At 52.7% G+C, this 141,224-nt stretch overlaps 3 protein-coding genes and 1 long non-coding RNA gene across 4 annotated transcripts in view; all 4 read left to right on the top strand.

Annotated features, from left to right (window-relative positions):
• The first annotated feature begins 31,715 nt into the window (after positions 1 to 31,715).
• Positions 31,716 to 42,121, top strand: mcl1b (MCL1 apoptosis regulator, BCL2 family member b). Its single transcript, XM_052045916.1, has 3 exons — positions 31,716 to 32,154; positions 38,282 to 38,529; positions 41,430 to 42,121. Exons 1-3 carry the CDS (start codon positions 31,776 to 31,778, stop codon positions 41,544 to 41,546), a joined length of 744 nt encoding a protein of 247 aa, XP_051901876.1. The 5' UTR covers positions 31,716 to 31,775; the 3' UTR covers positions 41,547 to 42,121.
• A 19,080-nt stretch (positions 42,122 to 61,201) lies between these two features.
• Positions 61,202 to 90,124, top strand: LOC127587538 (uncharacterized). Its single transcript, XR_007958787.1, has 3 exons — positions 61,202 to 62,005; positions 79,379 to 79,682; positions 89,703 to 90,124. It is a non-coding gene; the product is annotated as an uncharacterized LOC127587538 (long non-coding RNA).
• Positions 90,125 to 96,853: 6,729 nt separating this feature from the next.
• vps72b (vacuolar protein sorting 72 homolog b) lies at positions 96,854 to 110,967 on the top strand. The gene is made up of 6 exons (XM_052045905.1): positions 96,854 to 97,053; positions 101,788 to 101,940; positions 103,845 to 103,968; positions 105,336 to 105,521; positions 107,791 to 107,935; positions 110,038 to 110,967. The coding sequence occupies exons 1-6, from the start codon at positions 96,937 to 96,939 to the stop codon at positions 110,405 to 110,407; spliced, it is 1,095 nt and encodes a 364-aa protein (XP_051901865.1). The 5' UTR covers positions 96,854 to 96,936; the 3' UTR covers positions 110,408 to 110,967.
• Positions 110,968 to 117,466: 6,499 nt separating this feature from the next.
• Positions 117,467 to 141,224, top strand: part of tmod4 (tropomodulin 4 (muscle)) — a 24,253-nt gene continuing 495 nt past the window's right edge. The window contains exons 1-9 of the mRNA XM_052045907.1: positions 117,467 to 117,567; positions 125,108 to 125,234; positions 125,995 to 126,151; positions 127,875 to 128,000; positions 133,801 to 133,890; positions 136,718 to 136,854; positions 137,741 to 137,848; positions 138,571 to 138,714; positions 138,919 to 139,063. Coding sequence (XP_051901867.1) covers positions 125,118 to 125,234; positions 125,995 to 126,151; positions 127,875 to 128,000; positions 133,801 to 133,890; positions 136,718 to 136,854; positions 137,741 to 137,848; positions 138,571 to 138,714; positions 138,919 to 139,063 — 1,024 coding nt within the window. The 5' untranslated portion in view covers positions 117,467 to 117,567; positions 125,108 to 125,117. The remainder of the gene's footprint in view (positions 117,568 to 125,107; positions 125,235 to 125,994; positions 126,152 to 127,874; positions 128,001 to 133,800; positions 133,891 to 136,717; positions 136,855 to 137,740; positions 137,849 to 138,570; positions 138,715 to 138,918; positions 139,064 to 141,224) is intronic.

The following is a 141,224-nucleotide window of genomic DNA, read 5'->3' as shown; positions in this document are numbered from 1 at the left end:
TAAATTCCGCTTCCCATTGCCGGGCCCACGTGCGCGTCCACCGCCCGGTCTTGGGGCCGGACGCGGATCGGAGGAGCAGCGCCTCACATTGCGCCTGGGCGGTCTCCGACCTGACGGCACGGACGTCGACTTCTCGAACTTCCGGTAACCCCCTCTGTCCCCCCTTTTTTGCCCCCTTATCTCACCGGCCCGCATCCCCCTGTGTCTTTCCCCTCTCCCCCCCCCCCATCTGCCCCTCACCCCTCTCCTCGTCTTCCCTTTATCCCGTGCTCCACTGTCCTCTCCTATCGGATTTTATCTTCTGCATTTCCACCCCTCACCTCCCAGCTTCTGACATAATTCCTTCCTCACTTGACTGTAACCCCCCCCCCCATCTCAACTGGATCAACCTATCACCTGCCAGCTCTTGCTCCTCGCCACCTTTTTATACCAGCCATCTCCCCCTCTTTCCAGTCCTGAAGAAGGGTCTCGACCCGAAACGTCGACTGTCCATCTCCCTCCACGGATGCTGCCCGACCCGCTGAGTCCCTCCAGCAGTTGGCGTGTTGCTCCACCGAATCCAAGTATCCCTGCACTGAACGTTCTCCGGAGGTCCTTAAATGAGACAGAAGCTGTACACAGTGCTCCAGATAGAGTCGCTCACGTTTAACTGAAGCAAAATCAACTGACTTCTGTATTCAATTCCCTTCAGTAACGGCAACACTCTGTTGGTTTTCAAGCCAGTGAAGAGAGAGAGAGAATGAAAAGCAAGTGGGGTTTCGACCCGAAACGTCGACAGTTCCTTTCCTCCCACAGACGCTGCTCGATCCGCTGAGTCCCTCCAGCAAGATGGTTTATTGTGTGTAGAGGTTAGCACGACGCTATTACAGCGCCAGTGATCGGGGGGTTCGATTCCCGTCGCTGTCTGTAAGGAGTTTGTACGTTCTCCCCGTGTCTGCGTGGGTTTCCTCCGGGTGCTCCGGTTTCCTCCCACATTCTAAAAAGACGTACGGGTAGGTCAATTTGGGTTTAAAATGGGCAGCGCGGACTCATTGGGCCGGAAGGGCCTGTTACCACGCTGTAAATAAAATTTAATTTAAAAGAAAAGCAAGACTGTGTAAAAAGAAGACCTTGGTGGAAAGAGAAACACAGACACAGTCAGAGACAAGTCCATGGCGGTGCGAGGGGTGGTCCGTAGTGTCCCGGTGCTGAGGTGGGGTTAAGGGTGCGCCGGTCGGTTCAAGAACTGAATGGTTGAAGGGAAGTCACTGTTCCTGAACCTGGTGGTGTGGGGACTTCAGGCTTCTGTACCTCCTGCCCGACGGGAGCTGCGAGAAGATGGCACGGCCCGGATGGTGGGGATCTTTGACGATGGACGTTGCCTTCTCGAGGCAGCGCCTCCTGTAGATACTGTCAGTGGTGGGGAGAGCTGTGCCCGTGGCAGACAGGGCTGTGTCCACTGCTCTGCGTTGGGATTGCCGTGATGTAACCAGTCAGGATACTTTCGCCAGTGCATCACTTAAGTTACCCGCACCTTAGCCTTTTGTGAATTGTGCACCAGGTTAGTCAGGTCCTGCTACACTCCAGAGCTGGCATCGTTTAGATAATGTGACTTGGGTTATGAGAACAGTGGCCCAGCGGGTAGAGCTGCTGTCTCACAGCTCCAGAGACCCGGGTTCGATCCTGACCTCCGGCGCTGTGTGTGTGTGCGTGTGCATGTGTGTGCATGCAATGCGCGCACCTCTATATGTGTGTGTATGCCTGTATGCGTGTGTGTCTATCTGTGTGTGTGTGTCTGTCTGTTTGTGTGTCTATCTGTGTGTCTGTCTGTCTGTCTGTGTGCGTGTGTCTGTCTGTGTGTCTATGCGTGTGTGTCTGTCTGTGTGCGTGTGTGTCTGTATGTATGTGCCTGTGTGTGTGTGTGTGTGTGTGTGTGTGTGTGTGTGTGTGGAGTTTGCACGCTCTCCCTGTGACCACGTGGGTTTCCCCCGGGGGCTCCAGTTCCCTCCCACATCCCAGCGACACACACCCTGTGTGGGTGAGGGGTAGAATCTGGGGGGGCGGGGGGTGGTGGGGGGAGTTGACGGGAATGCGGGGAGATTAAAGGACACACAAGAAGCTGGAATCTGGAGCAACACACAATCTGCCGGAGGGCAGCGTCCGTGGGAGCAGAGGGCTGGTCGGCGATTCAGGTCGGGACCCCTGTGTCCGCAGGGGCTCGATGGGCCGAAGGGCCTGTTTCCATGCCGTACCGCTCCCTGACCCCACAGGTGACATTTACCCGGGATGATCTCCTGATCCCCATCGTCCTCCCAGAGGAACGTTGCGCGCCGAACCACGGTATCCCACGGGCCCTCGCAGGGTGCACACCACGGGATTTCCCCTTCACCCCCCCGCCCGGTCGAATTACTGGCCAAGGACCTGGTCCAGAAATAATTCCTGGAAGATGTGCAACTTTAAGTTGTGTAACACCGGATGAGCTTATGTGAGTGGACGTTTGCGAGATCAGGCCGCGTTGCGTAAAGAGGCCGTTGCAGGTGCCAGAGACGTGTGTCAGTGTAACTGGTACATGATCAGTGTACAGCTGGTCACACACACTCTCCCTCTCTCTACTCCTTGCTCTCTCCCTCCCTCTACCTCTTTCTGTCTCTCCCTCTCTACCCCCACCCTCTCTCTCTCTGCCTCTCTACCCCACTCCGTCTCTTTCTCCCTCTCTCTCTCCCTCTTTCTCTCTCCCTCTCTAGCCCCCGCGCTCTCTCCCCTCCCTCTCTCCCCTTCTCTCCCTCCCTCCCCTTCTCTCCCTCTCTCTCCCCCCTCCCTCTCTCTCCCCCCCCCCCCCCGCTCTTGCTCCTTACTTTTCAGCGACCCCTGGTTCTAGCGTCTCCCACAGGAGGAACTGCCCTCTCCACACCCACCCCTTGGGGTCTTCCATGTTTCGATCCCGTCCCCGTCCCCCTCGCCCCTCCAAACCCCTAGTGGATACAAGCCCGGCCTCCCCGACCTTTCCCAGTGGGACGGCCCGCCCATTCCGGGGATTGGCCCGGTGAACCTCCTCTGAACGGCTCCCGACGTGACATCCTTCCACAAAACAAGGAGACCGAGACAGTACACAATACTGAGGGCAGCCCAGTGGCGCAGTGGGCAGAGCCGCTGCCTCACAGCCCCAGAGATCCGGGTTCGATCCCGACCTCTGGTGCGCGCGCGCACGTGTGTGTGTGTGTGTGTGTGTGGCGTCTGCACCTTCCCTATGACTCTACACTGAGACATTTCACCCTCCACGCACCACATGTTGTTCCTCCTGTGTCTCATTCCCAAGGTGTCTGTGAACCCAACCCTCGGTACCATCCCTTGGAACAAAGTGCTAGAGGAACTTTGCAAGTCGACCTGAAACGTCGACTGTCCTTCCTCCCACAGATGCTGCTCGACCCACTGAGTCCCTCCAGATCCCCATGTCCGCCAACTCCCGGAGAGCTGGCCGGCATGGTTCTGAACATTGAGGTGGGGGGTGGTGTGGCAGGGAAAGGGTTAACACTCCAGCGAGCAGGAACAGAAATATCAAGGGATGAGGTCATTCTTGGCTCCCGAGGACAGAGATCATCTGACAGACGCTTCTTGTAAAACAGATGATTTGTGCGGTTTGGGATTTTGTCAGCTGTGAGACTGGGGTCACATTCTTTTAATTTGCAAATGGTTGCTCCCGAGTCCAGGGAGACGGAGGGCGAAAAGTTTCCTGGTTCTAATTCGGGAATGTGAAGCGAGTGTTTGTTTTATTTCAGGAGGTCAATGCAAAGCAGAACATTGTGTCCTCCCCCGATTGGTCATGGAGAGAGAGAGAGCTGGCATTATACCGTAGAACAGAGAACAGTACAGCACAGGAACAGGCCCTTCAGCCCACAATGTTGTGCAAAACTAATTAAACTAGTAATTAAAGGCCTAGTTAAACTAATCCCTTCTGCCTACATGTGGTTCGTCTCCCTCCATTCTCTGCACATCCATGTCTCTATCTAAGAGCCTCTTAAACCCCTCTGTCATATCTGCCTCCATCCCCACCCCTGGCAACACATTCCAGACACCCACCGCTCTCTGTGTAAAAAAAAACCTGCCCCGCACATCTCCTTTCAACTTACCCCCCTCACCTTAAAAGCACGCCCTCTAGTATTAGAGATTTCAACCCTGGGGAAAAAGATACTCCGTCTCTAGAGGAGCAAAGGACTGCAGATGCTGGAATCTAGATGAAAAACACGACGATGCTGGAGGAACTCAGCAGGCCAGGCAGCATCTGTGGAGAAGAGCAGGCGGTCAACATTTAGGGTCAGGACCCTTCTTCAGGATTCATGATACTGACTGTCTATCTATGCCTCTCATAATCTTATAAACCTCTATCAGGTCTCCCCTCAGCCTCCGCCGCTCCGGAGAAAACAACCCAAGTTTGTCCGACCTCTCCTTATAGCTCATGCTCTCTAATCCAGGCAGCGTCCTGGTGAACCTCTTCTGCACCCTCTCCGAAGCCTCCACATCCTTCCTGTAAGGGGGGGTGACCAGAATTGAATGCAACACTCCAGATGTGGCCCGACCAGAGCTTTATACAGCTGCAACGTGACTTCCCGACTCTTGGACACTCATGAAAGTGCAAGGGCGGGAGAGGAGGGGCGAGAGGGAAGGAGAACGAAGGAATGACAGAGCACAAAGGAGAGGGAGGGAGCCAGCTAACAGGTCAAAAAAGAGGAGGAAGTTTGAGAGGGTGATACAGAAGTAATTTAGGAAGGTTAATGATTCACTGGCTTTAATGCAAAAGGGGTTAGGTATAAGTACGAAGTTATTAATGAATGAGACCACATTTGGAACATTACAGATACGGGCTCCCTACTTACTTGAAAGAAGTAATGCAGTAAAGGTTCAATTCCTGGTATGGGAGATGTGTCCAATAAAGAGGGCTAAAGCCAGGAAACCGAGGGTGACCTTATAGAGGTGCATAACATCATGAGGGGCGTCGACAGGGTGAATGCGCACAGTCTTTTCCCCAGGGTTGGGGAAGCAAAAACTAGAGGGCACAGGTTTAAGGTGAGAGGGGAGAGATTTAAATTGCTAAATTGATTTATTATTGTCACATGTACTGAGGTACAGTGAAAAACGTTGTTCTGCATGCCATCCATACAGATCATTTCATCACAACAGTGCATTGAGGCAGTACAAGGGAAAACAATAACAGAATGCAGAATAAAGTGTCACAGTTACAGAGAAAGTGCAGTGCAGGCAGATAATAAAGTGCAAGGGCCACGATGAGGTAGATTGTGAGGTCAAGAGTCCATCTTATTGTACTAGGGGACCGTTCAATATCTTTATTAGTCACATGTACATCGAAACACACAGTGAGATGCATCTTTTGCGTAGAGTGCTCTGGGGGCAGCCTGCAAGTGTCGCCACGCTTCCGGCGCCAACGTAGCACGCCCACAACTTCCTAACCCGTATGTCTTTTGGAATGTGGGAGGAAACTGCAGCATCCAGAGGAAACCCACGCAGACACAGGGAGAACGTACAAACTCCTCACAGACAGCAGCGGGAATTGACCCCGGGTCACCGGTGCTGTAATAGCGTTACGCTAACCGCTACACTACCGTACCTGCCCACGATTCTTATCCACGTACCTGTCCAAATTCATTCGAAACGTACCCGCCTCTACTGCTTCCTCAGCAGAGGGCACAGCCTCAGAATAAAAGGACGCCCCTTCAGAACGGAGGTAAGGAGGAATTTCTTCAGCCAGGAACACAAAGGGCTACCTGCACTGGATTCTGATTTAAAAATTCTATGATGCTGGAGGAACTCAGCAGGCCCGGCAGCATCCGTGGAGAAAAGCAGGCGGCCAACGTTTCGGGTCAGGACCCTTCTTCGGGGCTGAAGGCAGGAAAAGGGGAAGCCCAATATATAGGAGGGAAAGGCAGAGCAGTGATAGGTGGACAAAAGAGGCGAGGCGGGGTGGGCACAGGGAGGTGATAGGTAGGTGCAGGGGAGAGATAGTGATAGGCAGGTGTGGGGGAGGAGGGGAGAGCAGGTCCACTGGGGGATGGGTCAAGGGTAAGGAGGGCGGGGGGGGGCAGTACATCAAAGATAGGCTAGGAAAGGGGGAAGATGTTTGGGGGTTACTTAAAGTGGGAGAATTCAATGTTCATGCCTACATGAATGAAAAAACCAGAATGTTCGTGAATTCACAATGCACATGTAACACGAGAGCTACAAAACAGGGAACAGTAGGAAATGCTCAGCAGATCAGGCTGGGCCAACGGGAAGAGAAAAACTGAACAAATATTACACATGGACGATCTCCAACAGAACCGGTAAGTCCTGAAGCAAGTGGAGGAAGTGATTCACTGAATTCGATAGTCCAGGAGGAGAGTCAGACAAGACGGAAACAGGCCCTTCGGCCCAACCGGTCCATGCCGACCAAGATTCCCAGGGTTGCGGAATCAAACAACTGAAGGGCACAGGTTTAAAGTGAGAGGGGGGAGATTTAAAGGGGCAACTTCTTCACCCAGAGGGTGGTCCGTATGTGGAACGAGCTGCCAGAGGGAGTGGGTGAGGCAGGTACATTAACAACATTTAAAAGACACTCGGACAGGTACAAGGATGGGAAAGGTCTGGAGGGATACGGGCCAAACGCAGGCAAATGGGACTGGCTTGGATGGGAATCTCGGTCAGCACGGACCAGTTGGGCCGAAGGGCCTGTGTCTGCCCTGCGACTCTATTAAGAAGGGTGATCGAGGAGTTCGGCAGGCGGTCCTGTTGAAAGAGACAGCATTTTTACCAGATTGGATGGGGGAGGTGTGGGGGTAATGTCCCCCCATCTCCCCCTCCCTCCAAAGGTTTGGGTGTCTAGAACCAAGGGTCACAGTCTCAAAATAAGGGGTTGGCCACTCAAAACGTCTTCACCCAGAGGCTGAATCATCGGAATTCTCTCCCCCCCCCCCCCCCCCCCCCCCCCCCCCCCCCCCCCCCCCCCCCCGAAGAGTCTCAGTCAGTGAGGATGTGTGAGAGGGGATTAAACCACAGGGCTGTGTCAAGGAAGTCCTGGTTCCGAAGAGACGTCCTGTCTGACACAGGAGATTCCTGTGGCCATGGGTGGAGAGGAAGCTCGGCCAAGCCACCGTTGTCATTCTTTATATATTCCAAAATAAACTTTATTCATCATAAAAGACAAACTATATATGATAATAACACAGTGCAAACCTTTACATTTGTGTACGGATCAATCATTAGTGTTTCCTTTTCTTTAAAAAAACAGCTCCGATGCCACCCATGTGGCTCCCTGGGGTGATACCCCAATCCTATATTGTTAGTGTAATGCTTTACAGCGCCAGCGACCCAGGTTCAAATCCGGCCACTGCCTGTAAGGGGTTTGTACGTTCTCCCCGTGTCTGTGTGGGTTTCCTCCGGGTGCTCCGGTTTCCTCCCACATTCCAAAGACGTATGGGTTAGGAAGTTGCGGGCGTGCTATGTTGGCGCTGGAAGCGTGGCGACACTTGCGGGCTGCCCCCAGAACACTACGCAAAAAGATGTATTTCACTGTGTGTTTAGATGTACGTGTGACTAATAAAAGATCTTATCTCGGGGGCTTCCTCGCCTGATCCCGCCCCTCCCTCTCCAGTGGCAGAAGAACCCTAACCTGTCGTCCTTCGCTGAGCCCTTGCGTTGGCTGCGCCCAGCTTCAGTGCGTCCATCAGCACGTACTCCTGCAGCCTGGAATGTGTCAGTCGGCAGCGTTCCCTCACGGACATCTTGCTGTGCTGGGAGACCAACAAATTTCGGGCAGACCAAAGGGTGTCTTCCAGCAGCAGTTGATGTCTGTCTGCGTGTGTGTCCCCAGGAACAGCCCGTAGATCAGAGAATCCTCTGTCTCGCAGCTGCTGGGGACGAACCGTGACAAGGACCCTCGCATCTTTCGCCGCACCCTCCTCGCAAACCCACAGCCCACAAAGAGGTGGGCGACCGTCTCGTCCCCAGCGCAGTCCTCCCGGGGGCAGCGCGTGCTGGAACTGAAGTTTCGACCACGCAGGAAGGATCTGCCTGGGAGGTCCCCCTCTCACCGCCAGCCAAGCGAGGTCTTGGTGCTTGCTGGTGAGTTCTGGCGATGAGGCATTCCGCCAGATGGTCTGGACGGTCTGCTCAGTGAACCACCCCACAGTATCCATCGAGTCCTTCTCCTGCAGGATGTTCCGTGCTGACCACTGCCTGATGGACTTGTGGTCCAAGGGATTGGTCTGGAAGAACTTTTCCATGAAGGATAGGCAGTGCAACAATGTCCAGCTGACGGGGGCATTGCGCGGCAACAGGGCCAGGCCCATCCTTCGCAACACCGGTGGAACCTCGGCACGTAGTGACACGGTGCCCACGTACGTGGGTTCCAAGCACTGCCTGATGCAGCCACAGACGAAGGTGGTCATCAGCATGAGGGCGACATTGGGGACACCTTTACCCCCATTGTCCAGGGACTTGTGCATGGCGACCCGTCGGACCCGCTCCATCTTGGATCCCCAGATGAACCGGAAGACGGCGCGGGTGATTCCCAAGCCAGAGGAGCGAGGAACAGGCCGCACCTGCGCCAAGTACAGCAGCCCTGAGAGTGCCTCACACCTGATGGCCAGGTTCTTCCCAGTTATCGATAGGGAGCGCCGTTCCCACAGTCCCAGTCTCTGCTTCACCTTCCCAATCCGCTCCCGCCAATTTTTGTTGCCCGCCCCGGCCCCTCCGAACCGGGTCCCCAGCACCTTCAGATAGTCAGGCCTGACAGTGAAGGGGATGACGGCTCGGTCGGGCCAGTTGCCGAAGAGCATGGCGTCGCTCTTCGCGCGGTTGACTCTGACCCCTGATGCCGACTCAAACTGGTCGCAGATGCTGATCAATCCGCGGACTGACCTCGGGTCCGAGCAGACGACGGCGACGTCGTCCATGTACAGGGAGGTTTTCACCTGGGTGCCCCCACTGCCTGGCAACGTCACCCCTCTGATGCTCTCGCCCTTCCTGATGGATTCGGCAAAGGGTTCTATACAGCACACGAACACGACAGGGGAGAGAGGGCGGCCCTGCCTGACTCCAGACTTGATGGGGAAGCTGTCTGTTTCCCACCCATTGATTTGGACTGCGCTACGGATGTCTGTGTAGAGCAGTTGGATCCAATTCCTGATTCCCTCCCCAAAGCCCATTTTGGAGAGCATGTCCAACATGTTCGTGTGTGACATCCTGTCGAAGGCCTTCTCCTGGTCCAAGCTGACCAGGCAGGTGTCCACCCCTCTGTCCTGCATGTAGGCGATGGTATCCCTGAGCAGCACGAGGCTGTCAAAGATCTTCCTGCCAGGTACAGCACAGGTTTGGTCCGAGTGGATCACCTGTCCCAGAGCAGACTTGACCCTGTTGGTGATGGCCTTGGACAGGATCTTATAATCCACATTCAACAGTGAGATGGGTCTCCAATTTCTGATGTCCACCCTCTCCCCCTTCTGCTTGTAGATGAGGGTGATGGTGCCCTTCCTCATGGATTCTGACATGCTGCCAGCCAGAAGCACAGCATTGTACACTTCCAGCAGGTCCGGGCCGATCCAGTCCCACAGAGCCGAGTACAACTCCACCGGTAAGCTGTTGCTTCCGGGAGTTTTATTCAAATCAAAGGAACGGACAGAGCCAGTCAGCTCCTCCAGGGTTAGTGGTTGGTCCAGACTCTCCCACTTTCTGTCATCTAAGACCTCCGTGATAGAGGACGAAGTTCTGGGAGGCTGTGCTGTCTGTGGCCTTTTTCTCATACAGACTGGCATGGAAGGATCTGCAGATCCTTAATATGTCCGTCTGCGAGGACGTTACTGACCCATCCTCTTCCTTAAGGCTGTGGATCACAGAGCTCCCCGCTGTGCACCTTTTGGAAGGAAACGTGAGCACGTCTCATCCTGCTCCACGGAGCGGACCCTGGATCGGAAGATAATCTTGCAGCCCCCACAAAGTGAAAACAGCTGGGCGCTCTTAAAGGAGCCTCAGCGACTTGCAGTCCCCACAATCCCTGCCCTCCTTATGCTCCCTACGGCCAACCTCCCCTCAAAACTCCGTCCCTGCGCAGAGGCTGATCATGGCAGAAACATTCCGTCAGGGAGGTGGGGCCCACTTCAACCTGCTCCCCCTGCGCCTTAAGGTCTCGCTCGATCTCAGCTCCGCCTTCCCTGGGAGCTTTCACCTCCTCCCTTCGCCTGTCGACGAGTGGTCTCCCTCTGCCTTACGGACCGCCCAGAAAACATAGCAGAGTCAGGCCATTCGTCCCATCGGGTCTGTTCCGCCATTCAATCCTGGCTGAATTTTTCAACCCCATTCTCCCCTTAACCCCCTCCCCTGCCCCCACGAATCAAGAACACGGAACATTACAGCACAGGAACAGGCCCTTCAGCCCACGATGTTGTGCAAAACTAATTAAACTAGTAATTAAACACCTAACGAAACTAATCCCTTCTGCCTGCACGATGTCCGTCTCCCTCCATTCTCTGCACAGTCATGTGTCTATCTAAGAGCCTCTTAAACCCCTCTATCATATCTGCCTCCACCCCCACCCCTGGCAGCACGTTCCAGGCACCCACATACGACACATTCGCGCTTCATCAGATAGCAACCATGAGTCTTGCAGCTCAGATCTCTCGTTTATAAGAACTTACTTCCCACAGTGCACAGCACTCCCTCCTCACTGCCCCTCCCGCAGCGCGGCGCTCCCTCCTCACTGCCCCTCCCGCAGCGTGGTGCTCCCTCCTCACTGCCATCAAGATATCTTTATTAGTCACATGTACATGGAAACACACAGTGAAATGCATCTTTTGCGTCGAGTGTTCTGGGGGCAGCCCGCAAATGTCGCCACGCTTCCAGCGCCAACATAGCACACCCGCAACTTCCTAACCCGTACGTCGTTTGGAATGTGGGAGGAAACCGGAGCACCCGGAGGAAACCTATGCGGACATGTGGGGAGAACGTACAAACTCCTCACAGACAGTGGCTGGAATTGAACCCGGGTCGCTGGCACTGTAATAGCGTTACGCTAACCATACACCCCCCAGATTCTATCCCTCACTCACACACACACACACACACACACACACAGACCGGGAGGGGTGATTTACAGCAGCCGATTAACCCACTGACCCCGCACGTCATTGGGACATGGGAGGGAACCGGAGTCTAATTTCCTCATGGATAAAGCCAACGGTGTCAGCAAGGTCTCTGATGCATTGTTCAATGGAGCAATCTCGTGAGGTCCCAGTGTAACCTCAGCATTCCAGCTTTTGGAACAGGCTGACACCTGCATTCTTGTGGCCACTGAAGTGGAAGGAGAGCCTGTGGTAAAGCAATCAGGCAGCAACAGATATAATACAGCAAGGCTTTGGCTGCTGTCAGAAAGTTGTTGATTTGAACTCCACTGTGTCTCTGAGGTAGTGCTTTGCTGAGTGAGATGCATCAAGGCCTGGTGTGGGAGCTCCACAGGAATGCAAGAGGCTGCAGAGAGCAGTGGGACTCACGGGCACAGCTCTCCCCACTGTCGAGGACGTCTACAAGAGCTGATGGCTCATCATCAGCGACCCCCAGTAATTGTCATCTGCACAAGTCCATGTGTGCACAGGTGCAGTGAAAAACTTACTTGCAGCAGCATCACAGGCACAGAGCATCAGATAAGCAGCATTCACAAGAAGAACATGAATTAAACATAAGTTATCCACAATTTTTACAGGAACACAGTTAGAACAAAAAAAATGTCCATTGTTGTGCGAAGTGGTCAAAGTTATCATAGATTATGAATATCACTATTCCTTCATTGTTGCTGGGTTAAAGATCCCGGATCATCCCCCCCCCCCCCCCCCCCCCCCCGCCGGACATCGTAGTGGGTGTACGCAGACCTCAAGGACTGCAGCGGTTTGAGAAGGCAGCTCACCGCCGCCTTCTCAAGGGCAACTAGTAGTGTAGTAGTGGACCCAGCCCAACACATCACGGGCACATCTCTCCCCACCATCGGGAGTATCTACAGGAGGATGCTGACTCAAGGTCATCAAAGATCCCCCACCATCCGGGCTGTGCCGTCTTCTCGCAGCTCCCGTCGGGCAGGAGGTACAGAAGCCTGAAGTCCCCACACCACCAGGTTCAGGAACAGCGACTTCCCTTCAACCATTCGGTTCTTGAACCGACCGGCACAACCCGAATCACTGCCTCAGTACAGCAACACTGGGACTGCTTTGCACTACAGTGGACTTTTTTTAGTTTTGTGTTCTTTCTTGTAAAAATTGTGCATAATTTATGTTTAATTGATATTTTTCTTGTGAATGTTGTGTCTCTGTTTCTGTGTGCTTGTGATGCCGCTGCAAGATTTTCATTGTATCTGTGCACATGACAGTAAACTCAACCTGACTTAAAACTAGGAACGGGTATTAAATGCTGGTTCAGCCTGAACAGCCCACACCTCTTGAATGAATGAAAGATAACACACACACATTTATCTCCCAGGAGGGGCAAACCTTTGGACCGGATGGATAAAGTCCATGTCCAGTCAGAAGGGACGGGTGTCACTAGTTTGTGGGCACAGCTCAGCGCATCTCAGAAACCAGCCTCCCCTCCGCGGACTCTGTCTACACTTCCCGCTGCCTCGGGAAAGCAGCCGACATAACCAGGCGCCCCCCCACCCACCCCGGACGTTCTCTCTTCTCCCATTGGACAGAAGATACATAAGCCTGAAAGCACGTGCCACCAGGCTCAAGGACGGCTTCTATCCCATTGTTATAAGACTATTGAATGATAAGATGGACTCTTGAGCTCACAATCTACCTCGTCGTGGCCCTTGCACCTTATTGTCTGCCTGCACTGCACTTTCTCTGTAACTGTGACACTTTATTCTGCATTCTGTTATTGTTTTCCCTTGTACTGCCTTGATGCACTGATGTGATGAAATGATCTGTGTGGATGGCATGCAAAACAAAGTTTTTCACTGTACCTTGGTACATGTGACTATAATAAACCAATTTACCAATTTAATTAGTTCAGCACAACATTGTGGGGCCTGTTCCTGTTCTATGTTCAACTTTTATGACTCTTAGTCACTCTGAATCAGATAATTATTAAACAGGCTCTCCAGAATGTTCACAGGGAATGCCAACATGACTGAACTCATGATTGAAATAACAATGAGTCAACCCTTTGGCATTGTTTGCTGAGGGAACGTGGTTAACGACAAAACATTTCTTGTTGCCAGAGTGAATCGTGGGGATAGCTGAGGAGTGTGGGCAGGATGTAAAGTCATTAAGCTGCTCTGGCGGCAGAGACAGTGGATAAAAGAGAGTGACTTGGACATTCTTACAATCCTGGGCGGCAGTCTGGCCCAGTGGTTAGAGCTGCCGCCTTGTCACTCTGGGGACCTGGGTTCGATCACGCCCTCCGCCGCTGTCTGTGTGTGGAGTTTTACTTGGCTGCTGTAACTTGGCCCTGGTGTAGGGGCAGGGCGGGGCGGGCAGTCACAGCAGGGAAGCAGGCCCTTCGGCCCATCGAGTCCTTGCCGGCCATCCACCATCCATTTACACCGATCCCATTTTATCCTCCTCAGATTTTCCCATCAACTACCCCCCCCCCAGATTCTACCCCTCACCCACACACTGAGGGGGGCAATTAGCCCACCAACACCACGCCCCCGCACGTCGTTGGGACGTGGGAGGGAAACGGAGCACCCGGGGGGGGGGGGGGGGGACTCACGCGGTCACAGGGAGGGCGTGCAATCTACACACGCGCGCACGCACACACGCACAACACGCCGGAGGTGGGGATCGAACCCGGGTCTCCAGAGCCACAAGGCAGCGGCTCTACCTGCTGGGCCACTCTGTTACCCTAAGATCTGGTGGCAAAAGACTTCAAGTAGACTCACAATTAGGAATCTACACTTAGACTCAGGGTCCCGATGCAGGGGTTTGACCCAAAACGTTGACTATTCCTTTCAGCTCACAGACGCTGCTCGACCCGCGGAGTTCCCCGAGCAGATTGTTCGTTGATCTACACTTATCCATACTGATCTGCTTGCGGTCAGACCCTGCTATTGATTGATAAATGGTTTTATATTCCCGCCATGGTGGGAATTTTAAAATATCTAGTGTTTCCACAGCTGATTTTCTCCAGGTTCGGGACCATTCACCACCAGGCTCAGGGGCAGCTTCTATCCCGCTGTTACAAATTGGTAAATTGGTTTACTATTGTCACATGTACTGAGGTACAGTGAAAAACGTTGTTCTCCATGCCATCCATACAGTTCATTTCATCACATCAGTACATCGAGGTAGTACAAGGGAAAACAATAACAGAATGCAGAATAAAGTGTCACAGTTACAGAGAAAGTGCAGTGCAGGCAGACGATAAGGTGCAAGGGCCACGACGAGGTAGATTGTGAGGTCAAGAGTCCATCTTATCGTACTAGGGGACCATTCAATAGTCTTATATCAGCAGGATAGAAGCTGTCCTTGAGCCTGGGGGTACATGCTTTCAGGCTTTTGTATCTTCTGCCCAATGGGAGGGGGGAGAAGAGAGAATGTCTGGGTTGGGTGGGGTCTTAGGTTATATCGGCTGCTTTCCCGAGGCAGCGGGAAGTGTAGACAGAGTCCGTGGAGGGGAGGCTGGTTTCCATAATGTGCTGAGCTGTGTCCGCAACACTCTGCAATATGGGCAGAGCAGTTGCCGTACCAAGCTGTGATACATCCAGACAGGATGCTTTCTATGGTGCATCGATAAAAATTGGTGAGGGTCAACAGGGACGTGCCGAATTTCTTTAACCTCCTGAGGAACTAGAGGCGCTGGTGAGCTTTCTTGGCCGTGGTGTCTACGTGGTTGGACCAAGACAGGCTGTTGGTGATGTTCACTCCCAGGAACTTGAAGCTCTCAACCCTCTCGACCTCAGCACCGTTGATGTACACAGGTGCATGTACACTGCCCCCTTTCCTGAAGTCAATGACCAGCTCTTTTGTTTTGCTGACATTGAGGGAACGGTTGTTGTCATGGCCCCATGTCACTGGGCTGTCTATCTCCTTCCTGTACCCCGACTTATCGTTATTTGAAATCTGGCCCACTATGGTGGTATCATCTGCAAACCTGTAGAACAGTACCTCTAAGACTATTGAACGGACCTCTTGTATGATAAGATGGACTCTTGATCTCATAATCCACCTCGTCATGGCCCTTGCACCTTATTGTCTGCCTGCACTGCACTTTCTCTGTAACTGTAACACTTTATTCTGCATTTTGTTAATGCTTTTCCCTTGTACTACCTTGACGCACTGATGTAATAAAATGGTCTGTATGGATGGCATGCAAAACAAAGTTTTTCACTGTACCTTGGTACATGGGACAATAATAAACCAATTTATCAATTACAAGTGCCTTGTTAGTTGCTCAATTCATACCTTGCCTTCTGTGGTTGAAGTTACAATGAATAAGTAGCTTCCGATTATTCCCAGGAAGGAGCTGGATGGTTTTACTGTGACAAACATCCGGAGCTGGGGATGTTGGGGACCAATTTAAGGAATGAGTCATTTTATGGCAGAGTGTTAGAGGGCGGTTTGGCATCTCAGTCATTATCTCACTGGAGGATCGTGGTGTTTGAAGGTCAAGGCTTCAGACTTGGGCTCCCAGACAGCAGTGTTAACATCACTGTTGTTGGTAGAACCTCAGATGGCGACGGGGAGGCGTAGAGGAGTGAGATCGATCGGCCGGTTGAGTGGGGTCTCAACAACAACCTCGCACTCAATGTCAGCGAGACCGAGGAATTGATTGTGGACTTCAGGAAGGGGAAGTCGGGAGAACGCACACCAGTCCTCACTGAGGGGTCAGCGGTGGAAAGGGGGAGCAGCTTCAAGTTCAAGATCATCTCCTAGGATCTATCCCGGGCCCAACACATCAATGCAATCACGAAGAAGGCAGGCCAGCGGCTCTACTTCATTAGGAGTTTGAGGAGATTTGGTCTGTCACCAAAGACTCTTAGATGTACGGCAGAGAGCATTCTGACCGGTTGCTTCACCGCCTGGTACGGAGGCTCCAACGCGCAGGATCGCAAGGGGCTGCAGAGGGTTGTAGACTCAGCCCAGTTCCATCACAGGCACAACCCTCCCCGCCATCGAGGGCATCTTCAAGAGGTGGCGCCTCAAGAAGGCGGCATCCGTCACTGAGGTCCCTCACCACCTGGGACATGCCCTCTTCTCGTTACTACCATCGGGGAGTAGGTACAGGAGCCTGAAGACCCACACTCAACGATTCAGGAACAGCTTCTTCCCCTCCGCCATCAGATTTCTGAACGGTCCATGAACCAATGAACACCTCGTTATTCCTTTTCTTTCAGATTATTTATTTATTTTGTAATTTCTGGTAATTTTATGGCTTTGCATTGTACTGTACAACAAATTTCACGTCACATGTCAGCGACAATAAACTGATTCTGATCCCTGCCCTCTCGATACACTCCAGAGATATCTCCAGTCATTGGAGACACAGTCAATGCAAAATGCCCTAAATCACAAGAACAAGCAAATCAAAGTCAATGTCCTTCCCCTCGCTCTGTGTTGTTTTACAGGGGGGGGGGGGGGGGGGGGTGGATTATACTCAGGAGATTACCCAGGCAGATAGCAGAAGGAAGCTAGAAGCAATCTGCTGGAGGAAATCAGCGAGTCAAGCTTGCTCGACGTCAGAAAGACGAAAGAACACATCGCTGACTTCGGGACGGGGAAGGAGGGCCAACCGGCGCCAGTCTACATTGGGGGGGAATCGGCGGTGGAGGGGGTCAGCAGCTTTCAATCCCTGGGCGTTAACATCTCGGACGACCTGTCCTGGGCCCAGCGCACAGATGCAATCACAAGGAAGGCGGCCTGGCGTCTTTACTTCCTTATGAGGTTTGGCTTGTCACCGAACACTCAAACTTTTACAGATGTACTGTTGAAAGTGTCCTGACTGGTCGCATCACGGTCTGGTACGGGCAATTTGAACGCACAGGAACATAAGAAGCTGCAGAGAGTTGTGGACTCTGCCCAACACATCACGGGCACATCCCTCCGCACTATCGGGAGTATCTACAAGAGGCGCTGCCTCAAGAAGGCAACGTCCATCATCAAAGATCCCCCACCATCCAGGCCGTGCCGTCTTCTCGCAGCTCCCGTCAGGCAGGAGGTACAGAAGCCTGAAGTTCCCACACCACCAGGGTCAGGAACAGCAACTTCCCTTCAACCATTCGGTTCTTGATCCGACCGGCACAACCCTAATCACTGCCTCAGTACAGCAACACTGGGAGCACTTTGCACTACAATGGACTTTTTTTTGTTCTAATTGTGTCCTTTCTTGTAAAAAATTGTGTATAATTAATGTTTAATTGTTGTTTTTCTTGTGAATGCTGCTTATCTGATGCTCTGTGCCTGTGATGCTGCTGCAAGTAAGTTTTTCACTGCACCCGTGCACACATGGATTGTGCATCTGACAATAAACTCGACTTTGACTTTGAAAGGAACTGTCGACATTTCCGGTCGAACCCCTGCGTCAGGACTGTGAGTGGAGAGGGGAGACGGCTGGTATAGTGGGGGAGGGGTGAGACAGGGGCCCGAGGTGATTGGTGGACTGAGGAGGGGTGTATGGCGAGGCAGGTGGAGGGAGGGGAGGGTGAAGGTTGGAGATGGCTGCTGGAGGGAGATAGGCAGGAACACAAAGGGCTGCCTGGTGCCGGACCCTGACCGGTAACGGGGGTGAGAGCGGGGACCATTAGGGGAGAGGTGTATGGCGGATAGAACCAGAATCAACTGGGTGGATGGAACCAGGACGGGGAGGGGGGGCAGATGGGTGATGAGGGGGGAGCTGGAGAGGGGTGGGAAAGGGGACAAAATGAGAGTGCCAGAGGATCGGAAGGGGGGGAACCCATTGGATGGGAGGGCTACCTATAATTGGAGGACTCAATGCCCATGCCATTCGGTTGTAGACTATCCAGAGCGAATGTGAGGTGTTTTCCTGTAGTTTGTTGACCAGAAAGAGGAAAAAGATTCAAGACTTTGCCCGAGGCCTCCCTGGAGTGATGCAACCTCCTCCCCCACTGACTCCCCGTGAGCGCTGAGACAAGGAGCGTCAGGGATGGGATTGAGAACCAGGAGGGCGTGTTCAAGGAGTGCAGAGCAACCCAGCATAAGTAAACTGCAGCCCGCCCCTCCTGCCCCGTTCGAGACGGGATTGGGGACTTTGCGGGACGTGGATCGGGAGCTCACGGACTCCTGATAGCGGGAGCTGAACGCAACACGGCTCACGGCTCAGCGCGTCACGGAAACCAGCCTCTCCTCCGTCTACACTGCCTCGGGAAAGCAGCCGACATAATCAAAGACCCCACCCACCCCAGACATTCTCTCTTCTCCCCTCTCCCATCGGGCAGAAGATACAAAAACCTGAAAGCGCGTACCACCAGGCACAAGGACGGCTTCTATCCCGCTATTAACCAGTTCTCTAGTACGATAACATGGACTCTTGATCTCACAATCTACCTCATTATGGCCCTTGCACCTTATTGTCTGCCTGCACTGCACTTTCTCTGTAACTGTGACACTTTATTCTGCATTCTGTTATTGCATTTCCCTTGTACTACCTCGATGCACGGTTGTAACAAAATGATCTGTATGGACAGCGTGCAAAACTGCACCACGGTACATTTGACAATAATAAACCAATTTACCAATCTATCATAAAACAACCGCTTTGCTTTGTCTGGCCTAGTCTTAAGATCTTAGCTGTCAAAAAGTCGTCGAGTTTATTGGAACATAAGAGACACTGCAGATACTGGAATCTGGAGCAACACACGAAATGCTGGGGGAACTCAGCGGGTCGAGCGGGAGGGGAAAGGAACTGTCGACGTTTCGGGTTGAAACCCTGCATAAGGACCCGAAACGTCGACAGTTCCTTCCCCCTCCCGCAGATGCTGCTCGACTCGCTGAGTCCCTCCGGCAGGTTGTTTGTGGTAAGTCGAGTTTACTGCCGTGTGCACCAGTACGGGGAGGTACAGGTACAATGAGAAACTTGCTTGCAGCAGCATCACATGCATGTAGGTACAGACCACACACAGAACATACATTACACATGAATTATACAAGACAGGGAAGAGAGAGACAGAGAGAGAAAAGCTCTGCAGAAATAAAGACCCCACCATTGAGGACGTCTTCAAGAGGGCGGCACCTCAAGAAGGCAGCATCCATCACTGAGGACCCTCACCACCCGGGACACGCCCTCTTCGCGTTACTACCATCAGGGAGGAGGTACAGGAGCCTGAAGACCCACACCCAGCGATTCAGGAACGGCTTCTTCCCCTCCGCCATCAGATCTCTGAACGGTCCGTGATCACTACCTCGTTATTCCTCTTTTGCACTAGTTATTTATTCTGTAACTTCTGGTAAATTTTATGCCTTTGTGATGTACTGCAGCTGTAAAGCTACAAATTTCGCGTCATATATCAGTGATAATAAATCTGATTTTGAAAAGCACAGGACACAGAGACACAAATGTTAAGGGGAAGTTATTGTGTCTGCACCAGACCAGCTCTCGCGTTCCACTTCTATCCCTTCTCCTCTACGGACCTTCCTCTAAAGACTTACAAGTTTTACATCAATGTATATTTATCCAGTTCCCTCATAGCAACCACAGAGAACCGGCTTCAAGTGAGTTCCTAATTCCATGTCACGCTGTCAACCTCAAGATCTTTCACTGAGCAGAACTACAGATGATTCTTCAATTCACCCCCGCGCAGAAGAGATTCACGAGGAAGTTGCCAGGGCTGGAAGGGCTTGATTTAAAAGGAGAGGCCAGACAGGCCGGGACTGTTTTCCCTGGAGCGACGGAGGCTGAGGGTTGTTTATAAAATCACGAGGGGCGTAGACGGTCACAGTCTTCTAACTCCAGGGTCGGGGAGTCTAAAACTAGAGGGCGTGGGTTTAAGGTGAGAGGGGAAAGATTTAAAGGGGTTGTGAGGGGCAAGTTTTTTCACCCAGAGGGTGGTCCGTATATGGAACGAGCTGCCAGAGGGAGTGGGTGAGGCAGGTACATTAACAACATTTAAAAGACACTTGGACAGGTCCACGGATGGGAAGGGTTCAGAGGGATACGGGCCAAATGCAGGTAAATGGGACTGGCTTAGATGGGAATCTTGGTCAGCATAGACCGGTTGGGCTGAATGGCCTGTTTCTGTTCTGTGTGACTCCATGGCAGGGAGGGAGTGTCCTGACACACTGCCCCTCCAACTCTCCACACAACTCTGAATAGAACATAGAACATAGAAAATTACAGCAGAGTACAGGCCCTTTGGCCTACAATGTTGTGCTGACAGCCTAGTGTAATCTAAGGGAAAAGCTGCCAATTCCCTAGTCTCTGCTCCTTCCCATGTTAGGTCACAGAACCATAGAACACAGAACAGTATAGCACAGGAACAGGCCCTTTGGCCCACAATGTTGTGCTGGACTAATTAATATAGTAATTAAACACCTAACTAAACTAATCCCTTCTGCCTGCACACTGTTCATCTCCCTCCATTCCCTGCACATTCATCTAAGACCCACTTAAACGCCTCTATCATATCTGCCTCCACCCCCACCCCTGGCAGCACGTTCCAGGCACCCACTGCTCGGTGTAAAAAACTTGCCCTGCACATCTCCTTTGAACTTACCCCCCCTCACCTTAAATGCGTGCCCTCTGGTATTAGACATTTCAACCCTGGGGAAAAAGATACCGGCTGTCTACTCTATCTGTGCCTCTCATAATCTTACAAACTTCTATCAGGTCTCCCCTCAGCCTCTGCCACTCCAGAGAAAACAACCCAAGTTTGTCCAACCTCTCCTTATAGCTCATACTCTCTAATCCAGGCAGCATCCTGGTGAACCTCTTCTGCACTCTCTCCAAAGCCTCCACATCCTTCCTGTAACGGGAGGGGGTGGGGGCGACCAGAATTGAATGATGCTGCCTAACCAGAGTTTTATAAAGCTGCAACATCAGTGCCTCGACTGATAAAGGCAAGCACGCCGTACGCCTTCTTTACCGCGCTTCCTGTAGAGTCCGAGACTCTTTACTGACGCACACTGACCTTGGGAAGGCTGTGGTGTGGATGAGATGCTCGGTGCAGCCAATGCAAAGGTTCTGTGGGGTAGGACCACAGTCTAAGGTCCTACTGTCACTGGACACTGATGGGCTGGGTCCAGTGAAACAGTCCAGCAAAAACTTCATGGGTGCATTGTTCAAAATTTCAAACCTTGTCTTAAACTGCACGGAAGTAAATGAGATTACGTACTCCACGACTCTTCAGAAAGGGGGACAGAGCACACGCCCCTGAATGCATCAATGGTGCTGAGGTCTAGAGGGTTGTGAGCTTCAAGTTCCCAGGTGTAAACATCACCAACAACTTGTCCTGGTCCAACCACGTAGAGGACACGGCCAAGAAAGCTCACCAGCGCCTCTACTAAGGAAATTCGGCATGTCCCCTTTGACTCTCACCAACTTTTACCGATGCACCATAGAAAGCATCCTATCCGGATGTATCACGGCTTGGTATGGCAACTGCTCTGCCCGGGACCACAAGAAACTGCAGAGAGTTGTGGACACAGCCCAGCGTGTCACGGACACCAGCCTCTCCTCCACGGACTCTGTCTTTACCTCTCGCTGTCTTGGTGAAGCAGCCAGCATAATCAAAGACCCCTCCCACCCGGGTCATTCTCTCTTCTCTCCTCTTCCATCGGGCAGAAGATACAGGAGCCTGAGGGCACGTACCAGCAGGCTCAAGGACAGCTTCTACCCCACGGCAATAAGACCATTGAACGGCTCCCTTATACGATGAGATGGACTCTGAGCTCACGATCTACCTTGTTGTGACCTTGCACCTTATCGCACTGCACTTTCTCTGTAGCTGTGACACTTTACTCTGTACTGTTATTGTTTTTACCTGTACTACCTCAATGTACTTTGTACTAACACAGTGTAACTGCACGTGTAATGAATTGACCTGTACAATCGGTATGTAAGACAAGTTTTTCACTGTACCTCGGTACAAGTGACAATAATAAACCAATACCAATACCAACACTGCTCCGTAGCACCCTGGACTGCGGTCGCCCCTTACGGAGCCTTGCATTGGCTGCTCTAGGCCGTCCCAATCCAAGGTTTCGACGCCGACAATCCCTTCCCTCTCTCTCTCTCACTGCTCGACCCGCTGAGTTCCTCCAGCAGGTTGTTTGCCGCTCTGGATCAGGAGTCCCTTGTGTGAGACAGCTAGGGATTTGCTCTGCACTCTTCCGACGGCGAGTGGGACCGGACACGACGCTTCAAGTCCAGCCGGACTGGTGCTCTCTGCAACTTCAGCTGCTTCTGTGGTCTATCCCACCCCCCCACCCCCCTCCGTCTGCAGAAGCCCAGATCGCACACGTGTTACTAATCACTCCCCTAAACGTGATCCAGTGAGTGAACAGCCCGGGGAAATGCCATGGTTTGTGCAGGGTTCGAGGACTGTTCTGGAGATTGCTTCTGTCTTTTCCATATCCTAGTAAGGATACATTCGGAAAACCGGGAATGTGCCCTCCACGGACCTATTCCCGTTACTCAGAGAGTCAGGCAGCACGGAAACAGGCGTGCCAGACCAAGATTCCCGTCCAAGCCAGTCCCATTTGCCCGCGTTTGGCCCGTATCCCTCTGAACCTTTCCCATCCGTGGACCTGTCTGAGTATTGTTAATGTACCTGCCTCACCCACGTCCTCTGGTAGCTCGTTCCGTATACTGACCACTCTCTGGGTGAAGAAATCAGGTCCCTTTTCCCTGTCACCTTAAACCTGTGCCCTCTAGTTTTTCATTCCCTTTCCCTGGGGAAAGAGACCGTGCACATTCACCCTATCGATGCCCCTCATGATGTTATACACCTCTATAAGGTCACTCCTACGCTCCAAGGAATGAAGTCCCAGCCTGCCCGACCTCTCCTTACAACTCAGGCCCTCGAGTCCCGGCAACATCCTCGTAAATCTCCTCTGCGCCCTTTCCAGTGTCTTTCCTATAATAGGGCGACCAGAACTGTGCACGGTACTCCGGGTGTGTCCTCACCGACGCCTTGTCCAACTGCAACATAACCTCCTGAGCACGTCCCTGCAACCTCAGGGCTCGTGTGTCCCCCCCCCCCCCCCAGATTTCGGGCCCTCAGCTCTTCCTCTGCAGGTTCCCGCCGTTCCATCATTAGCTGCCGTACCCCCTGCTGGGAATTCGGGATTCTCTCTCTCGTTCTGGACCCCTCCTCAGGTGTGGGTTTGAACCCTAGACTGCCGACGAAGGGGTCGGTTGATCTGATGTGGGTGTGAGGGGGAAGAGAAAGACAGCCCTCACCCCTCGTCCGGCGGCTGGAGGCCCCGGGTGATCTGACCCGCTATCTCCACCTCGCCTTTGTGGGATCTTGCTGTGCGCACGCCGACGTAGGCGGCCGCCGGACATCCTGAAGGCGGGAGGTGAGGCTCCTGGGGGATCGTCGTCGCCGGGGTGGATGCGGAGATACTGGGCCCCTTCCTTGCCACCCCTCCCCCTGCATGCCCTCTTCGAGTCGCGTGGGAGGGGCGGTGAGGAGGGAGTGCCACGCCGTGGGAGGGGCGGCAAGAAGGGAGCACCGCGCCGCAGGAGGGGTGGCGAGGAGGGAGACCCGCACTATCTTTCTCCACAAAACGTTAAATCCATGCCCCAGCTGCCTTTCGGATGAATGCCCTGGACGAACAGGAGTGGATATTCCTGGGACTGTGGTCCAGGATTAACCCAAGACTATAAGGTAGAGGGAGGATGTGGAAGCCATAGAGAGGGTGCAGAGGAGATTTACAAGGATGCTGCCTGGATTGGGGAGCATGCCTTATGAAAACAGGTTGAGTGAACTCGGCCTTTTCTCCTTGGAGTGACGGAGGATAAGGGGGGACCTGATAGAGGTATATAAGATGATGAGAGGCATTGATCGTGTGGGTAGTCAGAGGCTTTTCCCCAGGGCTGAAATGGTTGCCACAAGAGGACACAGGTTTAAGGTGCTGGGGAGTAGGTACAGAGGAGACGTCAGGGGTAAGTTTTTTACTCAGAGAGTGGTGAGTGTGTGGACTGGGCTGCCGGCAACGGTGGTGGAGGCAGATACGATAGGGTCTTTTAAGAGACTGTTGGATAGGTACATGGAGCTTAGAAAAATAGAGGGCTATGGGTAAGCCTAGTAATTTCTAAGGTGGGGACATGTTTGGCACAGCTTTGTGGGCCGAAGGGCCTGTATTGTGCTGTAGGTTTTCTATGTTCTATGTAACGGATCATCGCAATGTTGTTTGTGGGATTTTGCTGTATGCACTCTGTCTGCCCGGCTTCCTACATTACAACAGTGTGCCTGCACTTTGGAAGTCCTTGAATCAGCGTGGGAGATCTGGAATGCAAACCCCTGCACTTTTAAACCGCATTTCCTCTGTAATGGATGTGGGCCATTGAGAGAATATATAATCATCTCCACAGCCAGACGAACAAGAGGAATCGAGAATGGATTGACCTCCATGTCGTAATGTTCTGCAAACATCTGGCATGATGAAGTGTCTGATCATGAGACGGTCTGACTTAAAACATAGAACAGTACAGCACAGGAACAGGACCTTTGCCACACAATGTTGTGCTGAACTAATTAAGGTAATGACGCCTAATTAAACGAAACCCTTCTGCCTGCACATGGTCCATATCCCTCCATTCTCTGCACATTCATGTGTCTACCTAAGTCTCTTAAACACCTCAATCGTATCTGCCTCCACCCCCACCTCTGACAGCGCATTCTAGGCACCCACCGCTCTCTGTGTAAAAAAACTTGCCCCGCACAGCTCCTTTGAACTTACCCCCTCTCTCACCCTAAGGGCAGGCACGGTAGTGTAGCGGTTAGCGTGACGTAATTACAGCGCCAGCGACCCGGGTTCAATTCCGGCCACTGTCTGGAAGGAGTTTGTACGTTCTCCCCGTGTGTCTGCGTGGGTTTCCTCCGGGTGCTCCGGTTCCCTCCCACATCCCAAAGACGTACGGGTTAGGGAATTGTGGGCGTGCTATGTTGGCGCCGGAAGCGTGGCGACACTTGCGGGCTGCCCCCAGAACACTCTACGCAAAAGATGCATCTCACTGTGTGTTTCAATGTACATAAGACTAATAAAGAGATCTTACCTTAAATGTATGCCCTCTAGTATTAGACATTTCGACCCCGGGGGAGATAGATACCAGCTGTCGACTCTATCTATGCCTCTCATAACTTTATTAACTAATACTAACTACTTATAGGTAGAGAGAGTCTGACTGACAATCTCGTTCCTGAAACCAATGCCCCCCCTTGGGAGAATGACACAATGTGTGTTTGTAAAGTGCCCTTATTAAGGCAATAAATTGCCCCGAGATTTTTCACAGGAGTCCCCGTCATGGAAAGTTTGATGCAAAGGCACATGGGGATGGAGCTCAGTCAGAAAGGGGTGGTTTACTTACGGAAAAGGACCATTCAGGCCATTTGGTCAATGCAAGCTCCCACCAGCGCAATCCCATCATTCTATCGTCTCCCCTGGCAGCTTTGTGATTCAGTCCCTCTTATGGAGTCACCCAGCACGGAAACAAGCCCTTCAGCCCAACTGGTCTGTGCTGGCCCATCCAAGCTAGTCCCATTTGACCCGCGTTGGGCCCATATCCCTCTAAACCTTTCCCATCCATGAACCTGTCCAAGTGTCTTTTAAATGTTGTTAATGTACCTGCCTCAACCACTTCCTCTGGCAGCTCGTTCCATATACTGGCCACAGTGTAAAGAAGTTCCCCCACAAGTTCCTATTAGATCTTTCCCCTCTCACCTTAAACCTGTGTCCTCTAGTTCTTGATTTCCCGACCCTGGGGAAAAGACTGTGTGCATTCACCCTATCGATGCCCCTCATGATTTTATACACCTCTATAAGGTCACCCCTCAGTCTCCTACGCTCCAAGGAAAAAAGTCCCAGCCTCTCCAACCTCTCCCTACAACTCAGTCATTGAGTCCTGGCAACATCCTCGTAAATCTTTCCTGCTTAGCAACAGCTTTCCTACAGCAGGGTGACCAAAACTGAATGCGTCTTGTACAACCACACTGTGACCTCCCAACTTCTACACTCAATGTCCTGACTGATAAAAGGCCAGTGCCAAACACCTTCTTCACCACGTACCCGACAACTCTCTGCTGGTTCAACTGCCACCCACCCACACACTAGGGGGAGAGCTTACAGTGGCCTATTTTCCGACTCTGCACGTCGTTGGGATGTGGGAGGGAATCGGAGCATCTGGGAGAAACCTACACGCGGTCACAGGGAGAACGCTCAAACTCCACACACACACACACACACACACACACACACACACACACACACACACACACACACACACACACACACACACACACACACACACACACACACACACACACACACACACACAGAGCCAATATCCCTCTAAACCTTTCCTCTCCGTGAACCTGTACAAATGCCTTTTAAACATAATTGCTTCCTCAGGCAGCTCATTCCATGTACCCATCACCCTCTGCGTGAAAGACCTGCCCCTCAGGTCCCCTTTAAATCCCTCCCTCTCACCTTCAACCTGCGCCCTGTCGTTTTAGACTCCCCGACCCTGGGGGAAAAGACTGTGATCTGTCCACTTTATCTACGCCCCTCATGATTTGATAAGGTCACCCCTCAGCCTCCTTCGTTCCAGGGAAAACAGCCCCAGCCTGTCCAGTCTCTCCTTATAGCTCGAGCCCTCCAGTCCCAGTAATGTCCCCGTGAATCGTTTCTGCCCCCTCTCCAGCTTAATGACGTCCTTCCTATAGCTGGGCGACCAGAACTGCGCACAGCGCGGTCTCACCGAGGACTTGTACAGCTGTAACGTGACGTCCCGACTCCTGTACTCAGTGCCCCGACCGATGAAGGCCAGCGTGCCGGACGCCTTCTTCACCTTGTGTTACCTGTGGTGCTCTAGCTTCCTCCGACATCCCAAACAACGTGCGGATCGGTGGGTACATTGGCCGCTGTAAACCGTACATTGTCCCCAGGTGTGGAGGTGAACGTATCTTCAGGGTCGATCCAACCTTGGGCTGCATACAGACAAATTGTCTGGGCCTGTGATTCTACCAGTTGTTTCAGATGGGTTGAAAGTCAACACAAGGTATCACAATATTTTGCTTGGGGACTTGATGACGGTCCTGGCTCAGTAGTTTGCTCCCTTATGTTGTAAGACAGATTTGTAAGGTCTCAGAGAGCAAGGACTCTGGACAGTCTTTGGAGTTAAAATGATTTATTCACAAAGACAAACGCAGGACAGGATGAACGGGAACAGACGCACACTTACATGCACACGGGTGATCGCGAACATGGGGGATATCGCAACAAGGGTGAGATGCCCGCGCGCGCGTGCGCGCGCACGCACGCACGCACGCACACACACACACAAAACAAACTGGTTACAAATGATCAAGAAAGAAACAATATAATGTCTGACCCCTCGACTCCAGTGCAAGCATCGGCTCTCCGCTACCAGGAATCTACTTAGGATGCTCCTAACCCTTGTGGAAGTGCACACTCTTACCACTGGTCTCTCCAGCATTGTTTCACGATTCCTGGAGCAGTCAAAAGAGAGCGAGCCACGCACATGTGGCACTCTTTATAGTGCGGGAGGGCTGGCTTGAATTAACCTGGGTCCAGCCCAGGTTAATTCAAGCAAGCCAATGGCTCAGGGCCAGGTACGAAGGTGTTTACAGAGGCCAGTGGTCAAGTGTGTGCGCTAATGGGCGGGTGGAGCCAGACCTTGATTGACAGAGGTGCGACTTTCGACCAGGTGGTCAATGGCATCACGTGACAGCCACAGCACATCTTATTTCAGTGCAACGGAAGGTTGTGGGTTCAAATCCCACGCCGGCAATTTGAGAGAAGTTTGGGTGTGGCGCTGACTTTTCGAGGAGATATTGGTAGGTGGCTTCAGTTGTAGACGGTGGCGCAGCGGGTAGAACTGCTGCCTCACGACACCAGAGACCTGGGTTCGATCCCGACCTCCGGCGTTGTGTGTGTGTGTGTGTGTGTGTGTGTGTGTGTGTGTGTGTGTGTGTGTGTGTGTGTGTGTGTGTGTGTGTGTGTGGAGCTTGTACATTCTCCCTATGGGTTTCCCCTGGGTGCTCTGGTTCCCTCCCACATCGCAACGGCCTGCGGGTTTGATGGGTTAATCAGCCGCTGTAAATTGCCCAACGCACGGGAACGCAAGAGGCTGCAGACAGTATTGGACACAGCCTGGTCCCGGTCCACACGTAGATGCACTCACAAGGAAAGCGTGCCAGCGCCTTTACTTCCTTTGGAGGTTTGGCTTGTCACCGAACACTGTAACAAACTTCTATAGATGTGCTGTTGAAAGCGTCCTGACTGGCTGCATCACGGTCTGGTACGGGCAATTCGAATGCGCAGGAATGTAAGAAGCTGCAGAGAGTCGTGGACTCTGCCCAACACATCACGGGCACATCCCTCCCCACCATCATGAGTATCTACAGGAGGCGCTGCCTCAAGAAGGCAACGTCCATCATCAAAGATCCCCACCATCTGGGCCGTGCCGTCTTCTCGCAGCTCCCATCGGGCAGGAGGTACAGAAGCCTGAAGTCCCACCACCAGGTTCAGGAACAGCTACTTCCCTTCAACCATGCGGTTCTTGAACCGATCTGCACACCCCTAACCCCACCTCAGCAACGGGACACTAGAGACCACCTCTCGCACTACTGTGGACTTGTCTCTGACTGTCTTTTTTTTGCACTGATGCCTTGTTTGTCAAAGTCTTTTTTTCACTGTATGGTATAATTTACACGCTGTGTGTTGCCTGTACCTACGTGCCAGTGAGGGGTAGAATCTGGGGCGAGTCGATGGGAATGTGGGGAGGGTAAGATGAAATGGATGTCAATGGGTGGTCGCTCTATCCCTCTCTGAGGTGAATGGGATAGCCCCTGAAGCCGGGCTTAGACCCGATGGGCTGAACGGCCTCTTTCTGGGAGAAATTAGTCATCCTCGACCCCAGGGAGCGCTGGAAGACAGAAGTGATTGCGGTTTGAAAGTTCTCCATTGTAAGGGACATCCTGGGAGCATGGTATGAAACTGCAAGTGTTCTGGAAAGTTTGAGAAGATTCTGGAGCTTTCTGGCTGAAGGGGGAGCTCCAGAGCAAACACAAGTGACTCAAACCGGACAAAATATTTACATGTGGTTCTTGTTCTGTTTCTTGTTAAAAATTAACTAGTAAGCATTTGCCTGCAACATGGCTGGTACCGGCATATGTGGGACTCAGGTTACATGAGCAGGACAATCACAGACCTGGGACTCAACACCTCCCTCTGTAACTGGACCCTTGACTTTCTGACCAACAGACCGCAATCAGTGAGGAAAGGCAGCAATACCTCTGCCACGATTACTCTCAACACTGGTGCCCCACAAGGCTGCGTCCTCAGCCCCCTGCTTTACTCCCTATACACTCCTGACTGTGTGGCCAGATTCTGCTCTAACTCCATCTACAAGTTTGCAGATGGTACCACCGCAGTGGGCCGTATCTCAAACAGCGATGAGTTGGGGTACAGGAAGGAGATAGAGAGCTTAGTGACACGGTGTCATGACAACAACCTTTCCCTTAATGTCAGCAAAACAAAAGAGCTGGTCATTGACTTCAGGAAAGGGGGCGGTGTACATGCACCTGTCTACATCAACGGTGCTGAAGTTGAGAGGGTTGAGAGCTTCAAAGTTCCTAGGTGTGAACATCACCAACAGCCTGTCCTGGTCCAATCACGTAGACGCCATGGTAAGAAAGCTCATCAGTGCCTCTAGTTCCTCAGGAGGTTAAAAAAATTCGGTATGTCCCCTTTGACACTCGCCAACTTTTATCGATGCACCACAGAAAGCATCCTATCCGGATGCATCACGGCTTCGTACAGCAACTGCTCTGCCCGGGACCACAAGAAACTGCAGAGAGTTGTGGACACAGCCCAGCACATCACGGACACCAGCCTCTCCTCCTTGGACTCTGTCTTTACCTCTCGCTGCCTTGGTGAAGCAGCCAGCGTAATCAAAGACCCCCACCCACCCGGGTCATTCTCTCTTCTCCCCTCTCCCATCAGGCAGAAGATACAGGAGCCTGAGGGCACGTACCACCAGGCGCAAGGACAGCTTCTACCCCACGGTGATAAGACTATTGAACAGTTCCCTTATACGATGAGATGGACTCTTGACCTCACGATCTACCTCGTTGTGACCTTGCACCTTATTGCACTGCACTTTCTCTGTAGCTGTGACACTTTACTCTGTACTGTTACTGTTTTTACCTGTACTACCTCAATGCACTCTGTACTAACTCAATGTATCTGCACTGTGTAATGAATTGATCTGTATGAACGGGATGCAAGACAAGTTTTTCACTGTACGTCGGTACAAGTGACAATAATAAACCAATACCAATACTAATACCAAAACAAGCTGGTACAGGCTGAGAAATCAAGTTACCTGAAGTTGGAGAATTCAGTATTGAGTCCAGAAGGCTGCAATGTGGCCAGAAGGAAGATAAGGTGCTGAACGTCAAGCCTGTGTGGTGTAGGAGTCCACAGACTGATAGGTCACAGTCGGAGAGGGATGAGGAATTAAAGTGGCAGGCAATGGGAAGCTCAGGATCATTCCCCCCCCCCCCCCCCAGATTGATCCAGAGTCCGCAAAGTGATCGCCCAATCTGTGTTTGATTTCTCCAATGTAGAGACAATGTTGTGATTTTCTTCCTTTCAACTTACCTGGTGCATTAGAAAATTTGTTATTATACTGAGTGACACCTAAAAAAAAGGAACTAAAGGAGTATTGGGGTATTCATAGAAATAACACCCAATAGTACGGAAAATCTGCCACCATCAAAGTCCCAAGGATGCCAGATTATTGGAGTACTATGGTAAGATAAGATATCTTTATTAGTCACATGTACATTGAAACACACTGTGAAATGCACCTTTTGCGTAGAGTGTTCTGGGGGCAGCCCGCAAGTGTTGCCACACTTCTGGCGCCAACACAGCACGCCCACGGCAGTGGAAAAGTTTCATGGAAACTCCCAAAACTTCCCTGAGTTGGAGCAGGATCTGGCCACACAGTCATGGGTGTAATAGGGAGGAATGTAGGGCGCTGAGGACACAGCCTCGTGTGGCAGATAACTGCGGCGGAAGGGTTGCTGCGTATCCTTACCGACTGCGGTCCATTGGTCAGGGAGTCAAGGATCCGGCTGCAAAGGGAGGTGTTGCGTCCCAGGTCTAGGAGTTTGGAGATGAGTGTCTTTAGAATTGTGGTATGGAAGGTGGAGCTGCAGTCAACAAATACTCGGCAGGAAAGGCAGCATCTGTGAAGGGAAAAGTAGAATCGAGCTCAACAGCGTCTTAGGCACTGGGCTAGCAGGAGGTGGACGGGATGAATGGCGCGGCGTGCCCACCCTTTCTTGGAATTGCCTGACGTGCGTGGTGACGTCACCCAGAACCTCCCGCCACGTCCTTCCCGTGATTGGTGGAAGTGTGTGGGCGGGCCCATTCTCCCCGTCGTGATTGACATTCCCCCATGACGTAACGCGCGGGGCGGGCCCGGGGACCCCGGGTCCCTCGCCGCCGATTGGCGGACGGGGTTGTCAGTCTGCCGTCAGGGCGGGGAGCGGGAGAAGAAGAAGAGGGAGGCTTTTTTTCCGGAGCCGCCATTTTGAGGCAGTCGACGGCGACGCGATGTCGATGGAGCAGACGATCATGGCGCTGAACCGCGGCTCGGCCAGCACCATGCTGCAGCTGCAGAACCAGCTGTACTGCTTGGGGCCATCACGGAGCCCGGCCAGCACCTCCGCCTCCTGGACTTCGAGGGACGGCTCGCTGCCTCAGAGCCCCGACGAGTCGGAGGCGCCCTGCTTCGACGGCCTGTACCTCATCACCTCCTCGTTGGTCGGCGCCTTCCTGCGGGAGTACACGGGCACCGCGGTGCCGGCGGAGCGCGGCGGCGGAGGATGGCTGAGCTGGGGCCCGCAGCAGAGCGGAGTCGAGCGGCAAGCGGCCGAGACGCTGCGGAGGGTCGGCGGGCACCTGATCGAGAAGCACCGCACGGCGTTCACCGGTGGGTGCCCGCGGGTCCTAGCGCCCGGCCGCGGTGGGAGGGCGGCACCGGCTCCCCCCCCCCCCACCCCCTCCCCGGGCTTCTAGTGTCTGCCCCCCTCCTGGGGCTACTGTCTTCCCCTTCCTGGCTAGTGTTTTCCCCCCTGGGATCTTTGACTACTGGCTCCCCCCCCTCCCCAATCTAGTGTTTCCCTCCTTAGACTAGTGTCTCTTTCTCCTCTTCCCCCCCCCCCCCCCCCCGGACTAGTGTGTGACCACTCCTCTTCCCCCCCCCCCCCCCCCCGGACTAGTGTGTGACCACTCCTCTCCCCCCCCCCCCCCCGGACTAGTGTGTGACCACTCCTCTCCCCCCCCCCCCCCGGACTAGTGTGTGAGACCCCCTTCTCTAACCCCCCCCACCTTTCTTCTCTCCCTACTCCTCCCGGACTAGTGTGTGTGTGTGTCTCCCTCCCTTCCCCCCCCCCCGGGTTCCTTAACCATTGCCTACCCCTCCTGGGCTAATGTTTTCCCTCTTGCTGGGGTCTTTGGCTACTTCCCTATCCCTCCTGGGCTAGTGTTTTCCCTCTGTGGTTAATGTCTTGCCTTTGGCTACTGTCTTCCCCTTCCTGGCTAGTGTTACCCCTCTGGTGTCTTTGACTACTGGCTTCCCCTTTCTCTCCAACCCCCCCTTGGTCTAGTGGTTTCCCTCTGGCTGGTGGGTTAGGCCACTATTTTCCCCTGTTGGACCAGTGGTTTCCTTTTTTGGTTCTTTGACTACTGTCTTCTCCTTCTGGGCTAATGTTTTCCCTCTTGCTGGGGTCTTTGGGTACTTCCCTACCCCTCCTGGGCTAGTGTTTTCTCTCTGGCTGGGGTCTTTGACTATTGCCTTCCCCTCCTAGGCTAGTGTTTTCTGAGGCTGGGAATTCTTCCTTTTGGCTACTGCCTCCCCTTCTGGGTTAGTGTTTTCCCTCTGTTGCAGGGGTCTTTCATTTGGCTGCTAGCTTCCCCTTTTAGGCTAGCGTTTTCCAGGTGTAACTGAGATCTTCCCCCTCCTTAGCTAGTATTTTCCCCATGAGTGTCTTGTTCTTTGACTAGTTACCCCAATCTTGGCTGTTTATAACTCAGTGGCTGGAGTCTTTCTTTCATTGGCTAGTGTTTTCCTACTATGATTGAGCTTCCCTCTTTGGCAACTCTCCTTCCCTCTTTGGCTAGCGTGTGGGGTCTTTGCTCTCTTGACTACCTCCTTTCATTCCTTGGCCAGTGGTTGTAGACCTTTCTGTCCTTGGGCTACTGGCTTTCTTTCCTTGTTAGTGTTTTTCTTTCCCAGCAGCTGGAGTCTTAGCTCGTACTTCACTCTGTATAGGTCTTCATTTCTGTGATGAATATTTACCTCCATGGCTGCTAGTTTCATTTTAACTAGCACTCACCGCTGGTTTGGGTGTTAATTTCACTTCCTTGGTTGGCCTCTCTCTCCCTCGTTACCAGCCTTTCCCTTGACCAATGGGCCTTTGTACTCCTGCTTCCCATCTCTCCCCCCCCCCCCCAACAACCTAAAACAACCCTCCTCTTTCTCTCCCCCCCCCCCCACCCCCAACCCTTCACCTTTTTAATTTTGGGAAGTGTATTCCTTAGAGTATTTTGCTTAAGTCTAACTGCTTAATGTTTATTTGCACTTGTGGCTAGTTGGTTCTCTCACTTCTAGTAGGTGGCTTGTGAGTTTGGTTGATTGGAGTTTCCTCAGTGTTTCGTTTTACTGTACAGTGTCTTGCTTGGGCTTACCAGCTCTTGTTCCCTTTTTTCCCTGCTAAGGAGTTTTATCCATGGCAACAGGATATGTTTTGTTAGTCTTTGATGTGAAGCATAATAAATAGTGTTGGCTGAGTGGTTTGGTGAGTCCTTGACATTTTTAGTGACAAGTTCAAACTGAGCTTCAAAGGGGAGGGGCAAGGTCAGTCAGTATTTGAGTTCCAGTCATTGACTTCTGCAAAATACGTTCAGATTTCCCACATATGGCTCCTGTTGTAATAGTTTCATCTCTAAATAAAATGCAGCCTTTTGCGTTGTTATTTGTGGTGGTTTCACTTTGGTTTGGGTGTGGGAGTTGGCTGCTGTTTGCACTGGGACTTCCATTAAAATCCAGAGGGAGTGTTGCAGCCAAGGGGTTGGGTCGGTGGGTGTCATTTGGCAATGTTCAAGTACTAATGCAACAATCTTTTTCAAGCCACTTGCATTTTGCAAAGATGCTTTCTCTCAAAGTCATACTGAGTGTAAAGACGTCACTTATCACAAAATATTGACTGTAGATTCTGGGGGAAAAAGTTGCTTTCATTTCTGTTTGACTAATATAACAGGCAAGTAATGTCTCTTGTGGGAACTTCCCCTCTCTCTCTCTCTCGGGATTGCGAATTCCTGTTGTGTTTTGGAAACTGAAAATGCTCTCAGCAGCTGTTAGCTAAAGAGCTAGTGTTGCAGTTGTTAAGCCTATCCGAGATACTGATTTTTTTTTCCCCCTCCTTGTTTTCTGTTTGGTCTTTGCAATTCCTTCCCCCATCCCCTCTTCCAGGTTATCCACAGCTTCAGCTCACAAGGAGATTAGATTTTAAAAAAACTGAAGTAACTGGACCTAAAGCAGGGTTCTCAATGTGCAGTAGCTCAGCCAGTGTGGTATTTGAGGACAAAAATGTCCCGTAGTGGGGTCTTCATGGTCACCCAAGGGAGGCTGCTTTGGTTTGACAGGCAAACAGCTCCTCTGACAGTCCAGGAGCATCAAGTTGGCGTTTAAGTCATTGGATTGGGTCTACACCCTGCACCAACATTAAATTGTCCCCAGTAAGTGCTGGGGGTGGGGAGGCAGATCTGAGCTTGCAAACTGTTTGAATAATTGTTGACCTCATTGCTGTGAAGAATGCACACATCGAGAATGTGGTGCACTGTGTGCGTTCATGGTCTGCTGCCATGGTTACCATGGCCAAGATCTGGGTGCCAGAACACGAGCCGAGTCTCGGGCTGCGCTGTGAGAACTTGGGCCGAGAAATTACTTGGTCGGAATTGGCATTGGTCGTGATTGGAGGGGCGAAGCTATGCAAAGAAGGGTTTGGTGGTGTAAAGGTTGTGAGCTGGACGATCGTTCTTCCCATTATAACAGCACTGGGCCTGCCCGCAGAAGAGCCCAGTGGCCCCCTCACCCACGTTTCCCCTCCTCCAAAAATAAATTGAAGCAGCTGTTTGGTTTAGGTAGAGTCCCCTGTGACTCTTGGGCTCCTCAGCTGAGCGTTTATTCCATCTCGGGGTTGCTGAAACTGTTTACTCTCAGAATTTGCATCTGTTTTTAATTTCTGCCCTCACCAGGAGCTGACTAACTTCCTGCCTGCACGCCCCTGGCCCTGTTTCCTGGAGTCTGAGGTCTCCTGCTTTGGGTGGCTCTCTGTCATCTTTTTGCAACCCTCAGGGACACTTGAGCTGTGAACTTGGTTTGCTGGCATTTGGTTTTTGGGGGGGGGGGGGAGGTGGGGGTAGCTGTTGAGAGAGAGTGGTGTAACAGAAATCAGCAGAGTTAATGATTGCGGGTGGGGCGAGTCATAAACTTGCAATGTAAACGCCCTTATCTTGCATTTGTATTAGTGTAGGGGGTGTGGAACTTCAGCCTGCCTCTCCGTTTTAAACCTGCCCTGCGCTTGTCAAAGCTGTCTGCTTTGGAAGACCTGGTTGTGGGAGGGGAGAGAGACCGAGGTACATTTGGTAAGGTGCAGGAGGGAGAGGCAGAGGTACCTTTGATAAGGTGCAGGATATTCAGTCTGATTTTGAAAGTGACTGTGGGTGAGATGCCAAGCTGTAGATGCAATAGATTTGTGCTACTCCCACTGGGGGGTGTTCCAGTGGGGAAAAACCCATTAGCTGTTGTTTCTGCCTTGCAAAAGACTTCCTTAATTGTGCTGACACTTGCAAGAGCAGGTCCAAGGTAGCTCAGTCCTGACTGTATGAGCATCCTCCCCAAGCTAAAATGTTTCTTCCCCACTGAGCCAACTGCCACCAGGTGCGTCAGCATAAGCTGGTTACCTCTTGACTACCAAAGGTGACTTGTTATTACAAGGAAACAGATGGCATAAGCCTGCCCCTGCGCTCTCTCCCCTCCCTGCCGCCTCTGAATTCTGTGCATCCTTTTGCAACCAGAGAACAGGAAGGAAATGAATAATTAAATACCTGCTCTTTGCCTTTTCATTTGTTTTGCTTGGGCAAGATTAATTCCGGGCTCGATGAGAGCATGGCTTAAATAAACTGTTTGTGGTTGAATATAAATAGTCTCTGACAAGGCAGGAATACTATTTAGTTCAGACAGTCCAGACCTGTTTGGCAGGCTTTGAATCTTTTTTTTCCCCCTCTCCTGTACATTGGATGGCTTTGTAGCATGGGTGCAGTGCCTTTCCATACCCCCTGCACAAAGTTGCTGGAATGTTTATATTTTTAGATGTTGCTAGGACGCTTGGCAAAAGGCTTTTGAGATTCCCTGGTCTTTTTCTGCCCTTTCTGCATCACTTGATCGTAAAACTCTTTAGGCTGATCTCCCAGTCTCGTAGCCTTGTACATCACAGCTCCCTTGGGTAGTTTTCACATGATGGCCTCTGTCTCTCACCACCTTCTGAGGCAGAGAGTCCCTGACCTCTGCCAAAGTGCTCAATTTCCCTCTAATCCTTTCTCTAATTAAATCTGCCCCACCTCCCCAGCTATGTGGAAGATATTTCCTGTTCACCTTGATTAAATCTCCCCTGGGTGTTCTTTGTTCCACCAGATTTCAAAAGCACCTTGAGGTGCTTTTCTCCAACCCACTTGTCGGTTTGTGACCTTCACTTTCCCAGCTCTTGCTCCCTCTGCTCCTGGCTTTGGGAGGATTTGTGCAGCTGCCCCCATGCCTTCCTCCTCTATCCTTGTACCTAATAACCAAGTTGCTCAAGATTTTTTTTGAGTGGGGAGATTATCCCTGCAGTGGCTTCCAAGTGCCGCTTGCAAAGATGGTGGCTGGAAACCTGGGAATAATGCTGGGACCAAGGTTACAAAGGAACGCTGCGATATCAGATCACAGCCTCACCCAGTGGTTCACTGGCTGCTGGGAATAATTCGGAACCCACAGTTAGTCACAGCTTGTATTGGACAGAAAGCTTTCTGTGCTGTAAATACCTCCTAAATAGGTTTGTTTACAGCTATTATCTAATCTTCAATCTGCACACCTAGTGCATTCAGCAAGGCAGCTGTACTCTCTGCCAACAGGTCTATCTGAACATCTGCAGGCAGTTGGCAAGGGACTTTAAGGCCTGCCCTTTGATCTCCCATGGGGAGGAGAGTGAGACCGAGACACTGGTGTTTTAAAGTCCATACTCTGTGTTTCCATTATAGCTGTCATTTGTGCAGGGTTAGAAGGGAAACCATCGATACAAGCATCGCATTTCAGTTCCCACTTCCTGCCTATCATCTCCCCTTTGGAGTTGTTTATTGAATACAGAATGCACATTGTCTCTGCATCACCTCTTGAAAGGAATTCCTCCTGTTCTTTGCAGACTTCATTTTCAACTATCTCCAGACTCTCTGCTAAAAGTCCCTCTTGAACCATCCCTCATTCCAGATCATAACTTGCTGTGTGGGGGGTGGGGGGAGAAAACATTCTCTGTTGTTTTGCCAGCTACCTGAAGTGTTGTCTTCTGGTTACTAAGCCCAGTGGCAACAGTTCCTCTTTAGTTATACTATAAAATTCCTCATTTTTGAACACAATCTCTGCTGTAAGGGGAACAGCCCCAGGTTCTCTGGTGGTCTTAGCTTCTCAAAGCCTGATCCGTGGATTCATTCCAACATATCTCCTCCACACTCTGGAAATGCCTAAAATTGATATTATAGTCCAGCTGGTGTCTTATAAACGTTTACCATGACCTTTAGCTGAAGCACTCTGTGTTTGTGCAGTCTTGAATATAGCCATATCTTGCCACTTTTTGGCTCTTAATGTATGTTTAATCAGAAAACTACTTGACCCATTGTGAATGTGATCTGGTGGTGATGTCAAGGTAGGCAGAATCTACAAGGATTGTCCAGTTGGCATGTAACAGAAGGGCCTGTGTTTGGGCTGCATTAATCACTGTGCCTCTTGCTCTCTTTCCCCTTCCCAGGAATGATAAATCGTCTCAACAACTCCAACAGCTGTAACCCCGGAGCCATCTCTGAGGTGGCCGCAGAAATGTTCAGCGACGGCGAGGTCAACTGGGGCCGGGTGGTGACTCTCATTGCCTTTGGGGCAGTCCTGGGCGACCACCTGAAGAAGAATCATCCGGAAAATTGCGTCGATCAGGTGGCCACACAGATCACACAGTACCTAACCAAGGAGACGAGGGAGTGGCTGGAGACTCACAATGGCTGGGTAAGGATGTCCCCATTTCCGCCACCGTGGTCCCTTCGGAAGTCAGCCACGTATACTGTGACCTCTGGGGTCACTCGCTCCCGCTCCCAAACCCTATCTTGAGTAATGGCTCCTGTTCAAAGGCTGAACTATTCCCCGGGCGTGTCACCGAGTGGACCTTGGGTCTGTTTTCACATCTGTGAATGATTAGTCTTTCGATGGGTAGGGTGGAGACTGGTTTTAGTTTCCTGTATTGATCCCAGGAAGCCATTGATTTAGTTTATTGCCATATACTTTGTATTAGTATTGATTTATTGCTGTCACTTGGTACAGTGAAAAACTTGTCTTGCATACCGATCATACAGGTCAATTCATTACACAGTGCAGTTACATTGAGCTAGTACAGAGTGCATTGATGTAGTACAGGTAAAAACAATAACAGTACAGCGTAAAGTGTCACAGCTACAGAGGAAGTGCAGTGCAATAAGGTGCAAGGTCATAACAAGGTAGATCGTGAGGTCAGAGTCCATCTCATTGTATAAGGGAACCGTTCAATAGTCACAGTGGGGTAGAAGCTGTCCTTAAGTCTGGTGGTACGTGCCCTCAGGCTCCTGTATCTTCTACCCAATGGAAGAGGAGAGAAGAGAGAATGACCTGGGTGGGTGGGGTCTTCGATTATGCTGGCTGCTTCACCAAGGCAGCGAGAGGTAAAAACAGTCCAAGGAGGGGAGGCTAGTGTCTGTGATGCGCTGGGCTGTGTCCACAACTCTCTGCAGTTGTACCTGAGACTGAAGTGAAACAAAAACTGGTGCAAAACACAGAACCAGAGACAAATCCATGATAGTGCAAGAGGTGGTGCGTAGTGTCCTGTTACTGAGGTAGGGTTAGGGTTCTAGCACCAGGGTACAATGTAATTCCTTGCGTGTTGCTCACAGAGTAAACAGTATATGTGGTAATGCATGCAGCAGTGAGTGCAAACACAGTGGAATGGTGCAAAGTGGATGTGGAAGTCATAGAAAGGGCGCAGAGGAGATTTACAAGGATGTTGCCTGGGTTGGGGAGCATGCCAGGTTGAGTGAACTCGGCCTTTTCTCCTTGGAGCGATGGAGGATGAGGGGGACCTGATAGAGGTGTATAAGATGATGAGAGGCATTGATCGTGTGGATAGTCAGACGCTTTTCCCCAGGGCTGAAATGGTTGCCACAAGAGGACACAGGTTTAAGGTGCTGGGGAGTAGGTACAGAGGAGATGTCGGGTAAGTTTTTTTTACTCAGTGGTGAGTGTGTGGAATGGGCTGCTGGCAATGGTGGTGGAGGCGGATACGATAGGGTCGTTTGAGACTTTTGGATAGGTACATGGAGCTTAGAAATTACTGGGCTTACCCATAGACCTGTATTTTTCTAAGGTAGGGACATGTTTGGCATAACTTTGTGGGCTGAAGGGCCTATATGGTGCTGTAGGTCTTCTGTTTCTAAGTGTGGTGGAACAACCCAAGGTAGTACCAAAAGTGACAATAACAGAAGAGTTAGAACCAAGGGTTCAGAAACGTGTCTGCACCACCAAAGAGGGGGTGTGTGAGGCCAGCCTGTTGATTGTCATACAGCTTGTGCACTGGTGCTTGAAGGGGTGGGTGGGGAAGCATTACAGTGAGAGCTACATTTCTGCTTGGGCAGTGCCTGTGAATGAACTAGTGCCACGTCACCGGTACAGTATGTACCCTGAGTGTGGGATCTGGATTATGCAAGCTGAGTCATGCCCTGGGGCTGAGTTGCATAACTGCACACAGCGATCAGAGGACAAAGTGTCGTTGGGTGCCCTTGTCACAGAGCCCGGGCATTGTTTACCCCTTCTAGTTTCTCCCCCCATTCCTCCTTGCCAGTGATCTGTCTGCTTGCCAGCAATACGGTGGCAGAGAAATCTGCCCGGGGGGTTCTGAGCTCGCAGCTGTGGAGGTGGGGGCCAGCTGGCAGCTCTTGGTGAAGGGTGCTGTTCCCTCTCTGCTACTGGGGGGGAAAGCAGGACCCGCCCCTAGTTTGTGCCCTGCCACGGATGTGCAGACTGTAGCATTCCCTGCATCCTCTCCACTCCCCACCCTACCCCCAGTGCTGGCTATCGAATCGGTAACTGCCTCGCCCTTCCACTGCTGCCTACATGTGACAGGCTGCACAGACAGATCACTGTAAAAACTGCAGCTTGTTTACTATCTGGGTCTTTTTGGGGGGAAGAGGTGGGGCACCATGTACCTGTGTGCTTGCCTGATTAAAATTAGGCTTGGCAGAAAATCCTGTTTATCTTTTGTATTCACAATGGCACATTACTGAACCTCAAGCAGTCAAATTGCAAAAACGGCCACTACTTTAATGGAAGAGGTGCCTGCCCCTTTAATTAAAGCGATACTTCCTTGTTAGAAAATGCTTGGAACGTTATGTACTTACCCGAGAAGTCCGGGGCATTCTTGAAATAATTGACATGGGAATTGTCCCCAGTGACTTTGCAGTTTTAATCAAAGGGATTACTATCTTGATCTTGGCATGAAACCTTGCCAAAGCAGAGGGTAACAGTGTCAGGGCTATTCACTTAATCCCACTCCTTGTGCTTGTGGAATAAACTGGGTTGCAATACTTAGATTTGGCAGGAAAGGCTAAGCGTATTTTAAGCCCAATCAATGTGTTTTCCTCGAATTCATTTACCCAAGTGTGGGGAGCAACTTCCGCGGTGAGTTTTAAGCAGGTTGCATTTAGTTAGTCCTGCCTGGATCTCTGCTTGGGAATATGGGGCCGCCATTTTAAGTCTGTGCCACCATTCTGTCAGGGTGGTCCATACCCTCGCGATGGAGGTGCTTGCATTTATATAGTGTCCCATGCGGGTCAGAAGTGTGACTCCCGTGCCTCTGTCTGAACGCTGAGTTCTTTACCCTGCAGGACGGCTTCACGAAATTCTTCCACGAGAACAACAGCGAAGAGACGGCAAAGAAAGTGTTGATGTGGTTTGCGGGAGTCGGCATCGCTGGAGCGAGCATCATGCATCTCCTAAGGTGAATTCTGATCCTAGTCCTCTGCTCTCGCATCTGACCCGAAGCACACGGCGTCGCTCCTCGCTTGGCTGTGCTTCCCTGCGCCACCACACCCCCCTGTTTCCCACCCAGGTGTACACGGCTCAGGATGCAGGTTACCGTACCCAGAGGATGTGCGTAAACGGGGGTGTGGTGTCTGGCGGAACAGGCCCTGTACTGAGTTTGGGGGTGGGTGGGGTGGTTGATCTACCCTTGCCCCCCCCAACTACGTGTGTGTGTGTGTGGAACCGGAGGGTCGAGAGCTGTTGTCAGTTTGCCGACTTTTGCTGACACTGAACTTGTGGGACAGTGAGATAGAAGAACTTTGCTTCGTCCACTTGCTGCACACTGTGGGACTTCCTAGGCTTTTACTGTTGTTTTAAAACCTCAAGACTTTTATCCAGACAGTGTTGGGATGCTGAAGCCCTCATGAACTGTTACTGCATTAACTGGGCTCTCACGAACATCTGCACTAGTCTATCATCAGACAGGAAAGATGTCCACTCCAGCATTGTGTGAACTTTGTCTGTCTGTCTCTCTCTCCCTCCCTCCCTCCCTCCCTCTCTCTCTCTCTCTCTCTCTCTCCCCCCCTTTTCTGTTTCCTTCCTCCCACCCCTTTTGCCCAGAGAGGAAGGAGGCGGGTGGGGAAGGTGGAGTGGCGAGAGATCGGGATTGCTGTGATCAGAAGGGGTTTTCGTTGGGGGGTGGGGGGGGTGGGGTGCGGTGGGTGGATGCATTCAAAATGCACATTGTCACAGTACATTGCCACTGTCTGGTATATTGACAGTACTTTGATCCACAACAATTTTTGACTCTAATGAATTTAATAAATTTGTGTATGTATTTTGGTTGATCAGGCAATGTAATAAATCTTAAGGGGGGGGGGGTGTCTTGTGGTGAATAGGGACAGGAAGTTTCTTTAGAGATTAAGCGGTTTGCACCTGAGGTCTTGGTTTTTGTCTCATGCCTTGAATGGTGAGCGTGTGCAGGGTTAAGGCACAAGCTGCCAGATCTACAGCGTCTTGAGCTTGGGGAGTTCCCTTGGTGCGCAGAAGGACCTGCTGTCTGTGGACCTGTGGATCTCCACTTGAAGCCCTTGCACTGTAGTGGCTGAGTAGCACTGTGTACTCACTTTGTAATCGTTAATATAAAACCTTTAATCTATAACATTGCAATCCTTTCTTGATTTTTTTTTATTTAAGGCTACATTCCCGATTTTTGTTTTTAAAAATTGTTCCTGAGTTTGGAAGGATTTGGAATCTGATACTGGACTTTCCCCAGCCCTCTCCTTCCATGTAAGATTGGCTGCTCCTTGGTAACCCATTAGCTCAGAGGCTTCCTCTTCACCACCGCCGCACCGGGATGCTCTCCTCCATGGAGTCCTGCCTCGATGGGGCTTGAGGGGGCCTCTGCTCGCTTGGCATTGATGGGTAAGCAAAGCTGTTGACTTTGATGTCTCCTGATGGGAAGACGCACCCCTGTCCCTCTTCCCTTCCCTTCATGTTTATCCAGCTGGGCTTACCCAGTTGGCAGAGTGGATTTAGTCCCATGTCAAGATCTTGCATGACCCAGTGTGGGATGATTTCCAGTTGTGGTGCTTGGTGGCTCCCTACACTCGATCGAACCCTTGTTTTAACATGCACTTTGCCACTGCTTTCGAAAACTGTAACTCAGACACGAGGTCCAAACAGAAGGATGGCCACTTTGCTTAGGTGCACAAAGGAGGAAATATCTTTTTGTTTCTCAAACATCACCACTAGGTAGGTGTGCTTTGGTTCTTTCTGACTTGCTGTCAGTTGCACCCCTTCACAAAAGCCCCTGAAGTTTACATGTTGGAAATGAAGGCATGGTTCAGCTCTCTACCACGGTGTAGCCTTGAAGTCAAAGGCCACTGCCATTTAACAATTGTTATTGACGGCAGCTTACTGTAAATTAAATGTATTTTTTGAAAGAACTGTTTCTTGCTGTTTTATTTCTGCATACGGATGTTCGTGACCCATATGTTCCATCTCCAAGGAGAAAGCTGTGGTAAATTGGTTTATTATTGTCACTGTACCACTGAGGTACAGGGAAAAACTATTTTGCGTGCCATCCATACAGATCATTTCATCATATCAGTACATCAAGGTAGTAGAAGGGAAAAGCAATAACAGAATGCAGAATAAAGTGTTACAGTTACAGAGGAAGTGTAGTGCAGGCAGACAATAAGGTGCAAGGTCATAAGGAGGTAGATTGTGAGGTCAAGAGTCCATTTCATCGTACTAGGGAACCATTCAATAGTTTTATAACAGCGGGATAGAAGCTGTCCTTGAGCCTGGTGGTACGTGCTTTCAGGCTTTTGTATCTTCTGCTTGATGGGAGGGGGGAGAAGAATGTCCAGGGTGGGAGGGGTCTTTGATTACATTGGCTGCTTTACTGAGGCAGTGAGAAGTGTAGACAGTCTGTGGAGGGGAGGCTGGGCTGTGTCCACAACTCTCTGCAGTTTCTTGCAGTCCCGGGCAGAGCAGTTGCTGTACCAAGCTGTGATACATTTGGATAGGATGCTTTCTGTGGTGCATCAGTAAAAATTGGTGAGGGTCAAAGGGGACACGCAGAATTTCTTTAGCCTCCTGAGGAAGTAGAGGTGCTGGTGAGCTTCCTTGGCCGTGGCCTCAGTGTGATTGGACTAGGACAGGCTGTTGGTGATATTCACTCCCAGGAACTTGGAAGCTCTCGACCCTCTCAACCTCCACTGTTGATGTAAACAGGAGCGTGTGCACTGAACTGGCAGGCTTCTGCTGAACTCCCTCTTCATCTTTTCTCCCTCACACTTACCTGGCTTTCCTTAAATCCTGATGCAGGGTCTTGACCCAAAATGTCGACAATTCCTGTCCTCCCACAGATGCTGCTTGACCTGCTGAGTTCCTCCAGCAGTTTGCCTGTTACTCCAGGTTCCAGCATATGCAGTCTTTGGTCTCCTTAAATCCCCCCCACTGCTCCCTCAATCTCACAAACTGTTTCCTCTGAATTCCTGCTTGAATTTATTTACGACAGGTGTTTAGCCTCTACTTCATACAGAGGACATTACAGAAAGGGATAGGAGTCAGTGTAAATTGAACACTGGACAGTTCTGTTAACTGGGTTAGTCAGTGGTTGGTTCAGCAAAAGGTTGGGACTGGAAGATCCAATGGGACAACGTTTGACACAAGAGGCCTCATTGAACTAGGTTGGAGGGAATGCTTCCAATATTGGATGCTACTCATGGGTCTCGCTCTCATGTCTGGGTTGAGTCTCACTCTTGGCGACTTGAACACAGGTTGACGCCTCACTCCTGCACTACCATCAGTGCCATAAATGTAAAAGACCCCACAGAATAAAACCTCTCACTTATCCCAGTGAGAACAAAGATCTGAATTAGCCAATTTCATATTACTCTGGCAGGTTGGCATCGATTCTGTTCCCTTGTAGAGCAATCCCAGTCTCCTGCTTATTTTCCCACAGCTCCCTCACATTCCGATCAACTCCTGCTTGGGCTACCCCCAGCTCGGCAGTTTACAGCGGCTGATTAACCCACTGACTCCCGCACGTTGTTGGGATGTGGGATGGAACTGGAGCACCTGGGGGAAACCTATGCGGTCACGGAGAGTGTGTGAACTCCACACACAGACACAGAGAGGGACACACTCTGAGAGGGGGACACGTACTCAGGGAGGGACATAACGCGGATGGGGAGAGAGGGACACACTTGGGGGTGGGAGACACAGAGAGGGACACGCAGGGGGAGAGGGAGACATGCACAGAGAGAGTGACAGAACAGGATCGAACCGGGGTCTCTGGAGCTGAGAGGCAGTAGTGCCCCACTGCCCTCCATTTTATTGAACCCCTCTGTGCACAATGACGCGGCTGCATTTCCCAAACCATGGCTGCACCTCGAGGGTGCCACAGCGGTGGTGAAGTGGTCTGGTACTTGACCGTGGCAAGTACCCTCGACATCTGCAAACGAGCTGGTCGTGACGGGGAATGGCGATTATGTGCTCTGCACTGCTCTGTGGTGGTGATGGGGGCTCAGAACCCATTTGAAAAGGGGAGCTGATGTCCTGTGTTCAAGGTCTCGCCCACACAACTGCACACTTGGTTCTTGTACACTAGGTGTACGAAATAGAGGGACACAGATTGGGTTAAAAAAATTTCTCTCCCTCAAGCAGACATGTCTAGTACTGGAGCGCACTAGGGTGGGGGAATCTGAGAAATGTAAAACAGCCACGGAGAGGGAGAGATGGGGACACACACTCGGAGGGGGGCACATACTTGGAGAGAGGGACACACTCAGAGAGAGGGACATGGAGGGGGAGGGGGGCACACGCTCAGAGAGCGATCGTCCCACGGAGGATGGAATCTGGAATGCACTGCCTGAGGTAGCGATGGAGCGAAAGACTTGATAATTTAACTGGCAGGCCGTTCCCTAGGTTACAAACAGGACCTGCTTTTACAGACGTCAACCAGTCGATTTTATCCACACACAAAAATCACTCTGTGGTAACCGTAACTCTACAGTGTGACTGGCATCCGAAACACACAAGATGGATTTGAAAGAGAGATCACTAAAAGTAGAGGAGGGGGTGGGGAAGAACTAACTTTGCTATTCATAGGATCGAATACATGTGCATACACTGAACCTTTGAATTTAATAATGGATGAACCAGTGTCCGTATGTTGGATGTTCTTAATCTGGAGGCAGCCTGTATCTAGATCACTTGAAACGCCAAGGCAGAGAAGGCTTTGCACCAAGTGAGTTTTTCATTGTACCTGTGCATTCATGTCCTTGCGTAGATGACAATAAACTTGACTTTTTGAGTGCAGGCAAATGGGTTCAGTATAGCTGGAGGCTTGATGGTGACCATGGACGTGGTAGGCTGTAGGGCCTGACTCTAATTGAATGCGTCTCTTCATTTAATATTCCCTCTTTTCAAGATTCAAGTTACTTTACTGTCATTCACCCAGATGCTCTAAAAACACGTGGAGGAACGAAATGTCGTTTCCCCCAGACTCTCACAACAGAGGACGTACATGAAACAGAAGACATACAATAAACGCAGACAAAAATATTGTGCGGGTACAAACAGTGCAAAAAAACGATGTATACAGAATTCAAATTTAGTGCAAAGTTAGTTCAAAACTGAATTAGATGAAGAACGTACAGAACTCTGTGTGTTACACTAATTGTATAAACATGTTCAGCAGCAGCCAAAGTTCCTATTCGCCGTTGTGCAAACCAGGGCTTTTGGTATTGGTATTCATTTATTATTGTTACTTGTACCGAGGTACAGTGAAAAACTTGTCTTGCATACCGATCGTACAGGTCAATTCATTACACAGTGCAGTTACATTGAGTTCGTACAGAGTGCATTGAGGTAGTACAGGTAAAAACAATAACAGTACAGAGTAAAGTGTCACAGCTACAGAGAAAGTGCAGTGCAATAAGGTGCAAGGTCACACAAGGTAGATCGTGAGGTCAGAGTCCATCTCATTGTCAATAGTCTTATCACAGTGGGGTAGAAGCTGTCCTTAAGTCTGGTGGTACGTGCCCTCAGGCTCCGATGGAAGAGGAGAGAAGAGACAATGACCCGGGTGGGTGGGGTCTTTGATTATGCTGGCTGCTTCACCAAGACAATGAGAGGTAAAGACAAGTCCGAGGAGGGGAGGCTGGTTTCTGTGACGCGCTGGGCTGTGTCCACAACTTGCGGTCCTGGGCAGAGCAGTTGCCGTACCAAGCTGTGATACACGCATCTGTCTGAAACTGTCTCCAAGGTATTCAGGAGCCTGACGGCCTGGGGGATAAAACTGTTGTACAGTGAGGGAACCTGATTTTGGGAGTGTGGGGAACTTAAGGTGAAAATTCCAGGCTGTGACTCAACACTTTTTAAACATCAGAAGAACCTCTCCAGGAACTATCCCACCTCTTCCATGTTTCTCACCCAAGGGCACGGCAAACACCATGTGGAGCCCCTCTCATCCCCGTCCCTTGAAACTAAATCCCATCTGCTGGAGAATTGCCGGGGCTCCTGGATTGTGGGAGTACAAGGTTCCCCCTACCCTGCCACACTTGGATCCGGTACAACCGTGTGTCTTCCCTGTCCCATTCCGAGCACACCCTCCTTCCCGAGCGAATCTCCCCACATTGTCGTGTAGTGCAGGTGAAATGGACCTTGCCACCAAGAGAGCCAGGGGAGTGGGATCCTTCTCTGGGGCTGGCTACCTTGGTCGAATAGCTCGTCCCGACCCAGATGGAGAGTGTCAACCCGAAATGTCAACTGTCCACTCCACAGATGCTGCCTGACTTGCTGAGTTTCTCCAGCTTTTTGGGTGTTGCTCATTCCTTCCCCGTGTGTGGATCTTCGGGCTCCTGTACCTCCTCCCCAATGGTAGTAACGAGAAGAGGGCATGTCCCGGATGGTGAGGGTCCTCAGTGATGGATGGCGCCTTCTTGAGGGGCCGCCTCTTGAAGATGTCCTCGACGGCGGGGAGGGTTGTGCCCATGATGGAGCTGGCTGAGTCTACAACCCTCTGCAGCCTCTTGCGATCCTGCGTGTTGGAGCCTCCGTACCAGGCGGTGATGCAACCAGTCTTCCCATTCGTGCCTGAACCGCCATTCAATAAGATCGTGGCCCGTCTGATTGCATCCTCGTTCCCGCCTACCCCCTCAGAAACCTTCCGCCCCACCCTGTGCTTGTCAGGAAACCACCTACCTCGGCCTCAGGAATATTTAAGTTCTCTCCTTCCATCTCCCTTTGAGGAAGAGAGATCCAAGGACTTGCCGTCCACCGAGTAAAAAAAACCGCAACAACTTTCTGTCTTAAACGGGCACCCCTGGTTCTAGAGTCTCCCACAGGAGGGTCGACCCTCTCCACACCTACCCCCTCCCCCAGGATCCTCTACGTTTTGACCCAGTCCCCTCTCACTCCCTCAAACCCCAGCGGACACGAGCCCAGCTTGTCCCACCTTCCCTCATGGGGCTGCCCGCCCGCTCTGAGGAGACGCAAGATGGACTGCAGTCGGTTTCATTTATTGCATCTGGTGCGGCCTCCCTCGCCCTGTCTACCGGAACAGCCGGGATCTCCCGGCGGATGGCCGTTTCAAATTCCCCTTCCCGTTCCCGCGCCCGCGTGTCCGTCCGCCGCCCGGTCTTGAGGCCAGACGCGGTTCGGAGGAGCAGCGCCTGGGCGGTCTCCGTACCCTGGGGAGTGATGCAGCCAGTGGGCAGGAAAGAGCGACGTAGCTTGCGATGCAGAGCAGCGTTGCAGCTCTGCATTGGCAAACCCGCTCAGCCTCTGAATCATCGCAGTTAGCCCACCTTGTGCCCCGCGCTGGGGATGACTAAGTGGCAATCGCACGCTGTCATGCAACACATCAGGGGCAGTCCCCAGTCAATGATGCTTGAGGCGTTGTGTGCCCTGGGTCGGACGGTTAACAGTCAAGTCTACGTGTCACAGTCACTTGGAAGCATCAGTAACCTCAGTGCTGACTCATTTCACCGCTCGTCAGTGGGGGCGATGGTTAGAGGAACAAGATTCCTTGCCAAAATAGCAACAGAAGCAACTGGTAATACTCAGCAGGTCAGGCAGCGTCTGAGGAAAGAGAAACTGTCAACGTTTCAGATCTGGGCTGGGAAAGAGAGAGAGAGAGAGAAAAAAATCAAATGTTTCCAGTTTTTTAATTTGTTTTCCCATTCTACCCTTGTCAGGGAGAGTCTACATGTCACAACTCTCCCTACAGCCTGGACATAATAGTACAGTACAGCACAATACAGGCCCTTCAGCCCACAATGTTGTGCCGACCTTTAAACCTCGCCTAAGACTATCTAACCCCTTCCTCCCACATATCCCTCTATTTTAAATTCCTCCATTTGCTTATCTAGCAGTCCCTTGAATTTGACCAATGTACCCGCCTCCACCACCACCCCAGGCAGCGCAGTCCATGCCCCAACCACTCTCTAGGTGAAAAACCTCCCTCTGATATCTCCCTTGAACTTCCCACCCATTACTTTAAAGCTATGCCCTCTTGTATTGAGCATTGGTGCCCTGGGAAAGAGGCGCTGGCTGTCTACTCTATCTATTCCTCTTAATATTTTGTACACCTCTATCATGTCTCCTCTCATCCTCCTCCTCTCCAAAGAGTAAAGCCCTAGCTCCCTCCGTCTCTCCTCATAATGCATACTCTCCAAACCAGGCAGCATCCTGGTAAATCTAATCTAATCTGTTCTCGATGCCTTCCCCATCAGGTCATACAACAGTATAGCAGAGGAACAAGCCTTTGACCCATGATGTGCCAAACCAATTAAACCGGTAATTAAACGCCTAACTGAACTTATGCCTACACAATCCCCATATCCCTCCGTTCCGTTCCCTGCACATCCATGTGCCTATCTAGGACCCTCTTAAACGCCTCTATCGTATCTGCCTCCAACCCCACCCCTGGCAGCACATTCCAGGCACCCACCACTCTCTGTGTAAAAAAAATTTGCCCCCCACATCTCCTTTAAACTTACCCCCTCTCACTTTAAATGCATGCCCTCTGGTATTAGACATTTCGACCCTAGGAAAAAGATACCGACTGTCTATCTATCCCTCTCGTTAGCCGACTTCCATATAAACCTCTATCAGGTCTCCCCTCAGCCTCTGCCGCTCCAGAGAAAACAACCCGAGTTTGTCCGACCTCTCCTTATAGCTCGTGCTCTCTAATCCAGGCAGCATCCTGGTGAACCTCTTCTGCACCCTCTCCGAAGCCTCGCTGATCGTTTTTTTAGATGGGGAGGTGTCTTCGTTAAAGCTCACTGATGCATTTTCCAGTAGGGAATAGTGAAGGGGAGTTGCATTGTTGAAGGCTCAGACCTTTAACCAAGTCACATTGGACCTGTGGCTATTACTTTCAAAGGAGAGATGTCATATGGTAATAAAAATCCTTCAACCAACATCATTGAACCACATGACCTGCTGCACCGTGATCCTTGTCTGGCCTTACTAAACCTTTCCGTAGCTCCTTTACAACCTTCCTCACAGCTCCAGAGACCTCAAGGGTTGGAGAATCAAGAACTAAGAGGGCACAGGTTTAAGGTGAGAGGGGAAGAGATTTTAATAGAACCTGAGGGGCAACTTTTTTTCACCAGGAGGGTGGTCCGTATATGGAATGAGCTGCCAGAGGAAGTCATACTCATTACAGCATGGAAGCAGGCCCTTCGGCCCAACTAGTCCATGCCAACCAAGATTCCCACCTAAGCCAGTCCCATTTGCCCACGTCTGGCCCGTATCCCTCGAAACCTTTGCCATCCTTGAACCTATCCGAGTGCCTTTTAACTGTTGTTAATGAGCCTGCCTGACCCACTTCCTCTGGCAGCTCGTTCCACATGGGACATGGAGATACAAACAACATCTAAAAGGCACATGGATAGGACCTGGATCAAGTTCCTGGGCGTCAACATCTCCGAGGATCTGTCCCAGGCCCAACACATTGATGCAATCACGAAGAAGGCAGGCCAGCAGCTCTACTTCATTAGGAGCTTGAGGAGATTCGGTCTGTCACCAAAGGCTCTTGCAAATCTGTACAGATGTACGGTGGAGAGCATTCTGACTGGTTGCATCACCGCCTGGTACGGAGGCTCCAATGCGCAGGATCGCAAGAGGCTGCAGAGGGTTGTAGACTCAGCCAGCTCCATCACGGGCACAACCACCACCCCCCCCCCCCCCACCCGGCCATCAAGGACGTCTTCAAGAGGGCGGCGCCTCAAGAAGGCGGCATCCGGCACTGAGGACCCTCACCACCCGGGACACGCCCTCTTCTCGTTACTACCATCGGGGAGGAGGTACAAGACCCACACTCAGCGATTCAGAAACAGCTTCTTCCCCTCCGCCGTCAGATTTCTGAACGGTCCGTGAACCCGTGAACACCACCTCATTATTCCTTTTTGCACTATTGGATATTTTTGGTAACTTATAGTAATTTTTATGTCTTGCACTGTTTTTCCTGCTGCAAAACAACAAATTTCACGACATATGTCAGTAATAATAAACCTGCTTCTGATTCTGACAGGGATATGGGCCAAATGCAGGCACATGGGATTAGTTTGTATAGGCATCTTGTTCATGGACCGGTTGGGCCGAAGGGCCTGTTTCTGTGCTGTATGACGACGAACCAGGTTCAACCTGACCTCCGCCACTGTGTGTGTGTGTGTGTGTGTGTGTGTGTGTGTGTGTGTGTGTGTGTGTGTCTGTGCACATGCGTGTGGAGATTGCACCTTCTCCCCGTGACCGTGTGGGATTCCCCCCGGGTGCTCCGGTTTCCTCCCACGTCCCAGAGGCAGATTAAAAGGTGAACTGTCCGCTGTAAGTTACCCCCCAGAGTCGGTGAGAGGCAAAGAAATCGGACAGGAGTTGGAGGGCATGAGGGATTACATTGTACGACAACAGAGAAATGAGGACTGGGGGAGGCTAAATGTGCTCTAAAAAGTTCTGTGCTGTGAGCAAGAAATCTCGCTGTGTGCAAAACAAGCCCCCAGCGAGGCCTGGTGACCGCAATTCACTAGAGGGAAGGAGTTTAGATCGACACTTGGTCCCTTGACAGATGCAATGGCACACCTAGTTAGAGCCACTGCCTCAAGGCTCCAGAGACCCAGGTTCGATTTTGACCACCAGCGCTGTGTGTGTGTGTCTCGTATGTGTGTCTGTGTGTGTGTCTGTGTCTCATGTGTGTCTGTCTCGTGTGTGTGTGTGTGTCTGTCTGTCTGTCTGTGTGTGTGTGTCTCGTGTGTGTGTCCCTGCACATCCATGTGTGTGTGTGTCTCGTGTGTGTGTGTCTGTGTGTGTCCATGCACATCCATGTGTGTGTGTGTGTGTCTGTGTGTCTGTGTGTGGAGTTTGCACCTTCTCCCTGTGACCGCGTGGGTTTACCCTGGGTACTCCGGTTCCCTCCCACATCCCATGGACATGCGGGGTCAGTGGGTTAATTGGCCCCCCTAGTGGGTGGGTGAGGGGTAGAATCTGGGGGAGGAGGGAGGGGAGTTGGTGGGAAGTGGGGAGAATGAAATGGGATCAGTGTAAATAGAACATAGAACAGTCCAGCGCAGGAACAGGCCCTTCGGCCCACCATGACTGTGCTGAACATGATGCCGAATTCAACTAAATCTCTTCTGCCAGCCCTATCCCTCCACTCCCTGCACATCCATGGGCCTATCTAACAGCCTCTTAAACCCCTCTACTGTATCTGCCTCCACCCCCACCGCAGGCAGCACATTCCAGCCCCCCACTGCTCTCTGTGTTACAGAAACTTGCCCCGCACATCTCTTTTAAACTTTCCCCCCTCACCCTAAATACATGTCTTTTAGTATTTGACATTTCTACCCCGGGGAAAAGATTCCGACTGCTTACTCAATCTGTGCCTCTCATAATTTTATAAACTTCTATCAGGTCTCTCCTTAGCCTCTGCCGCTCCAGAGAAAACAACCCAAGTTTGTCTGACCTCTCCCTATAGCTCATGCCCTCCAGGTGGACCTCTTCTGCACCCTCTCTAAAGCCTCTACATCCTTCCTGTAATGGGGGCGACCAGAACTGCACACAACTCTCCAAGTGCGACCTTAATAAAGTTTTATACAACTGCAACCTGACTTCCTAACTCTTGTACTCAATGCTCCAACCAATAACGGCAAGCATTCGCTACCACCCTATTTACTTTCAGGGAGCTATGGACTTGGACGCCAAGGTCCCTCTGTTAAGGGTCCTGCCATTAACTGTGTACATTCCCCTTACAAAGTGCAACACTTCATACTTGCCCAAATTAAATTGCATCTGCCACTTCTCCGCCCATATCTGAATGGGCAGTTGATGGTCAGTACTAACTCGGTGGGCCGAAGGGCCTGTTTCCCTGCTCTACTTCTCTACAGCTCTGTAACTTGAAATCTCTTTCGTTCTGTTTTGGTCAGGAAACAGTGGTGTCAAGAAACCCCAAATTTGCAACGGAAGTTTTGCATACGAGTTGCTAAATTTATCAGATGGTTCTTCCGAAGTGGAGTACTGTTTTTAGTGGTCTTGATTCTCTGTGTCCTGAATGCATAAGAATTGGAAGGGGATCTGATCTTATCATTTCACTCCAGGGCAGTGGAAATTCCCCCAGTGGACTTTCACCAGGAAAAATCAAAATCAAAACCAAAACTGCAGATGCCGAAGATTTGAAATAAAACAGAAACTTGGCAGGTCAGGCGGCATCCTTGGCGAGAGAGAGAGACGCAGTCAACGTTTCATCAGGTCCTAAAGTCTAACTTGCCAGGCAAGTTCCACAAACATGTCATTAACAGCCCATTACATGGACCCAGAATCTTACTGCTCTGATTCATTCCCCCATTAAGCCGTTTTGGTGCATCCTATCACAAACTTTGGTATTGGTTTATTATTGTCACTTGTACCCAGGTACAGTGAAAAACTTGTCTTGCATACCGATCGTACAGGTCAATTCATTACACAGTGCAGTTACATTGAGTCAGTACAGAGTGCATTGATGTAGTACAGGTAAAAACAGTAACAGTACAGAGTAAAGTGTCACAGCTACAGAGAAAGTGCAGTGCAATAAGGTGCAAGGTCACAACAAGGTAGATCGTGAGGTCAGAGTCCATCTCATCGTATAAGGGAACCGTTCAATAGTCTTATCACCGTGGGGTAGACACTGTCCTTAAGCCTGGTGGTACGTGCCCTCAGGCTCCTGTACCTTCTGTCTGACGGGAGAAGAAAGAATGAGCCGGGTGGCTGGGGTCTTTGATTATGCTGGCTGCTTCACCAAAGCAGCGAGAGGTATAGACAGAGTCCATGGAGGGGAGGCTGGTTTCCGTGATGCGCTGGGCTGTGTCCACAACTCTCTGCAGTTTCTTGTGGTCCCGGGCAGAGCAGTTGCCGCACCAAGCCATGATACATCCAGATAGGATGCTTTCTATGGTGCATTGATAAAAGTTGTTAAGTGTCAAGGGGACATGCCAAATTTCTTTAGCCTCCTGAGGAAGTAGAGGCGCTGGTGAGCTTCCTTGGCCATGGCGTCTATGTGATTGGACCAGGACAGGCTGTTGGTGATGTTCACTCCTAACAACTTGAAGATCTCAACCCTCTCGACCTCAGCACTGTTGATGTAGACAGGTGCATGTACATCGTCCCCTTTCCTGAAGTCAGTGACCAGCTCTTTTGTTTTGCTGACATTGAGGGAACGGTTGTTGTCGTGACACCATGCCACTGGGCTCTCTATCTCCCTTTGTTCTACACATCGCTGCCCTCACCTTCTCTCCTACTGAGAACTAACTTGGGCCTCGGGTCGGAGAGACCAGAAATGACTCTGTTTCTCTTCCCACAGATGCTGCCCGACTTGCTGAGTTTTTCCAGCATTTTCTGCTTTTAGTGAATAAGCTAACATGTTCGTGAATCACTACCATCGGGGAGGAGGTACAGGAGCCTGAAGACCCACACTCAACGATTCAGAAGCAGCTTCTTCCCCTTCACCATCAGATATCAGAACGGTCTGTGAACCCATGAACACTCACTCGTTATTCCTCTTTTGCACTCGTTGATTATGTAATTTATAGTAATTTTATGTCTTTGCACTGTACTGCTGCCTCAAAACAACACATTTCTCGTCATCTAAGCCAGTGATAGTAAAAATTCTGACCCCTCAGTCTCCTACGCTCCAAGGAATAAAGTCCCAGCCTGCCCAACCTCTCCCTATAACTCAGGCCCTCGAGTCCCGGCAACGTCCTCGTAAATACTTTCTGCGCTCTTTCCAGCGCAGGGCGACCAAAACGGAACGCAATATTCCAGCAGAGGTCTTGTCCACCCATGTCTTGTACAATGTCCCAAACATGTACCTGCAACCTCAGAGATTGTGCTCCCCTAATTCGTGTAAATCAGTGATAGTAAATTTGATTTAAAAACAAGGTCATAGAGGTTGAAGCAAGGGGAATTCCTTGATGGAGTGAAGCAAGATCAGATTAAGCACCTCAGTCCGTGTATAATGTTGTATACTCTGTGTAATGCTGTAGAATCCAGCCTATAGGGTCATGCTTGGCAGTCTAGCCTAAACAAGTGAAAGTAAGTGCCCCTTATCTTAGGAAGGATGTTGGAGAGGGTTCAGAGAAGAGTTACGAGGACGATTCCCAGAATGAAAGGGCTTACATACGATGAGCGTTTGTCGGCTCTTGGGCTGTACTCACTGGAGTACAGAAGAATGAGAGGGGACCTCATGGAAACATTTCGAATGTTCAAAGACTGGGCAGAGTAGATGTGGCTGAGCTGTTTCCCTCAGTGGGTGAGTCCCAGGACTAGAGGGCATAGAATTAGAGGGTACAGGTTTAAAACGGAGATGAGGAGAAATTTCTTTAGCCAGAGGGTCGTGGATTTATGGAATTCGTTGCCACATACAGCTGTGGAGGCCCGATCATTGGGGGTGTTTAAGGCGGAGATTGATAGGTATCTAATTAGTCAGGGTATCAAGGGATACGGGGAAAAGACCGGGAATTGGGGCTAGATGGGAGAATAGTTTAGCTCATGGTGAAGTGGCGGAGCAGACTCGATGGGCTGAATGGCCTACTTCTGCTCCTTTTGTCTTGTGAAAGATGCAAAAATATCCAGTCCTTGTACAAATTGAACAAAAGAACGAGGTATCTAAAGTTGGAGGATTCGATATCAGGCAAAATCTGACATCAGGTGGGAGATACTGAGATAAAAGACTCAAAGTTCAGTCCTCCGACTGATAGCCCCTTCTCTCCTAAGTTCCAGGAACAAACAGCGTGCTCCCGGGCATCAATCCTTCAGGATCTTGTATATTCCGATGGGATCTCTAACTGTGTACCTGCTCCACTCAATCCAAACCCCCTCAGAGCTGGAATCCAAGCATAAAGTCATGGAGTTATCCAGCACGGAAACTGGCCCTTCGGCCCAACTGGTCCATGCCGACCGAGGTGTCTATCCCAGCTAGTCTCATTTGAGGCCTGTATCCCTCTAAACCGTTCCTATTTACTGCTGAGGCGTTGGTCAGACCGCATTTGGGACATAGTGAGCCCCTATCTAAGGAAGAATGTGCTGGCCCTGGAGAGGGTCCAGACGAGGTTCACAAGAACGATCCCGGGCATGAAAGGGTGAATGTAGAAGAGTGTTTGACGTCTGTAGGCCTGGAGTATGGGAGGATGGGGGGGGGGGGGATCTCATTTGAACCCACTGGATACTGAAAGGCCTGGATAGAGTGGACGTGGAGAGGACGTTCGCATCAGCAGAGAGTCCGGGATCCGAGGGCACAGCCTCAGAATAAAGGGATGTCCCTTCAGAACTGAGATGAAGAGGAATTTCTTCAGCCAGAGGGCGGTGAATCTGTGGAATCCATTGCCACAGAGGGTGGTGGAGGCCAAGTCATTGGGTGTATTTATGGCTGAGATTGATAGTTTCTTGATTGGTGAGGTATTGGTATTATTGTTGGTTTATTATTGTCACTTGTACCGAGGTACAGTGAAAAACTTGTCTTGCAAACCAATCGTACAGGTCAATTCATTACACAGTGCAGTTACATTGAGTTAGTACAGAGTGCATTGAGGTAGTACAGGTAAAAACAATAACAGTACAGAGTAAAGTGTCACAGCTACAGAGAAAGTGCAGTGCAATAAGGTGCAAGGTCACAACAAGGTAGATCGTGAGGTCAAGAAACCATCTCATTGTATAAGGGAACTGTTCAATAGTCTTATCACAGTGGGGTAGAAGCTGTCCTTGAGCCTGGTGGTACGTGCCCTCAGGCTCCTGTATCTTCTGTCTGACGGGAGAAGAAAGAATGTTCCGGGTGGGTGGGGGTCTTTGATTATGCCGGCTGCTTCACCAAGACAGCGAGAGGTAAAGACAGAGTCCAAGGAGGGGAGGCTGGTGTCCGTGATGTGCTGGGCTGTGTCCACAACTCTCTGCAGTTTCTTGCAGTCCTGGGCAGAGCAGTTGCCGTACCAAGCCGTGATGCATCCAGATAGGATGCTTTCTATGGTGCATCGGTAAAAGCCGATGAGCGTAGGGGACATACTGAATTTCTTTAGCCTCCTGAGGAACTAGAGGCACTGGTGAGCTTTCTTGGCTGTGGCTGCTACGTGATTTGACCAGGACAGGCTGTTGGTGATGTTCACTCCCAGGAACTTGAAGCTCTCAACCCTCTCGACCTCAGCACCGTTGATGTAGGCAGGTGCATGTACACCGCCCCCTTTCCTGAAGTCAATGACCAGCTCTTTTGTTTTGCTGACATTAAGGGAAACGTTGTTGTCATGACACCGTGTCACTGGGCTCTCTTTCTCCTTCCTGTACCCCGACTCCTCGCTGTTTGAGATACGGCCCACTGCGGTGGTACCATCTGCAAACTTGTAGATGGAGTTAGAGCAGAATCTGGCCACACAGTCATGAGTGTACAGGGGGTAGAGCAGGGGGCTGAGGACGCAGCCCTGTGGGGCACCAGGGTTGAGGATGACCGTGCCGGAGATACGCAGGAAGAATGGTGTTGAGAAAGAAAACATTCAGCCATGATTGAGTGGCAGAGCAGATTCGATGGGCTGAATGGCCTAATTCTGCTCCTACGGCTTATTTAATGCAGGACGTAACGTTCGTACACTTTATCTGAGGCAGGTATAACTTCCCCTGAGACTTGGGACCAAACCATGGCACGTTGAATGGCTGGGGCATCGTTGCCTGAGTACACGTGACTGGGCCTGCGCGCAAGCTCTCCGTGACGTGGGCTGTTGTACAGGGCTCTGGGTTCCCTGGTCAGGTGCGGTCAGAGGGAAGGGCGACTTCTGGGAGCTCAGCGTTTCTGCATTGCAATTCTTGGAAACTAGATTGGGGGTTGTGAGAAGTGTCAACTTCTGTGCTTATCGCTGAGCCGCAGGACTGACCACAGTGACGGTGGTTCCCTGTGAACTGCAGCGAAGTGTTCAGTCTTCGCAATGCCCCTGGTGACGTGTGTGTCTGTGCCTGTGTGTGTGTGTGTGTGCGCGTGTGTGTGTGCCTGTGTGTGTGTGTATGTGTGTGCCTGTGTGTGTCTGTGCCTGTGTGTGTCTGTGCCTGTGTGTGTGAGTGTGTCTGTGGGTCTGGGAGCACCCAGAGGAAACCCACGCAGACACACAGGGAGAACGTACAAACTCCTTACAGACAGCAGCCGGAATTGAACCCAGGTCGCTGGCGCTGTAATAGCGTTACGCTAGCTGCTACACTACTGTGCCTGCACACATGTGTATGCACACACACACACACACGCACACACAAGTGTGCACACGCAGACTCACACGGGTCCACTCCCATACACGCAAAGAACCGCACCATCTCCCAGACACAAGTGAGCACCTATACATACTACTGACACACATGTTCTTCTGTCTCCATGTTCACATGTACCTGCATGCACAGATGTGTGCGCAGACACCTGCGTGTGCGTGCACACACACACACACACACACACACACACACACACACACACACACACACACACACACACACACACACACACGAAACAGACAAACATGTAGTCCCCGCATCAGCACGTCCTGTCCGGAACCTGTGAATCTCCCGTCGCACCTGAGTTTTCTCAAAGTGTCCACACCAAATGCCGCGCTGTGGGAGGGGCGGTGAGGAGGGAGCGCTGCGGGAGGGGCGGTGAGGAGGGAGCGCCGTGGGAGGGGCAGTGAGGAGGGAGCACCACGCCATTATCCACTCGTGTGCCCAGTTTACATCCTACAACGCCTTCCCGTGGCGTGGCGGTCCCTCCTCACTGCCCCTCCCGCGGTGCTCCCTCCCGCGGCGCTCCCTCACTATAACACTGGGGGAAAGAGCCTGGATTACACCCTCCAGTCTCCAAGCTTGGAGTTGAAACCCTCGCCCCAGAGGCAGATAGAGCAGAGCCAGGCCATTGTTGATCTCCAACACCCCGCCTGATAGGGAGGTTTTGAGCCTTGGTGTCAAGTTTCCGCCTGAAGTTCTTAGAACTTCGCTTTGCATTGCAAAACAGTGCACACAGCAGTTGCAAACACCCACATCCCCTGGTTGAATTTGATCTAGATTATCTCCTCTCTCAGCAGCGAGACAACTCAGGAGGTTAGCAGGGTGATACTGGGAAGAATCCTCTCCTGAACTGGCTGTTGTTTTCCACCTCGTCTCTCCACCACCGCCCCCCCCCACCCGCGTTCTTGCTGGCAGTTTCGAGACACTCCCTCTGTACCGTGACCAACTGGCTCTATTTGTTCTCTGTTCTTGTCCCAGTTCACAGACACTCAGCGCACGTACAAGGCAGCTAGCCAAGCAGTTTACAACGTCTCTGATGTTTACATCTCTTTCACAATCTGCTCTTCCAAAACACTCATTTCTCTTCTGAAAGCTGGTTGCAAAATCTGCCAATAGGTGTCAGCCGGGACCCTGACCGGTAAAACTCCGATAACCTGGTGTTGGTATCGGTTTATTACTGTCGCATGTACCGAGGAACAGCAAACAACTTGTCTTGCACACCGATCGTGCAGGTCAATTCATTACACAGTGCAGTTATATTGAGTTAGTACAGAGTGCAGTGAGTTAGTACAGAATGCACTGAGGTAGTACTGAGTGCATTGAGGTAGCACAGGGTGCATTGAGGTAGTACAGGTAAAAACAATAACAGAATACAGAGTAAAGTGTCACAGCTACAGGGAAGTGCATTGCAGGCAGACAATAAGGTGCAAGGTCGCAACAAGGTAGATCATGAGGTCAGAGTCCATCTCATCGTATAAGGGAACCGTTCAATAGTCTTATCACAGTGGGGTAGAAGCTGTCCTTGAGCCTGGTGGTACGTGCCCTCAGGCTCCTGTATCTTCTGCCTGATGGAAGAGGAGAGAAGGGAGAATGAGCCGGGTGGGTGGGGTCTCTGATTATGCCGGCTGCTTCGCCAAGGCAGCGAGAGGTAAAGACAGGGTCTGGAAACCCCCATGTCTGACGGGCTTATCTGGAATGCGAGCCAGGGTGCATGGCAGAAGCTGGGATCTAGGTGGTGGGACGGAGACAAATCGAGGTCTGAAGTTCCAGGGATCTGGGACGTTAGTGGCTGGGACCCGGTAATTGGCTTATTATTGTCACACGTACCAAGATACAGTGAGAAGCTTTTGTCTGTGTGCCATCCAGACAGATCATTCCGTATATAAGTACATCGAGGGAGTACAAAAGAAGAAGAGAAAGCAGAATAAAGTGTCACAGTTACAGAGAAAGTGCAGTGCAGGCAGACAATAAGGTGCAAGGGCCACGATGAGGTAGATTGTGAGGTCGAGAGTCCATCTTATCATTCAATAGTCTTATAACAGCGGGGTAGAAGCTGTCCTTGAGCCTGGTGGTACGTGCTTTCAGGCTTTTGCATCTCTTGCCTGACGGGAGGGGGGAGAAGGGAGAATGACCCAGGGTGGGTGGGGTCTTTGATTATGTCGGCTGCTTTACCGAGGCAGCGGGAAGCGTAGACAGAGTCCACGGAGGGGAGGCTGGTGTCCGTGATGCGCTGGGCCGTGTCCACAACTCTCTGCAGTTTCTTGCGGTCCTGGGCAGAGCAGTTGCCGTACCAAGCCAGGATGCATCCTGATCAGATGCTTTCTATGGTGCATCTGTAAAACTCGGTGAGGGTCAACCGGGACAGGCCGAATTTCCTTAGCCTCCTGAGGAAGTAGAGGCGCTGGTGAGCTTGTGTCATCCCTGGTCCCTTTAAACTCACTGGGCACACTGGAAGGTTCATTGAACATGGAAAACAAGTAAAATAAAACTATGTTTGGGTACTAATGGAGTAGAATCAGAACCAGGTTTATTATCACCGATGTATGTTGTGAAATGTGTTGTTTTGTGGCAGCAGTACAGTGCAAGACATAAAGTTACTATAAGTTACAAAAATATATAAAGAGGGCAAAAGAGGAATAACGAGGGAGTGTTCATGGGTTCATGGACCATTCAGAGATCTGATGGCGGAGGGGAAGAAGCTGTTCCTGAATCGTTGAGTGTGGGTCTTCAGGCTCCTGTACCTCCTCCCCGATGGTAGTAATGAGAAGAGGGCATGTCCCGGGTGGTGAGGGTTCTCAGTGACGGATGCCGCCTTCTTGAGGCACCGCCTCTTGAAGATGTCCTTGACAGCGGGGAGGGCTGTGCCCGTGATGGAGCTGGCTGAGTCTGCAACCCTCCGTGGCCTCTTGCGATCCTGTGCGTCGGAGCCTCCGTACCAGGCGGCGATGCAACCAGTCAGAATGCTCTCCGCCGTACATCTATAGAGATTTGCAAGAGTCTTTGGTGACGTACCAAATCTCCTCAAACTCCTAACGAAGTAGAGCCGCTGGCCTGCCTTCTTCGTGATTGCATCGATGTGTTGGGCCCGGGATAGATCCTCGGAGATGTTGGCTCCCAGGAACTTGAAGCTTCTCCCCCTTTCCACTGCTGACTGTCAGTGAGTAAAATCCAATACTCTGGAAATTTTGTAACCAGGGCCCCAAAAGTCAAAGTCAAGTTTATTGTCATCTGTACAAGCCCAGGTGTGCGTAAGGTGCAATGAAAAACTTACTTGCAGCAGAATCACAGGCACAGAGCATCAGAGACACAACATTCACAAGGAAAATATAAATTAAACATAAATTAAACACAATTTTTACAAGAAAGAACACGATTAGAACAAAAAAAAAGTCCACTGTAGTGCAAAGTGGTCCCAGTGTTGCTGTACTGAGGCAGTGATTAGGGTTGTGCAGGTCGGATCAAGAACCGAATGGTTGAAGGGAAGTAGCTGTTCCTGAACCTGGTGGTGTGGGGACTTCAGGCTTCTGTACCTCCTGCCCGACGGGAGCTGCGAGAAGACGGCACGGCCCGGATGGTGGGGGGATCTTTGATGAAGGACGTTGCCTCCTTGAGGCAGCCCCTCCTGTCGATACTCCCGATGGTGGGGAGGGACGTGCCCGTGATGTGTTGGGCTGAGTCCACGACTCTCTGCAGCTTCTTTCGTTCCCGTGCGTTCGAATTACTGTCCCAGACCCTGATGCAACCAGTCAGGACACTTGCAACAGTAACATCTGTCGGCTTGTTCTAGTGTTCGGTAACAAGCTGAACCTCCAGGATTATCAGAGTTTCATGGCAGGGGCAGCTCAGAGCGTTGGTACAGAGTCCGGGAGGTTGAACCGCGACGAGGGACCCCGGCAGGTCTTGGGGGGCACACCCCAAGCGTGTGTCTCAGCCAGCCGGTGGTCTGCCAGCGGTGTTCGTCTCCGCCAGGAACGCGCCGCGGAGGAGAGTCCTGTGGGACACGGCGGCTTGGGATTAAACCCCAACAGGGAGAGCAGGAGGGGGAGGTGACATGGTCAGTGCCACGGGAGGGGCGACGAGGAGGGAGTGCTGCAGGAGGGGCGGGGAGGAGGGAGCGCCCCACAGCCTTGTGCTCCCTCAGGATCGAAAGCCGAGAGACAGCTCCATTGCAATTCCCTACTTTCTCCTGTCCCGTGTGTGCTTCCGAGCAGGAAGGGGCAGCTCGGAGCCCCAGAACGGACTGAATCCTGGGAAGAGGCGGCTCCGGGCAACTGCTTGGGATACTGATTAACGTTCTCACATTCCAATCTCCCCGGGCTCTTGTTTGTCCAAGAATGAAAGGACATCCTGTTCTCACAGAGGGAGAGCGATGGGGGAGGCGGGGTGGGAGAGAGAGCTCGCGCCCTGTGCCGAGATTTAACCCCTTCACATCCCTCACCCAGTCCATTCCCTCAGCAGCTCCAACACCACCACAGCCCAAAGGCACTGTGCGGGAACATCACGGGTTAAAGAAACCCAACGCAAAGTCGTGTAAGGAGAGCGGAGGTTGAAGGCGAGAGGGGCAAGATTTAAAGGAGGTGTACGGGGAAAGTTTTTTTGTGGTGGGTGCCTGGAACATGCTGCCGGGGTGGGGGTGGAGGCAGATACGATAGAGGGGTTTAAGAGGCTCTTAGATAGACACGTGACTGTGCAGAGAACGGAGGGAGACGGATCACGTGCAGGCAGATGCAAATTGGCATCGTCGTCAGCATTGACATTGTGGGCTGAAGGGCCTGTTTCCGTGCTGTATGACTCAGGACTCTTTCTAAATGGGAGTTGTTACAGTCTACATTGGGGGGAATTGGCGGCGGAGAGGGTCAGCCGCTTTCAATCCCTGGGCGTTACCGTCTCGGACGACCTGTCCTGGGCCCAGCGCACAGATCCAATCACATGGAAGGTGCCCTGGCGTCTTTACTTTCTTAGGAGGTTCAGGAGGTTCCGCTTGTCACCAAACACCCTAACAAACTTCTACTGTTGAAAGTGTCCTGACTGGTTACATCACGGTCTGGGACGGGCAATTCAAATGCACAGGAACGTAAGAAGCTACAGAGAGTAGTGGACTCTGCCCAACACATCACGGGCACATCCCTCCCCACCATCGGGAGTATCTACAGGAGACGCTGCCTCAAGGAGGCAACGTCTGTCGTCAAAGATCCCCCACCATCCGGGCCGGGCCGTCTTCTCGCAGCTCCCATTGGGCAGGAGGTACAGAAGCCTGAAGTCCCCACACCACCAGGGTCAGGAGCAGCGACTTCCCTTCAACCATTCGGTTCTTGAACCGACCGGCACACCCCTAATCACTGCCTCAGTACAGCAACCCTGGGACCACTTTGCACTGCAATGGATTTGTTTTTTGTTCTACTTGTGTTCTTTCTTGTAAAAATGATGTATAATTTATGTTTTTCTTGTGAATGCTGCTTATCTGATGCTCTGTGCCTGTGATGCTGCTGCAAGTAAGTTTTTCATTGCCCCTGTGCACACACGGACGTGCAGATGATGATAAACTCAACACTTGGACAGGTCCACAGATGGGAAAGGGTTAGAGGGATACGGGCCAAACGCGGGCAAATGGGACTGGCTTGGATGGGCATCTGAATCGGCATGGACCAGTTGGACCGAAGGGCCTGTTTCCGTGCTGTGTGACTATGACTCTATGACATCTTATTCTGAGGTTGTGACACCCTGTGCCTCCCTCCATCTACTGCCCTCTTAGCCTCTCTATACCCCCCCCCCCGAACTCTCCTTGCAGCCCACACTGCTGTCCGACTTTGTGTCAGCTTTAGATATATTACACTTGATACCTTCATCCAAATAACTGGTGTCAATTGTGAACACATGGGGCCCCAGCACCGATCCCTGTGGCCATTAACCAATCCCCACCCAGTGCCACACCCTCTAACATCACTTCATACTGAAGGCCTTCTGAGAGTCTCAATATATCACATCAACCGGTTCGCCCCTATTGGTCCTGCAAATGGCAACCACGACTATTCCCAAACCTTTCGCTAATCCCTGTTGAGGTGATCCAATCCTATAATTGTCTTGGAAGTGCCCTGTGAACATTTCCTTAATAGATGATTCCTACTGATGTCAAAGAGTAGATTCAGATTAGTTTGTTGTCACATACACCAGGATGTAATGAAATTCCTTGCTCGGGTGAAGCTCACAGTGTGCAATGGAACAATAAAAAGAACAAATTCAAGCTCTTGTATCTTCTCCCAGAAGATGGAAGAGAGAGGGTAGGGAATAGCCAGGGTGTCAGGTATCCTCGATGATACCGTCGGCCTCCACTTCCTCCAGAGAGATCAGTCATGCTTAATGCTCCCTCAACCCCTCTCTCAGCAGGTGCCCCCAACCGGTTAGGCCATTCCGTCTCTCGCCTGCTTTCCAACCAATCCCAGACCCTTCCCCCTTCCCCCTTCCTCGACAACTTGACTCACGGTCACATGTCTGAGCCGTCACCTCTTGTTTTCCTCTCTCTCTCTCTCTCTCTCTCTCTCTCTCTCCACAGATGCTGCCCGACTGCCAAACCCTAAAGGGGTGTAACAAAGGGGGTAAGATACCGTGGCCATTCTGTCCATCAATACTATTCCATTTGAGGGTGGCACAGTGGTAGAGGTGGCACACCATACTTGTGGGTGTAATTAGCAGGGTAGGTAAGGGTGAACCAGTTGATGTGATATATTTAGACTCTCAGAAGGCCTTCAAACATGCCAGCACCTCCACTTCCTCAGAAGTTTGGTAAATCCCCGTTGACCCTCACCAATTGATGCACCACAGAAAGCATCCTATCCAGATGCATCACGGCTTGGTACGGTTCTGTCTGGGACCACAAGAAATTGCAGGGAGTTGTGGACACAGCCCAACGCATCACGGAAACCAGCCTCCCCTCCGTGGACTTTTATCTACACTTCCCGCTGCCTCAGGAAAGCAGCCGACATAATCAAAGACCGCTCCCACCCTGGACATTCTCCCCCCTCCCCTCAGGCAGAAGATACAAAAGCCTGAGAGCATGTACCACCAGGCTCAAGGACAGCTTCTATCCCGCTGTTATCAAACTCTTAAGCAGACCTCTCACACACTAAAAGATGGACTCTTGACCTCACAATCTACCTCGTCGTGGCCCTTGCACCTTATTGTCTGCCTGCACTGCACTTTCTCTGTAACTGTGACACTTTATTCTGCATTCTGTTTTCCTTCCGTACTCCCTCGATGTACTGATGTATGGAATGATCTGTCTGGATGGCACACAGACAAAAGCTTCTCACTGTATCTTGGTACGTGTGACAACAGTAAACCGATCCCGATTCAATAAGAGATCATCAAGAGCAGCAGAACCTCACGGCCTCCGAGACCAGGGTCTGATCCAGAACTTGGGGGCTTAGTGTCAGAGAGGGATCCAGCACAGAAACAGGCTCTTCGGCCCTTTGAGTCCGCGCCGACCAATGACCACCCATTTACACCCATCCCCATACGATTCTCTGCACATTTTCCCACCATCTCCCCCCTCAGACTCTACCCCTCATCCACACACCGGGGGGGGGGGGGGTGGATTTCACACACGCACACAGACCTACACACACACACACAGACTCACACACACAAACACACACACACACTCACGTACAGACACACACACAGTCACACAGACATACACACATTCACACATGCACACACAGAGACACACAGACACTCACACAGACACACACAGACAGTCACACAACACTCACAGAGACACACACACACTCACACACACATTCACAGACACACACACACACACACAGGTGCCGACTGTTCAGACTGACAGAACTTCACACCTGACTTGCGCTCCTGACCAAACCTCCCACCCATTACCTCACCAAGTAAATGAAGCAGCAACTCAAAGTGACTCAAAAGGTCACTAGCTTCATCCTCACAGTCCGTCACTCAGCAGCCCACTGCCCCAGAACACGTGTGTGGGTGTGTGTGGGTGTGTGTACCGGGGGTCTGAGAGTCTGTGTGTACACTGCCTCTGCAGAAACCTTCTCCCTCTCCAGTTGAAACCCTCTCCAGAATATGTCCCCCACCTCATCCTCCCAGATTCTACCCCTCACCCACACAGCAGGGGGGTGATTTACAGCGTCGATTAACCACCAACCCTGCCCACGTGTGTGTGAATATGTCTGTGCGTGTTTGTGGGTGAGTGTGTGAATGTATATGCACGCATCAGTGTGTGTGCGTGTGCACATCAGTGTGTGTATGTGCATGTGTGCGTCTGTATGTGTGTCTCAGTGTGTGTGTGTGCATCAGTGTGTGTGTGTGCGCATTGGTGTGTGAGTGTATGTGTGTGTCAGTGTGTGAGTGTGTGTATGTGTGCATCAGTGTGAGTGTGTGTGTGCGCGTCAGTGTGTGTGCGTCTGTGTGTGTGCATCAGTGAGTGTGAGTGTGTGTGTTAGTGAATGTGTCAGTGTGCGTGTGTGCGTCTGTGTGCATCTGTGTGTGTGAGTGTGTGTCAGTGTGTGTGTCAGTGAGTGTGAGTGTGTGTCAGTGTATGTGTGTGCGCGTCAGTGTGTGTGTCAGTGAGTGTGAGTGTGTGTCAGTGTATGTGTGTGCGCGTCAGTGTGTGTGTCAGTGAGTGTGAGTGTGTGTCAGTGTGTGTGTGTGCGCGTCAGTGTGTGTGAGTGTGTGAGATTCTGTATCCCAATGAGCATTGCATCTACTATAAAATTCTCACTTTTCTGTTGAAACCCCCTCCAGTGTCTAATCCCCTCTCTGCCTCTGTAACCCAGCGCTCCCTCCTCACAGCCACTCCCTCCTCGCCGCCCCCTCCCGCAGTGCAGCACTCCTGGAGGAGAAAGGGCCACAGATATACAGGAGCAGTATTTACCAACCCGGGTTTGGGCCGGAGCCAGTAATGGGGCAGTCACATGATTTCCTGGAGCCACACTTTTGTGCTTCGCACATAAAATTGCTGATCACACTTCCCACAGCCTGTTGCTAGGTTGCTTCACATTTGCATCACCAATCACCGCCTCACCCGGACTCCCGCGGGAGGGGCGGTGAGGAAGGAGCACCAGATTCCAAGACCATGTGAAGGAACACATTCACCCATTGCTGCCAAGGACATTTCGATCTCTTGTTCCTCAGGATGTGTGTGGGAGGGGTTGGGAGAGGGGAGGGGTGGTGGGGGTGGGGTGGGGAGGAGGACGGGACATTCCGAAAGGATTAGCTCACCGTCTGTGGGAAGCAGGGGCTTGGCATCCGGCCAAAATTCCCAGCTCTCTCTCTCTCTGTCTCTCCCCAGCCTGCAGCTCTCCCTTCCCTTCCCAGGATTCGCTCCCCCCCCCCCCCCCCCCCCGCTGCTCTGGGAAACCAAATCAGGAGTGGGACCCCCACCCCTCCAAACCCACCCCCCCTCGATTACCTGCTCCCCTCGCCTCTCCTGCCCCTCACTTACCCCACCCCTTCCCCTGAACCCCAATTCCCCTCGCTTCACTGACAGCGCCAAGCTCCAGACTCCCCTCCCTACAGCCTCCAGAGACCCCGGTTTGATTCAGATCAGAGGCAGGTTGGTCTGTCGTCGAATGCAGCAGGGCGCAAAGGAATTCCCTGCTCGCGTGAGGCTCACAGGGTGAACAATATACGTAGTAATAATAAATCCTAGAACATAGAACAGTACAGCACAATACAGGCCCTTCGGCCCACAATGTTGTGCCGGCCTTTAAACCTCACCTAAGACTATCTAACCCCTTCCTCCCACATATCCCTCTATTGTAAGTTCCTCCATGTGCTTATCTAGCAATCTCTTGAATTTGACCAACGTACCTGCCTCCACCACCACCCCAGGCAGCACATTCCATGCCCCAACCACTCTCTGGGTAAAAAACCTTCCTCTGATATCTCCCTTGAACTTCCCACCCATTACTTTAAAGCCATGCCCTCTTGTATTGAGCATTGGTGCCCTGGGAAAGAGGTGCTGGCTGTCCACTCTACCTATTCCTCTTAATATTTTGTGTCATGTCTCCTCTCATCCTCTTCCTCTCCAAAGAGTAAAGCCCTAGCTCCCTCAGTCTCTCCTCATAATGCATACTCCCTAAACTAGGCAGCATCCTGGTAAATCTCCTCTGCACCCTTTCCAATGCCCCCACATCCTTCCTATAATGAGGCGACCAGAACTGGACACAGTGCTCTAAGTGTGGTCTCACCAGAGTTTTGTAAAGCTGCATCATTACCTCGCGGCTCTTAAACTCGATCCCACGACTTATGAAAGCTAACGTCCCACATCCACAGTATAAATACAACAATAGATACAGCAACAAACTCAAGACAGCAGACTGGTGCAGAGACCGTAGTGCACACTGAGGTAGTGCAGAAAGAAATGCTAAAGTGACAATAATGGAAGAATTAAGGGTTCGGGACCACCGGGAAGGTGGTGTGAGAGAGGCGACTGGTTCAGGAGTCTGACAGCAGCGGGGAAGAAGCTGTTCTCAAGTCTGGACGTCCCAGGGCTCTCAAACCCCTGTATCTTCTCCCAGGAGAGGGAAGGGAACGGCCAGGGTAGAATCCTCGACGATACCGTCGGCCTTCCTGATGCAACGCAGGGTGCAGATGGACTGGATGGAGGGAGGTGACGGGCCTGTGATGGGCCGGGCAGGGTTTACCGCTCCCCGTGGGTCCCAACGCTCCAGAGCGGAGCAGTTGCCTGGGATGCAAACCCAGTCAGGATACTTTCTGTAGCGGGTCTGTAGAAGGTCGAGAGGATCCTTGTGGACAAGCCCAATCTTCTCAGACGTGTTCACTTCTGGCCGCCTCACTATAGGAAGGATGTGGAAGCTTTAGAGAGGGTGCAGAGGAGATTTACCAGGATGCTGCCTGGATTGGAGAGCATGCCTTATGAGGATAGGTTGAGCGAGCTGGGGCTTTTCTCTTTGGAGAGACGGAGGGTGAGAGGTGATTTGATAGAGGTGCACAAGATGATAAGAGGCATAGATCGAGTGGACAGTCAGGGACTTCTTCCCAGGGCGACAATGGCTAACCGAGGGGACATAATTTTAAGGTGATTGGAGGAAGGTATAAGGGGGATGTCAGGGGTAAGTTTTTTACACAGGGAGTGGTGGGTGCGTGGAACACACTGCCGGCAGAGGTTGTGGGGGGCAGATACATTAGGGACATTTAAGAGACTCTTCGACAGACATATGAATGATAGAGAAACGGAAGGCTATGTGGGAGGGAAGGGTTAGATAGATCTTAGAGCAGGATAAAATGTCGGCACAACATCGTGGGCTGAAGGGCCTGTACTGTGCCGTCGTGTTCTATGTTCTAAGAAAGTACAAACGCTGATCCCCACGTCAGTGTGGAGGGACCGGGGGACGTTGCCGGTGATGGGGATGCCTGGGAACTCAAAGCCGTTGACCGTTTCTACAGCAGATCCATAGATGGGGACGGGGTCGTGTTCACGTCCCCTTGGGTCGACAACCAGCTCTTTTGTCTCGTTGATGTTACGGGCTCAGCTGTTCCGACTTCTGGATGTCTGGTGCTGTGTGTGTGTCCATATGCCTGTGTGTGTGTGTGTGTGTGTGTGTGTGTGTGTGTGTGTGCGCGTGCGTGCGTGCGTGCGTGCGTGTGTGTGTGTGTGTGTGTGCGCGCGTGAGTGTGTGTGAGTGTGTGGGTCTCTGTCCGTGTGTGTGTGTCCGACGGTCCCTCCTCGCCGCCCCTCCCACAGCGCAGCGCTCCCTCTTCACCACCCCTCCACAATGGCCAAACCAAACACATTCCAACCGCCCCGTGAACCCACTTGGCCCCACCCTTCCTCCTCCTTGTTCCTCCCCGACCTCCTCTCCTCCCGATAACAAACTCGCTTTTCTCTTTCTCCCAGTTTTGCTGGGAAAGGGTTCGAGGGATACGGGCCAAACGTGGACAAGTGGGACTATCTTAGATGGGGATCTTGGCCGGCACGGACCAGTTGGGCCGAAGGGCCTGACTCCGTGCTGTGAGACTGTGTGAGTGTGAGATGGAGAATTGTGAGTGAGTTAGGCCGAATTGTCCCAAGCGACCTCAGCACCTACCGCACGCTGGCCAGCGTAAATCTCCCCGAAGGAAGCCTGTAATTTAAAAACTCTGGTGTGGCAGGAGGGGGTAATTAAAGATCCAAATTCCACCAAAGTTCCTTTGCTGCCTTCCAATAAAAAGCATTTTACGTAGCATTAAAAGGTGGCGTCTGAAAAAAAACAAAATCTCCTCAGTGAGAGAACTGCCAGACAGATTTTTTTAAACCGTGTAAATAGTAATTAAGCAGTCGCCCAGTATAATTATCATTTATGTTAAGATACGGATCTTTGTAATTTAGGAATTAAAAGAGAATCTGTGTTTTATTTGACTTTACAGAGAGAGAGGCCAAGTGGTTTAGGGAGTTCTGAGGCTTGGGGAATCCTCGCCACCCCTCCCGCAGCGCGGCGTTCCCTCCTCACCGCCCCTCCCGCAGCGCGGCGTTCCCTCCTCGCCGCCCCTCATGGTGCTCCCTCCTCACTGCCCCTCCATAATGGAGAAACCAAACACAGACGGGGCTTCCAACTGCCCCATTAACCCACTTGGTCCCACCCTCCCTTCCCTGCTCCCGATAACAAACGTTAACCCTGTTCCTGCCTCCACAGACGCTGCCTGACCTGCTGAGTGTTTCCAGCATTTCCTGTCCTTAGTTCAAAACTCAATCCCTGTTTACGGGCGCACCATTCCAGGCGACATCTCTGCTCAAGGTTTCTGGGAGAGGGATGTTGGGGACGGCTGCAGTGCCGATTTGCTCAACTGTGTTGCCACAGCCCCACCGCTGGTGGGAGGTCAGAATTGCCTTGTGACGTGTTTACATAGAAAATTCCATTGCACATTTAGCCTGTCGAATTACTGCCATACGTACAAGCAACATGTGCGCACAGGAGCAATGATAAACGTCACAGCCACATAGCATCAGATACCAAGCATTCATAAGAAAGGCTTAAACATAAATTATACAAATTATACAAGAAAGAACACAATTCGAACAAATTGTAGTGCAAAGTGGTCCCAGTGTTGCTGTACTGAGGCAGTGATTCGGGTTGTGCCGGTCAGTTCAAGAACCGAATGGTTGAAGGGAAGCAGCTGATCCTGAACCTGGTGGTGTGGGGACTCCAGGGTTCTGTACCTCCTGCCCGATGGGAGCTGTGAGAAGACGGCACGGCCTGGATGGTGGGGGATCTTTGACGATGGACGTTGCCTTCCTGAGGCAGCGGCTCCTGTAGATAGTCCCGATGGTGGGGAGGGATGTGCCCGTGATATGTTGGGCAGAGTCCGCGACTCTCTGCAGCTCCCTGCGCGTTCGAATTGCCGTATCAGACCGTGATGCAACTGGTCAGGATACTTTCAACAGCACATCTGTAGAAGTTTGTTAGAGTGTTTGGTGACAAGCCGAACCTCCTTAACCTTCCAAGAAAGTAAAGACACTGGCGCGCCTTCCTTGTGATTGGATCTGTGCGCTGGGCCCAGGACAGGTCACCAGGTCCCCAAAGCTTCCCTTCATATTCTGTACATCCTAAAGCATTTCACACCAATCACACAACCCTCTTGAAGTGTTGTAATGCAGTGAACATCAAACAGTACAGCACAGGAACAGGCTCTTCGGCCCATCTTGTCTGTGCCGAACACAGTGCCAACCTAACTAATCCCATCTGCCTGCACAATGTCCACGTACCTCCGTTCCCCGCCTCTTCCTACGTCTGTCTAACTGCCTCTTAAACCCCTCTATCGTATCTGCACTGCCACCCCTGGCAGCACGTTCCAGGCACCCACCACAAAACTTGCCCTGCACACCTCCTTTAAACTTTCCCCCTCTCACCTTGAATGCACGACCTCTGGTGTTAGACATTTCTACCCTATCTCTGCCTCTCATAATTTTATAAACCTCTGTCAGGTCTCCCCTCAGCCTCCATCGCTCCGGAGAAAACAACCCAAGTTTGTCTGACCTCTCCTTATAGCTCATGCTCTCTAATCCAGGCAGCATCCTGGTGAACCTCTGCTGCACCCTCTCCGAAGCCCCCACATCCTTCCTGTAACGGGGGTGACCGGAACTGCACGCGATACTCCAAGTGCGGCCTGACCAGAGTTTTATACAGCTGCAACGTGACTTCCTGACTGTTATACCTGACGCCCCGACCGATGAAGGCGAGCGCACCGTACGCCTTCCGTACCACCCTATCCAATTGTGTTGGGATGAGGAAGATGACTTGCGTACAGGAAGGTCCCATTGGCACTAAGATAGTGTGAATGACACCCGGAGTGAAGGGTAAATCCCAGGGTTTTCAACAGGGCACAAGGGGAATGGAAGATAACGGAAAAGTTTTAACGAGGACTTTGAAAAGTAAAACTCCGATAATCCGGCATCCTTTGTAGTATTGGACCATTGGTATTGGTTTATTATTGTCACTTGTACCGAGGTCCAGTGAAAAACTTGTCTTGCACACCGATCGTACAGGTCAATTCATTACACAGTGCAGTTACATTGAGTTAGTACAGAGTGCATTGAGGTAGTACAGGTAAAAACAATAACAGTACAGAGTAAAGTGTCACAGCTACAGAGAAAGTGCAGTGCAATAAGGTGCAAGGTCGCAACAAGGTAGATCGTGAGGTCAGAGTCCATCTCATCGTATAAGGGAACCGTTCAGTAGTCTTATCACAGTGGGGTAGAAGCTGTCCTGGAGTCTGGTGGTACGTGCCCTCAGGCTCCTGTATCTTCTACCTGATGGAAGAGGAGAGAAGAGAGAACGACCCGGGTGGGTGGGGTCTTTGATTATGCTGGCTGCTTCACCAAGGCAGCGAGAGGTAAAGACAGAGTCCGTGGAGGGGAGGCTGGTGTCCGTGCTGTGCTGGGCTGTGTCCACAACTCTCTGCAGTTTCTTGCGGTCCTGGGCAGAGCAGTTGCCGTACCAAGCCGTGATGCATCCGGATAGGATGCCCTCGGTGGTGCATCGATAAAAGTTAGTGAGAGTCAAAGGGGACAAACTGAATTTCTTCAGCCTCCTGAGCAAATCTTCCGAGCTATTGGATGTTCAATGAATTCAAAAACTCTTCATCTTCCGTTTTTTATACATCTTACAAGGCGGTGCAATAAATTTTTCAGTGCGGGCCCGGTGAATTAAAAGAGAGTGTGAAATGTCCAACTTCTCCAGAGCTTGTAGATTCGGATTAGGTTGGCTCCACATACACCAGGGTGAGGCTCACAGAGTGAACAGTGTACAGAGTACAACAATGAATACAGCGATGAGCGCAACACAGCAGGATGGTGCAAAGATTGTCGTGCAATCTGAGGTAGTGCAAATGAGACGATAACGTGGTAAATTGGACCAGCAAGTTTGCTGACGACACTAAGATTGGAGGCGTTGTGGACAGCGAGGAAGGCTTTCAAAGCTTGCAGAGGGATCTGGACTGACTGGAAAAGTGGGTCAGAAAATAGCAGGTGGAATTCAATGCAGACAAGTGTGAGGTGTTGCATTTTGGAAGGGCAAATCAAGGTAGGACATACACAGTAAATGGTAGGGCACTGAGGAGTGCGGAGGAACGAAGGGATCTGGGAGTTCAGATACATAATTCCCCGAAAGTGGCGTCACAGGTAGACAGGGTTGTAAAGGCAGCTTTTGGTATCCTGGCATTCATAAATCAAAGTATTGAGTATAGGAGTTGGGATGTTATGGTGAGGTTGTATGAGACATTGGTGAGGCCAAATTTGGAGTATTGTGCGCAGTTCTGGTCACCTAACTATAGGAAGGATATCAGTAAGATTGAAAGAGTGCAGAGGAGATTTACTAGAATGTTGCCGGGTCTTCAGGAGTTGAGTTACAGGGAAAGACTGAACAGGTTAGGACTTTATTCCTTGGAGCTAGTAGAATGAGGGGAGATTTGACAGAGGTTTACAAAATGATGAGGGGTACAGACAGAATAAATGCGAGTAGGCTCTTTCCACCTAGATTAGGAGAGATAAGTACGAGAGGACATGGCTTTAGGGTGAAAGGGGAAAAGTTTAGGGGGAACTTCTTCACTCAAAGAGTGGTGGGAGTGTGGAACAAGCTGCCCTCTGATGTGGTAAATGTGGGCTCACTCTTGTTTTAAGAATAAATTGGATAGATATATGGAGGGGAGAGGTCTGGAGGGTTATGGACTGGGTGCAGGTCAATGGGTCTAGCAGAATAAAGTTTCAGCATAGACTAGAAGGGCCGAATTGCCTGTTTTCTGTGCTGTGGTGTTATATGGTTCTAAAATGACAATAATGGAAGAGAGAGAGAGTTAAGGGCTCGAGATTGTGGCAGGACCACCGGGAAGGGGGTGTGAGAGAGGTGACGGGTTCAGGAGTCTGACAGCGGCGGGGAAGAAGCTGTTCTCGAGTCTGGATGTCCCGGGGGTCTCAAACCCCTGTATCTTCTCCCAGGAGAGGGAAGGGAACAGCCAGGGTGGCATCCTTGATACCGTCGGCCTTCCTGACGCAACGCATGGTGCAGACGGACTGGATGGAGGGAGGTGACGGGCCTGTGACGGGCTGGGCGGTGTTTACCGCTCTCCGCGGGTCCTGACGCTCCAGAGCAGAGCAGTTGCCATACTAGGGCTGGGGTGCAAACTCGTCAGGATACTTTTTGTAGCGGGTCTGTAGAAGGTCAGGAGAATCCTTGTGGACAAGCCAAATCTTCTCAGGTGCTCAGACATCGGAGATTGCAAATGGACTTGGGAGTCCTGGTGCAGGATTCCCTCAAGGTTAACTTGCAGGTTGAGTAGGTTGTAAGGGAGGCAAATGCAATGTTAGCGTTCATTTCGAGAGGACTAGAATATAAAAGCAAGGATGTACTGCTGAGGCATTGGTCAGACCGCAGATTGCCATCTCTGGGCCTAGAGGATGAGGGGGGGATCTTACTGAAACCCACCGGATACTGAAAGGCCTGGATAGAGTGGAGAGGATGTTTCCATCAGTGGGAGAGTCCGGGATTTGAGGGCACAGCCTCAGAATAAAGGGACGTCCCTTTAGAACTGAGATGAGGAGGAATTGTGGAATCTGTGGCGAATCTGTGGAATTCGTTGCCACAGAGGGCTCTGAAGCCATTGGGGGTATTTCAGGCGGAGATTGATGGGTTCTGGATTGGTGAGGGGGTTACAGGGAGAAGGCAGGAGAATGGGGTTGAGAAAAGGGATGTCAGCCATGATCAAATGGCGGAGCAGACTTGATGGGCCGAGTGGCCTAAATCTGCTCCTGGTCTTATTATTGGGTACTGTTATGTACCAGTAACAACACAACGAGCCATGTTTAAATGTTAGAATCTATTTATTAATAACTACTTGTAATAAAAAAAATTAAATATTAAACACTGACCCCAAAATAAACAAAATTGTGTGTGTGTGGGGCAGGTCCCCGAACCACCCAGTCTACGAACAGTTCTCAAAGTTCAGTTCCGTCAGTCACGGAGCGAGACGATGAGCGAAAGCCCATGTTAGAATGTAGAGAGGAGGTTACGAATCCCACAAGTTCCACGATGGAACCAATACGACGCGCCCAATCGCCGAAGATCTCCGTTGCTTTTAGTCAGAAATATCTGCCACTCCGAGGGCACTCGATACGTGGCCGCCCACAGATATACCTGCTTCCCGGTACAGGTTAAAGACAAAGTGGACTCTACAGATCGCTCCAAAAATCCATACATGGATTGTAAGGTGACAGTCACAATGATTGTTCTTCACTCATAGATGCAGAGGCTGGCAGTCAGTGCTACCAACTCTCTCCCTCTCTCTCTCTCTCTCGCTCTCTCTTTTCTGTCCGTGTCTGCAGTTGCCAGCACTTCAATGAATCTGCCTTCAGACACTTGCACCATTCCAGTTATAGAAGCTTTCTGCTCCCACTCGCAGCAGTCAGACAGCGTTCAGGTGCCTTAAAGGGGCACCCAGCAAGCAGCAACCTGGCTCGTAACAGTATGTACACCTATTCTTCCTTGTGATACCGCCAACTCATCCAGGGTGCAGGACAAGAGGGCACAGACCCTGGAGTGGGAGCCAGGCCTTGTTGGGGGGGTGGGTCACAGAAGCCCCCTGACAAGACAGCAGGCGGATGGAACCTGGGGACTGTCCACACCCACACAGAAACACCACAGGCTCTGTCAGTCGCCTCCAAACCTGAGACTGGTGGATTTTTGTTCGGTGTGGCAACTGCTCTGCCCGGGACCGCGAGAAACCGCGGAGAGTTGCGGACACAGCCCAGCGCGTCACGGAAACCAGCCTCCCCTCCCGTGGACTCTGTCTATGCCTCTCGCTGCCTTGGGGAAGCAGCCAGCATAATCAAAGACCCCCACCCATCCTGGGTCACTCTCTCTTCTCCCCCCCCTCCCATTGGGCAGAAGGTACCCAAGAAGCTTTGTAGAGCCCATACAGCACGGAAACAGGCCCTTCGGCCCAACTCGTCCATGCTGACCAAGGAACTTTCCTGAGCTAGTTTCAGTTGCCCGCGTTTGGGCCGCATCCCTCTAAACCTTTCCCATCCGTGTACCTGTCCAAGTGTCTTTTAAACAGGAGACCCACCTCTACCATTTCCTCTGGTAGCTCATTCCATATACGGACTTGAGGGGCAACCTGAGTGGGTGAGGCAGGTACAACGACAAGGTTTAATGGTACAAGGATAGGAAAGGTTTAAAGGGATATTGGTGTGCTATATAATTCTATGACTCTATGAAATCTTTCCCCTCTTGCCTTAAACCTACGCCCTCTAGTTCTGGACTCCCCTACCCTGAGGGAGAAAAGACCTGTGACCCTCCACCTTATCAAATGCCCTTCACAGTTCTGTAAGGTCAACTGCTCTGGCCTCCTGAGCTCCTGGGAAGACATTTGCAGCCCCTCCTTCTTCCCCCAGGAGGGATCTGCAGCGGGGCGGTTGGACGGCGGGTCGGACTTGAGGCAGAAGGGACGATCGGTCTCGTCCTGTCGCCCACTGCAGCATTGTGATGCCTCGCCCGGGTGAATATCCACCTCTGTTGTGTGCGCCGGGGCTGGAGGTGTGTATCAGAAAGGAATTTGTATCTCATTCCTTGAATAGTTCCCATGTTTTGTAGTCACTGATGTTTTGCCACAAGAGTAAAATACCTTCAGAGGAATGTCTTTCTTAAAAGAATGTGATCAGAGAGAGATTGCACGTATGATCGCAAGAAGCTGCAGAGAGTCGTGGACACTGCCCAATACATCACGGGCACATCTCTCCCCACCATCGGGAGTATCTACAGGAGATGCTGCCTCAAGAAGGCAACGTCCATCGTCAAAGATCCCCACCATCCGGGCCGTGCCGTCTTCTCACAGCTCCCATCGGGCAGGAGGTACAGAAGCCTGAAGTCCCCACACCACCAGGTTCAGGAACAGCCAAGACCATGAGATATAGGAGCAGAATTAGGCCACTCAGCCATCAAGTCTGGTCCACCATTCGATCCTGGCTGATTTGAAGCTACTTTCCTACAACCATCAGGTTCTTGAACCGACCTGCACACCCCTAACCCCACCTCAGCCACGGGACACTACAGAGCACCTCCAGCACTGCCGTGGAGATGCACTAATGTCCGGTTTTACACACTTTTTTCTTCACTGTCTTGTATATTGTATAACTCATGCATCTCCTTGCTATGCATATTCTTGTACAACGTGTATAATTTATCTACGTGTTCTTTTATGTGTGTTGTCTGTACCTACGTGCCTGTGATGCTGCTGCAAGCAAGATTTTCATTGTACCTGTACCTCCCCGTACCTGTCCACACAGCAATAAACTTGACTTGACTTACTGGTATCAGTGTCAGATAAACCTGCCTCCTGTGGAATGTGCTATTCATGAAGTATGAACGCCCTCAACAAGCTGTGCTTTGCACTGGCCATCTTTTCACCACCCAGGCTTCCTTGTATTGTGACCATCTGACTGCTCCCATTGACTGGACGACTTATCCCTGCTGCAATCCTGACCTCACCCTGCCCCCTTTTAGTCCAATCCATCCCTTCCCTTACAACTTAAACCTAATGTGTTTCTTTCTGTTACTAGTTCCAATAAAGGAATCAAGTTAGGTTGCATTATGACCCTCTGACTGCTCCCATTGACTGGACGACTTATGCCTGCTGCAATCCTGGCCTCACCCTGCCCCCTTTAGTCCTACCCATCCCTCCCCGTGAAACTTAAACCTAACGTGTTTCTATCTGTTACTAGTTCCAATGAAGGAATCAAGTTAGGTTGCATTATGACTCTCTGACTGCTCCGATTGACTGGATGACTTATCCCTGCTGCAATCCTGGCCTCACCCTGTTTCTCTTTATTCCTACCCAGCCCTCCCCTTGCAAAAAGCCTGACATGTTTCCTTTTGTTTGGTGTTCTGATGTAGGGAGGGGCAGGCTCTCTGAGCTGGGATGTCGGATCTTGTTTCCATCCCTCTCTGCGGGTGCTGACTGACCTGCTGGGTGTTCCCAACGCTTTCAGTTCTCTTTTCCCTTGCAGGCTGGGTGGCTTCCTCCCGCTCTGAATCCAACCCCGCCCAGCGGATGATGACCGCCCCGTCAGCGCAAAGGTCCCAACTCGATGACAGGCCTTCAAGCTTTTCTCCGTCCAAATGAGTTATCACCGAGGACAGGTCATCCTGTGCTGAAGGCAGCCATCTTGGAACAGAACCGCGACCGCCCGTCCTCATCGCCAGCGCCGTATCCCGCGACACGAGAAAAGAGGCCACTCGGCCCCTCAAGCCTGCCCTGCCATTCAAGACATTTTGATAGGTCAAATATGATGGCAGAATATAGTATTAATGGTAAGACCCTTGGCAGTGTGGAGGATCAGAGGGATCTTGGGGTCCGAGTCCATAGGACGCTCAAAGCAGCTGCGCAGGTTGACTCTGTGGTTAGGAAGGCATATGGTGTATTGTCCTTCATCAATTGTGGAATTAAATTTAGGAACCGAGAGGTAATGTTGCAGCTATATAGGACCCTGGTCAGACCCTACTTGGAGTACTGTGCTCAGTTCTGGTTACCTCACTGCAGAAAGCTATAGAAAGGGTGCAGAGGAGATTTACAAGGATGTTGCCTGGATTGGGGAAAATGCCTTATGAAGGCAGGTTGAGTGAACTCGGCCTTTTCTCCTTGGAGCGACGGAGGATGAGGGGGGACCTGATAGAGGTGTATAAGATGATGAGATGCATTGATCGTGTGGATAGTCGGAGGCTTTTCCCCAGGGATGAAATGGTGGCCACAAGAGGACACAGATTTAAGGTGCTGAGGAGTAGGTAAAGAGGAGATGTCAGGGGTAAGTTTTTTACTCAGAGAGTGGTGAGTGTGTGGAATGGGCTGCCGGCAACGGTGGTGGAGGCGGATACGATAGGGTCTTTTAAGAGACTGTTAGATCGGTACATGGAGCTGAGCTATGGGTAAGCCTAGTAATTTCTAAGGTAGGGACATGTTCGGCACAGCTTTGTGGGCCAAAGGGCCTGAATTGTGCTGTAGGTTTTCTATGCTTCTATATAGGAGCAGAATTAGGCTGTTCAGCCCATCGAGTCTGCCCCGCCATTCGATTGCAGCTGATTTTCTTTTCTCCCACTTCTCCCTGTGACCCATAACCCCCTCACCAATCAAGAACCTCAATCTCTGCCTTAAATACACCCAATGACTTGGTCTCCACCGACGGATTCCACAGATTCACCGCCCTCTGGCTGAAGAAATTCCTCCTCATCTCAGTTCCGAAGGGACGTCCCTTTATTCTGAGGCTGTGCCCTCAGATCCCGGACTCTCCCGCAGACGGGAACATTCTCTCTGCGCCTGGTGTATCCAGGCCTTGCATTATCCGGGAGGTTTCGATGAGATCCCCGTGATCATGGCTGATCTGCCCCCACTGTCACCTCCCCTTCGGTCCCACTTCCCCCCACCGCCCTCAATCCTACCCGGACTTCCAACAACCTATCTCCCTCCTCCTCAATGCCCCCTGCCCAGTGATCTGTACTCCACAGCGCTCCGGGGAAGAGAATTCAGGAGATTCCTCACCCTCTCCCACACACCGCAGTGTTAAATGACTGCCCCCCACGTTCCTGTGACTATGTCCCCCTCGTCCAAGGATCTCCCACTGGCGGGGGGAGCATCTCCACACCTCTCCTGTGATCTCCCCTCAGGATCCGAGATGTTTGAAGAGAGTCACCCCTTGCTCTTTGGAACTCCGAGGGGTACAGACTCAAACTGTCCAGCCTCTCTCGATGGGACAACTGTCCCTGGTGAATTTTGCTTGGACTATCTCCCATGTTTCGGCAACCCTTTTCTGGGTGAGGGGACTAAAACCGTGTGCAGGGGGCAGTCTGTCGTACCCTTGCAGTTTCTCAAAGACAACTATTACTTATTTGATTTCTGGGATCTTGCTTTGTCAGGAAGGTCAGGATTTATCGCCCTTCCACAGCTGTCCCAGTTGAGGGTGGGGGTGAGGGCTATCTTGAACCCTGTCTCTCTGTGACCACCCCCCCCCCCCCCCCCCCCCCCCCCCCCCCACCGGCCCCTACACCCCTCCCTGTCTCTGTGACCCATTCCGGCCCCTCTGGGTGAGTTTGAAGGGAGCGGGAGATGGGGGCCTGTGATCTGGGTGCCGGATCACCGGGGTTTCCAAGCAGTGGGACAGTGAATGATTGGAGTTTCACTGGGCACGGATTTCCCACACAGACGCCTTCACCAGAAAAACTTGACCGGTAGGATGGGGGTGGGAGGGCAGGAAGAGTGTGGGAAAAGCTTGCTCTGAGAGGGCGTGTGCTCACAGAGAGACGGTAGAGGAAATTCCCCCCTCACCTTGATCCCGCACCTGGTGTCTGGAGGGAGGGGGCAGGCCGAGAGAGCTCTTTGTGTGTCTGGACTGGGCTCTTTGAAAGACGATACGTCATTATCTTGTTTCTTGGCCGGGGGCAGTCACAGATACGGGAAGGGTTTTATACTCCTGTGAATGTGCCGGGGATCTCATTCCCACCAGGATCAGACACCCCTCCCTCTCTCTGTGACCCCCTCCCTCTCCTACACCCCTCCCTGTCCCTGTGACCCCCTCCGATCCCTGCACACCTCCCCGTCTGTGACCCCTTCTGGTCCCTACGCCCCTCCCCGTCTCTGTGACCCCCTCCGGCCCCTACACCCCTCCCCGTCTCTGTGACCCCCTCCAGCCCCTACACCCCTCCCCGTCTGTGACCCCCTCCGGCCTCTACACCCCTCCCCGTCTCTGTGACCCCCTCCGGCCTCTACACCCCACCCCATCTCTGTGACCCCCTCCGGCCTCTACACCCCTCCCCGTCTCTGTGACCCCCTCCGGCCCCCACACCCTCCCCGTCTCTGTGACCCCCTCCGGCCTCTACACCCCTCCCCGTCTCTGTGACCCCCTCCGGCCCCCACACCCTCCCCGTCTCTGTGACCCCCTCCAGCCCCTACACCCCTCCCCGTCTCTGTGACCCCCTCCGGCCCCCACACCCTCCCCGTCTCTGTGACCCCCTCCGGCCTCTACACCCCTCCCCGTCTCTGTGACCCCCTCCGGCCTCTACAGTCCTCTACACAGGAAGTGGAGAGGGTTAGAGAGGGGTGGGATTAGAAGTGGGCAGAGACAGGGTTCCAGATGGGGAGGGGTGTAGTGGCCAGAGGGGGTTATAGAGATGGGGGGGTGTAGTGGCCAGAGGGGGTTACAGAGATGGGGGGGTGTAGGGGCCAGAGGGGGTTACAGAGATGGGGAGGGGTGTAGAGGCCAGAGGGGGTTACAGAGATGGGGGGGTGTAGGGGCCAGAGGGGGTTACAGAGATGGGGGGGTGTAGGGGCCAGAGGGGGTTACAGAGATGGGGAGGGGTGTAGAGGCCAGAGGGGGTTACAGAGATGGGGGGGTGTAGGGGCCAGAGGGGGTTATAGAGATGGGGGGGTGTAGTGGCCAGAGGGGGTTATAGAGATGGGGGGGTGTAGTGGCCAGAGGGGGTTACAGAGATGGGGAGGGGTGTAGAGGCCAGAGGGGGTTATAGAGATGGGGGGGTGTAGTGGCCAGAGGGGGTTATAGAGATGGGGGGGTGTAGGGGCGAGAGGGAGTCATAGGGACAGGGAGGGTGTAGGGGCAGAGGGGGCCACAGAGACGAGGAGAGAACTAGGCCCTGCCACACCTTTGGGGAAACAACCATGTATTTTTGCATGGGGGAGGGAAGGGTTAGGTAGTTCTTAGCACAGGATAAAATGTCAGCACAACATTGTGGGTTGAAGGGCAACTCCTGTACTGTGCTGTAATGATGTGTTCTATTTTCAGTTGAATAATCCCCAAAGTGCTCACACAACGAAACCAGTCACGACTTGCCCAATTTATCCTCTGTCGCTAGGCAGCGGCAAAGAAAAAACAGAGGCTTTTCTCAGGTAGGCCGAGGAGAAAGAATGTACAAAAAGCCTGTCTAGGCCTCACCTAGATACGGGTCCTAGCAACCCCAAGAATGCAACTCATTTCCTGGGACCTTTGTGTTGAAAGAGGGAATGCACAGTAGGAGGTGTACGTCCTTGGCTTTGCATTCCTCAGCTCCGTGGGGGCAGAATACCTCCTCGAGATGTGAAGTAGTTCTTTCTTTTTGTCAAAGTTAGCTTCCTGAGAGAGATTTGGTGTTGGTATTGGTTTATTATTGTCACTTGTACTGAGGTACAGTGAAAAACTTGTCTTGCAAACCAATCGTACAGATCAATTCATTACACAGAGGCAGTACAGGGTAAAAACAATAACAGAATACAGAGTAAAGTGTCACAGCTACAGGGAAGTGCATTGCAGGCAGACAATAAAGTGCAAGGTCACAACAAGGTAGATAAGATTTCTTTATTAGTCACATGTACATCGAAACACACAGTAAAATGCATCTTTTGCATAGAGTGTTCTGGGGGCAGCCCACAAGTATCGCCACACTTCCGGCGCCAACACAGCACGCCCACGACTTCCTAACCCGTACGTCTTTGGAATGTGGGAGGAAACCAGAACACCCGGAGGAAACCCACACAGACACACGGGGAGAACGTACAAACTCCTTACAGACAGCGGCGGGAATCGAACCCGGGTCGCTGGCGCTGTAATAGCGTTACGCTAACCGCTACACTACCGTGATCGTGAGGTCAAGAGTCCATCTCAATGTATAAGGGAACCGTTCAATAGTCTTATCACAGTGGGGTAGAAGCTGTCCTTAAGCCTGGTGGTACGTGCCCTCAGGCTCCTGTATCTTCTACCCGATGGGAGAGGGGAGGAGAGAGAATGTCCCGGGGTGGGTGGGGGGTCTTTGATCCCCTCTCCATCCCGACACAAGTGCGTCCCATTCCAGTATTTGGGAGGGTCCTAGTGGCATTGGTGGAAGGCAGCTGGCCCATCGAGTCCATGCCAGAATCCCCACGCCAGCTCTCCCCACCATCGAGGAACGTCTACAAGAGGCGATGTCTCATGAAGTGGACATCCATCATCAGGGAACCCCGCCATCCGGGACGTGCCCTCTTCTCGATGCTCCCATCAGGCAGGAGGTACAGGAGCCTGAAGACCCGCACCTCAAGGTTCAACATCAGCTTCTTCCCCATTGCCATCAGGTTCTTAAATCCACCTGATAAAACCTAACACTGCCTCGGACTATATTTCTTTCTATAGAACATCAAACACTACAGCACAGTCCAGGCCCTTCAGCCCACGATGTTGTGCTGACATTTTATCCTGCTATAAGATCTATCTAACCTTTCCCTCCCACAAAGCCTATCATTTCTCTATCATTCATGTGTCTATCTAAGAGACTCTTAAATGTCCCTAATGTATCTGCCCCCACAACCTCTGCCGGCAGTGCGTTCCACGCACCCACCACTCTCTGTGTAAAAAACTTACCCCTGACATCCCCCTTATACCTTCCTCCAATCCCCTTAAAATTATGCCCCCTCGTGTTAGCCATTGTCGCCCTGGGAAAAAGTCTCTGACTGTCCACTCGATCTATGCCTCTTATCATCTTGTACACCTCTATCACCTCTCACCCTCCTTCTCTCCAAAAAGAAAAGCCCCAGCTCGCTCAACCTGTCCTCATAAGACTTTCACTTTTCTTTCATCATTTCAATCTTTCACTGGTGTCGTTATATTTTATTTGTGGTTTATTTTGCCTTCATTGTTAAGTATAATTTATGACGGCAACTGCTCTGCCCGGGACCGCAAGAAACTGCAGAGAGTTGTGGACACAGCCCAGCGCATCACGGACACCAGCCTCCCCTCCTTGGACTCTTGTCTTTACCTCTCGCTGCCTTGGTGAAGCAGCCAGCATAATCAAAGACCCCACCCACCCGGGTCATTCTCTCTTCTCTCCTCTTCCATCGGGTAGAAGATACAGGAGCCTGAGGGCACGTACCATCAGGCTTAAGGACGGCTTCTACCCTGCTGTGATAAGACTATTGAACGGTTCCCTTACACAATGAGATGGACTCTGAGCTCATGTTCTACCTTGTCGTGACCTTGCACCTTATTGCACTGCACTTTCTCTGTAGCTGTGACACTTTACTCTGTACTGTTATTGTTTTTACCTGTACTACCTCAATGCACTCTGTACTAACTCAATGTAACTGCACTGTGTAATGAATTGACCTGTACGATCGGTTTGTAAGACACGCTTTTCACTGGACCTCGGTACAAGTGACAATAATAAACCAATTCCAATACCGATGTATTGCATGTTTGCAATGTACTTTGCTGCTGCTGCAAGCAAGCTGATTTTCATTGCATTTATACCCCGCGAGTGTTTGCCTGTGACAAGAAACTTGAACTTGAGGATTTTGCTTTGGAGTGGCAGAATCTGCACTCTTTTACGACGCCAATGAAGTTCAAGCGCTCCTTGGAATGGGTCTCTGCAACGGTGCAGTGACGCCGCCATCTGCTGTCAGCCAGGTACGTTGCAGGAAGAGAACTCTCCTCCGATCCAAGGTCCCAGCGTCGAAACCTGCCAGTCCCAGTGAGCTGCTGTGTGTTCAACTGCGAAAGAACCCCACCCCCCCTTCCTCCCCTCCACTCGAGGGCTTACAGGTTTGCATTGCTATAGCGCCTCGGGACTCTGAAAGCGCTTGAAAGCTAACGAACTCGTCCCGTTCCAGAGACAAGCGCATAAGGAACACAAGGGTTTTAAGGAATACATTCAGGATAAGGAAGTCAAAGTCAAATTTATTGTCAGCTGCACGTGTGCACAGGTGCAATGAAAAACTTACTAGCAGCAGCATCACCACAGGCACAGAGCAGAGATAAGCAGCATTCAAAAGAAAAACATCAATTAAACATAAGTTATACACAATTTTTTCAAGAAAGAACACAATTAGAACAAAAAAAAGTCCATTGCAGTGCAAAGTGATCAAAGTGGTCCCAGTGTTGCTGTACTGAGGCAGTGATTCGGGTTGTGCCGGTTGGTTCAAGAACCCAATGGTTGAAGGGAAGTCGCTCTTCCTGAACCTGGTGGGGTGGGGACTTCAGGCTTCTGTACCTCCTGCCCTATGGGAGCTGCGAGAAGACGGCACGGCCCGGATGGTGGAGGATCTTTGATGACGGACGTTGACTTCTTGAGACAGCTCCTCCCTGTAGATACTCCTGATGGTGGGGAGGAATGTGCCCGTGATGTATCAGGCTGAGTCCACGACTCTCTGCAGCTTCCTGTGCATTCGAATTGCCCGTCCCAGACCCTGATGCAACCAGTCAGGACACTTCCGACAGTAGAAGTTTGCCAGAGTGTTCGGTGACAAGCCAAACCTCCTTAACCTTTTAAGAAAGTAAAGACGCTGGCGCGCCTTCCTTGTGGTTGCATCTGTACACTGGGCCCGGGACAGGTCGTCCAAGATGTAAACGTCCAGGGATCGAAAGCTGCTGACCCTCTCCACCGCCGATCCCCCCAGTGTAGTCTGACAGGAAAGATGTAGTAGGAGATAAAAGTGAAAAAAAACAGACAGATGCTGGAAATCTGAAACAGAAAACTCAACGGGTCTGTGGAAAGACAGTCAATGTTTTAGGTCTGTGAGACTTGCTGGGGGTTCGGTAGGGATTGTAGCGATCAGCCTGTGATCCTATTGTACAGCAGGGGCAGGGTCCGAGAGCAGAGTGGTCTCAACCTGCTCCTGCTGTGTTCCTGTTGGGTGTGGAGGCTCTGACACATTCGCAGCCTCGGGTAAGGTGCATTGGGTCAGATTCACATCAGGTTGTTTTCCTTCTTTTACTGTCACCTGCACAGTGAAAAACTTGTCTTGCATACCGTTCGTACGGATCAATTCATTGCACAGTGCATCGAGGCAGTACAGGGTAAAACAATAACAGAATGCAGAGTAAAGTGTCACACTATAGAGAAAGTGCAGTGCAGGCAGCCAACAAGGTGCAAGGTCGATTGTGAGGTCAAGAGCCCGTCTTATCGTAGCAGGGGACCGTTCAATAGTGGGATAGAAGGTGTCCTTGAGCCTGGTGGTACGTGCAGCAGGGTGCAATGAGATTCCTCGCTGGTGTTAGGCTCACAATGTACGGGGTAACAATATGTACAGCGATCAGTGCAAAAACAGCAGAATGGTGCAGAGACCATAGCGCACACTGAGGTAGTGCAAAAGGAAATGCTAAAGTGACAATAACGGAAAAATTAAGGGCTCGAGATCGTGGCAGGACCACCGGGAAGGGGGTGAGAGAGGCGACTGGTTCAGGAGTCTGACAGCAGCGGGGAAGAAGCTGTTCTCGAGTCTGGATGTCCCGGGGCTTTCAAATCCCTGTATCTTCTCCCAGGAGAGGGAAGGGAACGGCCAGGGCAGAATCCTCGACGATACCGTCGGCCTTCCTGACGCGATGCACGGTGTAGACGGAATGGACGGAGGGAGGTGACGGGCCTGTGATGTGTCGGGCAGTGTTTACCGCTCCCCGCAGGTCCCGAAGCTCCAGAGCGGAGCAGTTGCCATACCAGGGCAGTGTATTGTGGAGGGTCCTGGCTGTCACATGACAGCACTGCCCACTACCTGGACGGAAGGCCACTGCCAATCAAGGTTTGGCCCCGCCCCACCCATCAGCGCACACCTGACCATCGGCCCCTTAAAGTACCTTTGTACTTGGCCTTGAGCCATGGCCTTTGTGATCGATTAGTCCTTGCTGGCACTGAGCCATTGGCCCCCTGTAAATTACCTGGGGTGGACCCCCCCCCCCCACCAACCCTCCAGCACTATAAAGGGCGCCACGTGTGCTCAGCTCATTCTCTTTGCCATCTTCAGGGGACAACCCTGCTTCACTCCAGGCCAAGTACCGTGGAACGGCGCTGGAGAAATTGTTGGTGAGGTGTGCACTGTTAAAGGGTTGGGAGCATTTTAGTTTGTATTGCTCTTCCTTGATTGTCTGTATCTAGTTCATTGTGTGTGTGTGTGTGTGTGTGTGTGTCACTGTGTTCAGAGTCCTTGCTCTTTGAGATCCTTTGAATCTGTCTTCTCACTCATAACAGGCTGGGGTGCAAACCCGTCAGGATACTTTCTGTAGCGGGTCTGTAGGAGATCGAATCCTCGTGGACAAGCCCAATCTTCTCAGACGCCTAAGGAAGTAAAAACGCTGATCCCCGCGTCAGTGTGGAGGGACCGGGGGAGGTTGCCGGTGACGTCTGGGAGCTTGAAGCTGTCGACCGTTTGTACAGCAGCTCCGTAGATGAGGGCAGGGTCGTGATCACACCCGTTTCCTGAAGTCAACAAGCAGCTCTCTCATTTTGCTGACGTTATGGTTGTTTTGACTCCATAATACAAGATTTGCGATCCTTGATACACAGAGGGATCTTGGGGTCCAAGTCCACAGCTCCCTGAAAGTGGCCGCACAGGTTGTAAACAAGGCGTACGGCACGTTTGCCTTTATTAGTCGGGGCACTGAGTCCAAGAGTCAGTGAGTTATGTTGTAGCTTTATAAAACTCTGGTTAGGTCACATCTGGAGTATTGCATTCAGTTCTGGTCACCCCCTGTTACAGGAAGGATGTGGAGAGGGTGCAAAAGAGGTTCACCAGGATGCTGCCTGGATTAGAGAGCATGAGCTATAAGGAGAGGTTGGACAAACTTGGGTTGTTTCCTCTGGAGCGGTGGGGACTGAGGGGAGACCTGATAGAGGTTTGTAAGATTATGAGCGGCACAGATAGAGTAGACAGCTGGTATCTTTATCTCCAGGGTCAAAATGCCTAAGGCGTGCATTTAAGGCGAGAGGGGGTAAGTTCAAAGGAGATGTGCGGGGCAGGGTTTTTTTTTACACAGAGAGCAGTGGGTGCCTGGAATGTGCTGCCAGGGGTGGGGGTGGAGGCAGATACAATAGAAGCTCCTAGACAGGCATGTGGATGTGCAGAGAATGGAGGGAGGTGGAGCTTCAGCAGGCAGAAGGGATTAGTGTTCAATTAGTTCGGCACAACCTCGTGGGCAGGGAGGCCTGCTCCTGTCCTGTTCTAACCCTTTCCTGTACTCCGCCTCATCATTGCTGTCTGACTAATCAATCGTACAGCACAGAAACAGGCCCTTCGTCCCACCACATCCATGCTGACCTGTTTGCACCAATCCCAGTTGCCCGCATCGGCACCGCTTCCTTCTACACCTGACCTGTTTAAGTGTCTGTCTAAATACCCTGTGAATGTAGCGACTGTATCCGATTCCACCCCCTCTCCCTGGGAGTCCGTTCCAGATATCCACCCCCAGTCCGTGTTGTTACGAGCCAGCTTGCTACTTGGTGAATGTTCCTTTAAGGCACCTGGACAGTAGAGTAATAGTGTGTGTGTTTGTGTGTGTGTGGTGTTATCTACAAGACAGCAAGACTATAATTGGAGCATGTTGGCTGTTTGTACAGAGAGTCAGAGAGAGAGAGAAGTGAGAGATGGACTGCTGGTCTCTGTGTCGATGGATGAAGAACAATAACTGTGTTTGTCACCACAACCCATGTATGGATTTTTGGATTAATTCAGTGGAGACCACTTTGTCGTTAACCTGTAGTGGGAAGCGGGTATTTCTGTGGGCGGCCACGTATCAAACGCCTTCGGGGTGGCAGATACTTCGGAACAAAGCAGTGGAGATCATCGGAGATCGAGGTGTCGTCTGGGTTCCGTCGTGGAACACGTGGGTTTCATAAATACTCTCTACATTCTCCCTTCAGTCAACGGTGGTTTTTGCAGAAGCCTTTGCTCGCGTTTCACCAGATGACTCGCTGAACTGAACTTCGAGAACTATTCCTGGACAGGGTTTGGGAATTTGCCCCACACACACCGAGTTTAGTTTTGGGGATGATGTTTAAAATCTAACATTTTCATTTTTCTTATTATTACAAGCAGTTACTAATAAAATTGTTTCTATTGTTGCTGGTACATGACAGTGTAAACAAACTTCATCCCCTTTACAACACCTCTCTCTCACCTTAAAGCTGCGACCTCTTGTTCTTGATACCCCAACCACAAGAGAAAGATTCTGACTGTCGACACCCCTTATAATCTTGTACACTTCTATCCGCTCTCCCCTTGGCCTCCTACGCTCCGGGAAAAACAGTCCCAGCCTGTCCAATCTCTCACAGTAACTGAAGTCCTCCGATCGAGGCCACACCCTTGGGTTACCTTCCCCGTGGTATTGATGTTGGTTTATTATTGTCATTGAGGTGGTACAGGGTGCACCGAGGTGGTACAGGGTGCACTGAGGCAGTACAGGGTGCACTGAGGTAGTACAGGTAAAAACAATAACAGTACAGAGTAAAGTGTCACAGCTACAGAGAAAGTGCAGTGCAATAAGGTGTAAGGTCACAACAAGGTAGATCGTGAGGTCAGAGTCCATCTCATCGTATAAGGGAACTGTTCAATAGTCTTATCACAGTGGGATAGAAGCTGTCCTTAAGTCTGGTGGTACGTGCCCTCAGACTCCTGTATCTTCTACCCGATGGGAGAGAAGAGAGAATGACCTCTCTCTCTCCAGCATTATCACATCTTTGGGTTGCCTTCCCCACCCCCCCCACCCTCCCTCTGTCCGCCTCTGACCCTGACAAACACAAGTTTCCGAGAATCAAAACTGAAAGAAGATGTGCCTGAAACTGAAAGTGTTCTCATCCACCCGGCATTGTTCACCCCACCCATTGCAGAATTTCTCTGGATTTTCCCCACCACCCCGGAGGCCACTTGGCCCATTGTATGTGGTATGTGTGCTAGCAAAGGAGGTCCCCCAGCTCTTCTGCCTTGGGCGGGGGGGGCTGGCTGCAAATCTACCCCCCACCCCAGCAGCATAGAAAGATCCCGCGATCTTTTCGATGGCACTACCCGCACGATGGATAGTAGGGAAAGCTCTCCACTTCCCGTTTGGGTAGTGATTGTTGCTGCTTGATGCAGCACTCCCTCAGTACTTACCCCTCAGAACCCCCCCCCCCCACCCTAAACCTACACACTCTTGTTTTTGATATCCCCACCACAGGAAAAAGATTCTGAGTGTCTACACCCCTTATAACATTATAAGCCCCTCAGCCTGAGCACCCTGGTTTGATGGTTCGATCCCAACCTCCGGCACTGTGTGTGTGTGTGTGTGTGTGTGTGTGTGTGTGTGTGTGGAACGTAGAACATTACAGCACAGTACAGGCCCTTCGGCCCACAATGTTGTGCCGACATTTTATCCTGCTCTAAGATCTATCTAACCCTTCTCTCCCACATAGCTCCCATTTTTCTATCATTTATGTGTCTATCTAAGAGTCTCTTAAATGTCCCTAATGTATCTGCCCCCACAACCTCTACCGGCAGTGCGATCCACACACCCACCACTCTCTGTGTAAAAAAACTTACCCCTGACATCCCCCTTATACCTTCCTCCAATCACCTTAAAATTATGTCCCCTCGTGTTAGCCATTGTTGCCCTGGGAAAAAGTCTCTGACTGTCCACTCGATCTGTGCCTCGTATCATCTTGTACACCTCTATCAAGTCACCTCTCATCCTCCTGCTCTCCAAAGAGAAAAGCCCTAGCTTGCTCAACCTATCCTCATAAGACATGCTCTCCAATCCAGGCAGCATCCTGGTAAATCTCCTCTGCATCCTCTCTAAAGCTTCCACACGCTTCCTATAATGAGGTGACCAGAACTGAACACAAAACTCCAAGTGTGGTCTGACCAGAGTTCTATAGAGCTGCAACATCACCTCGTGGCTCTTGAACTCGATACCCAGACTAATGAAGGCCAACGCACCACACACCTTCTTAACAACCCTATCGACCTGAGCGGCAACCTTGAGGGATCTATGGACGTGGACCCCAAGATCCCTCTGTTCCTCCACACTGCTGAGAGTCCTGCCATTAACCTTGTATTCTGCCTTCTCCCTGTTTGCACGTTCTCCCTGTGACCCTCTGACCGCATGGGTTTCCCCCAGGTGCTCCGGTTCCCTCCCACATCCGACCGAGGAATGCTTCCGAGGGACACTGAAGATCGGTGCGGCCAATGCAAAGGCTTTGTAGGGAAGGACTGAGGTCTGGGGTCCTACAGCCAAGGTCTTTCGCCTCCTTCAAGGTCAAGTCGATTTTATTGTCACGTGGTAATCAGTTTATTATTGTCACGTACCGAGACAGAGTGAAAAACTTCACTTTGCATGCATGCATGCAGATCATTCCAAAATGTAAGTATACTGAGGTAGTACAAAGAGGACAGGAATAACGGAAGGATAAGATAGATTGAGAGATAAGGAATTCATCTTTATCGTACAAAAGGTCCTTTCAAAAGTCAGAGACTTTTTCCCAGGGCGACAATGGCTAACACGAGGGGACATAATTTTAAGGTGATTGGAGGAAGGTATAAGGGGGATGTCAGAGGTAAGTTTTTCACACAGAGGGTGGTGGGCGCGTGGAACGCACTGCCGGCAGAGGTTGTGGGGGCAGATACATTAGGGACATTTAAGAGACTCAGACAGATGAGTGATAGAGAAATGGAGGGCCATGTGGGAGGGAAGGATTAGATAGATCTTAGCGCAGGACAAAATGTCGGCACAACATTGTGGGCCGAAGGGCCTGTACTGTGCTGTAGTGTTCTATGTTCTACGGTGATGTTTACACCCAGGGTCTTGAAAAGCTCTCAACTACCTCAGCACCAACCTACACACCCCTAATCACTACCTCAGTGTCGGCACCCCGCCTCCCCTCTTTTGTCCACCTATCACTGCTCTGCTTTTCCCCCCTATGTATCGGGCTTCCCCTTTTCCTGTCTTCTGTCCTGAAGAAGGGTCCTGACCCGAAACGTTGACCGCCTGCTTTTCTCCACGGATGCTGCCAGGCCTGCTGAGTTCCTCCGGCATCACTTAGCAACACCGTGACCACTGTGCACTCCTTTCTCGTTCTAATTTTGTTGTCGCTTGTAAAAATTGTGCATATGTTTTTTATCCCCTGTGATTGCTATATATCTGATGCTCTGTGCCCGTGATGCTGCTGCAAGTGAGATCTTCATTGCACCCGTGCACACATGGACTTGTGCAGATGATGATAAACCCGGCTTTGAAACTCGATTGATACAAACAAGGGCGTGTACTCTGCCCTGCTTCCTGAAGTCAATGACCTGCTCGTTTGTTTTGCTGACATCGAGGGAGAGGTTGTTGTCTTGACACCACATCACTAGGCTCTCTATCTCCTTCCTGTACTCCACCTTGTTGTTGAGATCTGACCCGTGATGGTGGTTTCACCTGCAAACTTGTAGATAGAGTTAGAGCGGACTCTGGCCACGCAGTCGTATAGGGAGTAGAGGGCTGAGGGCGCAGCCTTGTGGGCACAAGTACGGTGGGGGTACAGGTACAATGAAAAGCTTGCTTGCAGCAGCATCACAGGAACATAGGTACAGACAACACACAGACCGTAAATTATACAAGACAGTGAAGAGAGAGAGAGAAAAATGACTGTGTACACTACCGGGCAGGCATGGTAGTGTAGCGGTTAGCGTAACGCTATTACAGCGCCAGCGACCCGGGTTCAATTCCGGCCGCTGTCTGTAAGGAGTTTGTACGTTCTCCCCGTGACTGCGTGGGTTTCCTCTGGGTGCTCCGGTTTCCTCCCACATTCCAAAGACGTACGGGTTAGGAAGTTGCGGGCGTGCTATGTTGGCACAGGAAGCGTGGCAACACTTGCGGGCTGCCCCCCAGAACACTCTATGCAAAAGATGCATTTCACTGGGTACATGTGACTAATAAAGATATCTTATATAAAAACAAGATCTTAGTGGAAAAAACACAAGACACAGTCAGAGACAAGTCCACGGCAGTGCAAGAGGTGGTCCGTAGTGTCCCGATGCTGAGGCAGTGATTAGGGTTGTGCTGGTCGGTTCAAGAACCGAATTGTTGAAGGGAAGTAGCTGTTCCTGAACCTGGTGGTGTGGGGACTTCAGGCTTCTGTACCTCCTGCCCGATGGGAGCTGCGAGAAGATGGCACAGCCCGGATGGTGGGGGATCTTTGACGATGGACGTTGCCTTCTTGAGGCAGCACCTCCTGTAGATGCTGTCAGTGGTGGAGAGGGCTGTGCCCATGACAGACCGGGCTATGTCCACTAATCTTGCGTTCCTGTGCATTGGAACTGCCATACGAGGCTGCGATGCAGCCAGTCAGGATATTTGCAACAGTGCCTCTATTCCTGGTTATTCAACATCTCAGAGGTTCTACCCTGGGCCCAGCATATGGATGCCACGGCACACCAGCAGCTCTACTTTCTTAGAAGTTTAAGGAGATTTGGCATATCATTGAAGACTCTACAGATGTACAGTGGGAAGCATTCTGACTGGTTACATCACAGCCTTGTGTGGAAACTCCCAATGCACAGGAACGCAAGAGGCTGCAGAGTGCGGTGGGACCCAGCCAGTTCCATCGCAGGCACAGCTCTCCCCACCATCGAGGACATCTACAAAAAGGCGATGTCTCAGGAAGCAACATCCACATCAGGGGACCCCCACCATCCAGGCCGTGCCCTCTTCTCGATGCTGCCACCAGGCAGGAGGTACAGGAGCCTGAAGACCCACCCCTCAAGGTTCAACAACAGCTTCTTCCCCACTGCCGCCAGGTTCTTGAACCCACCTGAAAAACCTTAACATTACCTCGGACTCTCTCTCTCTCTCAACTTGCAATAAGGCCACATTTGGGAGTATTGTGTTCAGTTTTGGTCACTCCGTTAGATGAAAGATGCTATTACCTGGAAAGAGTGCAGAGAAGATTTACGAGGTACGTTGCTGGGACTCGAGGGACTGTGTCATGAAGAGAGGTTGAACAGTTTGGGACTTTATTCATTAGAGCATAGGAAATCGAGAGGTGCATAAAACCATGAGGGGCATCGATAGGGTGAATGCGCAGTCTTTTACCCAGGGTTGGAGACTCAAGAACCAGAGGGCACAGGTTTAAGGTGAGAGGGAGAGAGATTTAATAGGAACCTGAGGGGCAACTTTTCCACCCAGAGCTGCAGAGGAAGTGGTGAGGCAGGTACATTAACAATACTTGGACAGGTCCACGGATGGGAAAGGTTTAGTGGGATACGGGCCAAACGCAGGCAAATGAATGAGCTTAGATGGGAATCTTGGTCGGCACGGACCAGTTGGGTGTCTCTGTGCAATATATGACTCTAGTGTTGTTATGTTTAAAATTTAGGTATAACGTATCATGTAGATATGTATAGTTTTATGTTATTTATGCTAAATTATGCTTGTCCTCATCTTGTGATGTTTTGTGCTGCTGAAAGAGCTAACTTTCACAGCATTTATACCCTGGATACGTCTGCCTAGGACAATCAACTCGAGGTGCTGGGTGGATGTTTGTTGCAGAACAGCACCGAGGGCTCCAGAACATCCTGCTGGATGACAGAGGTGTACAGGGGGACCACAGAACCACACGGCACAATACAGGCCCTTCGGCCCACCATGTTGTGCCACCCTTCAAACCACACCTAAGACTATCTAACCACGTATCCCTCTAACTTAAATTCCTCCATATGCTTATCTAACAATCTCTTGAACTTGACCAATGTATCAGCCTCCACCACCGCCCCAGGCAGCGCATTCCATGCACCAACCACTCTCTGGGTGAAAAACCTCCCTCTGACATCTCCCTTGAACTTCCCACCCAATACCTTAAAGCCATGCCCTCTTGTTTTGAGCATTGGCGTCCTGGGAAAGAGGCGCTGGCTGTCCACTCTATCTATTCCTCTCAATATCTTGTACATCTCTATCATGTCTCCCCTCATCCTCCTCCTCTCCAATGAGAACAGCCCTAGCTCCCTTAGTCTCTCCTCATAATCCATACTCTCTAATCCAGGCAGCATCCTGGTAAATCTCCTCTGCACCCTCTCCAACGCCTCCACATCCTTCCTATAATGAGGCGACCAGAACTGGGCACAGTACTCTAAGTGTGATCTAACCAGAGTTTTGTAGAGCTGCATCATTACCTCGTGGCTCTTAAACTCGATCCCCCGATTTACGAAAGCTAACATCCCATAAGCTTTCCTAACTACCCTATGCACCTGCGAGGCAACTTTCAGTGATCTGTGGATATGAACCCCCAGATCCCTCTGCTCCTCTACGCTGCCCAAAATCCTGCCATTTACCCTGTACTCCGCCGTGGAGCTTGTCCTTCCAAAGTGTACCACCCCAAGATCCCTCTGTTCCTCCACGCGGCTGAGAGTCCTGCCGTTAACCTCGTATTCTGCCTTCGGATCCCATCTCCCGAAGCGTGTATCACCTCACACTTGTCGGGGTCGAACAACAGACATTTTATTTTGTTCAAATTGTGTTCTTTCTTGTAGAAATTGTGTTTAATTTATGTTTAGTTGATGTGAATGTTGTGCACCTGATGCTGTGTGCCTGTGATGCTGCTGCAAGGGAGTTTTGCATTGCACCCGTGCCCACATGGACCTGACCATAAACTTGTCCATGGCATTGGGCTCCATGGATGCGCTCGGCACTCGATTGTTCCTTGATCGGTGCACTCGGCGAGCGATCATCACGCCTGGCAGCTGCCCTCCCTCCCCGGGGACTCGCGGGGCCGATCGACGCGCTCGCCGCTCGACGGGTCGCGCCTGGCCGTTGCCAAGGAGCGCCGAGCGCATCGAGCGGCGAGGATGAGCCTGGCGGAGAACAGGCCGTCGCGCAAAAATGCCGGCAACCGCATGTCGCGGCTGCTGGAGGCCGAGGAGGACGACGATTTCTACAAGACGACTTACGGCGGCTTCCACGAGGTGAGCGGCGGGGGCGGGGGCGGCGGCGGCGGCGGCGGCGCCGCCGATTCCCGGGCGGAGCCGGTCAAGCGGGCGGCGATGGCGGCTGGAGGGGGCGGGGACAACGGCCGTCCCCGCCTTCCAATTGGCTGGGGTGCCGCCCGTCGCTCAGGGGCCACGCTCGCCTCCTATTGGTCGCCGCCGCCGCCCGTCACAGCGCCCCGCCCCCTCCATTTGGCTGGGGTTGTCGCCCGTCGCTCAGGGGCCACGCTCGCCTCCTATTGGCCGCCGCCCGTCACAGCGCCCCGCCCCCTCCACCGCTGCCTCCCCGAGCCCAGAGTGAGGTGTCAATCAGCCTGGCGTTGCGGCTTTGATTGACAGGCGGTGCACGACAGCCGGAGGGGAGATGGGGAGGGGGAAGGGAGGGGTGCATACCCTCACCCCCATTGCATTGCACTATTGTGCGAAATGCAGTGCACCCTCCCTGCACTGGATGTGGTGTACGTGGATTTTTAGTATTGGGATTGGTTTATTATTGTCACTTGTACCGAGGTACAGTGAAAAACTTGTCTTGCAAACCGATCGTACAGGTCAATTCATGACACAGTGCAGTTACATTGGGTTAGTACAGAGTGCATTGATGTAGTACAGGTAAAAACAATAACAGTACAAAGTGTCACAGCTACAGAGAAAGTGCAGTGCAATAAGGTGCAAGGTCACGACAAGGTAGATCGTGAGGTCAGAGTCCATCTCATCGTATAAGGGAACTGTGCAATAGTCTTATCACCGTGGGATAGAAGCTGTTCTTGAGCCTGGTGGTACGTGCCCTCAGGCTCCTGTATCTTTTACCCGATGGAAGAGGAGAGAAGAGACAATGTCCCGGGTGGGTGGGGTCTTTGATTATGCCGGCTGCTTCACCAAGACAACGAGAGCTAAAGACAGAGTCCAAGGACGGGAGGCTGGTGTCTGTGATGCGCTGGGCTGTGCCCACAACTCTCTGCAGTTTCTTGCGGTCCTGGGCAGAGCAGTTGCCGTACCAAGCCGTGATACATCCAGATAGGATGCTGGATGTAAGGTATTTGTTAAGGTTCCTGGTGGAAGTCTCATTCATAAAGTCTGGAGGCATGGGATCCAGGGTAACTTGGCTGTGGATTCAGAATTGGCTCGCCCATAGAAAACAGAGGGTGGTTGTAGTCCTAATGTATTCCGCCTGGAGGTCGGAGACCAGTGGTGTTCTGCAGGGATCTGTTCTGGGACCCCTGCTCTTTTTCGATTTTTATAAATGACTTTGATGAGGATGTGGAAGGGTGGGTTAGTACACTTGCCGATGACATGAAGGTTGGTGGTGTTGTGGATAGTGTAGAAGGTTGCTGTAGGTTACAACAGGACATCGATAGGATGCAGAGCTGGGCTGAGAAGTGGCAGATGGAGTCCAACCCGGATACGTGTGAAGTGATACATTTCGGGAGATTGAATTTGAAGGCAGAATACAAGGTTAATGGCAGGACTCTTAGCAGTGTGGAGGAACAGAGGGATCTTGGGGTCCAGGTCCATAGATCCCTCAAGGTTGCCGTGCAGGTCGACAGGGTCAAGAGCCGCGAGGTAATGTTGCAGCTCTATAGAACTCTAGTTAGACCACACTTGGAGTATTGTGTTTAGTTCTGGTCGCCTCATTATAGAAAGGATGTGGAATCTTTAGAGAGGGTGCAGAGGAGATTTACCAGGATGCTGCCTGGATTGGAGAGCATGTCTTATGAGGATAGGTTGAGTAAGCTAGGGCTTTTCTCTTTGGAGAGGAGGATGAGAGGTGACTTGATAGAGGTGTACAGGATGATAAGAGGCATAGATCGAGTGGACAGTCAGAGACTTTTTTCCAGGGTGAAAGTGGCTAACACATGGGTGCATAAGTTTAAGGTGATTGGAGGAAGGTATAAGGGGGATGTCAGAGGTAAGTTTTTTACACAGAGAGTGGTGGGTGCATGGAACGCACTGCCGGTGGAGGTGGTGGGGGCAGATGCATTAGGGACATTTAAGAGACTCTTAGATAGACACATGAATGATAGAGAAATGGAGGGCTATGTGGGATGGAAGGGTTAGATCTTAGCGCAGGATAAAATGTCGGCACAACATCGTGGGCCGAAGGGCCTGTACTGTGCTGTAATGTTCTATGTTATATGCACGGCAAGATCCCACAAGGACCGAAGGGCCTGTACTGTGGTGTAATGTTCTTGTGTTCTGTGACCAGACAGTGAGCCACGTGAGTTGCAGGTTTCTGGGTCCGAGGGTTCTGTGGAAATATTGGAGTTTAGAGATTAGATGGTGATCTAATTGATCCGTAGAAAATTCGTGCAGGAACGTCAAATGGAGTTGTAGAGGTATACAGCATGGAAACAGGCCCTTCGGCCCAACTGGTCTGTGCTGACCAAGTTGCCTATCTGTGCTAATCCCATTTGCCCCGTATCCCTCTTAAACCCTTCCCATCCGTGTACCTGCCCAAGTGTCTTTTAAGTGTAATTGTCCCTGCCTCACCCACTTCCTCTGGCAGCTCGTTCCACATCCCCACCACCCTCTGCGTGAAGAAGTTACCCCTCAGAACCCCTTTAAATCTTTCCCCCTCACCTTAAACCTACGCCCCCCCCCCCCCAGTTTTGGGCTCCCCCTACACTGGGGAAAAGACTGTGATCGTCCACCTTATCTACGCGCCCTCATGATGTTATAAATCTCCAAAATGTCCCCAGCGCGTCACGGACACCAGCCTCCCCTCCTTGGACTCTTGTCTATACCTCTGGATGCCTTGGCGAAGCAGCTGGCCTAATCAAAGGCCCCACCCACCCGGGACATTCTCTCCTCTCCTCTCCCATCGGGCAGAAGATACAGGAGCCTGAGGGCACATACCACCAGGCTGAAGGACAGCTTCTACCCCACTGTGATAAGACTATTGAACGGTTCCCTTATACGATGAGATGGACTCTTGATCTCACGATCTACCTTGTTGTGACCTTGCACCTTATTGCGCTGCACTTTCTCTGTAGCTGTGACACTTTACTCTGTACTGTTATTGTTTTTACCTGTACTACCTCAATGCTCTCTGTACTAACTCAATGTAACTGCACTGGGTGATGAATTGACCTGTACAATTGGTTTGCCAGACAAGTTTTTCACTGTACCTTGGTACAAGTGACGATAATAAATTAATAAGGTCACCCCTCAGCCTGCTTCGCTCCAGGGAAATGGGACCAGCTTACGTTGGCACCTTGGTCGACATGGATGGGTTGGGCCAAAGGTCCTGTTTCCGTGCCGTATCACTCTATGAATGCGGAGAGAGTTCTAAGAGGACTTGAGGAGGTGGGCATGGGGATATTGTTTCCCTCGTCTGAGGTGCCTAGAGCAAGGGCTTGCAGTCTCTGAATAAGGGGTGTTCCCATCAGTTCGGAGGTGAGGGTGATGAATTCTGGAACTGCCTAGCAAGCAGCTCGGTCATTGAGTATAGTCAAGGCAGATGTTCTGGGAGTCGAGCAGCATGCAAGTAAGTGGTACTGAGGTAAAAGATCTTACTGAAGGGCAGAACAGGATCCAAATGACCTCCCCTCTTTCGCTTTTCGATATGTTCCATCTTTACATGTTACAGCTGTACAAAACTCTGGTCAGGCCGCACTTGGAGTATTGTGCGCAGTTCTGGTCGCCCCTGTTACAGGGAGGATGGGGAGGCTTCGAAGAGGGTGCAGAAGAGGTTCGCCAGGATGCTGCCTGGATTAGAGGGCATGAGCTATAAGGAGAGGCTGGACAAACTTGGGTTGTTTTCTCTGGAGTGGCGGAGACTGAAGGGAGAAGTTTATAAAATTAAAGACAGAATCTTTTACCCAGAGTAGAAATGTCAAGTACTGGAGGACGTGCATTTAGGGTGAGAGGGGGAAAGTTTAACGGAGATGTGCAGGGCAAGTTGTTTTACAGAGAGCGGTGGGGGCTGGAACAGGCTGCCAGGGGTGGGGGTGGAGGCAGATACGATAGAGGGGTTTAAGAGGCTGTTAGGCAGACACATGGATGTGCAGGGAATGGAGGGATAGAGCAGGCAGAAGAGATTTAGTTTAATTTGGCATCGTGTTCGGCACAGACGTGGTGGGCCAAAGGGCCTGTTCCTGTGCTATGTTCTTAAGTAGGGGATGTCTTATTCTTAAATTACAAACCTAAGCCGGATAGCCCAACTTTGGGAGACATCATCTCAGTGCCCACCCGATCAATCCCCCTCAGGGTCTTAAATGTTTCAATAAGATCACCTCTGATTCTTCGAAGCTGCAGTGAGTGTTGGTCCAACCTGCTCGATAAGGCAACCGATCCATCCTGGGATCCCACATTGTAATCCACCCAATTCCCAAATGTCAGACCATCGGTTGCTCAGCTTCTTCCAGCTTGTCTCACGGATTTGCTTTCGTTTGAGGCAGGTGCTTCCCCTCCTCGCGGCCCCTCTCGGTGCTCGATTGTTTGGCGTCACTTAAATTGTAATTTGTGAGATCTTGCCGTGCACAGCTGGGCCACCTCATTTACTCCGTGAGCGAGGCCCTTGGGTGTTTGGGGTAAAGGGGGGTGCTTCGTGATAGCCTGGGACACCGGGGTACAGGTGGGACACAGTGTGGACCACCGCTGATGACACTCTGCTCTCTTTCTCTTTCCTCTTGCATTGTCCCCCTCCCTCCCTCCCTCCCGCCATCCTCCCCCCACCTCTTCCCTCCCTTCCTCCCACCCCCCCACCGTCTGCAGGAGTCGGGGGATGACGAATACAACACGGACCAATCAGAGAGCGAGGACGAAGTGGACTCAGACTTCGACATCGATGAGGGGGACGAACCGGCCAGCGACCAGGAGGATGACGAGCCGCGCCGGAAGCGGCGTGTGATCACCAAGGTGTACAAGGTGAGTACGTGGGCAGGGGACGGGGGGTGGCAGTGGGGGGAGCAGAAGCCCTCCCCCGGAATCTCCAACAGCCAGCTCTTTGACAACAAGAGGCATCGCACCTCAGATGGTGGGGACTGGGGTCTGATTCCCACCCTCTGACATTCAGTGGCATTACCATCACTGAATCCCCCACTGTCAATATCCCGGGGGTTTACCACCGACCAGAGACTGAATGGTAGCAGCCTTCCACACACAAGGGCAGGTCAGAGGCTGGGGATCCTATGGTGAGTGACTCGCCCTCCCAGCCTGTCTGCCATCTACAAGGCTCAAGCCAGGAGGGCGATGGACACTCCCCACTTCCCTGGGTGGGGTTAGTCCATGCACTCCACATCCGCCACATTACCTCTCCCCCATCTACAGGGCACAGGTCAGGAGTGTGATGGGACACTCCCCACTTTCCTGGGTGGAATTAGTCCATGCACTCAACATCCGCCACATTACCTCTCCCCCATCTACAGGTCAGGGGTGTGACGGGATGCTCCCCACTTCCCTGGGTGGAGTTAGTCCATGCACTCAACATCTGCCGCATTACCTCTCCCCCATCTACAGGTCAGGAGTGTGATGGGACACTCCCCACTTCCCTGGGTGGAGTTAGTCCATGCACTTCACATCCGCCACATTACCTTTTCCCCATCTACAGGGCACGGGGCAGGAATGTGACGGGACGCTCCCCACTTTCCTGGGTGAGGGCGGCTCTAGCAACATTCCAGAAGCTTGACACTACTTGGGACAAAGCAGCCCACTCGATCGGCACCCCATCCACACCCACTCACTCACCTCACCACCGACACACAGTGGCAGCAGTTTGTACCATCTACAGGAGGCACTGCAGCAACTCACTGAGACTCCTCAGACAGCACCTTCCAAACCCACCACCTCTCCCGGCTGGAAGGACGAGGGCAACAAACACATGGGGAACACCACACCCTGGGAGTTGCCCTCCGAGCCACTCCCCGTCCCGACTCGGAAATATATCCCCGTCCCTTCACCGTCCAAGTCCTGGAACTCCCTCCCTGACACCACTGCGGGTGTACCCACACCTCAAGGACTGCAGCGGTTCAAGAGGGCAGCTCACTGCCACCTTCTCGGGGGCAACTAGGGACGGGGCAATTCAATGCTGTCTCAGCCTGTGAAGCCCACAGCCCTTGCACGAAGAGGAAACTCAGTGGGTAGAAGTACCTGTTCCCAGGTCCGAATAAGAAATTCAGTTTGTCCCCTTTGACTCTCACCAACTTTTATCGATGCACCATAGAAAGCATCCTATCTGGATGTATCACGGCTTGGTACGGCAACTGCTCTGCCCGGGACCGCAAGAAACTGCAGAGAGTTGTGGACACAGCCCAGCGCGTCACAGAAACCAGCCTCCCCTCCTTGGACTCTGCCTTTACCTCTCATTGTCTTGGTGAAGCAGCCAGCATAATCAAAGACCCCACCCACCCGGGACATTCTCTCTTCTCTCCTCTTCCATCGGGTGGAAGATACATGAGCCTGAGGGCACGTACCACCAGGCTCAAGGACAGCTTCTACCCCACTGTGATAAGACTATTGAACGGTTCCCTTATACGATGAGATGGACTCTGACCTCACGATCTACCTTGTTGTGACCTTGCACCTTATTGCACTGCACTTTCTCTGTAGCTGTGACACTTTACTCTGTACTGTTATTGTTTTTACCTGTACTACCTCAATGCACTCTGTACTAACTCAATGTAACTGCACTGTGTAATGAATTGACCTGTACGATCGGTATGCAAGACAAGTTTTTCACTGTACCTCAGTACAAGTTACAATAATAAACCAATACCAATATCATGCTGGATCTCTCCCTGATCCCCTAACTAGTGCCTGTTTCCTCTCTGTAGGAGCCAGTGAAGTCGAGTCGACCAAAACCCAAGCCCAGGAAGTCCCTCAGCACCCCAGGCACATCCGAGAAGGCGTATACCGAGAAGGGGGATGCCGCGGATCTCCCAGATGAATTTGGAGAATGTAAGAACCCGGTGATGCGCGTTGATCTCCCACAAACGCGAGCGGGTTGGGCTCGGAACCGGTGGCGACACGCGGTCAAGAGGTGCTGCCTTTCTGGGCGAGAGACTGAGTCTGTGGCGCAGCGGGTAGAGCCGCTGCCTGACGGCTCCAGAGACCCTGGTTCAATCCCGACCTCCAGCGCTGTGTGTGTGTGTGTGTGTGTGTGTGTGTGTGTGTGTGGAGTTTGCACGTTCTCCCTGTGACCGCATGGGTTTCCCCCGGGGGCTCTGGTTCCCTCCCACATCCCCACGACGTGTGGAGGGTCAGTGGGTTAATCGACCGCTGTAAATCTCCCCCCCCCACCAGTGTGTGGGTGAGGGGGAGAATCTGGGGGGAGCTGATGGGAAAATGTGGGGAGAATAAAATAGCAATGGGTGGTTGATGGTGAGCACAGACTTGATGGGCCGAAGGGTCTCTGTCTTTGCTGTGTGACCCGCCATCCTAGGAACCAGCCTGGTGAATTTTTTCTCTAGTCCTTCCATGGGAACTGTATCATAGAGACGTGTGTCATACCGCAGAGAAACCGGACCTTCGGCCGATTAACCCACCGACCCCGCACGTCATGGGGACGTGGGAGGGAACCGGAGTCCCCGGGGGGAGCCCACGCGGTCACGGGGAGAAGGTGTAAACTCCAGACACACACACACACAGACACACACATACACACAGACACACACATACACACAGACACACACACACACACGGGTCCTCTGGGGCTGTGAGGCAGCAGCTCTACCCACTTTGCCACTGTGTCGCCCCATTGGGTGGATATAACAGATGCCAGGGCCATTGTTGGAGGAGGAGTCCTGCTGTTGCTGGCGGTGGGATCTTGCTGTGCATGAACAGGAGGATCAGGGATGGTGTTGGGTTTCCAGCCAGTAGAGCCACCACTAACCATGAATTCTCTCCCCTCTCCCCCTCTCCCTCCTCCACCCCTTCCCCTCCCCTCTCCTCCCTTTCCCCCCTCTTCCCCCACTCCCCCTCATCCTCCCCACCCCCTGCCCCTCATCCTCCTCACCCCCTCCCCCTCATCCTCCTCACGCCCTCCCCTCACTTCTCCTCTCCCTTCCTGCCCATCACTTTCCACTCCCCCTCTCCTCCCCTCCCCCTCTCCAACTCCCCCTTTCTCAATCCCACCAACCGCTCCCCCTCCTCCCCCCTCTCCCCTCTCCCCTCTCTCCCCTTGCCCCTCCTCCCTCTACTACCTCCTCATCCCCCCTTCCTCACCTCCCCTCTCCCTTCCTGCCCTCCCCTTTCCCCCACTCTCCCCCTCTCCCCCCTCCCCCTCTCCCTCCCCCTCTCTCCCCCCCCCACCCCCGCCGCTGCAGACAGCCGTAAGTCCGTGCGCCAGTCGACGACGGAACACACCCGGCTGACCTACCTGCGGGTTCAGGAGCGGCAGGTGCAGCCCCGGCGCCTGCGCAAGGCTCCGCACGCAGAGACACACCAGCTCAGCCAGGAGGAGCTGCTGGCGGAGGCCAAGATCACCGAGGAGATCAACCTGCGCTCCCTGGGTAGGTGCGGCACGGCGGGGCGGGGCGGGTCGCTCGCTCGACGCGCAGTCGTCCAGCACCGTGGCACAGAGGGCTGAGCCACTGCCTCATGGCCCCAGAGATCCAGGTTCGATCTCGGCCTCCAGTGGAGTTTGTGTGGGATCCCCCCCACCCCCAAGCGCTCCGGTTGCCTCCCACATCCCAAAGGAGTGACACCTCCTATCTTCCCAAAGCCTGTCCCCCATCTACAAGGCTGAAGTCAGGAGTGTGAGGGAACACTCCCCACTTTCCTGGGTGGAGTTAGTCCATGCACTCCACATCCGCCACATTACCTCTCCCCCATCTACAGGGCACAGGTCAGGAGTGTGACGGGATGCTCCCCACTTCCCTGGGTGAGGGCGGCTCCAGCAACATCCGGAAGCTCGACACCACCCGGGACAAAGCAGCCCACTCGATCGGCGCCCCATCCGCCCCCACTCACTCACCTCACCACCGACGCACAGTGGCAGCAGTTTGTACCATCTACAGGATGCACTGCAGCAACTCGCCGAGACTCCTCAGACAGCACCTTCCAAACCCACCACCTCTCCTGGCTGGAAGGACGAGGGCAACAAACACACGGGGAACACCACCCCCTGGGAGTTGCCCTCCGAGCCGCTCCCCGTCCTGACTTGGAAATATATTCCCCGTTCTGTCACTCTCCAAATCCTGGAAATCCTTCCCTGACAGCACTGCGGGTGTACCCACACCTCAAGGATCACAGCGGTTCAAGAGGGCAGCTCACCGCCACCTTCTCAAGCGCTTCCTCCTACAAAAGGCAGAGCAAGATGAAAAGGGGATACAGAGAGAATTAGTCCGGGAATGGGATTGCTGCATGAGCCAGCATAGTGGGCCGAATGGTCTCCTACATTGTAAGGAAGGGTGTAAACCGTCAAACACCAATCAATCCCATTTCATTCTCCCCACATTCCCATCAAATCCCCCCCAGATTCTGCTCCTCACCCACACACTAAGGGGGCAATTAACCCACCGACCCCGCACGTCATTGGGACACTGTGGGAGGGAACCGGAGCACCCGGGGGGAAACCCAAGGGGTCATGGGGGAACGTACACACACACACACACACACACACACACACACACACACACACACAGCGCCGGAGGTCGGGATTGAACCCGGGTCTCTGGAGCCGTGAGGCAGCGGCTTTACCCGCCGCGCCACTGAGGTCGAGTAGACTGGATTCAATGAAACGTGCAGAATAATTAACGCGCTCGATGAGATAGGTATTGGGAGGGTGTTTCAACTGGCTAGAAACAGGAGTCACAAAAAGGGGCAGTCCACTTGGGATTGACATGAACAGGAATTTCTTTACCCAGATGATGGTGAATCCTCGCAATTCCCAGTCCCGGAATTTCAGTCAGTGAGTATGGAGGTCATGATTTCAGTAGATATAAAGGTAATGAAGGAACTGGTATTTGGTAATTGGTTTATTATTGTCACACGTAACAAGGTACGGTGATAAACTTTTGTCTGCGAGCCATCCAGACAGATCATTCCGTACATAAGTACATCGAGGGAGTACAGAACCAGAATATAGTGTTACAGTTACAGAGAGAGTACAGTGCAAGCAGACAATAAGGTGTAAGGGCCACGACGAGGTAGATTGTGAGATCAAGAGTTCATCTTTTAGCGCGAGAGAGGTCAGTTCAAGGGTCTGATGACAGCAGGATAGAAGCTGTCCTTGAGCCTGGTGGTATGTGCCCTCGAACTTTTGTATCTTCTGCCCGACAGGAGGGGAGAGAAGAGAGAATGTCCGGGGTGGGAGGGGGTCTCTGATTATGTCGGCTGCTTTCCCCGAGGCAGCGGGAAGTGTAGACAGAGTCCACAGAGGGGAGGCCGGTTTCCGTGACGCGCTGGGCTGTGTCCGCAACTCCCCGCCGTCCCAGGCAGAGCAGTTGCCGTACCAAGGCGGGATGCATCCGGATAGGATGCTTTCTGCGGTGCGTCGGTAAAAATTGGCGAGAGTCATCAGGGACATGCCACATTTCCTTAGCCTCCTGAGGAAGTAGAGGCGCTGGTGAGCTTTCTTGTCTGGCGCAGTGAAGAAGTGTAGCAGATTAGTCGTGTGTGTGTGTGTGTTTGTGTGTGTGTGTGTGTGTGTGTGTGTGTGTGTGTGTGTGTGTGACCCGCAACCCTGCGCTGGGAACCCTCTCCCTTCCCCCTTCCCCCTCGGAGGGTCTTGCCTCTGTTCCCCTGACCACCCCTGCCGCTCTACCTGTCCGCCCGCAGAGAACTACGAGCGGCTTGAGGCGGACAAGAAGAGGCAGGTGCTGAAGAAACGCCGGTGCGTTGGACCGACCATCCGCTTCCACTCCGTCACCATGCCCCTGGTCACGGAGATCAGCGTAAAGGAGGAGAATGTGGACGTTGAGGGGTGAGTGAGGGGGTGGTGGGGGGAGACGCTGGGGACAGATAAATACTCTGCATGACTCTCCTACCTTTGATGAAATGCAGGATTAGTAAACCGGTTTCTTATTGTCACATGTGCTGAGGTACGTGTGCATCCACCCAGATCGTTTCATCACATTGTCGTCCCGATTTTAAGTTCCCACTTCTGTCTGCTGCAAAGTAACACGTTGCCACCAGGTTGATTCAGTTAAAACGCGTTTATTAGCAGTTTACCGCCAGGGAGGGGTCTCTTCGGCACTCGTTGAGAGTCGCTTCCCGAGGTCTCCGCAGTCCAAAGGAGCAGACGGTAATTTATACAGATATTGTCACGCACACTTAAGGAATCCGGCTCCACGGGTTTCGGTCAGGCCTCGGAGATCCAAAGGCAGACATCGCACCCATTGTCCAATATAATTGATTTACAATCAAGAGATTCAAAGACAGGTATCATCCACCTTGTTTAAAACAAGCTTCATCCAGTCTGTTTATTACACCCACCACCCTTATTGTCTAGTATATTGGCCTGTCACCAAGGTTCTGGACACAGCAATTATCACCTATCCCTGAGTCAGTAGCTTGCCTGCAAGTTATTTTTCCATCGGTTATATGTACAGTTACAGCCAGTCACAGTTTCTTAACCCTTTACTTCCTCAACATCAGCACATCGAGGTAGTACAAGGGAAACGGTAAGATCTCTTTACTAGTCATATGTACGTCGAAACACACAGTAAAATGCATCTCTTGCGTAGAGTGTTCTGGGGGCAGCCCGCAAGTGTCGCCATGCTTCTGGCGCCAACGTAGCGTGCCCACAACTTCCTAACCCGTACGTCTTTGGAATGTGGGAGGAAACCGGAGCACCCGGAGGAAACGCACGCAGACACGGGGAGAACGTACAAACTCCTTACAGACAGTGGCCGGAATTGAACCTGGTTCGCTGGCGCTGTAATAGCGTTACACTACCCGCTACACTACCATGCCTGCCATAACAAAAGCAATAACAGAATGCAGAATAAAGTGTCACAGTTACAGAGAAAGTGCAGTGCAGGCAGACAATAAGGTGCAAGGGCCACGACGAGGTAGATCGTGAGGTCAAGAGTCCATGTTATTGTCCAACAGTCTTACAACAGCGGGACAGAAGCCGTCCTTGAGCCTGGTGGCACGTGCTTTCAGACTTTTGTATCTCCTGCCCAATGGGAGGGGGGAGAAGAGAGAATGTCCGGGGTGGGAGGGGTCCTTGATTATGTCAGCTGATTTCCCGAGGCAGCGGGAAGTGTAGACGGAGTCCACGGAGGGGAGGCTGGTTTTCAGGTGTCGAGCTTCCTGAGGGTTATTGAAGCCACACTTATCCAGCCAATTGGGGAGGGTTCCATCACACTCCTGCCCTGTAGATGGTGGAGAGGTAATGTGGCGGATGTGGAGTGCATGGACTAATCCCACCCAGGGAAGTGGGGAGCGTCCCGTCACACTCCTGACCTGTAGACAGGGGAAAGACCTTGGGGTGTCAGGAGGTGCATCACTCCCCCTGGGATCCCCAGCCTCTGACTTGCTCCTGTAGCCACGGGATTCCTGTGGCTGGTCTGGTTGAATTTCCAGTCAGTGGTGACCCCCAGGATGTTGATGTTGGAGGACTGGGCGATGGAAATGTCAAGGGGTGGTGGTTAGACTCTCCCGTTGGAGAGGGGCACTGCTCTGTGGTGTGAATATTACTTGTCCCCTACCAGCCCAGGTCTGAGTGTTCTCTCGGCCTTGCTGTATGCAGGTTCTCATCATTGGATACCCAGCCCCTGTAGATGGTGGCAGAGAGAGGGGATGTCCAAAATAGTGAAGGGGTTTCACTCTGTGTCTGACCCCGGGAATGTGTGACGGGACAGTGTAGGGGGAGCTTCACCCTGTGTCTGACCCCGGGAGTGTGTGACGGGACGGTGTAGAGGGAGCTTCACTCTGTGTGTCTGACCCCGGGAGTGTGTGACGGGACGGTGCGGAGGGAGCTTCACCATGTGTCTGACCCCGGGAGTGTGTGATGGGACGGTGTGGAGGGAGCTCCCACCCTTGCCCCTGACCCTCTGTTTCGGATCTCTCTCTCCCCAGACTGGACCACGAGCCGCAGCCAACGGCAGAACCGTCCCAGACTCCAGTCCTGGCCCCGGTGGGCAGGTGCCTGCGGAACTTCATCACCTTCAGCGACGACGCCACCTTCGAGCGCGCCTTCCCAAAGGCCCGGCCCCCCAAGGTCCCCGCCCGCGAGCTGTGCCCCGTCACCCACAAGCCAGCCCTCTACCGCGACCCCATCACCGACATCCCCTACGCCAACACGCGCGCCTTCAAGATCATCCGGGAAGCCTACAAGAAGTACATAACGGCCCACGGGCTGCCCAGCAACCAGGGCGGTGCCCAGCCCGAGCAAATCAGCCGCAGTCGCCAGAGGATCATCATCAAACAGGCGGCGCCCACTACCTGAGGCGAGGGGAGGGGCTGGCATGTGGGGGTGTGGGTGGGGACTGTGCCTTTAAGGCCCTCCCCCTCCCCCACCCCCCAATTCCCCCTCCCGTCCTAAGAGAACAGTGGGATGTGGGAGTGTTGCATCGGCTCCTGGGTCGGTGTAGAGGGAGCTTCACTCTGCGTCTGACCCCGGGAGTGTGTGATGGGACGGTGCGGAGGGAGCTTCACTCTGCGTCTGACCCCGGGAGTGTGTGATGGGACGGTGTAGAGGGAGCTTCACTTTGTGTCTGACCCCGGGAGTGTGTGATGGGACGGTGTGGAGGGAGCTTCACTCTGCATCTGACCCCGGGAGTGTGTGATGGGGCAGTGTGGAGGGAGCTTCACTCTGCATCTGACCCCGGGAGTGTGTGATGGGACGGTGCGGAGGGAGCTTCACTCTGTGCCTGACTCATGTTGTTCCTGCCATCTTGAAGGGGCAGTGTGTGACTGAAATAACAACCCTGTGGGTGCTCAAAACCTACCTTCATGCCCTTAAATGTGTCTTTTTGTTTAGTAATAAAATATGCAAAATAATTACGAGTTGTTCCCCTTGTACAAACTTGTAGGTTTTATCGAGAAAGACGTTTGGGAGCTTCTTGAGATTGCGGTGAGTGACATTTTGCGAGCTTGCAAATTCCTCAGGGAACAGTGCACTGGGAAGGGTGTCAGGTTGTAGACCTGGGACAGATACCCCCATCTCTTTGAGTCACTTTTCAAAGACCGTGAACCAGTTCGCTGTTTTTTTTAATTTAAGTGTTTATTAACTAAAAGCACTACAAAAGGACAACCAGTGTCAAAACACTACAACTAATACAGAAGAAAAGAACACTAAGCAGCTACAGAACTGCAGCAAAATAACACTAAACGCCCACTAAACGCACACGCAGCACAGTGCCCGCTAAACGCACCACTTCAGAGAAGAATCGCACCCTCGCAGTCCACGACGCACGCAATCCCCTGAGGGGGCCCACCGAGCGCGGAACTCGACCAGGGTGCCCGCGGAGACCGAGCGCTCCCTCTCCAAGGACGCACTGGCGCACGGACATGAGCACGGAAGACCGGGCAGGCAGGCGGACCAGCCGGAACCCTCAGCCGCCCGCCCACCGCGACCCGTGGATGGCCAGCTTGGCCGGGCCCAGCGTTCAGATCGCTGTTCCCCACTGGGAACTGGATGCAGTGGCTGTTTGGAGTCGATTGTGGGCAGGGAACAGTGGCTGCCTTCCTGAGTTCACAGTCTCCCACACAACTGCCCTGTGGAGCACACCCACCGTTGTTGAAGCCCAGTATCAGGGTCACCTTGATCTGTGTGCCTCAGATGGTGGAGGCTTCCAATTTCCTTAACCCCCTTTCAAATCTTCCTCAATTCCTTTCCAAAACTCTCCGTACCACAAGAGTCACGGAGAGGTACTGGAGGGAAACAGGCCCTTCAGCCCTCTGAGTCCGTGCTGACTCTCAACTGTCCATCTACACCAATCTCATTTTATTCTCCCCACATTCACACCCCCCCCCCTCAGATTCTACCCCTCACCCCCACACCAGGGGGGCGATTTACAGCAGCCAATTAACCCACCGACCCCGCGCGTCATTGGGACGCAGGAAGGAACCGGAGCCCCCGGGGGAAACCCACGCGGTCACAGGGAGAATGTGCAAACTCCACACACACACACACACACACACACACACACACACACACACAGAGCCACAGCCACAGGGAGAATGTGCAAACTCCACACACACACACACACACACACACACACACACACAGCCGGAGGTCAGGATCGAACCCGGGTCTCTGGAGCTGTGAGGCAGCAGCTCGACGCACTGCGCCAAGTCGGGGAACAGAAATGGTGAAGTAATTTTTTGAACCTGAGTTGTAAATCACACTGCGCGCAGTCGTAAAACTCTCCAAGCACTTCATATGGTTCACCAACCTCTGATTATTGAATGGATTTTGTTTTTAAAGAACTCCTTTTTCATCGCCAAGCGATTGCTTAACAAAATCTAAACTCGTAAAAGCACACTCCCCGTGAATATTGGTACCGTTCAAAGAGATCGAATCATTGATCCAGAATATTTAGGGTGTATGACTTGGTAGTTCGGATTCAGAATTGGCTTGCCCATGGAAGACAGGGTAATGGTGGAAGGGGTGTTCTTCTGGCTGGGGGTCTGTGGCTGGTGGTGTTCCGCAGGGATCGGTGCTGGGACCTCTGGTGTTTGTGATATGAATGACTTGGATGTAAATGTAGATGGGTGGGTCAGCAAGTTTGCAGATGACACAAAGATTGGTGGGGTTTTGAACAGAGAGGAAAGGTGTCGAAGGATACAGCAGGATTTTGATCAGTTACCAATATGGCAGACGGAGTTTAATCCGGGTAAGTGTGAGATGTTGCACTTTGGGAGGTCAAATCTAAGGGGAAAGTGTACCGTTAGTGGCAGGACGCTTAACAGCACTGATGTACAGAGTGATCTTGGGGTCCGAGTCCGTCCCTGAAAATGGCCGCGCAAGTAGACAGGGTGGTAACAAAGGCGTACGGCACGCTCGCCTTCATCGGTCGGGGCGTCGAGTACAAGAGTCGGGAAGTCACGCTGCAGCTGTATAAAACTTCAGTCAGGCCGCACGTGGTGTACTGTGTGCAGTTCTGGTCGCCCCCGTTACAGGAAGGATGTGGGGAGGGTGCAGGAGAGGTTCACCAGGACGCTGCCCGGATTGGAGAGCATGAGCTATAAGGAGAGGTCGGACAAACTTGGGTTGTTTTCTCTGGAGCGGCAGAGGCTGAGGGGAGACCCGATAGAGGTTTGTATTGGTATTGGTTTATTATTGTCACTTGTAGTGAGATACAGTGGAAAAACTTGTCTTGCATACCGATCATACAGATCTGTGAGGCATCTATAGGGTAGACAGAATCTTTACCTCCAGGGTGGGAATGTCAAAAACTAGAGACACGCATTTAAGGCAAGAAGGGGAAAGTTTTTTTTACACAGGGAGCGGTGGGTGCCTGGGACAGGCTGCCAGGAAGTGCAGGTACGATAGCGGGGTTGAACAGGCTGTGAGGCAGACACATGGATATGGACGGAGATGGATCGTGTGGAGGCAGAAAGGATTCAGTTTAACTTGGCATCGTGTTCAGCACAGACGTTGTGGGCCAAAGGGCCTGTTCTTGTGCTGTACTGTTCTACGAGTCTTAGACTTGAGACAGTCGATGCTGACGGACTGTCTTGTTTACATTCCAACCTCGCCCAGGACAGTCTATCCACCTTCCACCTCACTGTCATCTCTCCTACGCAGTTCAAACTGCTCCTTGCAACAGTCCGGTCTCCATCCCTTGCTCTGAGCCTTCTGCTTCTCAGCCCTCTGCCAACACGAAACCTTCCTCGTCCACAGACACCTTGCTTAAACATCCTCTTCCCCGAGGAGGACAACCCGGGATATTCACTCTATCTCTGGAACACTCCAGTCCCCACGCGTAGCAGTTAGGAACAGGATAAAGCCCCTCAGCCAAAAGATACAGGAACAGAATCAGGCCATTTGGCCCAACGGGTCTGATCCACCATTCAATCGTGGCTGATTATAGTCTTTCTCAACCCCATTCTCCCCATAACACTTAACCCCCCCTTACCAATCGAGAATCCATCAATCCCTGCCTTAAATACACCCAATGACTTGGCCACCACCGCCCTCTGTGGCAACGGATTCACCACCCTCCGGCTGGAGAAATTCGTCCTCATCTCAGTTCTAAAGGGACGTCCCTTTATCCTGAGGCTGTGCCCTCGGATCCCGGACTCTCCCGCTGACGGGAACATCCCCTCCACGTCCGCTCTATCCGGGCCTTTCAGTATCCGGTGGGTTTCAATGAGATTCCCTTCCCTCATCCGAACTCCATCGAGTACAGGCCCAGAGACATCAAACGGCCCTCATACGTTAATCCTTCCATTCCCGGGGATCTTGTGAACCTCCTCTGGACCATCTCCTTCCTTCCTTAGATACGGGGCCCAACACTGCTCACAATGTTCCAACCGCGGTCTGACCAACGCCTTATAAAGCCTCAGCAGTACATCCTTGCTTTTAATATTCCAGTCCTCTCGAAATGAATGCTAACATTGCATTTGCCAACTGACTCAACCTTAAGGGAATCCTGAACCAAGATGGGAATCAATCTAACTCCGCTTTAAAAACATACAAAACCTTAGCCTTAGTCACCCCATCCCACTCTGACCTCTGCTGTTGCCTCTCTGTACGGTTCCATCACAAGCTCGAGGAACAGCTCTTCATCTTGTGTCTGGGCATGTCACATCCTCCGGGACTTGATATCCAATTCTCCACCTTAAGGTAACTCGCTCTGAACTTTCTTCAGGTCCGGACCCGACACATTGACCGTCCATGGATGCTGCCTGGCCTGCTGAGTTCCTCCAGCATCATCGTGTTCTTCATCTGGATTCCAGCATCTGTTGGTATTGGAATTGGTTTATTATTGTCACTTGTACCGAGGTCCAGTGAAAAACTTGTCTTGCATACCGATCGTACAGGTCAATTCATTACACAGTGCAGTTACATTGGGTTAGTACAGAGTGCATTGAGGTAGTACAGGTAAAAACAATAACAGTACAGAGTAAAGTGTCACAGCTACAGAGAAAGTGCAGTGCAATAAGGTGCAAGGTCACAACAAGGTAGATCGTGAGGTCAGAGTCCATCTTATCGTATAAGGGAACCGTTCAATAGTCTTATCACAGTGGGGTAGAAGCTGTCCTTAAGCCTGGTGGTACGTGCCCTCAGGCTCCTGTATCTTCTACCTGATGGAAGAGGGGAGAAGAGAGAATGTCCCGGGTGGATGGGGTCTACAGTCCTTTGCTTCTCTTTACATAGTAAGTTTGCAAATAATGCTAAAATAGGTGGTATCATGGGCTATCAAAAACTACAGGGGGATCTTGATCAACTGGGTAAGTGGGCCGAGGAGTGGCAAATGCAGTTTAATTTGGAAAAGCGTGAGGTGTCGCACTTTGGGAAGTCAAACCAGGGTAGGACTTGTACAGTGAACGGTCGGGCCCTGGGGAGTGCTGTGGAACAGAGAGACCTAGAGTCCATGGTTCCCCAAAAGCGGCGTCACAGGGCGGCGAAGAAGGCGTTCGGCACGCTGGCCTTCATCGGTCAGGGCGCCGAGTACAGGAGTTGGGCCATTATGTTGCAGTTGTACACGACGTTGGTGAGACCAGATTTGGAGTATTGTGTACGGTTTTGGTCGCCCTGCTACAGGAAAGACGTCATTAAACTGGGAAGAGTGCGGAGAAGTTGTTGCCAGGTCTCGCAGGCCTGAGTTATAAGGAGAGGTTGGGCGGGCTAGGTCTTTATTCCTTGGAGGGATGACCTTTTCAAGGTGTATAAAATCACGAGGGGCATCGGTAGGGTGAATGCGCACAGTCTTTTCCCCCAGGGTTCGGAAATCAAACACTAGAGGGCACAGGTTTAAGGTGAGGGGGAGAGATATAATAGGGCAAGTTTTTCACCCAGAGGGCGGTCCGTGTATGGAACGAGCTGCCAGAGGAAACGATTGAGGCAGGTACAATAACGACCTTTAAAAGAAGTTGGTGGTGTGGACAGTGTGGAGGACTGTCGAAGATTGCGGAGGGACATTGATCGGATGCAGAGCTGGGCTGAGAGGTGGCAGATGGAGTTCAACCCGGAGAAGTGTGAGGTGGTACACTTTGGAAGGACAAACTCCAAGGCGGAGTACAAGGTTAATGGCAGGATTCTGGGCAGTGTGGAGGGGCAGAGGGGTCTGGGGGTTCATATCCACAGATCCCTGAAAGTTGCCTCACAGGTGGATAGGGTAGTTAAGAAAGCTTATGGGATGTTAGCTTTCATAAGTCGGGGGATCGAATTTAAGAGCCGTGAGGTAATGTGTCCAGTTCTGGTCGCCTCATTATAGGAAGGATGTGGAGGCGTTGGAGAGGGTGCAGAGGAGACTTACCAGGATGCTGCCTGGTTTAGAGAGTATGCATTATGAGGAGAGACTGAGGGAGCTAGGGCTTTACTCTTTGGAGAGGAGGAGGATGAGAGGAGACACGATACAAAATATTAAGAGGAATAGATAGAGTGGACAGCCAGCGCCTCTTTCCCAGGGCACCAATGCTCAATACAAGAGGGCATGGCTTTAAAGTAATGGGTGGGAAGTTCAAGGGAGATATCGGAGGAAGGTTTTTCACCCAGAGAGTGGTTGGGGCATGGAATTTGCTGCCTGGGACGGTGGTGGAGGCAGGTACATTGGTCAAATTCAAGCAATTACTAGATAAGCATATGGAGGAATTTAAAATAGAGGGATATGTGGGGGGAAGGGGTTAGATAGTCTTAGGCGAGGTTTAAAGGTCGGCACGACATTGTGGGCCGAAGGGCCTGTACTGTTTTATGATCCTATGATTTATTCCCTGGAGGGGTGACCTGAAAGAGGCGTATAAAACCATGAGGGGCATCCATAGGGTGAATGCGCACAGTCTTTTCCCCCAGGGTTGGGGAATCAAGAACGAGAGGGCACAGGTTTAAGGCAAAAGATTTAAAAGGGACCTGAGGGGCAACTTCTTCACCGGGAGGGTGGTCCGTACATGGAAGGAGCAGCCAGAGGAAGTGCTTGAGGCAGGTACGACGACAAGGTTTAACACAAGTTTGGACAGGAAAGGTTTAGAGGGATATGGGTCAAACGCGGGCAAATGGGGACTAGCTTAGATCTGCACCATGGATTAGTTGAGCCAAAGGGCCTGCCTTCCTGGGACTATAAATACATAGTTGTCTCTAGGACGTCCCAAAACAAGACAGTTCCCTTCTGGGACATGATGAAGAGGGTCCCTGCACCGTCCTCTTCAGCCGCTAGACGGCGTTTCCCCTCCACAACCAATGCAGCCACATCTCTCCTCTCCCCGACCAGTCTATGCTGATTAGACAAGTTCTGCCCCCGGCCAGACTTGTTGACCAGACCTTCCCTCTCTACAACCGGCACCCACGGGTAAGCCCTTTCAAATTACCTCTCCGAACTTTTAAAAGCAAAACTTTCTTGCAGTCGAACGCCTTCCTCCCGGTCAGTTGCAAAGGGGACTTGCACTGGGTTCCAAATTTAACTTTTGCAAGGCTGACAACTTATTTTCAATTGCAAACAGGTATTTGTACAGCGAGTTCACGCGATCTCAGGCGGGGATTTAAAGAGGCGGACCCCAACTCTCGGGATCATTGCAATTAAGTTTAAAGCATTGGAAAGGCAAGTTTTAAGTTGTTATATTTTTAAAATTTCATTTTGGTTGCAAGCTGTCGATTTATTCAGGATGAGTTGATGTCATTGGCAGATGCTTGCAGTTTTGGAATAGAGCAGAGAAATTCTTCATAGCTCGGTTTTTGCAGATGTAAGGCCATTTGGGCCCTCTTCTTGCTGCTGGTACATTTTGTCCCCAACTTGGGTCTCCCATCTCCTGCGTTCCTCCAGCTCCCCCCCCCCCATCTCCAACCCCTCCAGCTGAGGAGAGAGTCCTGCACTCTTGTTCTCTGGGGGAGAAGTGAGTCTCCTGAGTTGGATTTGTTATTGGTCGTCTCATAACCCACCCCAATGTTAGTTGTGTTATCTGCCTCTGCAGTTCTGGACCCTGGAAGGTTGTGGAGGCTTCCTCACCAGGGGAGAGGGGATAAACAGAGGAGGAACAAGCCCTTGGACCCACACATCTGTGCCAAACACTATGCAGAATTAAACTCCCTTCTGCCTGCACATGATCCCTATCTCTCCATCCCCCTGCATCTTCATGTGTCTGTCTAACTATCGTGTCTGCCTCCACACCCCCCCCCCCCGGCAACACATTCCAGGCACCCACCGCTCTCTGTGTAAAAAAAAACTTGCCCCGCGCACCTCCTTTGAACTTTCCCCTCTCACTTTAAACGCATGCCCTTTAGTACTAAATATTTCGACCCTGGGGAAAAAGGCTGCCCACCTATCCCTCTCATAATCTTATCTATCAGGTCTCCCCTCAGCCTCTGCCGCTCCCGAGAAAACAACCCAAGTTTGTCCGACCTCTCCTTATAGCTCACGCTCTCTAATCCAGGCGGCGTCCTGGTGAACCTCTTCTGCACCCCCTCCAAAGCCTCCCCATCCTTCCTGTAATGCGGGCGACCAGAACTGCACACAATACTCCAAGTGTGGCCTAAGATAAGATATTTATTTATTAGTCTCGTGTACATCGAAGCACACAGTGAAATGCATCTTTTTGTGTAGAGTGTTCTGGGGGCAGCCCGCAAGTGTCGCCACGCTTCCAGCGCCAACATAGCACGCCCGCAACTTCCTAATGCATATCTCTTTGGAATGGTATTGGTATTGGTTTATTATTGTCACTTGTACCGAGGTACAGTGAAAAACTTGCCCTTGCATACCGATCGTACAGGTCAATTCATTACACAGTGCAGTTACATTGAGTTAGTACAGAGTGCATTGATGTAGTACAGGTAAAAACAATAACAGTAAGAGTAAAGTGTCACAGCTACGGAGAAAGTGCAGTGCAATAAGGTGCAAGGTCACAACAAGGTAGATCGTGAGGTCAGAGTCCATCTCATCGTATAAGGGAACCGTTCAATAGTCTTATCACAGTGGGGTAGAAGCTGTCCTTAAGCCTGGTGGTACGTGCCCTCAGGCTCCTGTATCTTCTGCCTGATGGGAGAGGGGAGAAGAGAGAATGTCCCGGGTGGGTGGGGTCTGTGATTACAAATGTGGGAGGAAACCCACACAGACACGGGGAGAACGTACAAACTCCTTACAGACAGCGACCGGAATTGAACCCAGGTCACTGGCGCTGCAATAGCGTCACGCCAACCGCCACACTACCGTGCCGCCGTCCCGTACGGCTGTAACGTGACGTCCTGACTCCTGACCGACGAAGGCCAGCGTGCCAGACGCCTTCTTCACTGCCCTGTCTACCTGTGACGCCACTTTCAAGGAACTCTGTACTTGTACCCCGAGGTCCCTCTGTTCTACAGCACTCCCCAGGGCCCCGCCATTTACAGTCCCACCCTGGTTTGACCTACCAAAATATATCACCTCGCACTTGCCGGAGTTAAATTCCATCCGCCATCTCTTGGCCCACTTCTCCCGTTGATGTAGATCGTGTTGTAACCTTAGACGAATCTTCTTCACTGGCCTCCTCACCACCAATTTTAGCGTCATCTGCAAAGTTGCCACACCATGCCACACATTCTGATCCGCATCGTGAATATAAGTGCAAGGCACAGCCACCAACAGCAGAGCACTTGAAATCGGAGGGTTCTGGATATCTCGAAGGGTCAGAGGAGAGATTTGAATTGAAAGGAAAGAGTTTTAAAATTAGGTCAATTTTTTTTCCCCAAAAGTAGGTCCCAACGTCCTCTGAATGTTTAACCCTATCAAAATTCTTAAAGGACTCGCCAGACACACGGTGGCGCAGCGGGTAGAGCTGCTGCCTCACAGCTCCAGAGACCCGGGTTCGATCCCGATCTCCGGCACTGTGTGTGTGTGTGTGTGTGTGTGTGTGTGTGTGTGTGTGTGTGGAGTTTGCACGCTCTCCCTATGACGGTGTGGGTTTCCCCCGGGGGCTCCGGTCTCCGGTTCCCTCCCACGTCCCAACGACGAGCGGGGTCGGTGGGTTAATTGGCTGCTGTGAATCCCACCGCGCCCCCCCCCCCCCCAGTGTGTGGGTGAGGGGTAGAATCTGGGGGATGGGGGGAGGTGGAGTTGATGGGAAAATGTGGGGAGAAATAAAATGGGGATCGCTATAAATGCGTGGTTGATGGTTGGCACGGACTCGGTGGGCCGAAGGGCCTCTTTCCGTGCTGGACCTCTCTAATTAGAGAGGGGATTGGAGGTCTCGGAAGTTTTAAGGTAGCATTGCCCTGGTTCATAGAGCACAGAAACAGGCCCTTTGTCCCTGCTGAAGAAGATTCCCATCTAAGCCGGTCCCATTTGCCTGCATTTGGCCCGTATCCCTCTAAACCTTTCCCATCCGTGTACCCGTCCCAAGTGTCCTTTAACTGTAAGTGTACCTGCCTCAGCCACTTCCTCTGGCAGCTCGTTCCATATACTGACCACCTTTGGCGTGAAAAAATTGCCCCTCAGGTCCCTTTTAAATCCCTCCCCTCAAACCTGTGCCCTCCAGTTCTTGATTTCCCCAGCCCTGGGGGAAAAGACTGTGCGCATTCACCCTGTCTATGATTTTACACACCTCTGTAAAGTCACCCCACAGCCTCCTACACTCCCAGCCTGCCCGACCTCTCCATGTAACTCAGGCCCTCGAGTCCCGGCAACATCCTAGCGATAGTTTGCCCCAAAATGACATGTGGACCCAAAGGTGAGAGAGGGTCCCTCGCGAGCCCCCCCTGGGAACGCAGCTCAAGCCCAGGGAGAAGGAACGAAACCCGCCCCTAAAGCAATAAACCCATTTAGCAACAGAGTCTATTTTAAGGTCCAGTCCCTTTGGAATCGGTGCCCCCGGATTGGCGGCTCGTCAAGTCCCGCCCCACGCTCACCCACCCACCCATTGGACAACCGGTGCGCCAATCCGTGTATTGGCCTGTCATCCACCATCCGATTGGAAGGCAGGCAGACGCCTCATTGTGATTGGATGTTTTTTTTTAAACTGTGTCTTCATTAGTTTTCTGTCCAAGTATTTAGCAAAACTTTTAAAGTATTTGTTATTAATATTTTGTTATTATTAATATTTCACCTCCGTTTAAAGAGGTGTCATTGGAATCATCAGTGGAAACAGGCCCTTTGGCCCTTGAGTCTGTGCTAACCCATTTACACGGATTGGTATTTTTATTCCATCAACTATTTCCCCCCCCCCCAAGATTCTAGCCCTCACCCCCACACTTGGGGCAATTAACCCACCGACCACGCACGGTTGGGATGGGGGAGGGACCCACGCGGTCACAGGGAGGACGTGCAAACTCCACACGTAACGTCGGGAGGCCGGGATCAAACCCCGCGCCCCCGGGGTTGTGAGGCAGCGGCTCTGCCCGCCGGGCTGCCCCCAACTTTTCGACGATTGTGATGGCCCCAGTCTTTCTGACTGGATCCAAGGATTCGATCCCAGATCTTCCAACACAGGTTTCGCTGTTTCCCGCCCCGGTTCTTACTTCCCTGAACTCATTTCCCCGAAGGAATTGGCCGATTCCAAAATAAAACCATCTTTGACAGTCCATTCGCTTGTTCCCATCCAGAATGTTCGTGGGGGAAAATAATCTCTTTTGGCCTGAGATCACTCTACGACCAATCTGCCTCGGTGGCTACATTTTAAAATTCCTTTTCTCTCCTCCAGTATAAAGTCGGAGTTGTACAGCACGGAAACAGGCCCTTCGGCCCAACTTGTCCATACTGGCCTACCTGGGCCAGTCCCATTTGCCCGCGTATGGCCCCTATCCCTCTAAACCTTTCCCATCCGTATACCCGTCCCAAGTGTCTTTTAAATGTTGTTAATGTACCTGCCTCACCCACTCCCTCTGGCAGCTCGTTCCACATATGGACCACCCTCTGGGTGAAAAAGTTGCCCCTCAGGTTCCTATTAAATCTCACCTTAAACCTGTGCCCTCTAGTTCTTGATTCCCCAACCCTGGGGGAAAAGACTGTGCGCATTCACCCTATCTATGATTTTATACACCTCTATAAAGTCACCCCTCTCCTACGCTCCAAGGGATAAAAGTCCCAGCCTGCCCGACCTCTCCCTATAACTCAGGCCCTCGAGTCCCGGCAACGTTCTTGTAAATCTCCTCTGCGCTCTTTCCGGCTTAATGGCATCTTTGCTCTAATAGGGCGGCCAAAACTGTACACCGTGCTCCCAGTGCGGCCTCACCAACGTCCCGTACAACTGCAACATAACCTCCCAACTCCTGTACTCAGTGCCCTGACCGAGCGTGCCAGACGCCTTCTTCACCGCCCTGTCTACCTGCGACCCCCACCTTCAGGGAAGCGGGGACTCGTACACCTGGGTCTCTCTGTGACGGGGGACAGGCCGTAGCCAGGGTTGGATTGGTCACTGGTTGGTGGTGGGGGGGGGAGCGGCGGAAGGACAGATGACCTGGTTGGTGTTTTGCCCTGTGTGACTATCAGGGGGCAAACAGCTGCCACCCACGCAGAGTTATCCGGGCAACGCCCCTCGGTCTTATCAGTGGGTGTGGAGGGTTCACACTGAGGCCTCTCGATGGCAGGACAGAGGCTTCCCTTCTGCGCTCCTCGGGACCCTTCGCTGCCAACCAGTGATCCTATGTTGGTGGGGGATGGAGGGGATGTGCACAGCAAGATCCAAGAAGTTTTGGTGACATTAGAGTCACACAGCACGGAAACAGGCCCTTCGGCCCAACTGGTCCGTGCCGACCAAGATTCCCATCTCAGCCGGTCCCATTTGCCCGCGTTTGGCCCGTATCCCTCTAAACCTTTCCCACCCGTGGACCTGTCCGAGTGTCTTTTAAATGTTACTGTACCTGCCTCACCCACTCCCTCTGGCAGCTTGTTCCACATACGGACCACCATGAGTGTGTGTGTGTAAAATGTTGCCCCTCAGATTCCTATTAAATCTTCCTCCCCCTCAACTTGAATCTTCTTCCCAACCCTGGGGGGAAAAGACTGAGCACATTCACCCTATCGATGCCCCTCATGGTTTTATACACCTCTATAAGGTCACCCCTACGCTCCAAGGAATAAAGTCCCAGCCTGCCCGACCTCTCCCTAAAACTCAGGCCCTCGAGTCCCGGAAACGTCCTTGTAAAATCTCCTCTGCGCTCTTTCCAGCTTCATGACGTCTTTCCTACAGCAGGGCGACCAAAACTATACACAATACTCCAAGTGCGGCCTCACCAACGTCCCGTACAACTGCAACATCACCTCCCAGCTCCTGTACCCGGTGCCCTGACCGATGAAGGCCAGCGTGCCGAACGCCTTCTTCACCGCCCCGTCTACCTGCGACTCTGCTTGTACCTGCAGTCCAAGGTCCCCCCTGTTCTCCAAAATTTTGTCGGCCAGGGAGGGGGTCGAATGATGTCCCAGGATGCAAGGGTTGAACCAGGCAGGTGTGGGTGGGGAATGGGGGCAGATTGTCAGGGAAATGGCCCCTCGGGCAGTGTGGTACCCCCTCAGTAGGGCGTGGGGCTGGGACGTAGGAGGTTCTGTTGGAATCAGAATCAGGTTTATTATCACTGACACATGTCGTGAAATGTGTTGTCTTGTGGCCGCAGTGCAGTGCAAGACATAAAAGTTACTCTAAATTACAAAAATGAAGAAATAGTGCAAGAAAAAAGGAATAACGAGGCGGTGTTCACGGACCGTTCAGAAATCTGACGGCGGAGGGGAAGAAGCTGTTCCTGAATCGTCGAGTGTGGGTCTTCAGGCTCCTGTACCTCCTCCCCGATGGTAGTAATGAGAAGAGGGCACGTCCCGGGTGGTGAGGGTCCTCAGTGACGGATGCCGCCTTCTTGAGGCGCCGCCTCTTGAAGATGTCCTCGACGGTGGGGAGGGTTGTGCCCGTGATGGAGCTGGCTGAGTCTACACCCCTCTGCAGCCTCTTGCGATCCTGCACATTGGAGCCTCCGTACCAGGCGGTGATGTAACCAGTCAGAATGCTCTCCACCGTACATCTGTAGAAATTTGCAATAGTCTTTGGTGACACACCGAATCTCCTCAATCTCCTAATGAAGTAGAGCCGCTGGCCTGCCTTCTTTGTGATTGCATCAATGTGTTGGGCCCAAGACAGATCCTCAGAGATGCTGACACCCAGGAACTTGAAGCTGCTCACCCTTTCCACCGCTGACCCCTCAGTGAGGACTGGTGTGTGTTCTCCCGACTTCCCCTTCCTGACGTCCACAACCGGTCCCTTGGTCTTGCTGACATTGAGTGCGAGGTTGTTGTTGAGACACCACTCAACCGGCCGATCTTTCTCACTCCTGTACACCTCTTCATCGCCATCTGAGATTCCGCCAACAACAGTGGTGTCATCGGCGAATTTATAGATGGCGTTTGAGCTGTGCCTGGCCACACAGTCATGTGTAGAGAGAGTAGGGCAGTGGGCTCAGCACACATCCTCGAGGTGCACCTGTGTTGATTGTCAGCGAGGAGGAGATGTGATCAATGATAGGGAGGGAGAGCAGGAGGGAGGGTGAGTGTGTGTGTGAGAGAGAGAGAGAGAGAGAGAGGTGAGAAACCTACAGATCCCGCACGCCGTTGGGACGCGGGAGGGAACCGGAGCACCCGGGAGAAACCCACGCGGTCACAGGGAGAGGGTGCAAACCACACACACACACACACACACACACACACACACAGAGGAGAGGGGAGAGGGGGGGTAGGTGAGAGGGCGCGCCAGAGTAATTTATGCTAATGTAACGCATAATTCATATGAATTTAAGTTGATGTGAACTTCTGTTTGCCCTCGTCTGGTAACGTTCTGAGCTGCTGCAAAACACCGACTTCCACGGCATTTACCCCCTGGGTACGGCTGCCCGTGACGGCCCACCTGAACAAACCCGCTGAAGTGTTCACCCGACTCGGGTAATGACTACACCTCCTTTCCCCTGCCTCAGACCCGGGGGGGGGTGGTGGGGAACGGGGAGCCGCTCCAGCCCAGTGCAGGCTGACCCTCGGCCTGTGTTTCTCTCTCCCCCTCCCTCCCTCGCCCCCTGCCTCGCGCCGGCGGCCGCTCCGAGCAGGATTACAACAATGCAGGAGCAGCGCCGGGACAAGTACCTGAACATCGACGAGGATCAGATCCTGCGGCAGCTGTCGGAGAACGAGCTGGAGCAGCTGGACTACGACCTCACGGAGATGGATCCCGAGGTGAGGGATGGGGTGGGGGGGCAGGAGGGGTGAGGGGTGGGGATGGGCATGGAGGAGGGGGCGTGAGGGGTGGGGATGGGGCTGGAGGGGTGGGCGCAGGAGGGGTGGGGGGCTGGAGGGGTATGGGGTTGGAGGAGGGGGCAGGAGGTTTGGGGTGGGGCTGGAGGGGTGAGGTGGGTTTGGAGCAGGAGGGATGGGGTGGGGGCAGGAGGGGTGGGCGGGGAGGTGTAGGGGGGCAGGGGTGGGGGGGGTGTGGGGACGGTGGTGGTGGAGGAGGAGGAGGGGGTTCATCCTGGGCTGTGGGACCTTTTCAGAAGACAGCGAGGAGCGGAATTCCTTGAGGGAGGGAGATTATTTTTTTCGGAAAACAACAGCGGGCGATTTATTCTGGTTTTAATCCCCTGAATTTAATACTCACGGTGGCCTGGAGTTCTCAGCGGGGTGGGGTGGGGTTGTTGGGGGCGGTGGAATAATATGCAGGGCAGCGAGGAGGGAGCAGGGGGGCTGGGTCGATGGAATCTATGCAGGGCCGGGCTGACGGGGACTGGATGGGCTGAATGGTGTCCTCAATGCTGTAACGATTGCAAGATTGGATCAGAAGCAGGGCTGGGGAATTCAACACTGGGGGCGAGTGGGGGGCTTGGTGGGGAGGTCGGGGTGTGGGGAGGGGGAGGTGGGTTTACGTTTTGGGGGCCAGTCAAAATCAGATCATGTAACCCCTGTATCCTGCATCTACCTCCCCCCCCCCCACCCCGTACAGAACGCCCTCCTCCCCGCCGGCCTGCGGCAGAGAGACCAGACCAAGAAGACGCCGACGGGTCCGTACGACCGGGACCAGCTGCTGGGATACCTCGAGAAGGAGGCGCTGGAGGTAGAGGAGAGGGAGGACCTGATCCCCTTCACCGGGGAGAAACGAGGTGCCGGACCCCTCCCCCTCCCCCCACCTCTCTCTGCCCCTTCTCCAACACCCCCTCTCTCTGTCCCCAGCCCCCATCTCCCCCTCCCCATATCCACCCTCCCTCTCCCTCCCTCCCATCTCTCTCTCCCTCCCCATCTCCCTCTTCCCTCCCCTCCTCCCCCCTCGCCCACTCCCCCCTCCCTGTCCCCCCCCACCCCTGGTCCCAAACACTCTTTCTCTCTCTCTCTCCCCTTTCCAAATCTCCCACTTCCCCCCCTCCCCATCCCCCCACTACCCCCCACCCCCATCTCCCCTCCCCCCCTTTCCCCATCCTCCCCCTCCCCTTCCTCCCCCTACCCCCAACCCCCCTCCCCCCACCCCCAGCTCTAACCCTGCCGTCTCCCCCCCTCTCCCCCCACCCCCAGCTCTAACCCTGCCGTCTCCCCCCCTCTCCCCCCACCCCCAGCTCTAACCCTGCCGTCTCCCCCCCTCTCCCCCACCCCCAGCTCTAACCCTGCCGTCTCGCCCCCTCTCCCCCACCCCCAGCTCTAACCCTGCCGTCTCCCCCCCTCCCCCCACCCCCAGCTCTAACCCTGCCGTCTCCCCCCTCTCCCCCCCACCCCCAGCTCTAACCCTGCCGTCTCCCCCCCTCTCCCCACAGACCCCCCCCAGCTCTAACCCTGCCGTCTCCCCCCCTCCCCCCACCCCCAGCTCTAACCCTGCCGTCTCCCCCCTCTCCCCCCACCCCCAGCTCTAACCCTGCCGTCTCGCCCCCTCTCCCCCACCCCCAGCTCTAACCCTGCCAGTCTCCCCCCCTCCCCCCGCCCCCAGCTCTAACCCTGCCGTCTCCCCCCCTCATCTACCCCCCCCCCCAGCTCTAACCCTGCCGTCTCGCCCCCTCTCCCCCCACCCCCTAGCTCTAACCCTGCCGTCTCCCCCCCTCCCCCCCACCCCCAGCTCTAACCACTGCCGTCTCCCCCCCTCCCCCCACCCCAGCTCTAACCCTGCCGTCTCCCCCCCTCTCCCCCCACCCCCAGCTCTAACCCTGCCGTCTCTCCCCCCTCCCCCCACCCCCCAGCTCTAACCCTGCCGTCTCCCCCCCCTCCCCCCCACCCCCAGCTCTAACCCTGCCATCTCCCCCCCCTCCCCCCACCCCAGACTCTAACCCTGCCGTCTCCCCCCCCTCCCCCACCCCCCAGCTCTAACCCTGCCGTCTCCCCCCCTCCCCCCCACCCCCAGCCTCTACCCTGCCGTCTCCCCCCCTTCCCCCCCCACCCCCAGCTCTAACCCTGCCGTCTCCCCCCCTCTCCCCCCCACCCCCAGCTCTAACCCTGCCGTCTCCCCCCCTCCCCCCACCCCCAGCTCTAACCCTGCCGTCTCCCCCCGTCTCCCCCCCTCTCCCCCCACCCCCAGCTCTAACCCTGCCGTCTCCCCCCCCTCTGCCCCCACCCCCAGCTCTAACCCTGCCGTCTCCCCCTCTCCCCCCCCTCTCCCCCCCCTCTCCCCCCTCCCCCCCCCAGCTCTAACCCTGCCGTCTCCCCCCCTCCCCCCACCCCCAGCTCTAACCCTGTCGTCTCCCCCCCTCTCCCCCCACCCCCAGCTCTAACCCTGCCGTCTCCCCCCACCTCTCCCCCCACCCCCAGCTCTAACCCTGCCATGTCCCCCTCTGCCCTGTCTCCCCTTCTCCGCCCCCGCCCCCCCCCCACGCCACTCTCTAACCCTGCCGTCTCCCCCCGGAGCAGGGAAGCCCTTCGTGCCGAAGGAACGTGAACTGACGCAGTTCGAGAAGGACGCGGCGGTGATCCTGGAGCCCGAGCTGGAGGAGGCGCTGGCCAACGCCACCGACGCCGAGATGTGTGACATCGCCGGTGCGCCGAGGGCTGGGGGTGGTGGGCTGGGGGGGGGGGGGGGGGGGGTGACAGACGGGGTCTCCCTGGGGGTGCGGGAAGGGAGTGCGAGGGGCAAACGTCACCCACCCCCCACGTATCTCCGCCACCTCGAGACTCCCCCCTCGGTGCGGCGTTCCGAAGGCACGGAGCTGCAGTTGGCCACCTGTGCACAGCAGGATCCCACGAACGGCTGACGTGACCTTGACCGGGGGTCGTGACGGGGGATAAATCCGGCGGGAACTCCTTCCCGGCAGCCCAGAGCGAGGCGCTCCCTCCTCACTGCCCCCTCCCCGGGTCTGTTCGAGGGGGAGAATTCACTGCCCTTGGGTCCATTCATGGGCTAGGGCAGTCCGGGAAGATGACCACTCTGCCCATCGTCATGTCCTAGCCCATTGAACAAGCTCTCCAGCACTTCCCACAACACCCTGCTCCCTCTCCCCCCTCCTCCCCACCCCCCCCCATAGTCCTCTAGAACTTTAGATGGAGGGAGGAGAGGGAGAGGGGGGAGTGAGAGGAGGGGGAGGGAGGAGGAAGTGAGGAGGGGAGGGGGGATTGGGGAGGGGAGGGGGAGAGGGAGGGATGGAGTGGGGGGGGAATGTGAGGGGGAGAGGGAGGGGGAGGGAGAGAGGGGGATGGGGAGGGGGAAGAGGGAGGGGACGGGGAGAGGGGGCGATGGGATAGAGGGAGGGGGGAGGGGAAGGATAGGCGGGGAGAGCGGCCGGGGGAGAAATGCAGGGGGCCGGGAGGAGCTCAGGGACGGGACACAAAGTGCGAACAGGGCTGACATTCCTCACGGAATCATCCCGAGATCCACAGACAAGGATCCTACGCCAGCGGACAGGGTTAAGTTGCCGGCGGGACGTGTCATTGCGGATTGGGTTCCCCCTCGTACACGATCGCACGTCCCCGATGGAAGTCCCAGCTGACATCCGAGAAGCGAGACAAAGTCCCTGCGGCCGTGCCAGCTGTGGCTTGAAAGGGCAACTCTGGAATCTTCACAGACTCCGTGGCTCTGGGCCAGAATGTGTTAAGCAGGACCTGCACCGCTCCGCACCCTCCCCCTCCATGCCCCCCTCCCCCTTCCAGCCCCTCCACCCCTCCCCGTCTCTGTGTCCCCCTCCGGCCCTTACACCCCTCCCTGTCTCTGTGACACCCTCCCTCCCCTCCCCGTCTCTGTGTCCCCCTCCCTCCCCCTCCACCCCTCCCCGTCTCTGTGACACCCTCCCTCCCTCCCCATCTGTCCCCCTCCCTCCCCCTCCGCCCCTCCCTGTCTCTGTGACCCCCTCCGGCCCCTGCAGCACTCCCCGTCTCTGTGACCCCCTCCCTTCCCCTCCACCCCTCCCCGTCTCTGTGACTCCCTCCACCCCTCCCCGTCTCTGTGACCCCCTCCCTCCCCCTAAACACCTCCCTGTCTCAGTGACCCCCTTAAACCCAAGACCTCCGTTCCACGAATGAGAGAGATGCACCTCAGAAACAGGCCCTTCGGCCCATCAAGTCCGTACTGAACCTCAACCACCCATTTACACCGATCCCATTTTATTCCCCCCACATTTTCTCACCAATCCCCCTCTTTCTCCCCCCCCCCCAAGAAGCTGCCCCTCACCCACACACCAGGGGGGCAATTCATAGCAGCCGATTAACCCACCGACCCCGCACATTGTTGGGATGTGGGAGGGAACCGGAGCCCCCGGGGGAAACCCACGCGGTCACAGGGAGAGCGTGCAAACTACACACACACACGTGGCGCCGGTGGTCGGGATGGTACCCGGGTCTCTGGGGCCATGAGGCAGTGGCTCTACCCGCTGGGCCACTGTTCACATAGTCCTTCCTGGATAAAACAGAGACCCAAGTACTTGATCCAGAACCATGCCCGTAAGTGCCACCACAATCGTCTGGGAATTCGTATTAATTACAAGAGTGAAACGTAAATCCAAAACAAAACTGAGGGAAATTGGAAGTAAAAACTGAAAATGCTGGAAACACCCAGCAGGTCAGGCAGCATCTGTGGTGAGAGGTTTCAGCTCAGAGTCAGACAGCACAGAAACAGGCCCTTCAGCCCAACTGGTCCATGCCAACCAAGATGCCCATCTGAGCTAGTCCCGTTTGCCTGCATTTGGCCCATGTCCCTCTGAACCTTTCCCATCCGTGTACTTGTCTGTCTTTCAACAGTTGTTAATGTACCTGCCTCGACCACTTGCCCTGGCAGCTCGTCCTATATACAGACCACCCTCTGGGTGAAAAACTTGCCCCATTACATCTCTCCCCTCTCACCTTAAACTTATGCCCTCTAGTTTTTGATTCCCCAACCCTGGGGAAAAGACTGTGCGCATTCACCCTATCGATGGTTTTATACACCTCAAAAAGGTCACCCCTGCGCTCCAAGGAATGAAGTCCCAGCCTGCCCGACCTCTCCCTAGAACTCAGGCCCTCGAGTCCCGGCAACGCCCTCGTAAATCTTCTCCTCAGCTTAACGGGGTCCTGGAGTCTTCGACGGAACTGGGAATGAGGGACAAAAATGAGTCGGTGTTCAATGGCAGAGAAGGTGGGTGAGGGACGGGGAGAATGAGGGGAATATCTCTGATAGGGCGGGACTAAAAGGGTTAATTGGAGAGTTAGATGTAGCCTGGGTAATGTGTCGGTGATAGCAGGGATATGGGACACGGCCATGTGGGCCAAATGGAGGGAGGACGTTCTATTCAGAGTCCGGATTTGTGATATTAATGAATTGTAAAATCTATGTGTGTCTTGGTGTGTGTGGTGCGTGTGTGTCGTATTCCCTGGAACAGAGGAGATTGAGGGGTGACCTGATATAAGATCATGAGGGGCATAGACAGGGTGAAAGCGCATGGTCTTTTTCCCCAGAGAGGGGGTGCTAGAAACAAGAGGGTTTTTTTTAAAGATCAGAGGTGAGAGATTTAAAAGGGACGTCAGGGGCAGCTTCCTCACACAGAGGGTGCTGCGTCTTTGGAACGAGCTGCCAGAAATAGTGGCTGAGGCGGGCATATTAACAACGTTTAAAGCCATCTGGATAAGTACACGGATACATAGAACAGCCCAGCACAATACAGGCCCTTCGGCCCACAATGTTGTGCTGACCTTTAAACCTCACCTAAGACTATCTAACCCCTTCCTCCCACATATCCCTCTATCTTAAATTCCTCCATATGCTTATCTAGCAATCTCTTGAATTTGACTAATGTACCTGCCTCCACCACCACCCCAGGCAGCGCATTCCACACCCCAACCACTCTCTGGATGAAAAACCTCCCTCCGATATCTCCCTTGAACTTCCCACCCATTACTTTAAAGCCATGCCCTCTTGTATTGAGCATTGGTGCCCCGGGAAAGAGGCGCTGGCTGTCCACTCTATCTATTCCTCTTAACATTTTGTACACTTCTATCATGTCTCCTCTCATCCTCCTCCTCTCCAAAGAGTAAAGCCCTAGCTCCCTCAGTCTCTCCTCATAATGCATACTCTCTAAACCAGGCAGCATCCTGGTAAATCTCCTCTGCACCCTTTCCAACGCCTCCACATCCTTCCTATAATGAGGCGACCAGAACTGGACACAGTACTCTAAGTGTGGTCTAACCAGAATTTTGTAGAGCTGCATCATTACCTCGCGGCTCTTAAACTCAATCCCTCAACATATGAAAGCGAACATCCCATAAGCTTTCTTAACTACCCTATCCACCTGTGAGGCAACTTGCAGGGATCTGTGGATATGAACCCCCAGACCCCTCCGCCCCTCCACACTGCCCAGAATCCTGCCATTAACCTTGTACTCCGCCTTGGAGTTTGTCCTTCCAAAGTGTATCATCTCACACTTCTCCGGATTGAACTCCATCTGCCACCTCTCAGCCCTGCTCTGCATCCGATCAATGAGATTGCTAGGTATCTGAGTAGCCAGGGCATCAAAGGTTACGGTGAGAAGGCAGGGGAGTGGGGCTAAATGGGAGAATGAATCAGCTCATGATAGAATGACAGGGCAGACTCGATGGGCCGAATGGCCGACTTCTGCTCCTTCGTTTAATGGTCTTATGTCCCTCTGCAATCTTTGACAATCCTCTACACTATCCACAGCACCACCAACCTTTGTGTCGTCTGCAAACTTGCCAACCCATCTTCCTTGGATAGGAGAGGTTTAGAGGGCTATGGGCCAAACACAGGCAGAGGGACTGGCTCACTGGGCAATGCAGTCGGCACGGACGAGTTGGGCTGAAGGGCCTATCTCCATGCTGTGTGACTCTATGACATTAATGTGTACAGTTAACGGCAGGACCCTTAACAGCGTTGGCACACAGAGGGATCTTGGGGTCCAAGTCCACAGCTCCCTGAAAGTCCCAACACAATCAGACAGGGCAGTAACGAAGGCGGGCGGAATGCTTGCCTTCATCGGTCGGGGTGCTGAGAACAAGAGCCGGGAAGTCACGTTGCAGCTGTATAAAACTCTGGTCAGGCCGCACTTGGAGTATCGCGTGCAGTTGTGGTCGCCCCCGTTACAGGAAGGATGTGGGGGCTTTGGAGAAGGTGCAGAAGAGGTTCACCAGGTTGCTGCCTGGATTAGAGGGCACGAGCTGTGAGGAGAGGTCGGACAAACCTGGGTTGTTTTCTCTGGAGGCTGAGGGGAGACCTGACAGAGGTTTATAAAATGATGCGAAGCATCGATACGGCAAACAGTCGGGGTTTTACTTCCCCCACCCAGGGTCGAAATGTCAAATACATTTAAGGTGAGGGGGGGGGGGGAAGGTTCAAAGGAGATGCGCGGGGCAGGTTTTTTTTTTACACAGAGAGCTGCGGGTGCCTAGAATGTGCTGCCAGGGGTGGGGGTGGAGGCAGATGCAGACAGAAGGGATAAGGTGTCATTAGCTTTAATGAGTCTGACACAACCTGATGGGCTGAAGGTCCTGTTCCTGTGCTGTACTGTTCCGTGTTCTGAATCTTACCTCATCAGGGTGGTTATGTACGGCCAGGTACTGAGGTTACCACTTGCTATGCCCCCTCAGAGGGCCAGGGGCAGAGGAGAGGGGGCATAATGAGCCAGCCGACAGGGAGATTGGAAGGAGGGTTCACCAGAGCACAGGGGGAGAGGGTCAGTGCGGAGGGAGAGGTTGGGAGGTGGTGCCTGGGACTTGGGCAGACATAACTACTCGTCAGAGGGGTTCTCCAATTCCCGTGGGTCAGCACTGGGCTCTGAGCCAACACAGGCAGACGGGGCCCGATATAGATCACAGATGGGCAATCCATCTCTTGCTGGGAGGTCAGACGGGATCACTTGTCTCCCTGGAGTGATGGAGGGGGGCAGCTGCTTTGGAGAAAGTGGGGTTAAAGCTCAGTCTACCGCAGGCTTGACGCTCAGGGGTGTCTGTGTCTGACCCCGGGAGTGTGTGATGGACAGTGTGGAGGGAGCTTCACTGTGTCTGACCCCAGGAGTGTGTGATGGGACGGTGTGGAGGGAGCTTCACCCTGTGTCTGACCCCGGGAGTGTGTGATGGGACGGTGTGGAGGGAGCTTCACTCTGTGTCCGACTCCGGGAGTGTGTGACGGGACGGTGTGGAGGGAGCTTCACTCTGTGTCTGACCCCGGGAGTGTGTGACGGGACGGTGTGGAGGGAGCTTCACTCTGTGTCTGACCCCAGGAGTGTGTGATGGGACAGTGTGGAGGGAGCTTCACTCTGTGTCCGACTCCGGGAGTGTGTGACGGGACGGTGTGGAGGGAGCTTCACCCTGTGTCTGACCCCTGCACCAAAGCCCAGGAATGAATTATCCTTGTGTTTTGCAGCGATCCTGGGAATGTACAAGCTGATGAGTAACAAGCAGTACTACGATGCGCTGGGAAGCGGAGGGATCATAAACAAGGAGGGAATAAACAGTGAGTGACAACGTTATTCCGTCTGCCTCCGTCCCCGGGAACTCTGCTCCGTTCCCGTCGACCCCTGTTGGACTGCCGACATCTGTGGTGGGGTCAGAGAAAGCCCCATCACTCCTGTCGTCAGTGAACTTTGAATCGATATCACTTTTAACACCTCGTCCATTGGAGCTTGAACATAACCAGTGGGTCGGGGTCCTCCTGTTCCCTCCACCTCTCCCTGCATCCACAGGTCAGGGGTGTGACAGGACAATCCCCACTTCCCTGGGTGGGGTTAGTCCATGCACTCCACATCCGCCACATTACCTCTCCCCCAGCTACAGGGCACAGGTCAGGAGTGTGACAGGACGATTCCCACTTCCCTGGGTGGGGTTAGTCCATGCACTCCACATCCGCCACATTACCTCTCCCCCAGCTACAGGGCACAGGTCAGGAGTGTGACAGGACGATTCCCACTTCCCTGGGTGGGGTTAGTCCATGCACTCCACATCCGCCACATTACCTTTCCCCCATCTACAGGTCAGGAGTGTGACGGGACGCTCCCCACTTCCCTGGGTGAATGCGGCTCCAACAGCTCTCGGGAATCTCGACACCACCCTGGACAAAGCAGCCCGCTTGATCGGCAACCCCCCCCCCCCCGAAACACCCCCTCCCTCCACCACAGCGGCCGCACCGTCTACAGAACGCACCTGTCCCTCGCCTGGGGCTACTCCAACAGCACCTCCCAGACCTGCCACCTCTCCCTGCCGAGGGGGACGCCACCATCCGCAGGTTCCCCCCAAACCCTCCTGCCATCCCGACTCGGGAGACACATCGGCCGTTCCTTCACAGTCGCCGGGTCCGAATCCCCGGGCCTCCCTCCCCCGACAGCACCGCGGGAGAGCCTCCCCCCACACGGACTGCGGCGGGTCGAGAGGGCAACTCATAAGGACGTGAGCAGGCCCTTCAGCCCAACTGGTCCATGCCAACCAAGATTCCCATCCAAGTCAGTCCCATTTGCCTGCATCCCTCTGAACCTTTCCCATCGGTGGACCTGTCCGAGTGTCTTTTAAATGTTAATGTACCTGCCTCAGCCACTTCCTCTGGCAGCTTGTTCCACGTATGGACCACCCTCTGGGTGAAGAAGTTGCCCCTCAGGTTATTAAATCTCTCCCCTCTCACCTTAAACCCATGCCCTCTAGTTCTTGATTCCCCAACCCTGGGGGAAAAAAACTGCGCATTCACCCTATCGATGCCCTTCGTGATTTTATACACCTCTATAAGGTCACCCCTCATTCTCCTACACTCCAATGAAAAAAGTCCCAACCTGCCTGACCTCTCTCCATAACTCAGGCCCTCGAGTCCCGGCAACGTCCTCGTAAATCTCCCTCTGCGCTCTTTCCAGCTTAATGGCATCTTTCCTATAACAGGGTGACCAAAAGTGAATGCATTACTCCAAGTGCGGCCTCACTGATGTACAACTGCAACATAACGTGCCAAGTCCTGTACTCGGTGCCCTGACTGATAAAGGCCAGTGTGCCAAATGCCTTCTTCACTGCCCTGTCTACCTGTGAGGCCACTGTCAGGGAACCATGTACCTGTGCTCCAAGGTCCCTCTGTTCTACGACACTCCCCAGGGCCCCACCGTTCACTGTGGAAGTCCTACCCTGATCTATCTTCCCAAAGTGCGACACCTTGCACTTATCCGAATTAAACTGCATTTGCCATCCCTCAGCCCACTTACCCAGCAGATCGAGACCGGTAAGCAGACCATTCAACCCCTCGAACCCTCCTTGCACTAACCCCAATCCCTTTGATTCCCTTAATAGGTTCCCACCTGGACTCCCCTCGGATCTGAGACTCGTTGGGAAGGAATACCAAAGCTTCCCCGCCCTCTGGGTGAGGGAAGCTCTCCCCACCTCCTTCCCGAACGACCGACCCCTCATTCCGAGACGGTGACCCCACTCCGTGACTCCTAGGCTGGGGGAAACCCCCCCCCTCCCTGCATCTATCAAGCCCCATAAGGATGTTGTCCATCTCAATGGGATGTCCTCTCATTGCTCTACACCCCAGAGAGGTCATACAGCAGAGAAACAGGCCCTTCGGCCCACCACATTGATACTAATCCCTTGCCTGCATTGATACCACATTCTCCCCCCCCCCCCCCCCCCCACGCCCTGACCTGTTGCCTCTTAAATGTCACTGTTCCCGCCTCCGCCACCTGCTCTGGCAGCTTGTTCCAAATACGCACCACCCTTTGCGTAAAGAAGCTGCCCCTGGTGTCCCTTTTAAATCTCTCGCCTCTGATCTCAAACCTACGCCCTCTTGTTTTTAGCACCTCTTCCCTGGGGAGAAGAAGGCCTTCGCCCTGTCTGCGCCCCTCATGATCTCCTATGTTCCAGGGAATAAAGTACCAGTCTACACCACCTCTCCTTGTGACTCAGGCCCCTTAGTCCAGGCAACATCCCTTTCGTGCACCCTTTCTAGTTTAATAACAGCTTTCCTGTAACAGGGCGGCCAAAACCGTAGACAATACTCCCAAGTGCGGCCTCACCGGCGTCTCGTACATAACGTCCCAGCTCCTGTACTCAGCGCCCTGACCGATGAAGGCCAGCGTGCCGGACGCCTTCGTCACCGCCCTGTCTACCTGTGACGCCGCTTTTCAATGGACTATGCCCTTGCACTCCCACCACACGTCACCCCTCAGCCTCCGTCGCCGCAGGGGAAGCAGGCCCGGCTTACCGGGGCAGGTCTGCTTCCTCAGAAGACCTTCCCGAAGCGCGGCAAGGGATGGGCAATAAATGCCGGCGCGTCCCAGGTAATTTTTGGGGGTTATTTCTTTGGCTGGTAGGTGTGGTGAAGCCGGACTCCTACGAATATAAACCGGTGCCGGATGAGCCTCCCAATGCGACTGATGTAGCGGACACCCTAAAGAGGGTAAAAAGCAACGACAGGGACCTCGTTGAAGTCAACCTGAACAACATCCAGGTGACTCCTTCCCTCTGTGGCCTGTGGCCCCGATCTTCCCGGTGTGGATAGCTTCTCCGACTCTCCGTCCGGGAATTCAGGATGAATTGCCGATAAACTCTAAGGATGAGCAAATGAACACTTTTTATAAAAAAATAACTTACTCCCAATTTTTCTTGAACAGAAAGTGCCTGGGATTGGTTAATGAGTCAGACACAGGGTGAAGCTCCCTTCGCACCGTCCCGTCACACACTCACGGGGTCAGACACAGGGTGAAGCTCCCTCCGCACCCTCCCGTCACACACTCACGGGGTCAGACACAGGGTGAAGCTCCCTCTACACCGTCCCGTCACACACTCACGGGGTCAGACACAGGGTGAAGCTCCCTCCGCACCGTCCCGTCACACACTCCCGGGGTCAGAAACAGTGAAGCTCCCTCCGCACTGTCCCATCACACACTCACGGGGTCAGACACACAGTGAAACTCTCTCTACACCGTCCCATCACACACTCCCAGGGTCAGACACAGGGTGAAGCTCCCTCTACACCGTCCCATCACACACTCACGGGGTCAGACAGTGGGTAAAGCTCCCTCTACACCGTCCCGTCACACACTCACGGGGTCAGACACACAGTGAAGCTTCCTCTGCACCACCTCGTCACACACTCCCGGGGTCAGACACAGGGTGAGGCTCCCTCCGCACTGCCCCGTCACACACTCCCGGGGTCAGACACAGGGTGAAGCTCCCTCCACACCGTCCCGTCACACACAGGGTGAAGCTCCCTCTACACTAACACCTCTCTTGTTCCATTACTTCCTTGAACTTCTCCAATACGAAGAGATGTGGCTACGCTGACAACTCACTGACCAGATCCCAACCTCTCTCTTCCACTCCCCCTCCCCCAGGACATCCCCATCCCGACGCTGAAGGAACTGGCTGATGCAATGAAACACAACAGCCACGTGCGGAGCCTGAGCTTGGTGGCAACCCGAAGTAATGACCCCGTGGCCCACGTAAGTAGGACCTGGGCGGTGGGATGTGCCCCATGAAGTACGGTCAGCCTAGGGTCAGTGCCACACTGGGACATCTCCTCGGAGGGAAGGTGGGGGCCCCCTCTGATTGGAGGGGGAGGTGGGGCCTCCCCTCTGAATGGAGGGGGAGGGGGGAGGTGGTTGGAAACTCCGAGAATCCGCCATCTGATAGTTCGGAAATCCCGAGGCTCCGGCTCCCGCTCAACTCACAGGGACCCCTGCTTCCTGAAAGAGGGGGAGACCGGGGTGGGTGGGAGAGGGAGATGGGTGATTGGGGGGGGGGGGTGGTGCGTGAGGAGAGGGGGGAGGGAGAAAGGGTTTGGGAGGAGAGAGAGAGATGACGGGGAGGAAGAGGGGAGATGGGGAGTAGGTAGGGAGGGCAGAGAGAGCGGGATAGGAGGGGGAGAGAGAGATGGGGAACGGGTAGGGAGGGCTGGGGGGTAGTAGGAGGGAGAGAGTGTAATGGGGAAGGGGAGAGAGTTGATGGGCTGTAGGGGCCAGTTTCGGTCTGGATGATCTCAACACAGCTCCAGACGTGGCCTCACCAGCTCCCTGTACGAGGGGAGCAGACGTCTCTGCCCCTTCACTCAGGTCCGCAAGCAGCAAGGACCACGGCCCGGTCAGCCCTCCTGCCGGGTGGGGGTGGGTGCCGAGCTTGGATAGGTGGCGGGGATTGGTCATGCCCCCACCTTTTGTCCCCTCAGGCTCTGGCTGAGATGCTGGAGGTGAACACCACCCTGAAGAGCCTCAACGTTGAGTCGAATTTCATCAGTGGGGCGGGGATGGTGGCCATAATGAAGGCAATGAAGAACAACAGCTCAGTGACTGAGTTAAAGATCGACAACCAGGTACCGGTCCCACCTACACCCCCCTCACCGGGGGACGGGCCCCACACACACACATTGACCCTCACTGGGGGACGGGTCCCACACACACACTGACCCTCACTGGGAGTAACCACTGGAGAACGATGTTTAAATTTGGATGCCCATGGCTAACTAATCGAATATTTCTCTTCCCTCATCCCCCACCTCCCTCGCCACCATTCCAAGCGCCATCAACTGGGTGACGCCGCTGAGATGGAGATCGCCAGTATGCTTGAACAGAACACTAACATCGTCCGATTTGGATATCACTTCACGCAACAAGGCCCTCGAGCGCGTGCGGCTATCGCCATTACGAAAAACAACGACTTGCGTAAGCACTGCGTCGCGCGATGCCTTCCCTTCCCGTCTTCCAGTTCTCTGGGCTCCCTCCCGATTTTTTTTTTCCTTGTTGGAAGAGACATCCAGCATGCCAGCTCCCTCACAAACAGGAATGGCGGGTTATCTGAAACTGTGCAATGTTGGGTTCGTGGTGCCGAGGTGGGAGGTGAGGTGTGGGGGTTGGACGGGAGGGAGGTGGGTCAAGGAAGTACAGGGTAGAGCTGAGAATGTGGGTCTCTTGACTCTTGGAGAACATGGGGAATGATATTCCTTGGTCCATGGAGTCATCGTGTGATCCAGCACAGAAACAGGTCCTTCGGCCCACCGAATCTGTGCTAACCACCAACTACCCATCTCCACCAACTCCCCCTCACCCACACACTAAGGGAGGGGGTGGGGGTGATTTATAGCGTCCGATTAACCCACCGACCCCCACACGTTGTTGTGATGTGGGAGGGAGACGGAGCACCTTGGGGGGGAGACCCACGAGGTCACAGGGAGAATACACAAACTCCACAGACAGAGCCGGAGGTCGGGATCGAACCCGGGTCTCTGGAGCTGTGAGGCAGTGGCTCTACCCACTGCGCCCACCTCCCCCACACCCCCCCCCCCCCCAACTTTTTAGGAAGGGTTATTAGTTGGCGGAGGGATCTCGGGGACCAAGTCCACAGCTCCCTGAAAGTAGCCACGCATGTAGACAGGGCGGTAACGAAGGCGTACGGCACGCTCGCCTTCATCGGTCGGGGCGTTGTTTATAAGAGTCGGGAAGTCACGCTGGAGCTGTGTAAAACTCTGGTCAGGCCGCACTTGGAGTATCGTGGGCAGTTCTGGTTGCCCCCCCCCCTCCATTACAGGAAGGATGTGGGGGCTTTGGAGAGGGTGCAGAAGAAGGTTCACCAGGATGCTGCCTGGATTACAGAGCATGATGAGAGGTCGGGCAAACTTTCTGTGGAGCGATGGGGACTGAGGGGAGACCTGATGGAAGTTTTAGAAGCATAGGTAGATAGAAACTTTCTTCCGGGGTAGAAATGTTGAATACTAGAGGGCATGGGGTGGGGTGGAAGTTTAAAGATGTGCGGGGCATTGTTTTTTTGAACAGAGAGTGGTGGGTGCCTGCAATGTGCTGCCAGGGGTGGGGGTAGAGGGAGATACGAGAAGTGTTCATGGGGCATTTAGACAGAGTCAGCACAGAGCTGGTGGGCCGAAGGGCCCCTGTTCCCGGGCTGTACTGTTCTCTGTTCTATGAAGATTGGCCACAGGGTGGCGGGGAGAGCTCTCCTGCTCTTCAGGGGGCAGTTATGGGGCCTTAACCGGTCAATACATGAGGCCGTGCTTGGTTTAACCTCATTGGAAGGAGTCGGTCAGTGCCATCTGGTCGGTACAGGACATAATGGGCCAGATCTGGCTCCCCATCCACTCCTGCCTCTCAACGGAGAGGGATGGTGACCGATCAGAGTCCAGGAGGAACGTCTGTGCTTCACAGGTAGATGGGGCAGTGAGGAAGGCGTTCGGCACGCTGGCCTTCATCGGTTAGGGCACCGAGTGCAGGAGTCGGGAGGTGATGTTGCAATTGTACAGGATGTTGGTGAGGCCGCACTTGGAGCGCAGTGTACAGTTCTGGTCACCCTGCTATTGGAAAGAGAGCAGAGGAGATTTACGAGGATGTTGCCGGGACTCGAGGGACTGAGTTATGGAGCGAGGTTGGGACTTTATTCCTTGGAGTGTAGAAGACTGGGGGGTGACCTTATAGAGGTGCAATAAAACCATGAGGGGCATCGATAGGGTGAATGCACACAGTCTTTTCCCCAGGGTCGGGGAATCAAGAACCAGAGGGCACAGGTTGAAGGTGAGAGGGGGAGAGAGTTAAAGGGGACCTGAGGGGCAACTTCTTCACCCAGAGGGTGGTCCGTATGTGGAACGAGCTGCCAGAGGGAGTGGGTGAGGCAGGGACATTGACAACATTTAAAAGACACTCGGACAGGTCCACGGATGGGAAAGGTTTAGAGGGATACGGGCCAAACACGGGCAAATGGGACTGGCTTGGATGGGAATCTTGGTCAGTACGGACCAGTTAGGCCGCAGGGCCTGTTTCCGTGCTGCGTGACTCTGTGGTGACCATAGTCTTCCTTTGCTGCCTGCAATGCGGTACACAG

Source organism: Pristis pectinata, chromosome 40 (genome assembly GCF_009764475.1).
Source record: "Pristis pectinata isolate sPriPec2 chromosome 40, sPriPec2.1.pri, whole genome shotgun sequence".
Classification (NCBI taxonomy): Eukaryota; Metazoa; Chordata; class Chondrichthyes; order Rhinopristiformes; family Pristidae; genus Pristis; species Pristis pectinata.
Note: the sequence above shows the minus strand (reverse complement) of the source record. Positions and strands in the feature narration are given on the sequence as shown.

What these genes read in the sequence shown, in the direction of transcription:
- mcl1b (XM_052045916.1), top strand. Translation starts at nt 31,776, where the DNA reads ATGTCGATGGAGCAGACGATCATGGCGCTGAACCGCGGCTCGGCCAGC. An exon ending in GCACCGCACGGCGTTCACCG is followed by an intron (nt 32,155 to 38,281) that starts GTGGGTGCCCGC and finishes TCCCCTTCCCAG; the next exon opens with GAATGATAAATCGTCTCAAC. An exon ending in TGGAGACTCACAATGGCTGG is followed by an intron (nt 38,530 to 41,429) that starts GTAAGGATGTCC and finishes TTTACCCTGCAG; the next exon opens with GACGGCTTCACGAAATTCTT.
- vps72b (XM_052045905.1), top strand. Translation starts at nt 96,937, where the DNA reads ATGAGCCTGGCGGAGAACAGGCCGTCGCGCAAAAATGCCGGCAACCGC. An exon ending in CTTACGGCGGCTTCCACGAG is followed by an intron (nt 97,054 to 101,787) that starts GTGAGCGGCGGG and finishes CACCGTCTGCAG; the next exon opens with GAGTCGGGGGATGACGAATA. An exon ending in GAGAATGTGGACGTTGAGGG is followed by an intron (nt 107,936 to 110,037) that starts GTGAGTGAGGGG and finishes CTCTCTCCCCAG; the next exon opens with ACTGGACCACGAGCCGCAGC.